General features: G+C 46.3%; 2 protein-coding genes, 5 non-coding genes and 2 pseudogenes across 8 annotated transcripts; 5 read left to right on the forward strand and 4 right to left on the reverse strand.

Moving 5' to 3' along the window:
- Nucleotides 1–997: 997 nt before the first annotated feature.
- On the reverse strand, nt 998–4,256 carry LOC127210823 (sodium channel modifier 1-like; annotated as a pseudogene).
- Nucleotides 4,257–8,415: 4,159 nt separating this feature from the next.
- Rpl5 (ribosomal protein L5) lies at nt 8,416–17,377 on the forward strand. Its single transcript, XM_051170568.1, has 8 exons — nt 8,416–8,485; nt 9,357–9,418; nt 10,032–10,217; nt 11,918–12,052; nt 12,550–12,752; nt 13,534–13,711; nt 16,505–16,593; nt 17,233–17,377. Exons 1-8 carry the CDS (start codon nt 8,416–8,418, stop codon nt 17,330–17,332), a joined length of 1,023 nt encoding a protein of 340 aa, XP_051026525.1. The 3' UTR covers nt 17,333–17,377.
- LOC127211110 (small nucleolar RNA SNORD21) lies at nt 13,373–13,465 on the forward strand. Its single transcript, XR_007833387.1, has one exon. It is a non-coding gene; the product is annotated as a small nucleolar RNA SNORD21 (small nucleolar RNA).
- Nucleotides 14,376–14,506, forward strand: LOC127211111 (small nucleolar RNA SNORA66). The gene has a single exon (XR_007833388.1). It is a non-coding gene; the product is annotated as a small nucleolar RNA SNORA66 (small nucleolar RNA).
- On the forward strand, nt 16,709–16,840 carry LOC127211112 (small nucleolar RNA SNORA66). Its single transcript, XR_007833389.1, has one exon. It is a non-coding gene; the product is annotated as a small nucleolar RNA SNORA66 (small nucleolar RNA).
- A 1,558-nt stretch (nt 17,378–18,935) lies between the features above and the next one.
- Dipk1a (divergent protein kinase domain 1A) lies at nt 18,936–83,583 on the reverse strand. 2 transcript variants are annotated; one of them, XM_051170313.1, is made up of 5 exons: nt 83,467–83,583; nt 35,263–35,397; nt 26,134–26,241; nt 21,455–21,631; nt 18,936–19,858 (listed from the first exon to the last, which is right to left on the reverse strand). In XM_051170313.1, the coding sequence occupies exons 1-5, from the start codon at nt 83,518–83,520 to the stop codon at nt 19,046–19,048; spliced, it is 1,287 nt and encodes a 428-aa protein (XP_051026270.1). In that variant the 5' UTR covers nt 83,521–83,583; the 3' UTR covers nt 18,936–19,045. The 2 variants fall into 2 exon arrangements, with proteins under 2 accessions (XP_051026270.1, XP_051026271.1); XM_051170314.1 differs by lacking the exon at nt 83,467–83,583 and adding an exon at nt 36,864–36,923.
- LOC127211119 (small nucleolar RNA SNORA8) lies at nt 50,755–50,891 on the reverse strand. The gene has a single exon (XR_007833395.1). It is a non-coding gene; the product is annotated as a small nucleolar RNA SNORA8 (small nucleolar RNA).
- Nucleotides 62,043–62,175, reverse strand: LOC127211123 (small nucleolar RNA SNORA51). The gene has a single exon (XR_007833398.1). It is a non-coding gene; the product is annotated as a small nucleolar RNA SNORA51 (small nucleolar RNA).
- On the forward strand, nt 74,593–75,194 carry LOC127210617 (60S ribosomal protein L19-like; annotated as a pseudogene).
- Nucleotides 83,584–109,003: the final 25,420 nt, after the last annotated feature.

A 109,003-nucleotide genomic window follows, 5' to 3' on the forward strand; every position in this document is an offset into this window, starting at 1 on the left:
GAGCCCGGCGTGGTGGCGCACGCCTTTAATCCCAGTACTCGGGAGGCAGAGGCAGGCGGATCACTGTGAGTTTGAGGCCAGCCTGGTCTACAAAGTGAGTCCAGGATGGCCAAGGCTACACAGAGAAACCCTGTCTCGAAAAACCAAAAAAAAAAAAAAAAAGAAAAAAAGAAAAAAGAAACTGTTGCACAGCAGGAGGCTCCTGGTTTGAGGCCCATCATTCACAGGACCCTGCAGAGCTGTTTGTAAACTCCAATCCGGGGGCATCAGTGCTCTCCTCTGAGCAGTTTAGGGCAAACATGTGGTACATAGACATACATGCAGGCAAACACTCAGACATGTAAAACTTATATGCTCCACTTGGTAGGCTAAGGCAAGACTATCTCAAGTTCAAATTCATTCTAAGATAGATAATGAGTCTCTGGCCAGCCTGGTTTAGACGGAAGGGGACTCCTGCACAGCAGGGTGTCCCTTTGGGACAAACCACACCCAAACACCTGCTTTCACTGTGATACCTTTAATTAACTAGGAAAGAAAAGTTAAAGTGGCTGCTTTCTGACTCAGGCAGAGAAACAGCAGCAAATGAGCTTACAGGTGTAGTGTGTGTGTGTGTGTGTGTGTGTGTGTGTGTGTGTGTGTGTGTGTGTGTTTTGTTTTTTAAGACAGGGTTTCTCTGTGTAGCCTTGGCTGTCCTGGACTGGTTTTGTAGAACAGGCTGGCCGCGATTTCACATCAGTCCACCTGCCTCTGCCTCCAGAGTGCTGGGATCAAAAGCGTGCGCCACCACAGCCTGGCAAAGTAGATGCTTTCCAGCTGTCTCTGCTCCTGATAAGTAGCCCCTCACCGATATTCCTGTTAGTAATTCCAGGACAACTCATTGGTTCAGCAAGTTTGACTTTAGTCAAACACTGACCAAAAGCAGCTTGGTGTGAAAAGCTTTTATTTGGTTTACACTCCCCCCCCCCCCAGTGTGCTCCCAGGACCCCCGACTGTAGATTTATTTGTGAAACAAATGGGGAAAGGGGAAGATTGGGGCGGGGTCAGAGTCAGATTCAACATTTTCAGCTTTTATTCATCGACCTTGTTCCATCTGGGACCCACCCAGAGTTGCGGAGGGTAAAATAATGGATGGTCCAGGACCTGCTCGTGGGTGCAGAAGCCAGGCACCCTGTTGACCCTTTGGCATGGGGATCCTGCCCTAGGCCCGGGTTGCTAACTCTGGAGTCAGACCACTGGCGCTGGCAAAGGAGAATTGGAGACCAAGGCAGCTGGGGTTTTGGGTCTGTGCTTCCTGAGGCAGCAACTGTTCCAGTGGGGAGCTCTGTGTAGAGCACTCTGGGTGATTGATTAGTCGGGTCTGGGTTAGCAAAAGAGCCTCAGTTTTGCTTTCTGTCTTCAATTCATTCTGCTGTCTTGGACTTCGCTCTGTTCCCTTGCCTGACTGCTTTTTGCCATAGAAAAGCTTCAGACGAGACAGATGCATCTTGCCAGCATGGTGAGCAGTCAGCATAGCCAGGGGGTCGCACAAGCGAAACATCCATCCCACTGCATCAGCGCCTCATTCTCTGGGACATAACTAGCCAGCAGGTCCACAACTCTTCGTTTTTTGAGCACATTGAGCTGACTTGGTTTACACTTCTATATTGCTGTTCATCGTGAAAGGAAGTCAGGGTAGGAACTCAAGCAGGGCAGGAACCTGGAGGCAGGAGCTGATGCAGAAGCCATGAAGGATGCTGCTTACTGGCTGGCTCAACATTCTTCCTTCCTTCCTTCCTTCCTTTTTTCTTTTCTTTTTTTAAGACAGAGTTTCTGTCTATAGCCTTGACTGTCCTAGACTTGCTTTGTAGACCAGGCTGGCCTCGAACTCACAGAGCTCCGCCTGCCTCTGCCTCCTGAGTGCTGGGACTAAGGGCGTGCGCATCACCGCCCAGACAGTCTGCTTTCTTATAGCACCTAACACCACCACCCCAGGGTGGTACTACCCACAATGAGGAGGCCAGCAATCACTAGTTAAGAAAATGCTTTGCCAGAGGCAGGTGGATCACTGTGAGTTCGAGGCCAGCCTGGCCTACAGAGCGAGTCCAGGACAGCCAAGATAACACAGAGAAATCTGTTTCGAAAAAATTATAAAAAGAAAAGAAAAGAAAAAATGCTTTGCAATCTTGCTTGCAGCCCAGTCTTCTGGAGGCGTTTCCTCAGTCAAGGATCCCTCCTTTCTGGTGACTCTGGGTTAAGTGAGTTGACATAAACTTTCCAGCAGCAAGGCTAACACAGAAAGACCCTGTCTCAAAAAACCAACCAACCAACCAAACAAACAAACAAACAAACCCCTTCCAGCAGTTACTCTGTTCCGTTCGGTTAGGTTTGTTTGTGCTGTATCTCTCCCACAACACCCCGGCATCTCATAAACTAGAAATGCCAATAATCCTAGCATTTAGGTGGCAGAAACAGGAGGAGCAGAAACTCAAGCTCATCCTTCATTACAAATGTCATTCTAAATCTTGTCTTAAAACAACCCATAAGCCAGATGTGGTGGCACACGCCTTTAATCCCAGCACTTGGGAGGCAGAGGCAGGTGGATCGCTGTGAGTTCGAGGCCAGCCTATTCTACAAAGCGAGTACAGGACAGCCAAGGTTACACAGAGAGACTCTGTCTTGAAAAACAAACAAAAGCCGGGCGTGGTGGCGCACGCCTTTAATCCCAGCACTCGGGAGGCAGAGGCAGGTGGATCGCTGTGAGTTCGAGGCCAGCCTGGTCTACAAAGCAAGTCCAGGATGGCCAAGGCTACACAGAGAAACCCTGTCTCAAAACACAAGAACAAAAAACAAAACAAACAAAAAAACAAAGAACCACTCCCCCGAAAAAACCAAAAGACTTTATCTAAAAAGCAACAGCAATGGCTGGAGGTTTGTGTGTGTGTGTGTGTCTGTCTGTCTGTCTGTGAGTGTGTAATGTGCTTGTTCAGCATACACCAGCCTTTGACAAAAACAGCAGAGTACCAAGTTGTTTGTATGTTCATGTTGCATTAAGTACATAGTACATGAACATAGAATGTCAGAAAAAGGCATCTCAACTATGGCTCTTAATGTGTCTGCGTCACTGGCTCTTTATCAAGTACAGTTTATGTGTTTGTCCTGTGTCCTGCATCAGAGCTTCTGAATTCTTCCTTGCATTCCAAGATCAATCAAAAGACTCCTTCAAAGACAGGCGTCCCAGGATGCTGACTTCACGTACAAATGAATGACTCAACATGGGAGTCCCCTGCTGCTTATTTCTGTAACTCAGAATTAGACTTTTGTGTGTGGAATATTTTCTTGACAAAGTTACACTTGTTTTAATATGCTCAAGAAAGAATTAACACTCTGTGCTGTTTCTCCCAAAGATCTTGGTGAATGTGTGCATAGATCTTAGTTCCCATATGCCCTAGTAATGGAAAGAAAAGGCAGATACTATCACTGTAATTTGACAGATGGATTCTCGAAAGGATTTATGAAGGCTGTTATTAGGCATGTATTCTAATGGGGGCTGCTGAGATGGCTCAGAAGGTAGAGGTGCCTACCACTGAGCCTGATGGCTCTGTTCAGTCCTTGGTACCCATATAGTGGAAAGAGGAAACCATAAGTTGTGGTGAGACTTCCATACATATGTGCCATAGAACACATGCGTGCACACTTAAATACACAAACAACAAATAAAATGGAATCCTTGAAGAATCTCAAGATTAGACTATCATCACTTTTGCTGATTCCAGGAAAAATGTACTCTATTTAAATTTCCAGTAGAAAGACAGGTGTAGAATCAGCAATCTCGAGCCAGGCGTGGTGGCGCACACCTTTAATCCCAGCACTCGGGAGGCAGAGGCAGGGGGATCTCTGTGAGTTTCAGGACAGCCTGGTCTACAAAGTGACTCCAGGACAGCCAAGGCCACACAGAGAAACCCTATCTTGAAAATCAAAAAACAAAACAAAACAAAAAAACAAAATAAAAGAATCAGCAATCTCTAATTTTATCTCTATTTTATTTGGGGTTCCTTATGCTTCTACCTCCCTTTAAAAATACCCCCTCAATCTAGGTAGGAGAGAAAAAAGTTTAGAAGGGACAAGGGACGCTGACCTCTTTAGACCTAGTTCCGGCTGGGTAGGGTCATCGGGTTTTTTTGGAAAATACCACTCTCGGTCGTCAGGATGTCCATCAGTCCAGCAACAGCAAACGGCAAACACAGCAGGATGAACAAGCAGCCTTCTTCCTCCTCCATCTGTCTCCTTGAAGCCCCTTCCCTCTCTCTGGGCTCCGGCACTTATACTCTCCCAGAGTCCTCAGAATTTCACTAACTGCACCTGGCAAAGACCACATTCCTCCGCAGCCACACAAGGGGATTTCCAGCTGTGGACAAACTAAAAGCGACTCCATATCCTACTCTTGGGATTAAAACAAAAACCTGTTTACATAGCACAACTGAAGTGGTTATTATTATTATTATTATTATTATTATTATTATTATTATTATTATTATTTTGGTGGTGTTGTTTGGTTTGGTTTTGTTTCAAGACAGGGTTTCTCTGTGTAGCCTTGGCTGTCCTGGACTCACTTTGTAGACCAGGCTGTCCTGAAACTGCCTCAGCCTCCCAAGTGCCACTGTGCCCAGGTACATAACTGAGATTTGTTTTTGTTTTTGAGGGTCTTTTGTTGTTGTTTGAGACAGGGGTTCTCTATGTAACAGCCCTGGCTGTCATGGACTCACTTTGTAGACCAGGCCGGCCTTGAACTCACAGAGATCCACCTGTCTCTGCCTCCCAAACACTAGGATTAAAGGCCTAGGCCACCACACCCAGCCATAGCTGAGTTCTTAAAGAAACCAAAATGTCTACTACCAAGAATAGATCAGTGGAGTCCAGGATGGCCAAGGCTACACAGAGAAACCCCGTCTCAAAAAACCAAAAAGCCAAAAAGCCAAAAAAAAAAAAAAAAAAAAAAAAAAAGAATAGATCAGTAGAAGCCAGTGAAAGCCCAGCTGACTGAGGCCTGCACAGGAAGTTTCCAGGAAGAACCTCCCTTTGATCCAGGCAGAAGAAAGCATCTTGTTCCAGCCTTGCACCTTACAAAGGCATACAAATAAACAAATATAAAGAAAATCCCCACTATTAAATAATGTATGGTTACTACAAAACAAAAGCAACACGTGACTATGGCCACCCTGTCACTGAATACACTGTGAGCCAGAAACTCCAAGCATTTACCAGGAGTTGACACCTTCTAAAACAGAGGAAAATGCTAATGCAAATTTCTTGTGCTGTGCCCTCAAAACAGAAGGCAATTGTGTTTGAAGGTCATGAAGACTTTGGTTTCTGATGTTGTTGACATTTGAAAAACGGCTTTTGAATGCAGCAGCACTTGAGTAATATTTTTTTTTTTGTTGTTTTTGTTTTTCAAGAGAGAGTTTCTCTGTGTACCCTTGGCTGTCCTGGACTCACTTTGTAGACCAGGCTGGCCTTGAACTCACAGAGATCCAAGTGCCTCTGCCTCTGAGTGTTGGGATTAAAGGTGTGGGCCACCACCACGCCCAGCCCCATGAGATTCTTAAATAACAAAGTGTCATGTCTAAGTAGCACAACGCACTTTGGTTGGTTTGCTTGTTTTTACTTTTTTTTTTTTTTTTTTTTCTTGGTTTTTGGAGACAGGGTTTCTCTGTGTAGCCTTGGCTGTCCTGGACTCGCTTTTGTAGACCAGGCTGGCCTCGAACTCACAGAGATCTGCCTGCCTCCTGAGTGCTGGGATTAAAGGCATGCACGACCACGACCGGCCTCAAAATTCACCTTTCTGAGAAGATTAATTTGCTGTTTATTTGAGCCTTACTAATTAGCTTAAGCTTAAATGTGACAGTGTTGTGTAGGTGGGCGCACACAAAGGCTGTAAGAAAGTATTGGGCGCCAACACTCTCACTGATGCTCCACTATGCTTACAGACAGGAGCCTAGCACAATGGGCCTCTGAGAGGCTCCACCCAGCAGCAGAGAGAAACAGATGCTGAGACCCACAGCCAAATGTTAGACAGAGCTTGGGGAGTCTTGTGGAAGAGGGACACCACCCAGAGGGGACAAGAAGACCCACAGAGTCAACTAACCTGGAGCCATGTGGGCTCACAGAGACTCAAGCACCAAAGAACACGCATGGCCTGGACCTAGGCCCCTGACACGTGTGTAACTGACGAGCGGCTTGGTCTTCATGTGGGTCCCCTAGCAAGTGGAGCCGGGTTGTCTCTGCCGTGAACTCTGTTGCCTGATTTTGGATGACTCTCCCCTAGCTGGACTTCTTCGGCCTCGGTGGGAGAGGGTGCGCTTAGTGCAATTTAGTGCAATGGGACTTGGTGCAGGGGGTGGGGGGTGGGGGGCGCTGGAACAGAGGAGGCTTCCTTCTTTAAGGAGAAGGGGAAAGGAGGAGGGGGTGGGAGAAGAAGAGGGAAGAGGATTCCATAGGGCTATAAAGTAAGCAAATAAAAACTTTTTTTTTAGAGACAGGGTTTCTCTGTGTAGCCTTGGCTGTCCTGGAGTCACTTTGTAGACCAGGCTGGCCTCAAACTCACAGCGATCCACCTGCCTCTGCCTCCCAAGTGCTGGGATTAAAGGCGTGCGCCACCACACCCAGCAGGAAAAAAATGCATTTTGAGTTAATGATATCTACCTGTGTGTGATATTGCTTGCTTGGATTATGTTAGTACAAGTGTTCAAATCCCAAACAGATCTGAGTTTTAAAAGGAATTAAGTTTAGTCGGGCGTGGTAGTGGGCACCTGTGGCTCAGGGCTTAGGCAGAGCAAAAGGGTCGTGAGCTGCACACTGAGCACCTGTCTTAGCTGAGGACAGGGCCGAGGCGGCTCAGCAGACAGACACGTTTGCCACCCTCAGCCTGATGAATGACCCGGATTCAATCAGCAGAACTCTGTGGAAGGAGATAATTGCATCTTGCAAGTTGTGTCTTCTGACTTCCACATACTTGCTGTGGCACACATGGCCCGCCCCCTACAAAATAATTTGAAAAAAGAAGGGCTCCTTTTAGCATCTTTGGAAAATTAAAATGAGATCTAGATAGATAGATAGACAGACAGATAGATATATTATTATAAATATTTTCTATTATAAATATATTATATATTGTGTTTACCTACATATATACATGCACATTAATTAATTCATGTGTATCTATATATCTATGTATACCTAGATATATTACATATAGTATATATATATATTATATTGAGTGTGTGTGGCTTTCAGAACTCACACTGACCAACCCATTGGCAGAAAGAATGAGATGGAAGTGCTGTGGCGTGGGTGTGGTCTGGTCAATCCTGTTTTACCGAAGCTCTTCATGAATAAAGCTGATGGTTTACTACTTTATGGAATTGCAAACCACCATGCATGATAAAGTTGGTTTTTGTTTGTTTACTTATTTATTTATTTTTTTTTTGAGACAGGGTTTCTCTGTGTAACAGCCCTGGCTATCCTGGACTAACTTGTAGATCTGGCTGTCCTCAAATTTACAGAGCTCCACCTTCCTCTGCCTCTGGAGTGGTGGAATTAAAGGCGTGCGCCACAATGTCTGGCTAAAATTCTGATTTTGCAGGTGATCCATCACCCCTGCAAAATCAGAATAGGATAAGTCATAAGCTACTATTGCTAAAAATAATTGAGCACATAAAATTAGTTCAGGAAGCAATTTTATTTTCTTTTCTTTTTCTTTCTTTCTTTCTTTTTTTTTTTTTAATATTTATTATGTTACAATGCTCTGTCTGCATGTGTGCCTCCCCACCAGAAGAGGGCACCAGATCTCATTATAGATGGTTGTGGGGAATTGAACTCAGGACCTCTGTAAGAGCAGCCAGTGCTCTTAACCTCTGAGCCATCTCTCCAGCCCCAAGAAGCAATTTTCAAATTGCATTCTCATTGAGTTTATAATGCTATCGGCCTCATAATCGCTCTTTTCCTGTGTTTAAATAATTGATTGCATTCATTTTTTACCTCAGGTACCAAGCAACCCAGGCTAGCTTTCAGTTCACTAGGTAGACCAGGCTAGCTTTCAGTTCACTAGGTAGACCAGGCTAACGTTGCACTTCCTGATCCTCTTCCCTCTCCCTAACCCTAAGTGTTGGGCTGCAGCATTAAACTGCACATCCAGCTCTACCAAGAAAACTCTCGAGGAAAGGGACTTAAATAAGCTAAGCGTGAGCCGGGTGTGGTGGCGCACTCCAGCACTCCGGAGGCAAAAGCAGGTGGCCACTCCAAGTTCGAGGCCAGCCTGGTCTACAGAGCGAGTTCCAAGGCAGCAAGGGCTACACAGAGAAACTGTCTCGAAAAGAAAGGGAAAAAAGAAGAAAGAAAGAAAGAAAGAAAGAAAGAAAGAAAGAAAGAAAGCCAAGAGTGATGGAGGTAGAGAAAAAGGATGACAGCATCAGGAATCTGGGGCACAGTGGAGACGTCAGGCAACAGGAAAGTGCAGTGGGTTTTGTTTGTTTTAACATGTAATAGGCCACTAAGAACTTACTGGAGGTCGGCATTCTGAGAAGTGCTGGAGAATAAAAAGTACACTTGAAGCAGATGCCAAGATGCTATGCAAAGGCAGAGGGGTTTCTCCTGACTCAGGCTGGAGGCTGTCAGGCTGAGCGTCCTGGCGGCCCTGTGTGCAGGGAATTTAGCTGAGTCAAGTCACGGAGAAGACATGATTTTAGCACACCTCCTCCTGCTTAGAAAAATTGTGATTAAAAACCTCCCAGCAGCTGGGCATGGTGGCGCACACCTTTAATCCCAGCACTCGGGAGGCAGAGGCAGGCAGATCGCTGTGAGTTCGAGGCCAGCCTGGTCTACAAAGTGAGTCCAGGACAGCCAAGGCTACACAGAGAAACCCTGTCTCAAAACACTCCCCCCAGCCCCCCGCCCCCCCAAAAAAATCCTAGCAGCCGGGGAGCAGTGGCACACGCCTACAATCCCAACAGTCCAGGAGGCAGAGGCAGGCAAATCTCTGTGAGCCCAGGACAGCCAGGAATACACAAAGAAACCCTGTCTTGAAAAACACCAAAAAAAAAAAAAAAGAAAAGAAAAGAAAAGAAAAAAGAAAGAAAGAAAACAATTAAAACGCCCTAGAAAAAAAAAAAAAAAAAAAGCAAAGGCTGTATTCCCTTTTCTTGCCACCAATCGTGTCCGTGAATTGAGACAAAAACCTGACATTATTCACCCTCCGGCCAGCAGGGGGCGAAACGCCACGCACCGTAGACCCTCTGTCCGCCCTCTTCCCTGCGTCGCTTGCGTGCCGGCGGTGCTACATACTGCGCATGCGCACGGCGCTCCGGTCTTTTTCCCCCCCTTAGCGCGGCCGGGCCTGCAGGTCTGCGTGGAGCCGCGGTTGCGGGGTTGTGTATTCGGCAGGATGGTGAGTGGGCACCTGGGCCTCGGGGCCGCGCGTGGACGTGGGGGGCTCCCCCTCCTCCCGAGGACGCCCGCAGACGCGCCCGGGGCGCCGATGGCGCTCGATTCCCCCGGCTCGCGTCCGCCGCTCCTAACGTGGCCTTAATGGCTGCCGGGATGCGAGCCGGGCGTGGGGGGGAGGGGCTGCGCGGCCGTGGACACGGACACACACACGGGCGCGCGAGGGTCCTGGGGTGCCCACCCCCCCCGGGAGGGAGCCCGTGCCCACCGGGAGGGGTGCGGCTCGCAGGGCGGCAGGGAGGACGCGAGTCTCCCCCACCCGGGGAGGGAGGTCTGCAGCGTGGGCTGAGCACGGGGTGAACGCAGCCGCCGCGCGCGCTCGCGTGGGTCCTGGCTTCCCCTCGGCGTGCACCGAGGCTGTGATGATGCGCCCCGCAGCTGGGGTGTTATATTGTTACAGGGGCGGACGTGGTGCTCCCTGCCCCATTAACTCGGCCGCTGTCGGATTCGAGGTCTTACTAGGGATACATAGTGACGGCTTGTCTCAAAAAGGGGGGGAAGCCACCGAGTGAAACATGCAGTGCGGTAACGCTTTCCTCCTCCTCTTCCCTCTAAAGGGGTTCGTGAAGGTCGTCAAGAATAAGGCCTACTTTAAGAGGTACCAAGTGAGATTCCGAAGGCGGCGAGAGGGTAAAACTGACTACTACGCCCGGAAACGACTGGTGATCCAGGACAAAAATAAGTACAACACACCCAAGTACAGGATGATAGTCCGGGTCACCAACAGAGACATCATCTGCCAGGTGAGTGGAGCTCTGCACCTGGGCGGTGTGTGCTTGGACCCCACGTCCTTCAGTCACCTTGCTGGAGAGGTGTTTGGGGTTTCTATTTTTTATTTATTTTTATTTTATTTATTTATTTATTTATTTATTTATGTATTTATTTATTTATTTTGCAGTAGTAGGCCTAAAGTTGAGGCTTAAATTACTAGTTTTGGCCAGGTTTGGAAATTCTTACCCAGTTTTAATTTCCAGTTTGGGAGGAAAGAAGGGCTGGGAAACCGGTTTGTGTGAGCGAATCACTTCCCAGTTACTGTACCGACTTCTGGATCTTGCTGTATGCGCTCATGTGCCACTTACGGACCAGAGGGCTGCCAGTCTCGCCAGGCTGGCTTCGAACTCAGATCCGCCTGTGTCTTCCTCCCGACTGCTGGGATTAAAGGTGTGGGCCACCGCGCCAGCAAGGCTGCAAATCTTTAAAGGGTGATAGTGGTGGGTGGATTATCACCTGTGCTACATACCGAGCGCCTCATTGAAAAACGAGCTTAGTGTTTCTGTTTACTGTGAAGTAGGTTGTTTTTTTTTTTTTTTCCTCGAGACAGGGTCTCTCTGTGTAGCCTTGGCCATCCTGGACTCACTTTGTAGACCAGGGCTGGCCTCGAACTCACAGCGATCCGCCTGCCTCTGCCTCCCGAGTGCTGGGATTAAAGGCATGCGCCACCACGCCCGGCGTGAAGTAGGTTTTTTAAAGTGGTGGTTGCTGTGTTCAGAACAGGTCCAGTTTAGGAGGGTGGATAGCTGGAGGCTGCTGGGGGAGGGGTGCACTCGCTTCCTGTGTAAGTTTTTTAACTATGAAGGCAGTTATATTGTGTTCTGATAACTTAAGCACGAACTGTCTAAAACATTTGGATTTAGCTCAAAAGATATTTTAAATAGATGGTATTTTCCTGTTGACTTGACTTTGGGGTGTTTGAGACAGGGTCTGTAACCTAGGCTGGTCTTGAATTTACAAGGATTTGCCTGTCTTTGCCAGTGCAGTGCCACTGCCCGATTGTCTTTTTGAGTTTTTGGCATGATTTTGCTTTTCTTGGTTATTGATTTATGGAGATGGGGTCCCACTGTATGCCCTAGGCTGACCTGGAATTCTCTTTGTAGATAGACCATGCTGACCTTGGTCTTCCTGCTTCTGCTCATATATTAAAGATGGTTGCCTCCATGTCTGACTCTTTTAAACAGTCTTGCAGTGTACCTTTGAGCTCAGACACCATTTGACTATGTCCCCCTGCCCAGTTTCTTGGTGGCTGACTTTGAAAAGTACCTATGATTTTGCCAGCTCAACCCACCTTAAATGTCTTAGGCCTAAGCCGGGCGTGGTGGCGCACGCCTTTAATCCCAGCACTTGGGAGGCAGAGGCAGGCGGATCGCTGTGAGTTCGAGGCCAGCCTGGTCTACAAAGTAAGTCCAGGATGGCCAAGGCTACACAGAGAAACCCTGTCTCGAAAAACCAAAAAAAAAAAAAAAGTCTTAGGCCTGTTGTATAATTATAATTAAGTTCTAACATGCTGTATGTATTTCAGCCGTAGTGTGTGTTTTGCTAAGCTGTTGTTAGTTGACACCCATACAGGTGAATGTTCATTGAATTGCCCTGTTAAAAAAGCACTTTATGTGGGACACATAAAGCAGTGGAAGCAACAAATAATGACCTGGTTTTTCTCTCACTATAGATTGCGTACGCCCGTATAGAAGGGGACATGATAGTCTGCGCAGCGTATGCACATGAGCTGCCCAAGTACGGTGTGAAAGTTGGCCTGACAAACTATGCCGCAGCCTACTGCACTGGCCTGCTGCTGGCCCGCAGGGTATGTACATGAGGTCCTCAGGAGGACACATGGGTTTGTCCGTCCGGGAAGCAGTTTGTCTTACTGTTTCAGTGGTGGGGCTTTATGCCTTACTGTCATTAATCTCTAGACTTCTGTGATTTGGGCATTTTGAACTGTCTGATGCTGTTAAGAACTGATGTGAGTGAGTGGTTCTCTTCCACCACATGTGTCCCAGGGATGGGACTTAGACCCACAGGTTTGGTGGCAAAGCACCTTTACTGGCTAAGCCAGCTTGCCAGCCCAGAACTTAGTTTTTAAGTCTTGAATTTGGGAAGTCGCTGGTGAGAATGGTTAGGCAGCAAAGGCCCAAGCACCTGCATAAACCTGAAAAGTGTGAGGGTCAAATTGTGGCGTGAGTGAGTTAGCGTCAGCGTGGTTTGGGTGTGCTGACACACTTCTGTGCTGTGACATGAGTGAGTTAGCTTCAGCGTGGTTTGGGTGTGCTGACACACTTCTGTGTTGACTTCTGTTCCTAGCTTCTCCATAGGTTTGGCATGGACAAGATCTACGAAGGCCAGGTGCAGGTGACGGGAGATGAGTACAATGTGGAAAGCATTGACGGTCAGCCTGGTGCCTTCACTTGCTATCTGGATGCAGGTCTTGCCCGGACTACAACTGGCAACAAAGTTTTTGGGGCCCTGAAGGGAGCTGTGGATGGAGGCTTGTCTATCCCTCATAGGTAAGAAGTAGCAGTCGAGGTTTCTGCCTTGACCCTGGTATTTCCTGTCTGTTACTGGCTAGACTATGGCAGACACTCAGTGCCTACTCCTGGTTCCTGCACAGGAGCCCGAGAACAGGGAGGAATGGCAACCTGCAGGAGTCAAAGACACAGGCTCCCTAGCCAGAGCCGCCCAGAGCTCGGGTACTGATCTTCCGGCCACCACCATAGCAAACGTACGATTCTAGGATAAAACATTTAGAGACAAAAGCTTGGGATTTCTAAGCTTTCAGACAATAAGATTGCTGGATATTCTTGGAAACTAAGTAAATTAACTTGTAATTCCTCGGAGTTAGTGTATTTCTTGTTAAATCTAAGATTAATCCAACCATAAATTTTTCCTTGACTAGCCTCATTGATTGTGATTTTAGAGTAAGCACCAGTACTATTACCCTAGCTACTACCCAGACACATGAGGGTTTGGGGGGTGAGTTTTCTGCTTCCTGTGCTAAAAAGCACCAGTGCCAATCTGCCTGTGTGGAAGCTTTGGGGGAGTCAAGCAGGAGTCTGAGACCACCCTGGGCAGGGGAAAGCAAATGTGTTTGTGGCATTCTTTATCTTGTGGAATTCAGAAAGGAGCTGCTGGTGATGACACTCACTGACTGAGCAATTAGTAGTTGGTCCTTCGATTGCACATGATGCAACAGTTGTTTCAAGACGGGACTGATGGCAGCTCCTGAAGTGAGTTTCTGAGTGTGTAGTGATGTGTCTGTGCACTCAAATGTGAAAATCTTCCTTTTAGTACCAAACGATTCCCCGGTTATGACTCTGAAAGCAAGGAGTTCAATGCAGAAGTGCATCGGAAGCACATCATGGGCCAGAACGTTGCAGACTACATGCGATACCTAATGGAGGAAGATGAAGATGCATACAAGAAACAGTTCTCTCAGTACATAAAGAACAACATCGCTCCAGACATGGTAAAGATTTACCTGAACATCTGTTCACTCTTAGAAACACTTGTTTTAGTGGTCATAGTCTTTTAAGATTTATTTATTTATACAGTTTTTTGGTTTTTTTTGTTTGTTTGTTTGTTTGTTTGTTTGTTTTTCGAGACAGGGTTTCTCTGTGTAGCCTTGGCCATCCTGGACTCACTTTGTAGACCAGGCTGGCCTCGAACTCACAGCGATCCGCCTGCCTCTGCCTCCCGAGTGCTGGGATTAAAGGCGTGCGCCACCACGCCCGGCTCTGTTTATATAGTATTCTGCTCCCATGTGCACCTGCCCGCCACAAGAAGGCACTAGATCTCATTATAGATGGTTGTGAGCCACCGTGTGATTGAACTCAGGACTGCTGGAGGAGCAGTCCGTGCCCTTAACCTCTGAGCCACCTCTCCAGCTCAGTGGTTATAGTCTTACATAGGTCTATTTCAGTTCCAGAATGGAAGACTGAATGCTGCTGTGTAGGCAGATAAAGCTGGCTCCTAAGCCCTGCTGCCTTGAGTAAAATTTGCATGTTGGGCAGGCAGGAAAGGATCCTTAGTTGCTGGTGTGGGTTGGCACCTAGCATTTAAAGCCTTGGATACAAGCAGGTGTGGCAGGGACGGTTGCTGCACTGCCCGCTTCATCATGGTTCTGTGCAGTTGTGCAAACTCGATCACTAGCTCTGCATAATGTGGCAGCAGCTAAGGGAACCAGGTTTGCTAGAGCAAGTGTGGTGATGCAATGTACTCACCTCAGAAGCTACTGAGGTGCCCATTGTGTCCCAAAACAGTCCTGCTTTTTTGGAAAGGCAAGCTTGTTAATTTATTTTTATTTTATGTGCATTATTGTGAAGTTATCAGATCCCTTGGAACTAGAGTTACACACAGTTGTGGGTGCTAGGAATTGAACCTGGGTCCTTTGGAAGAGCATAACAGCACTCTACCACAGGCTAACTTTTTGTTTGGTTTCTCTGTGTAGCCCTGACAGACTCATTTGTAGACCAGGCTGGCCTTGAACCCAGATTCAGGTGCCTGTGCTGGGATTAAAAGTGTATGCCACTGCTGCCCAGTTTCCTGGGGGTGGGTAGACTGGGCTTCACATTCCCCTGGATTTGTCTAGAGAGTAATACAACGCACTTTATTGAAAAAAATCCTAGGAAGCTGTGCAGGTTGTGTGCAAAAGTAGGGATGGGGAAGGAATTGCATCTAAAATGAGTTTGGTAATAGAAATCTACCAGCTCTTAAGGTTCATGATCCCTGTTAAGACGCTGAAGTAATTGAAGACCATCATTCTGAAACTTCAGTGAGCCCGGAGCCCGGCACTTAGCACAGAGCTGTTAGAATTGTGGTCTTTGTGCATGGAGCAATGGTGCTGTAGACTGCTTCCTGCTTCCTTCCGGGCCTTGTGCGCCCTTTGTATTGCCTGCGCTTCAGGTGCTTCCTGTGGCCTCACCTGCTTCTCCTTCGCTAATGCTTATCTTGTAGGGAGTTCCCTGCGGGCTAAGCAGACATGTTCAGCCCTGAGCTTACACTCTCATGGACCTGCTGAATGCTCCTTACATAAATCTGTGCCTTCGTCTATGTATTGTTTAACTTTGAGAGACTTGCCACAGTGGGGCTGACAGGCCGGAGAGGGTAATTTGTTTTGTGAGGTGGGATGTCAGCACGGCTAGGTTTCCCTTGAAATTCTGTCTTCCTGAGTGCTGGGATAACAAGGCCTAGGACATGCCTATCCCAACCCTTGAGAGACTGAGGCAATCTCCACTTGGTCTCTGGGATTGGGAGTGAATTGAAATAGTGGGGTCTACAAAGCATGTTTCCTCTCTTCCACCTTCTCCATGTTGAAATGAGTCGGTTTAGAAAGCTGGGTTACAGTCATCTAATAAAAAACGACGGGATCAAGTTCTTGCATCCCTGTTCCTTTTGGGGGCGGGGTCAAGACAGGGCTTCACTGTGCAGCCCTTTGGCTGTCCTAGACTCACTTTGTAGACCAGGCTAGCCTTGAACTCCCTCCCGAGAGTGCTGGGATTAACGGCATGCTCCACCATGCCTCGCATCCCTGTTCTTGAGCACCCCTACTTTAGGGAGTGCAGTTAATACTAGGCATTCAGGGTTACAACCTTAATTTGGGTGTTTGACAAGGCAGGGTTTTTGTGTGGAGTGCTGGCTGTTCTGGGCTCACTTGTAGTCTGCATCTGTCTCCCGAGTGCTGGGGTTACAGGTGTAATCCCTTCTCCCAGCAGCTTCATCAGGCTTTAGAGTCAAGTTTCCAGCAAAGAACTTTAATCAAATAGGTAACGTTTGGGGTTCTAGAAGACTTCAAGGCCTTTTCAGTTCTCGAGACCATACTAGCTGCCACGTACTAAAATTGGCAATGATAGTGGGATATATGGGGTGAAAAAAGAAATTGGTGGTGCCAGATTTGGTGGGGTATCCCTTCTCTGTGTCCTTGGTCAGTGTGTTTTTCTTATCCCTGTATTGTTTGTATCTTTTGGTTTGGGCATGCACCATCTCTTGAAAGAATTTAATTAGGTCAGGCAGTAGGCTGTAGAGTACAGTGGTCTACAAAAATAAGTTTGCTATGGACTCCAGCATGACTGCCTTCCTTAAGAGTACATACAGAAGGTTCTCATAGATGCTGAGATGTTGTGAGGAAAAGGTGGGTTACACTCTGGGGCTTAAGCAGACGGCATTGGCTTGGTTGAGTTCCTGTGAGAGCAGGTAGTAGAGTACTGTGCCTTCCTGGGCACATGAAGTGAAGGCAAATACTGTTTGCTTTGCTTTGTTCCAGATGGAGGAGATGTACAAGAAAGCTCATGCTGCTATCCGAGAGAATCCAGTCTATGAGAAGAAGCCCAAGAGAGAAGTGAAGAAGAAGAGGTGTGTAGGAAGGAGGCAGGGGTGCGGGGTGAAGAAGAAGAGGTGTGTTGGAAGGAGGCAGGGGTGCGGGGTGGGCATTCCTGCACTGCCTGCTTCTTCAGAGTTCTGTGCAGTTGTGCAAACTCGATCACTAGCTCTGCATAATGTGGCAGAAGCTAAGGGAACCAGGTTTGCTAGAGCAAGTATGGTGATAGCAATGCACCCACCTCGGAAGTTACTGAGGTGCCCATTGTGTCCCAGGACAGTCCTGCTTGCTTTATTGGCTGCTCATAGAGGAGACATGCCTTCTGTACTTGAAAGGCTGATGCACAGGCCCTGGGACTCATCCTGCCTCTACTCTCCAGTCGTGAGCACTGGAGTTGGCAGTGGAGAGCTATGGTACTCAGCTGAGACTGCCTTTTGAGTTTGGGATGGACTAAGCAAAACAGTCTAGTTCCCAGTTTCAGAACTTGAGGGCACTCAGGAGGTTGGCACCTGATGACTGGCCTGATGTTCAAAGCTACCTAAAGGATATATAAGAAAGCGTGTCTCCAGAAAAAGATTTTCAGACTCTATCCAGTTACAGAGGCTTTGTCTTTTTTTCCAGTTGACCTTGAGAACCGTACCCTGTCTTTTCTTATTCTTTACTTTGTTTCCTAGGTGGAACCGTCCTAAAATGTCCCTTGCCCAGAAGAAAGATCGGGTTGCTCAAAAGAAAGCGAGCTTCCTCAGAGCTCAGGAGCGGGCTGCTGAGAGCTAAAGCAGTTTTAGAGTTTTTTTTCATAAAGACAATAAACTTATTGGCCAAGCAGCTATTTCTGTGTTAAAGTGTTACTTATGAAACTGTAGGAAATAGCATGAACTTAAGAAGGCAGAGGAATGGATAATTCTATTTTGCCTTTTTTTGAGAGAGGCGTTTTACTGTGTATTATCCTGGCTGGCCTGAAACACAGACCCACCTGCCTCTGCTGGCCTTCAGGGCAAGTATTGCCACACCTGGCTGAGAATCTTTTCATCTCACAAAATAAGCTTAGTTTTTTCCAGAAAAGCCATTTTATGTGGGTTCTGGAAGGTCATGACTGTTTGGATTCCAGTCTATCCTGGAATGAGTTATTCCTCGGTTGCTGGATGTGTGAGCGGCGGGCCCATGGGACATGGTTCTTCCATCGTCCATTTATTACAGCCAGACGGTCAGTGGGAAGAAAGTTCCTCAAAGTCAACCTTGAAAGCAGACAACTGAGCTGGGCGTGGTGGCGCACACCTTTAATCCCAGCACTCGGGAGGCAGAGGCAGGCGGATCTCCCTGAGTTCCAAGGCCAGCCTGGTTTACAAAGCGAGTCCAGGACAGCCAAAGCTACAGAGAGAAACCTGTCTTGAAAAACCAAAAAAAAAGCCGGGCGTGGTGGCGCACGCCTTTAATCCCAGCACTCGGGAGGCAGAGGCAGGCGGATCGCTGTGAGTTCGAGGCCAGCCTGGTCTACAAAGCGAGTCCATGATGGCCAAGGCTACACAGAGAAACCCTGTCTCGAAAAACCAAAAAAAAAAAAAAAAAGAAAAACCAAAAAAAGGCAGACAACTGGTGCTAACCCATGGCTTTAAGATTTGAGAATGGCAGTGAAGTTCAGATTTAAGTTTGAGCAGAAAGGGCAGTGTCATTTTATTCAGATATTGAAAGGGTCAAATATTAAACCCTGCACATTAGGTTTACACAGGAAGGTATGAGGTGATGGCGTTTACGTCTCTGAAGGAACAGCCCTTCATCCACAAGAAGCAAAAACTTCCATGATTTAGACCAGTCTGTCAACTGTGTGTGGGTTTTGGTCACCCGGCCTTAAAAGTGGTACTGCGGCCTTACAGTAGGTAAACAGTTACTGCTTACCAAATCCCCAGCTTAAGGTGTCTGTAGGCTGGATGATACTAAGATGAACCCATCAGATCGTCAGGATAATGAAAGTTCACCCGAATTTTAGTCACACTGGTAACTACGTGTTAATGGGATATGTGCTGAAGCTAAAAGTGTTTAATACAATAAACCACGCTGCTAACCCAACTTTCTAATAAAGGAGTCATTTAATTTACCTGCTTGGTGTTCTTAATTTGTGTTAATGTGTAAACCATGCTAAAATGTTAGTAAATTCATGTAGAAATGTTCTCACTTAAACAGCAGCTTCAGTGCAAACAATGTCCAGCAATGGGATTGGCTAACATTTACAGGATGCTCACTGTTCATGGAATGAGGCTTTTTCACAGCATTAAAATTTTTTTTTTTCAGTCAAAATAGTTAACAGTGAATGTACTTGGGAACTTAAAAGGGCAGGAGTGGTGAGTCTTGGGCATCTCGGCCCTACCCCTGCCGCTATTAACATGCATTTAAGATGATGGCTTCGTAAGGCCCCAGGCACAGAAGCCACAACTCCAAATGCTCAGAATCATCCTTCATGACCAGATTCTTGGTGGCAATAGTCCAAGTGATCTAAGAGTCATTTGTATAGGAAATTTTCTTCCACAATAATGTTTTTAAGTTATTTAGTATCAAAGAATGTTCCATTTCCATTTGATTTGCTGTAACTTTGAGAGCAATACAAGAGTAAAGCTGCTTTTCTAATTCTTCCCGGATTTCGCTTGGAGCACCGTACAGTAGGTAGTCCTTGAGTAACTGACAGGCTTTTGCCAAGTTTGGCTGTATTACTTCTGAAGTGCACTTCATGGTGCTCAGGTCACAGCTAGTCCTACAATCTGTCCCATAGACGCAGTCCAGGTCAGACTCACAGTGGCGGTCCTTAATAAGTTCCTTTAGGTTTGTCTCTGGCACAATTTTTCTCATATCCACCATTTTCAAGTCGTACTTGTCATTATAGCCTAGGTTTTTGGCACTAGTGTCACACATGAGGAAGTTCCCGTAGGGGCCGTGGAAGACATCCTCCACAAACTCCAGAAGTCCTATGGCGATCTTGGCCTTGCGGGGCCATGATGGTGTGAACAACTGGTCCACGCTCCTCCTGAATCCAGACGGGATGAACAGCTCCATGACCCATGGGAGGCTCACTCCGTACAGAGAGGTGTACTCCACACTCTCCATGACGTACAGGTCTCCACAGAACCCCATCAGCTTGGGGGTGTGCTCTTTATCCTGGAGTATCACCATCAGGAGGAACTCATTCAACTGGAGGAGAGCCCAGGCTGACTTGGCTTCTCCTAAGGACACTTGGCCGTCTCGGTCTCCATCGGCCACCGTCAAGATGAGGTTGACCAGTTCAGAGAGGTTTCCTTGGTCACCTAATTTTGCCTGTCAAGACAAAGAAGGAAACTCAGGGCCAGGCTGTAGTTTAGCCAGTAGATCCAAGTCTTAAAAACATGCTGGCCGCAGCTCTTCAGGGCCAGTCTAGACCGTGTGAGGTGGCTGGCCGCAGCTCTTCAGGGCCGGTCTAGACCGTGTGAGGTGCTGGCTTTAACCCCTAGTCCAGAAGAAAGCAAATGGCACCTACAGAAAAGGATCAGTTCTAGGTCATGCCACCCGTATCTCCCAGATACTGAGTGTCTGTATACGTGTGTGTACACGCCTGAGCACACATGCGGCACGTGCATGAGCTTGGCATGTGGGTGGAAGTTAGAGGACAGCTTGTGGGAACCAGTTCCCTCCCTACCGTGTGGGGTATGGCGGGGGGGGGGGGGGGGGCTTGGTGGCAAGCGGCTGCCTTGAGCCATCTCCCTAGAAGGAGACGCAAATTACTTCTAACTACTATTTTTGTTTCTGTGTGTTTAGATTTGAGATGGTCAAAGGTAGCCCAAACAGACTTGGAACCCCTGATTCTCTTGCCTCTGCTTTTCCAAATCCTGGGATTATAAATTTGCACCACCATGAATTTATTTAGATTTAAATAGTTTCAAGTCCAATGTAATGGTCCATACCTGTAATCCTGGCTACTCAGAAGGCTGAGGCAGGAGGATACCAATTCAAAGCCAGCCTGGTCAATTTAGCCCATTTCCAAAATCAGTTTAAAAACAAAAATTTAAAAGGGGGCCTGGAGAGATGGCTCAGCAGGTAAGAGCACTGTCTGCTGTCCCAGCGGTCCTGAGTTCAATTCCCAGCAACCACATGGTGGCTCACAACCATCTATAATGTATGTGATATGATGCCCTAGCACTCATATACATAAAGTAAAAAATAATAATAAATCTAAAAAAATTTTAAAAGGGTAGAGATGTAGTTTAGTGGTCCCCTATAAGGGCTAGGAATAAAGTTCAGAGGTCACCGTATAAAGGCTAGCAATATAGCTCAGTGGTCCCCCTATAAGGGCTTGGAATATAGTTCAGTGGTCTGCCCTTGGTTTGTTCCCCCATATAAGAGGAAAGGATGCAATTTTATTTTACTTTCTTAGTATAAGATTTATTGATTTATTTATGCACATGGCTTCACACTGTACCCCAGGCTGGCCTGTAACTCACTATGTAGCCCAACTGGCCTCAAACGTGAGGCGGCTCCCCTGCTTCAGTCTCCTAAGCAGCTGTGATTACAGGTATAAACCACTGTGTCTGGCTCTGCATTAGCTGAGTGTAAAATGTACAGCTATCGAGTAGCTCTCAGTCCTTTTAATAGCCATTTAAAATAACATGAAGGTTAATATCCAAGTTTGAGGCCAGCCTGGTCTACAAAGTGAGTCCAGGACAGCCAAGATAACATAGAGAAACCCTGTCTTGAAAACAAACAAACAAACAAACAAAAAAGTTAATATCCTCTGATTTCCCTTTCTCTGAATCATTTTCCCCAGGTAGACTCTATGGTGGAGGAAAAAGAATGTCAGCAATATAATGAGTGAGAGGGTCCGGCGAGGCCCTCTGTAGACACAGCTTCACACTGGAGGTGTAGGGCGCACACACTCACCTTAAAGAGACTGTACACCATTTCTTTGAATTTCTGCACAGTTGTCCCCCTGGTCGGCTTATCAAATAGCACAATTTCTTTCCTCGGCTCCAGCTCAGTTCCAAAATCAAGATGCAGAGCTTGTTCCATCTGACACTTCACGACGCCTGGCAGACTGTCCCACGCCCCTGAGTACATCTGGGAAGAAGGACGCCAAGTTATGCCCGCACCGTGGGAAAGGAGACGGTGCAGAAAGCACACAGCTGCGTTTTCAGGTCCCCTAACAAAACACAAGCACTGGATGGCTCAGCCAGGGCTGGAGACGGTGCAGAAAGCACACAGCTGCGTTTTCAGGTCCCCTAACAAAACACAAGCACTGGACGGCTCAGCCAGGGCTGGAGACGGTGCAGAAAGCACACAGCTGCGTTTTCAGGTCCCCTAACAGAACACAAGCACTGGACGGCTCAGCCAGGGCTGGGGACGGTGCAGAAAGCACACAGCTGCGTTTTCAGGCCCCCCTAACAAAACACAAGCACTGGACGGCTCAGCCAGGGCTGGGGACGGTGCAGAAAGCACACAGCTGCGTTTTCAGGTCCCCTAACAAAACACAAGCACTGAACGGCTCAGCCAGGGCTGGGACTCTATTGAGACAGCCTCACCTCACTGTGTAGCCCAGGCTGGCCTGGAACGCAAATCCTCCTCCCTAGCCTCCTGAGGACCTACATGCATGTGGCCCAGCATAACCAGCTGCTGGCCTCACTTCCAAGTGCAAAGCTGAAGTATTCCCAAAGCCTTAAATGATTCTTTTTTTTTTTTTTTTTTTTTTTGGTTTTTCGAGACAGGGTCTCTCTGTGTAGCCTTGGCCGTCCTGGACTCACTTTGTAGACCAGGCTGGCCTCGAACTCACGGCGATCCGCCTGCCTCTGCCTCCTGAGCCTTAAACGATTCTTAAAAGGCGAACATAATGCATACCTAATGTAGTCCCTGAAACGTGAAATCAGAAGGGTGTTAGGCCGAAGAAAGCTCCTCCGTGCTCGGCTTCTCCTGTCCCTGCTCTGGGAGGACACTGTGCTTTTGTGCAGCTAAGATTTAGGGTCATGGGGCTGGAGAGATGGCTCAGAGGTTAAGAGCACTGACTGCTCTTCCAGAGGTCCTGAGTTCAATTCCCAGCAGCCACATGGTGGCTCACAGCCATCTATGATGAGATCTGATGCCCTCCTCTGGCCTGCAGGTGTACATGCAGTCAGAGGACTGTATACATAATAATGAATACATAAATCTTAAAAAATATATGTAGGGCCCCCCTAGTCTGTCCAGGCTGGTGGCAAATAATGGACATTAAGTAGGCATGTACCAAATAAACACTCTGCAGTATGTGCTACATCTTATGTTCGGTAACCATTGAAAATTAAGGTAAAACCTTAAATGGTGAGTTGAGCTGGGAGTCAAAGTTGCAATAGAAACTCAACGAGGATAGATGTGAGGAACAAGAAATGTGTGCTGCCCGGGCCTGGTGGCGCACGCCTTTAATCCCAGCCCTCGGGAGGCAGAGGCAGGCGGATCACTGTGAGTTCAAGGCCAGCCTGGTCTACAAAGTGAGTCTACGACAGTCAAGGCTACACAGAGAAATCCTGTCTCAAAAAAACAAAACAAAACAAAACAAAAAAGAAAAAAAAAAAAAAAGAAATGTGTGCTGAGGGTGGTACAGGCAGCAGAGCAAGTGGCCTGCTGTGGTTGGGCCCGCTGCAGCCCTCAGGAGCCAGGATGTCATGGTGTGTCCCTTCCTGCCTCCATGTGGGATGGGAATAACTCCGTAACAAAGCTCCTCGTGGCTCAGACAGAGTGTAAGTGGAGAGAAGGAAGCTCTGTTTTGTTTTATTTGTGTCAGGGTCATTCTAGGTAGGCCATGAGTCTCTGCCTCAGTCTCCCGAGTGCTCAGGTTATAAGCACGGACCATACGCCTGGATTAGTAAATACCTACCAACAAAGTGGAAATACGTAAAATTACTAAAGCTTTGCTTGATTCAATAATTTTCAGTTGTGTACGCTGTTGGGAGTTGGTCTGGGGCTATGTACTCTAATGCTAATTACTGTTCCCCATGATCCGGCCGCTGCCCAGCAGAGCATGTCCTTTCATACAGCTGTCCTTGCATAAACCTTGCTCTACCTAACTTACAGCTGACTGGTTAGTAAAAATGCTGACGCTTGGGTTTGGCAGGAGAGACAGTCTGAGTTTGAGGTTCCCAGGCCTGGGCTTGGGGGACTACGAGGGTGGGGGGCGGGGAACAGAGATGGACTAGGAGCCTGGGGGGGGGGGAGAACAGAAGATGGACTAGGAGGACCTGGTGCGGGGGAGAACAGAAGATGGACTAGGAGGACCTGGTGGGGGGGATAGAAGATAGACTAGGAGGACCTGGTGTGTGTGGGGGAAACAGAAGATGGACTAGGAGCCTGACATGGGGGGGGGGAGAACAGAAGATGGACTAGGAGGACCTGGTGGAGGGGTGGGCCCGGAAGATGGACTAGGAGGATCTGGTGGGGGTAAGAACAGAAAATGGACTAGGAGGACCTGGCAGGGGGGAGAACAGAAGATGGACTGGGAGGACCTGGCGGGGGGGAGAACAGAAGATGGACTAGGAGGATCTGGTGGGGGAAGAACAGAAGATGGACTAGGAGGACCTGGTGGGGGGGATAGAAGATAGACTAGGAGGACCTGGTGTGTGTGGGGGAAACAGAAGATGGACTAGGAGCCTGACATGGGGGGGGGAGAACAGAAGATGGACTAGGAGGACCTGGTGGAGGGGTGGGCCCGGAAGATGGACTAGGAGGATCTGGTGGGGGTAAGAACAGAAAATGGACTAGGAGGACCTGGTGGGTGGAGAACAGAAGATGGACTAGGAGGACCTGGGGCGGGGGGGACAAAAAAGATGGAGTAGGAGGACCTGGGGGAGGGAGAACAGAAGACAGACTAAGAAGACCTGGTTGGGGGGATAGAAGATGGACTAGGAGGACCTGGAGTGAGGAGAACAGAAGATGGACTAGGAGGACCTGGCGGGGGGTGGGGGGAGAACGAAAGATGGACTAGGTGGACCTGGTCGGTGCGGGGGGAGAACAGAAGATGGACTAGGAGGACCTGGCGGGGGGGGGGAGAACGAAAGATGGACTAGGTGGACCTGGTCGGGGGGGGGGAGAACAGAAGATGGACTAGGAGGACTTGGGGAGGGGGGAAACAGAAGATGGACTAGGAGGACCTGGTTGGGGGGGATAGAAGATAGACTAGGAGGACCTGGAGTGAAGAGAACAGAAGATGGACTAGGAGGACCTGGCGGGGGGGGGGGGGTAGAACAGAAGATGGACTCGGAGGACCTGGTGGGGGAGAGCAGAAGATGGACTAGGAGGACCTGTGGGGGTAGGCGGAGAACAAAAGATGGACTAGGAAGACTTGGTGGGGGGGGTGGAGAATAGAAGATGGACTAGGAGGACTTGGGGAGGGGGGAAACAGAAGATGGACTAGGAGGACCTGCAGGGGGAGAACAGAAGATGGAGTAGGAGGACCGGGGGGGGGGGGACAACAAAAGATGGAATAGTAGGACCTGGGTGGGGGGAGAACAGAAGATGGACTAGGAGGACCTGGGAAGGGAGAACAAAAGATGGATTAGGAAGACCGGTGGGTGGAGAACAGAAGATGGACTAGGAGGACCTGGGGGGGGGGGAGAACAGAAGATGGAGTAGGAAGACCTGGTGGGGGGGGAGAACAGAAGATGGACTAGGAGGACCGGGGGGGGGCAGGGGGAGGCAGAACAGAAGGTGGACTAGGAGGACTTGGGGGCGGGGTGGCGAGGAGAACAGAAGATGGACTGGGAGGACCTAGCCTGATGGAACAGATCCAACCAAGAAAGGACGACGTATTGGCAAATAGCATGGGTTGTGTAGAGAAGTATGGAATTCTGGGGTCTTTTCAGAGGGTATATAAATGATAAATGTTAGAGGCCTGAGAGGTATGTGTGTGTGGGCAGGGGTGCTGTTGGTCAGTTGTTTGTCATTTGTTGGTCACAGTCTGTTCAGTAGTTGTTCACAAAGAAGAAACAAGGAGAAATTAGATGTCCTGACAGCAAAGCGCAAACTTGCTCCAAGGAACTGGTTGCCCCTAATCCACAGGATGTAGACTAAAGTGACATAGTACGCCTCCGTTCCAATCCCAACTAGCTTATCTAGTGTTAGGGGTTGAAAGGGTAGGTGAAAAAAGAACCCGTCAAACAGCAAACACCAGTTACATACCACCGCGTTCAGCTTCAAGATTTTTTTTTTTCCTGACACAAGTTTCTCTGTGTAGCTTTGGCTGTCCTGGAACTTGCTCTGTAGACCAGGCTGGCCTCTACCTCAGAGATCCGCCAGCCTCTGCCTCCTGAGTGCTGGGACTAAAGGCGTGCACCACCACTACACAGCTGCTTCAAGAATCTCTCAATAATGCTTTTAGTTTAAGGGAAAATTAGGGTTTACTATCCAGGTACAGTGGTACAGTACTGTAAACATAGCTCTCAGAAGACGGAGACGGAATGATTAAGAAAAGCTACAGCCACAGAGAGAGTGGCAGGCCAGTCTGAGCTATGTAAGACTCTGTAGCAAAAAACAGTAATCAACGATGTTGACAGTGGTCAGACCTATTGATACTCTAGAGTATTTATTCAGAATGTCCATACCTGGTTGTTGGGCTTGGTCGACAGACATTTCCCAAAGTACAGTGTTTCTGTGACACAGAGGCTGTTGCACGCAGGCCCATCAATAACTCCGGTCTTGTATTTGTCACACTGAAAACCAGGAAATAGAAAGGTAGTACATGTTCATAAGTAGAAATATCTCAAGGATCCGAGTACGAACAGTTAACATCTTTCAGAGGAAGCTTTCAACCTGGGTAGTGGTGGCTCATGACTTTGATCCCTGCGCTCAGGAGGAGGGGCAGGCAGATTCTCTGAGCTCAAGGCCAGCCTGGTCTACAGAGCAAATTCCTCAAAACAGAGAGAGACACAGACAGAGACAGAGACAGACAGACAGACAGAGACAGAGAGAGAGAGAAAGAAAGAGAGAGAGAAAGAAAGAGAGAGAGACAGACAGAGAGAAGGAGAGGGGGGGGGGAAGGAGAGAGGGAGAGAGAGAAAATAACGAGAATAAGATCTCTGATGAAAAGAACTCAGACTGTGGATTTAGACAGATCTGGATTTGAACCTAAGCGCCGTTATATACTTGCTCTGTGAGAAACTTGCTACTGGGGTATACACAGAATTTTAGAAGTATTTTTCCTACTGAACATGGTCTGAGGCAGCACGGTTTGTACTCTTTCCAAAAAGAGAAGTACTGTATTTTTAAAAAATGGTTCTGATTTTTTATTAAGGCCCTGTCTCAAAACAAACACAGATATACCCATGTATCCTAAGCACGATAAATGACAATGATCCACTAAATTCAAAGATTACATTTGAGCCTGGAGTAGTTGAGACACCAGACCAAGTTGGCAGGGACCAAGTAGGAGGTAATGACGTGGAGGTCTCTGGTTTCTTTAAACATGCAGGTGTGTCATGTGAACATGCTTTTTTGTTGTTGTTGTTTTGTTTTAGTCCAAAGTGTGGGATGTGGGAATGTTTTTTCACCACTGAAAACAGATTCTGAGAGGGCGAGTGTCTTACTGAAAGCTGTCTCCTAAGAGGGGCATGGCTTTTGCCAGCCGGCTGGGGGAAAAAAAAAATTCCTTGCACGGACTCTGAGAAGGGATAAAGAGAAGCCCACAGTTAGAAAGATGAAGCACTCGCGTTGCCAAGGTTCACATCGCTTTGCTGGCCTTTGCTTTGCAGACAGGAATGCTCCAGAGCACTTCCTGCAGCAGGCACTCAGGCTGAGCATGCTGTTTCCACTGAGTCGTGCCACTGCTGCTGTCGTTTGTTGCTTGCTGGGATCCTGACACCAGAGCCTGGAATCACCCCCAAGGAGCTACGTCTGAAGAGGTTTACAACCCCTTTCCACTCACCTTCTTTCTCCTCTACCTCAGTGGGCTGAAAGGGAGGTGGAAGCGTTTAAGAATCCTAAATAGAGTAGGATTTTGAAAAATCTAAGCCTGCAAGGTGCAGCCGAGGAACAAAACCGTCACCCTGGTTCACAAGGTTTAAGGGACACAAGTTGTGGGAATGTCCCAGAATTCCATTTGGCTTCATCAATGCAGGGCTGACTGCCAACATCCCTAAACTGTTACCTTTGTTGGAGGCAGACAGTTGGATCAGAGTTTGGAGGGACTGCTGTAAGCAGTCCTGAGGAGACACACAAGATAGCCATATTGCAGCCTGCCCTCATCTTTTCTCTTTCTCAATGCACAGATGCCCACAAACTTCACTCTAGCTTGGTTTCATCGCCTAATTGTTTATTTAATGAGTAACAGAAGCAAATGTCAAATAAAGAAAATATACAGAAAACTGCTGCAATGAAGCAGAACAGAAACAGTGCAATGAATTCAAAGGATTTACTGACAGCCCTTTAATTAAGACTTCAAAGCATTAAAAAAAAAAAAAAATGAAACAACAGAAGGAAATGTAAAATAAGCCCATAAAACATAGAAAGGAAAGGAACAAAATTACACATAAAAGGCCACATTGTAGGGACTGAAGAGGTGGCTTGGTGGTTAAGAGCACTTGCTGTTCCTACACAAGACCTGGGTTCTGTTCCCAGCACCCACATGGTGGCTCCCAGCCATAACTGACCCCAATCGTGGGGACCTGACGTCCTCTCTAGCTTCCACTGCATGCGCATAGTATACATACATACAAGCCGGCACACACCTACCCATTTAAAAAAGGCACATTCTGCCGGGTGTGGTGGCCTTTTAATCCCAGCACTCGGGATTGCTGGCCAGCCTGGTCTACAAAGTGAGTCCAGGGCAGCCAAGGCTACAGAGAAACCCTGCTGCGCTGGGCGTGCAGTGTAAACACTTCACTATTGCTTCCATTCTCTCTGCCTGTGTTCTGCTTTTAAATGTTCAGTTGTCCATGAAAATAACCAATGGAGTGATTTAATAGCTTTTAACTTACTACTGTTATGCTAGTAAACAGCGCACTTCGGCTTTGCTTGCAGTGCCTTACTGTACCAGCAGAAGGCACTATTTATCTTTCTTTTTACAGAACCCTCTTGTCCTGAGGGAATCCAGCCCTAAACTAGGGACAGGACCACAAGAGGCAGTAACAACAAACATATGTATATTATTTGGCTTTATAAATGTTTTCAAGAATCCATGTTCTAAAAATGTACTTTAGATGTCACTTTCAGGCTGCTGTTTCTCCTTAAAAAGACTAAAAAACGCCAAGCACACACAGAGACACATACACACAATGACAAAGACACATACACACACTCACAAACACACAAGGCACACACACAGAAACTCACACATAGAGATACAGTAAGACACAAGGCACACATGGCCGGGCGTGGAGGCGCACGCCTTTAATCCCAGCACTCGGGAGGCAGAGGCAGGTGGATCGCTGTGAGTTCGAGGCCAGCCTGGTCTACAAAGTGAGTCCAGGACAGCCAAGGCTACACAGAGAGACCCTGTCTCGAAAAAACTAAAAAAAAAAAAAAAAAAAAAAAAGACACAAGGCACACATACAGAGCCACACGTATACACAAAGACACACGCACACGGGCACACACACACACGGGCACACACACACACGGGCACACACAAAAACACAGAGGTGGGCTGCATGTGGTAGTGTGTGCCTGTAATCCCAGTACTCGGGGAGGCAGAGGCAGATGGATCTTTGTCAGTTTGAGGCCAGCCTGGTCTACAAAGTGAGTCTAGGACAGACAAGGCTACACAGAGAAGCCCTGTATAGAAAAAAGAAAAAAGAAAAGGAAAACAAACCATACAGGTAGGTACGTACACATACACACACAGACACACACACACATACAGACATACACTTCCTCCACATACAAAGCCACCCATACAGACATAAACACACACGCACGCACACACACATACAGACACTCACACTCACATTCAAAGAGAGACACAAGACACAAACAGAGATATACACAGAGACAGGCACACACAAAGACACACACTGACAGAGACATATACTGACACACACATACTGGTACACACGTGGGTACATACACACATAGACACACACACACAAAGAGCTAGCCTTTTCACAACGCCTGAACACTTTTAATTTTCTCTATCTTTTCTCTCAGGTATTACCAATCTTTGCCATTCTCTGTGCTGTTTTAAGCGTGTCTCTTCTATTTTAGCAAGGCAAGGCTGAAAGAAATGCTGCAGTGCACTACCGTCTAACCAAGGGCATGCCTCCTAACGGCTTCAGTTCAGCAGATCTTAAGCTGATTGTTTTAAGTAACAAACCACTATTCTTGGAAATCAAATCTCAAAGGAGACTATGATTAAATTTAGAGTCCCTGCCATCTTTTAGTGTGTCAGTTTAAAACGCATACTCCCTTAGTACTCACACAGGCCCACTAAAATGCACTGGGGTCACTCCTCAGAGGACTGCAGGCAGGATCTTGACCACGCCCCACAGAGGAGCCAGTCAGAGGACTCAGAATGAACCCTCCTGAGAAACATGCAGAAGTATTTCTCCACCTAGGGAGACAGGGTGTGGCTGGGAGATCCCACCTATAGAGTCCAATCAGACAAGACTTCTGCATGGCTCGGCACCAAACACGATTGACTGAGATGATTTAGCAATTAAGGACTTATAATTACAGCAAAGGATTTCATGTTAGTGGAAGGGAAAGGTTGCTTCTGACCGGGGCCAGTGGCTGCTCGCAGGCTGACTGTAGCTTTTGTGGTACCCAACTCCAAGGCAATTCCTGTTCCCAGTTACGCGGTGGCTCACACCTAGGCTCCCAGGACTTTGGAGGCTGAGGCGGTAGGGCCAAAGCCAGCCTCAGTTACATAGTGAGCTCTAAGCCAGTCTGGGCTACAGAGAGATCCTGGAGCCCCACCACAAGCCCAAAAAAGAAAGAGGAAAATATCTTTATTCACAGGTAATTGTGAAACCCAAACAGGAGCCACATCTTGTAAGTTCTCCAGACTTCACAAGGATAAGATCCTGTTTCCTCAGCCTAATGTATCCTGCAAACCGTGTTTTCAACCAATGCGGAACCTGTAGGCTCACAGGGCACAGCCACTCCTTTGCCTTGCTAAACCCTGAAGCCCTGTGGTGACTCTCTTCCACAGGAAGTATTCTTGCACTTACCTACCCACAGGCAGCCTTGAGCCCTGGGCCCTGAGTCCCCCACACTCTTCTGTCCAGCCAATGATCTCAACAGATGTTTTCTATGTACCCCAACCCTTCCCCAAAAAGGGACCTCAAAAGCCAGTGAGGGGTTGCTCTCTGAGACCCTGACTTAGGGGGAGGTGGTCACATGGCCAGTGCCTTGTGCACTCCTGAATACAACTTGCTTTAATCAGGCAGTCATGGACATGGCTTCCCCTTACGTCATGGTACCCAGAGCCCCAAGCACCTCCAAGGTTTGCTGGCTTCTACATGGTTCTTGTTATTCCACAGCCAGCGCTCATCAGTGCGCTCTCCAGGGGGGATGCTGGGCCAGCCCCACTCACAGTCTGCAGGAGAAACACCTTCCTTTCTTTGACTCCAGATTTTCCTAGTCTAAAAGGCTCCAGGAGTTTTGTTTTGAGGCAGGGCATTACTATGCATAGCCGGCCTTGAACTCGGTATGCAGAACAGGCCAGCCTTGAACTCACTATGCAGAGCAGGCTGCACTGAGAGATCTATAACCTCTGCCTCCCAAGAGCAGCTGCCTTCTCTAAGCTTTTCTCTCCATTCTACCTACAATGGTCTATCAATAACGCCTTCTTCAGATTTTTTGTTTTTGGTTTTGTTTGTTTGTTTGTTTTTTGAGACAGGGTCTCTCTGTGTTGGCCTTGGTTGTCCTGGACTCGCTTTGTAGACCAGCCTGGCCTCGAACTCACAGCGATCCGCCTGCTTCTGCCTTCCGAGTGCCGGGATTACAGGCGTGCCTGACCATGCCTGGCTAAGTTTTTTTATAGTATAACTATTTGTAGTATAAACTAAGTCATTTTAACTTGTGATGGTCTTTTTGTTCTCAAAGTTTGGCACTTTGAGACAGACAGGATCTCATGTAGCCTAGGCTGGCCTCAAACTCTCTATGGAGTCAAGGCAAGACAGACTCCCTATTCCTCCGCTCTTCACGTCCTTTAAACATATATTTTATTCTGCACTCAGGACACAGATGCAGGTGGATCTCTGAGTTCAAGGCCAGCCTGGTCTACAGAGAGAGAGAGAGTTCTAGGACAGCCAGGAATACACAGAGAAACTCTGTCTTAACATCCCCCATAAAATATTTTGTTTATTATTAGGAGGGTGAGGTGCACGAGGCCATAGCAGTTGTGTGACTGTCAGATGACAACTAGTTCTCTCCTCTCACCTTTACCTGGGTCCCAGAGATTGAGGTCAGCTCCTTTGCTTTGCAGGGATAGTACTGATCTCACTGTGTACACCAGGCTGGCCTCAAACACCGAGATCTGATCTCACTGTGTACACCAGGCTGGCCTCAAACCCCGAGATCTGATCTCACTGTGTACACCAGGCTGGCCTCAAACCCCGAGATCTGATCTCACTGTGTACACCAGGCTGGCCTCAAACCCCGAGATCTGATCTCACTGTGTACACCAGGCTGGCCTCAAACCCCGAGATCTGATCTCACTGTGTACACCAGGCTGGCCTCAAACCCCAAGTTCTGATCTCACTGTGTACATCAGAGCCCCAAGATCCACCTGCCTCAAATGTCTCCCAAGTGTTGAGATTAAAGGTGTGCCCCCCCCAAGATAGGGTTTCATTATAGTACAGGGTAGCTTAAACTTGAAATATCTTGCCCCAGTATACAGAGTTGGGTGCCACAACATCTGGCTCTGATTTTTTAAAATTTTGTTTGTTTGCTTGTTTTTCCTGTATTAGCATGCCTAGGGTATGGCTGCTGTAACCATCACAGTCCAGGTGCTGCTCTGAAGTCCGTCATGATTTGACTTTGAGATGTTACTCTAGCTCACTAGAGTGGTCCTGATTCAGCCAATTGGAGTGTCTTAAAAAGCCGCACTTTCCATGATGAGGAAATTCTGCCTGGGGACACCCTTTCAGTCCGCGCCACAGCCCGTGCCACAGTTCCAGCCTGCCCCTCCTTACAGACTACCCTATGGGTTTTGTTTGTTTCTGAAGCAAAGCCGCATCCAACCCAGGCAGGTCTCAGGCTCCCTATGTAGCTAAAGATGACTCTGAACTCGTGAGGATCCTTCTTTTGCCCCCCACGTTAATGAGGTGCTGGGTCCCTGAGCAAGTGCTCCATCAACTGAGAGCCATCTACGGCTCCTTCCCTGTAGGTTTGAGACATGAGCTGGACATGGTGGCGCATGCTTGTAGTCCCAGCACTGGGGAGGCAGAGGCAGAGGCAGAGGCAGAGGCAGAGGCAGGTGGAATATCTGTGAGTTCGAGGCCAGCCTGGTCTACAAAGCAAGTCCAGGATAGCCAGGACTACATAGAGAAACCAAAAAAAAAAAAAAAAAAGAAAGAAAGAAAGAAAGAAAAAAAGAGTTGAGACATGACTAATTTGACCATCTTTTTTTTTCCTTGCTTGCTTTCTTTTTAGACAGAGTTTCTCTGTGTAGCCTTGGCTGTCCTGGACTCACTTTGTAGACCAGGCCAGTCTCGAACTCACAACGATCCACCTGCCTCTGCCTCCTCCTTGAGTGCTGGGACTACAGGTGTGTGCCACCACGCTTGGCTTGATTTGTTTTTTTGAGAACAGAGTTTCTCTATGTAGCCTTGGCTATCCTAAAACTCACTCTTTTTTGTTTGTTTGTTTGTTTGTTTGTTTTTTGTTTTTCAAGACATGGCCTCTCTGTGTTAGCCTTGGTTGTCCTGGAGTCCCATTGTAGACCAGTGATCTGCCTGCCTCTGCCTCCCGAGTGCTGGGATTAAAGGCGTGGGCCACCTCGCCAAGTTTGGAATTTGGCTTTTTATGTGAGTGTCAGGGATCTAAACTCGAGACTTTTACCCACTCAGCTAACTCCGGCCTGACAATACTTAGTTCACTATGATTATTTATTCTTATCGCTGTTCAACTACAGACTCTGTAAGAGCAAGACATTTATTCCTGTTGTATACACATCTGAGGCAGCTGGCTTGGCTAAAGTGATGTCCACTAATTACAAAACCATTAACGTGGCCGAAACCACTGAAATCCTAAGAATCAACCCCTCCCATCTTTCCTCCCCCTCTTTTTTGGTTTTTTGAGACAGGGTTTCTCTGTTTAGCCTTGCTGTCCTGGAGTCCCATTGTAGACCAGGCTGGCCTTGAATTCACATCGATCCACCTGCCTCTGCCTCCCGAGTGCTGGGATTACAGGCGTGTGGCAGCCTCCTCTTCTTCTGAGGTAGTTTCTCATCATGTATCCAAATCTGCTGAATTCATGATCCTCCTGCCTCAGTGTCTGTAATTCCCAGCAGTCATAAACCATTATTATTAAAAATATAATTATATGATGGTGCCAGCAAGACGGCTCAGTGGGTGAAAAGCACTTGGCAAATCGCTCTGCTGATCTGAGTTCAATCCCAGCACCCATGTAAAATGCCAGATGCAGCGGCTCACACACCTGTTACCTGGCACTCCTAACTAAGGTGAGCTGGGAAGGGACAAAGAGAATTAACCAGAAGCTCACACAGACAGCACAGCAAAGAGCACTGGCAGAAACAGGAACATGGAGGAAAGAAAGAACTGTATGTTGTCCTCTGATATTCAAAGACACATGCTTGCACGAACCACACACACACACACACACACACACACACTTTAAGAATTTTGCTATTGAGTTGCATTCAGAATTTTAGACTCACTGAGATGGAAAAATGTTTTCTTCAAGGTTGCCAAATACAAACAGCCAAAACACTATGATTGTTCTGTGGTTCTTCTTGCTGTATGTAGTTTATTTTATATATGTGTAATAATATAAATGTATATGTAAAAAAGTAAATAACAAAAAAAGAAAGAAAGAAAGAAAGAATTTTGCATAGAGATGGGTATACTTTGGAGGTGACCACATGCTTAGATGCATGAGGTCCTTGGGTTTGAGCCAGAGTCCCATAAAAACAAAACAAAACAAAAATAAATATATGGTTCTGAAGTAAGTACTTTGATACATGCTGAAAGGTATTAGTAGAAAATAGAGAGTTAACTTAGTTAAAATCTCAAATATTTAAAACAAGTGTTCTACAACCAATAAATATGGCTATTAATCTTGAACTGATTAAAAAAGTATAAGATATATAAAATCACTAGGAGAAAAAAAGTGATAAATATATACCCTTTAGAGAAAATTTGGTGCTTGATATAACTCGATTTATTAAAAATATGTATCCTAAACTAGGCTACACAGAGAAATACTGTCTTTAAAAAAACCCAAAAACAAAAGTCTATACATAAAGTCTATACTATAAAGTCTATACATAACACATTTATACTCTAAACATTTTTAAAATCTAATATATAATAAACCAAATTTTAAATATATTTGCAAACAAAATGTCTTTTTGTAGTGAGATTGCTTCCACACTGACTTACGTGTACTGTGTATTTAGATTTCTGAGTACTGAATTCATCAGAAAGTTAGGAAGTTCAGCACAACTGTAACGTCAGATTGCCTTTAGTGTTGAAGACATCTATTAGTCAGTCCTCCTGGAGGACTGCTACCGAAGGTTTTTAAAAAACAACTAGGACATTTAAAATACTTACTATGATCTTCTTACAGTCCTTCCCTCTGCATAGCTCTGTATAGGTTGAATACTGCACATATATGATCCAGCTTCCAACAAAAACCACCAGCCAAGAGAAGAAAAGATACTTCACCCGCATGTATGAGAGACGAGCCTGTAAGTGAAGGACACACGACAGTCACTCAGCAGCCAGCACTCACTGTCTGGACCAGGAGCTCTCCTTGCTTGGAGAGGCACACTATGTACTCTAAGCTTTGCATGGCAATTCTAGAACAAAGCGCATTTTCACGGAGTCCAGATAGCATGAGTCTTAGAAAAGTAAGCTTCTTGGTCTTGCCCAAGAGAAGGGAGCAAATGCCCTTCAGGATGTATGTGTAACCTTTCTAAAACCGCCGCGGCCAAAGCTGTTTCCTCAGCACGGTGCTACTCCAACAAGAAATACAGTTTCCATTTGTTACACTCTGACCAAACACTGTTTCAGATGAGAATTTTAAATGTCTTTATGAATAAACATAGTAACAATAAAATATTTTAGCCAGGCAGTGGTGGCACACTTCTTTAATCCCAGCACTTGGGAAGCAGAGACAGATGGGTCTCTATGAGTTTGAGGCCAGCCTGGTCTACAGAGAAAGTTCCTAACCCTGACCCTGGAGTTTGAGGACAGCTAGGGCAGAGAAACCCTGCTGGGGGTGAGGGGGTGGGGGTGGAGAGGGGGTAGGGGGGCAGTAGAAATGACTTGGCCAAGTGTGGCGGTACAAGCCTGTAACTCCAGCATGTGGGAGGTGGAGGCCAGAGAGTCAGAAGTTTAGGGTCATCTTTACTTACACTGCATTGCCAGTCAAGGCTATGTAAGATCCTGTCTCATCGGGCGGTGGTGGCACTCGCCTGTAATCCCAGAACTCAGGAGGCAGAGGCAGGCGGATCTCTGTGAGCTCTAGGCCAGCCTGGTCTACAAAGAGAGCTCCAGGACAGCCAGGACTACACAGAAAAGCCCTGTCTGGGGGTGGGGGTGGGGCTCCTGTCTCAGCACTCAGGGGATGCAGAGGCAAGTGGATCTCTGTGAGTTCCAGGCCACAGAGAAACCCTGTCTCGGAAAAAAAAAAAAAAAAAAACCAAGAAAGATCCTGTCTCAAAAGAAGAAAAACAAAGCAAAACAACAACACCAAAAGGAAAATGTACAGAAAGGCAGGCATAACTATCTCCTGCAAGCCAACGGGTACAGGCACACAGTAGGATCCTCTCTGTACTGCTTTGCGCCTGCTGCCCTGGTCTCGGATCGAGCTGCCTTTCTACAACAGCCACCAATCAGGCCGTTTAATATCCAAACGTGGCAGCGGGTCAACCCAGCCTGGCCTTTACCCTTTGGATCCGGAGCTCCAGCAGGGAACAGTAGAACTGAGGTCCACGAAGAAAACTGCGCAGAATAAATCGGAGACGCGCACACACGAGGAGGAGCTAGTTTTGCATGTATTCCTGAGCCAGCTTCTCACTCTCGGGAAACAGTAGAATACTGTGGGCTGGATGAGCATTCGAAGAAGAAGGCAGAAAAAGGCTACAGGGCGTGCGTGCTCCAGCACAAGACAATGACTTAAAAGGGAAACGCCAATCCACTGGTCCTACCTGCAGTTCAGACATCTGTCCTTGCGGGTTCTCACAGCTGGTGAGTTTCCAGTACCAACTAGATGGTAGGTCTTTCAGTTTTACTGCTAAATGTAAAAGAGCTTTTAATGTGAAATGTTTTTTGTGTAGCACTACGTGAATTCATTTAAAAAAAAAAAAAAAGCTAAATCACAGGCAAGACAATGGAGCCAAGACATCTGTCTAAAACTCATTTGTGACTCTTGGCCCTGAGGCACCTGACCATCAGCTATAAACTGGCATGTGTTGGCACGCTGCGGTGCGTGGAGCAAATACTCAAAAAAAAAAAAAAAAAAAAAAAAAGTAAAATCTATTTCAAGTCACTGTGCAAGAGGCCAGCAACTCTGCCATTGGCTACATCCAAAAAGGAAGCTCTGGGTCTGGTCAAACCTCTGGCTGCAACCACCAGTCCACAGGAAACAGGAAAGAAGACGGTAACCTTGAGGCGAGTGACAATTTGAGGCAAACTCCAAGCTGTGGGATGCTTGCAATACAAAGACACCGTTTCTTCAACAATTAAATCACAAGGTGCCAAATGAAGAGGAGGAGAGACTTAGAGCTTGGAAAATACTTAAGAAACACAGCAAATGATTCTGACTCAAAATTAAAAAAAAAAAAAACAACTATAAAACAAGCAAACAACAAGAAAACAAAACCAAGAAGTTAGATCTGAGCAACAAAGACACCGGCAGACACGCTGCTGGGAAGGGTAAGCTCACGGAGCCCCAGCCCAGAGAGAGAACTGCAGGCAACTCTGGGAAAATGACGTTCACTGGCTACCCAACCCCACACAGTCAACCCTGCACCCCCATCCACAAATGTAACATTACACAGACTGAGCAGGTTTAGTTGTATGTTTAGGGGTACAGGGGACAGCTGAAGGGAGGAAGGGAAGAGGAGATGGTGTCATTTTTGTTAGTTTGTTTTCCAAGACAAGGCTTCTCTGTGTAGCCTTAGTTGTCCTGGACCCACTCTGTAGACCAGGCTGGCCTTGAACTCACAAAGATCTGCCTGCCTCTGCCTCCCGAGTGCTGGGATTAAAGGTGTGCGCCATCATGCCTGGCCTCAGCCTTCCATTTTAAAATGATGACTGAACAAAGAAATAGCTATAAATTACGTCTTTATTAGCTAATTTTACTTTTCTCATGTGGCATTTGCTGACATGTTTCTAGTGATCTGTTTTTATAACAACTACCTAGACAATCTAGTCTTTGGTTAAAACATATTTTTGTCTACAATTTTTGTTTATGCTGAACAACTTAAAATGACTGCCTAGCAGGTTTTGTGTGTGTGTGTGTGTGTTGATTTTGTGCTTAGCTCCTAATGGAACACTGCTCCTGTAAAGCAAGAACAACAGTCGGGAGACACACAGGACAGCGATCCTCAGCCTTGTTTGTGTGGCCCCTCGTAAGGCGCATGGCAGCATCTGGAGACATTTTCAGTCTCAGCTGTGCTTTACGACTGGACCCTCGTAAGCAGTGTCCAGAGATGCAGCTAAACACATTACAATATACACTACATTCCCTCCCCCAAGATCACCCAGCCCAAAGGTGTCAAACCTGTGTGACATCATTTTCTTTTCAATTAGCCTTTAATGCATAAATCACTAAAATGACAGACCAACTGGTAAGAAACATCACCCACCTTTTAATTTAAATAAAGAAAGGTCACTGGAGATTGAAACTATGCACATAATAAACAGACCCTCTTAATCAGTTCCACACTATAAAACAGCAGCGCAGCTGGGCACAAAGCCCTGAGGCCATCCCCAGCTTAGCATAAACTGGGTATGTGTCATATGTCTATAGTCCCTGGACTGCAGAGGTAAAGGTAGGGAGATCAGACGTGCACAGCAAAACTCAGCCAGCCAGCAAGTTTGGGGCCAGCCTGGGCGACATGCAATCCTGTCTCAAAAACAAAGGCAAGGTGCCAGAGAGATGACTCAAGGTTAAGAGAACTGGCTATTCTTTGGGTGACCCAAGTTCAAGTCCCAGCACAGTGGGTAATGACCACCTGTCAGTCCAGTTGTCTAGGGATCTGACACCCTTTTCTGACCTTTGCAGGGGCTGCAATCAAGTGGTGTATAGACAGGTGTGAGCAAAACACTCAAACACATAAAATAAAAATGAAAGGGGGAGCCAGGTGGTGCTGGCACACACCTTTAATCCCAGGACTCTGGAGGCAGAAGCAGTCAGATCTCTGAGTTCAAGACCAGCCTCGTCTACAAAGTGAGTTCCAGAATAGCCAGGGCTGCACAGAGAAACCCTGTTTCAAAAACACAAAACAAAACAACCCCCCACAAACAAACAAACAAAAGAACTCTTTTTTTTTTTTTTTTTAGATAGGGTTTCTCTGTGTTATCTTGGCTGTCCTAAACTTGCCCTAGACCAGGCTGGCCTTGAACTCACAGTGATCCACCTGCCTCTGCCTCCCAAGTGCTAACTTGGCTTCTTTTAATAGTGCTGACATCACTATGATAATTCATCTTGAAACAAATTTGAATGTTTTTGTTGTTGTTGGTTTTGTTTTTCAGACGTTGCAAACAGGATTTGTTTTCTCTGTGCAGCCCTGGAAGCCCTAGAACTCACTATGTAGACCTGGCTGGCCTCACATTCAAGAGCTCTGACTGCTTCTGCCTCCAAAGTGCTGGGATTAAAAGAATTCTTAAACTGGGCATGGTAGCGCACACCTGTAATCCCAGCACTCAGGAGGCAGAGGCAGGAGAATCTCTGTGAGTTTGAGGCCAGCCTGGTCTACAAAGCGAGTCCAGGGCAGCCAAAACTACACAGAGAAACCCTGTCCCAACACACACACACACACACACACACACACACACACACACACACACACAAGAATCCTTTTTTTTAAAAAAAGATTTATTTATTTTATTTATTGCATATGAGTGCTTTATCTGCAGAGAAGGGTATCAGATTACATTATAGATGGTTGTGAGCCACCATGTGGTTGCTGGGAATTGAACTCAGACCTCTGGAAGAGCAGGCGGCACTCTTAACCACTGAGCCAGCTCTCCAGCCCCACACAAGAATTCTTACATGACAGTTGATTTTCCTGAAACAAGAGTTCTAGAATGCCCAGGTCAAGTTGGGCAGTGGTGATGCATGCCTTTAATCTCAGCACTTGGGAGGCAGAGGAAGGCAGATCAAAGTGAGTTCAAGGCCAGCCTGGTCTACAGAGGGAGTCCAAGACAGCCAGGGCTACACAAAGAAGTTCTGTCTCAAAAACAAAAACAAAAAACAAAACAAAGAACCAAAACCAAAACCAAACCAAAATAAAATGCCCAGGGGAAGCTGCACAATGTCTGCAGCATTCTTTTGGTTATACAAAACCAGCTGAGAAAAAAATGGCAAGAATTACGTATAGGCCGACAAGCCAGGAGGTGTGGGCCAGGTGTCACTCCAGAGCAGGGCGGAGCGGCAGGATCTGGGGACGAGAAGAAAGGCGTGTCTGTAATGCTAGGCCAGGGTAGGCAGACGCCAGAGCACCCTGGGCCTCAACAGGCCAATTAGGCTGCCCTAATTAGTGAAGACTAGGCCCCAGAGAAACACCTCATATCAGAAAACAGGGCGAACTGCTCCCGAGGAACGGCTGCAGAGGTTACTTCTACATGCACATATGTACAATGGGCACTCCCTCCACATACAAATCTTCACTTAACTGTCAATATTTTGTGAGATTGAAGGAAGAGTTGGGGCGAGTCTGAAGGTTCCTTTGCCAGTCTTCACGTGATTCCCAGCCCCAGGGCTGCCACACATTGCAGCCCAGTCTCTTTACTTCCTAAGAGCCAGTGCGTATGCTTAGATAGTCAGGAAGCCAGAGGCTCTCCTGAGAGGCTGTCCTCTTCCGTACACCAGTCACACCAGTTCTGCCTTACTATCATTGAAAGGATAATTGGATGCTCAAGGAAATGGTCCAAATACCCTGTGTGTTAGTGAGGGACGCTATCCCAGGGCTGGTACCCTGACCACTTTCCAAGCCCTGGGACAGAGCTGCTTCCTCCTAATGTGTCTTGGAAAGTGTCTGGTTTACTCTCTCAGCCATCCCCGAGGATGCACCTTTCATCTGTTAAGCAATTTCTGCGGAACTGAGATGTGAAATTACAATGCGAAAGGACTAGAAGAGTCCTCGGTGGTGTCCTGTTGCTTCTGTCTTTTGGTAGCACTGAGAATAGAACCCAGGCCTTTGCGCATGCTCTATCACCGAGCCTGAGTCACATCGCCCAGATGAGAAATTAAAAAAAGGAAAATAAGAATTACAAAAAAGATCCTTATCCAGTTGGTTCCTATGTGTGTACATAAACAAAACACATTATTTTCTAAGAAAAAACTGGACTAATGTCATAATAGAAATTATCTTTTTGCCAGGCATGGTGGCGCAGGCCCTTAATCCCAGCACTCGGGAGGCAGAGGCAGGCAGATCTCTATGAGTTCGAGGCCAGCCTGGTCTACAAAGTGAGTCCAGGACAGCCAAGGCTACACAGAGAAACCCTGTCTCAAAACACCAAAAAAAAAAAAAAAAAAAAAAAAAAAAAAAAAAAGAAAAGAAAAGAAAGAAAGTTTAGAAAATTATCTCCTTTTGTGTGTGTGTGTATGTGTGTGTGTGTAAGTGTAAATGTGTGTGTTTCTTGTTCAGCTTCTTCCCTCGAGGGCGTCCAGGCACCACTGCACAATGGGGCTGGAAGGACGAAGCCGAGCCAGGATCGTCTAGCGTCCGCAGGACCCGGGTCCAGAGGCTAAGGCCCAGGGCCCCTCTCCAAGGTTCCCAGTTGTGTCAGGATATTTGATCCAATTGTGAACTCTGAGACTGTGAACTATAAAACCCTGTTTCTTGTTTGGTGTGGTTAAGCCCAACCATAGACCTTTAATCCAAGAGCTTTCAGTACACAAGATTTAATAAAGTGAACCCTAGGTCAAGAGTCGGAGCAAGGAACCAGCTGACAGGGATTAAAGAGTAGGAGGGACTTTGAGTGGAGGGGTATTTAAGACAGCGTGGATAAGAAGGGCCTTTTGAGCTTTGAGCTGGCAAACTCTTTGGCTTTTCCTCCTGGGCTCTCAGCTGAGCTAGCAAGCTTTTGGCTCTGGGCTTTTTGGTTTTTCCTCTGAGATGTGAGCTGAGTAGGAAGGTCAGCTGGGTGCTTTCTCCGCCTCTCTGAGCTTACAGGTTTTCACCCCCAGCATCTGGCTCCTGGGCCTTCCTTGGTAAAATCGAACAATTTGGGATTTTTATTGTTTAAAAATAACACACAGAGTTACAGTTCTCGGGTCTGGAGGGGAGGAAGACGTCTTTTGCCAGAAGTTTTCAGGCAACAGTAACAAAAAACAATGCTATTAACTGTCAATCGGTAATCGCTAGTGCTGTTCCACACCTGGAACTGATAAGCACTTTAGATACGTTAAAGTTACAAAGATAAACTTAAAATTTAATCCTCTTAAAATTTCTGAGCCATTACAATAAGTTAGTCAACAGTTAGGAAACTTTGTCCCATGAGCCAAAGTGCCACCTGCTTTTACAAACAAGATTTTATTTACTTTACAGTCATCACCCCAATCACCCCAATACTATCTAATGCTGCAGGGACCATATGGCCATCAAAGCCAATGCTTAAAACAGTCTGGATTATTACAGAGAGAGTCTGATGAGCTGTGAACTGTCTGGAAGTTACATTCTCTCCTCTGCATCATGGATGCTGGTTCAGCATGGGATGTGCTTGGCCAGTGACTGCTAGTGAGCGTGGTACAGCGTCCAGTGAGATGTGCCTACAGAAAACCACATCCCTGGTAGCTTACTGACCCCTGGAGAATAAGGACACTACAGTCCACATGAACCATAGCCGTGTCCCAGAGACAAGCTCAACTGAGAGCAGCTGCTGTGTAGTCACGTGAGAGGGAGAAACAAGAGCTTCTTGTATGCCACTGAGTTTGGGGGGTGGTGTTACACTGCTGGGGTAACTGACTGACACGAGGGAACTCCATGAATCTCTCACGAGAACTGAACAAGGTGGGGAGTACCCCTCATTTTACAAATACAGCCACTGAGAAACACGTCAGGGTTAAGCAAAGACATAGCTGTTCTAAGTAACAGAACCTGACTTTGAATTAAGACCTGTAATTGCTCTCCTCCACCGCCTGCTGCATTAAATACATAAACCTTTGCCTGAGTATTTGATTGTTTCTTCAGAGAGGATTTCAGTGAGTGACATTTCTAGGTCAAAAGCTTTGCAGTTTTAAGAGGCTTAAGATAACATAATGTTATAATGTTTTCCCAAAAGCTTGTGAAAATTAACAATGTTTTTTGCAAATGTACTTATTTTACCCTCCCCAGAATCCAGCTCTACAGGTGGCTACAGTTTCATTTCTTTGCCAGTGGCATATTTTAAAATATGCTCTCTGAATTTTTAGCATGAAGCTTGACGAAAGCCCAGGGACACTGAGACTGGGTGGACACTAAACAGACCTTACAAGTGAGCCCCTCAGAATCCTACAACGTGCAGTATGCCAGGGTTGTGTCTACAAAACCAAAGTACTAGCAAGAAGAGAACAGATAGAGGCCATTTTTAAAGATCCTAAAGAAGGATGATCGAGGTCAAAGTCATATCTTTTTTTTTTTTTTTTTTTTTAAATAGACCAGGCTGGCATCAAACTCACAGAAATCTACTTGCCTCTGCATCCCCAAGTGCTGGGATTACAGGTGTGTGACACTGCACCGAACTCACATATGGTTTTTGGTTGGCTGGTTGGTTGGTTTTGGTTTTTCGAGACAGGGTTTCTCTGTATAACAGCCCTGGCTGTCCTGGACTTGCTTTAGTAGACCAAGCTGGCCTCGAACTCACAGAATATCACATATCTTTTTTTGGTTTCTTTTGTTTTTCAAGACAGTTTTTCTCTGTGTAACCTTGGCTGCCCTAGACTCACTCTGTAGACGAGGCTGGCCTTGAACTCACAGCGATCCTCCGGCCTCTGCCCGAATGCTGGGATTAAAGGTGTGTGCCACCATGCCCAGCAATATCACATATCTTAAGAGCTACCAAGGCTGAATTCTTTGTGTCTGACCGAAAGTAATGAAGAAAAAATTTGATACCCTATAAGCATATACAGGGGGAGGAGGTCCCTCTCAGTCATAATCTTAGGGAGGGGAAGAAGGGGAAAATGGGAGGGAGGGAAGAATGGGAGTATACAAGGGACAGGATAATAATTGAGATGTAATATGAATAAATTAATAAAATATATAAAAAATTTAAAAATTAAAAAAAAAGAAGAAAATACAAAGGACTCTAAGCTGGGCCGTCAGGGTTAGGTCCGTGGAATATGAACGTATAACCTCTTCAAGGTTCTTGGAGTGAGAATCTCTCACATTTATCTATTTTGATGTCTGAAGAAAAATGTTCATAGTGGCACTGCTTTTTAGAATAGACTTTAATTACGATGGCTCAGCAATCTAAGAGCATAGAAAACTCTTGCAAAGGATCCGAGTTTGGTTTCCAGCAGCCATGTCAGCCAGCTCACAGATGTCTAAGACTCCAGCTCCAAGGGATCCCATGCTTCTGGCATCCGTGGGCAACTACATGCAGACACATATAATTAAAAGAAAAAAAAAATGCCAGGCGTGGTGGCGCATGCCTTTAATCCCAGCACTCGGGAGGCAGAGGCAGGCAGATCACTGTGAGTTTGAGCCAAGCCTGGTCTACAAAGTGAATCCACGACAGCCAGGGCTACACAGAGAAACCCTGTCTCGAAAAACAAACAAACAAACAAACAAACCAGTTTGTTGGGGCTAGAAGGATGGTACTAGCTGCTCTTTCAGAGGACCCAGGCTCTGTTCCCAGCCCCACACGGCAGCTCATAACTGTCTGTAGCCCCAGTTCCAGGAGATCCATCCAATACCTCTGACCTCTATGGACACTCAGACACATGAACATGGACACACACACGCAAATATTGTTTTAAAAATCAGTTTGTAAGCTGGTTGTGGTGGCTTATGCCTTTAATCTTAGCACTCAGGAGGCAGAGGCTGGTGGATCTCTCAGTTGATGGATAATTTGGCCTACAGAGTTAGTTCCAGGACTGCCGTGGCTACAGAGAAAACAAAACAAACAAAACAAATTAATTTATGATGATAAAATATTTCCAGTAAGGCATAGGAACATACACCTTTAAATCACACCACTTGGGAAGGAGTGGGGTGGGGTGCTCCGTGAGGGGGAGGCCAGCCTAGACAACAGAATTCTAGGGCAGCCAGAGCTATAAAGTGAGACTCTGCAACAAAACAAACAAAATCATATTTTGAAAATATTTCCAACCATGAAAACAGACGGCCCTCTCTAATTTTGGAATTCCCAGGCAGGAGTCAGTCCTGTCTGAATTGGTGTTAATCCAAAACTGCTTTCTCAGTTCTCAAATTCTAAAGAAGGCTAAAAAATAAAACCTAGAGGAAGTTCTTAGGGGAAAATGACAGCTGTTTTGATCACAGCAATGCTTACTTGGGAGTAAACTTATAAAGAAAACGCAGGAGGCATTTTCAGAGTTGTAGTCTCTTCCACTGGTAATTACTTATCATAACACATGAAAGAAAGCTCAGGCAATCACAGGCTTCCCTTTGCCTAAATGGAATGCTGAAAAAAAATAACTACCCAGAATCCCTCATGAAAATACACTCATAGGGGAGCTGCAGAGATGGCTCAGAGGTGAGCACTGCCTGCTCTTCTAAAGGTCCTGAGTTCAATTCCCAGCAACCACATGGTGGCTCACAACCATCTACAATGAAATTTGGTGTCTTCTTCTGGCCTGCAGGTGTTACATGCATGCAGAACATTTCATAAATAAATAAATAAATAAATAAATCTTTAAAAAAAAAGAAAAAAGAGAATACACTGATAGAATTACCTACAGTGCTTAGTTAAGGTAATGGATAGCATATCGATTAAACGTGAAATGCTACAATTTCTTAAGTATGCAACATGCATCTCACAGGCAAAGGACATAAGCAAGGGCTGGTGGAGATGGGTCAGTGGGACCTGTGTTCAAACTGCCAATGTCCTCATAAAAGCTGGGCATGGCTGTGTGTCCGTGCAGCTCCAATGCTGAGGGGTGGAGACAGGGACCCGGAACATTGCTGGCGAGTTGGCGAGCCCAGCTAGACCTTGACTCAGAAGACGACCAGCCTTCAAGGACGCCCTTGAACTTCTAATCTTCTGATTCTGTCCCCAGATGCTGGGATTACATGTGTGCACTGCCAAGTCTTGTTTGTAGCACGCTGGGGGTTGGGTTTAGCGCCCCGAGCCTGTTAAGCAAGCACTCTACCAACGGCTACACACTCAGCCCCATATTTTCATATTAGTTTATTTAATATGAGTTCCAGATACCTCTTGGAAGCACTTAACTGAATGAGCCATTTCCCACCACTCTCCCTATTTTTAAGCTTTAAAATACTACTTTGTGTTTTGGTGTGCTAGTAATTTAAAAATTATAGCAAATTTTTAAAAAATCAGCTGAGTGGCCACATAAGAGATGTATTTTTCTTTTCTTTTCTTCTTTTTTTTTTTTTTAAAGATTTATTTATTATGTATACAGTGTTCTGGTTGCATGTACACCTGCACACCAGAAGAGGGCACCAGATCTCATTATAAATGGTTGCAAGCCACCATGTGGTTGCTGGGAATTGAACTCAGGACCTTTGGAAGTTAAGAGCCGGTACTCTTAACCCCTGAGCCACCTCTCCAGCCCTATTTTTCTTTTCTTCTTTTTTCTTTTGTTTTTGTTTGTTTGGTGGCTTTTTTTTGTTTTTGTTTTTTGTTTTTCAAGACAGGATTTCCCTGTGTAGACCTGGCTGTCCTGGAACTTGCTCTGTAGACCAGGCTGGCTTTGAACTCGCAGAGATCTGCCCTCCCCAGTACTAGGACTAAAGGCGTGTGCTACCAATGCCTGGCTGAGCAGTTTCTAAGAAGACGAGATCATCAACATAATTCAGGTGTTGGTCAGACTATACAACTGAAAACTAAAATGGTTCATTGTATAAAAATTATACCCCAGTAAAAATATTTTAAAAATACCAATTATTGAAGTACTATTAGATTTAAACACATCTAAATTTCAAATACTAAAAAAATGTCTATCTCTTAAATATTAAGAAAAAGCTAATTAGGAAGGCATTACACCAGAGTCTGGCAGTAAGAAAGGAACAAAAAGGTAATGTTGAAAGATAGGAAATGGGCTGGGGAGATGGCTCAGAGGTTAAGCGCACCGTCTGCTCTTTCAGAGGTCCTGAGTTCAATTCCCAGCAACCACATGGTGGCTCACAACCATCTACAATAAGATTGGGTGCCCTCTTCTGGTGGGCAGGCACACATGTGGGCAGAGCACATAATAAATAACTCTTTAAAAGAAAGATAGGAAACGGAACAATTAGGAATAGCTAAGTGATATGAGCCAGGTTGGACAACAAAGAGACCCTCTCTTAAAAAAAAAAAAATGGCAACAAACAAACAAAAAAGCCAGAAGAAAATACTAGGCTTTAGGGAAAAAAGCAGAGGAGGAGGTGGCAGTGATGGAGATGGTGGTAATAATTATTAACAAGAACAAGAAACAATCAGTTTAATCTACTAAACTCCATTTCCAAAAAGTACAGAATTAAATGAGTATGTTGTTTTCAGAGCTTGTAAAATCCAAGCAGAGCCTCCTGTACACAGTCACTAAGCAAGAGGCTTTGCCTCTTCCTAACAGAGCAGTCTGGAGTGGTCATTCAGGAAGAGCAGTGAAGAAGTGGGCAGGGCCTCTTCAACAGGAACAGGCTCCAGTGCCAAGCCCACTGTGCTCCAAGTCCTCAGGGCAAGTGCACAGTGAATTTGGTCAAGTCCTTTTTTTCAACACATGGGTGATCGGAACATTTTATCAGTTAAATTGGCATTAAAGTTCTCGCCTAACTGTAATTCCTCTATGCCACGAAAGGACTTAAAGGCTCCTTATGTGCTCATCACAAACTCAGCCCCTCATCCATGCCTGCGGATGCACTCGATAAGAACTCACTCTTTAAAGCCAGCTGAGGTGGCGCACGCCTTAATCCCGGCAGAGGCAGGCAGATCGCTGTGAGTTCGAGGCCAGCCTGGTCTACAAAGTGAGTCCAGGGCAGCCAGGGTGACACAGAGAGATCCTGTCTCAAAAAACCAAGAACAAAAAGTAAAATAGTTTCAAGAGTTCACCCTAAGACCTACTGAATCTGAATCTTTGGGATGAGGCCTGGGAATCATATTTATTTTATTTGCTTATTTGCGTGTGTGTGTGCGCGCGCGTGCGCGTTCTTGGACGATATGGAGCTCAGAGAACAACTGTGGCAGTCAAGGTGCCAGGGCTCCGATCATTAGACTTGTGTGGCAAGAATCTTATCTGCTGAACCATAAATAAGCCACCTGCTAGCCAGGGGCATTTGCCTTAAAAGTTCCCACACCTGGGAGAGAGACTGTAAACAAAAACTAAACAGACGATGCAGACCTACGGGAGACCGGCTACCTAGTCAGCCACTGTGAGATTATACCAAGCTGAGTCCTGTCCCTTCCAAGATTCCGTTGAGTAACGGACGACTCATGAGCAATAAGTCCCTGCTAAGGACAACACAGGCAACACGCTGCCACACATCTCAAAACGTCTCAACAGTCCGGCGAGGGGACTTGGTGGGTAAAGGGGATCACCATGAAACCTGAGCCCCTGAGTTCAATCCTGACGGCCCACCTGGCAGGAGCCCTAACTCTCACAAGCTGTCCTTTATGACATCTGTCCCCACACGTCCCTACATGAGTAAAGTTTTTTTATAGGTTTCTCTGTATAACCCTGACTGTCCTGGAACTCACTCTGTAGACCAGGCTGGCCTCCAACTCACAGAGATCCACCTGCCTCTGCCTCCTGAGTGCTGGGACTAAAGGGGTGTGCCCCCACCGCCCAGCTATAAATTTAAATTACTTATTAAAACTTGGATTTAAAATATTTTTACATAATTATAGGATCATATGTAGTTGCTGAGAAATAACAACGAAATCCTTTAACACAGTGTTTCCCTAATCATAGCATTTTGCAAAATTATAATAAAACAACTCCAATAAGGGTTATAACTCAGTGATTTTCACTCAGGCCTCCTGCTTTAATTCCTTTCACTTATTTTTGTTTTTTGTTTGTTTTGTTTTTTTCTTTGTAGACAGGCTCCCACTATGTAGCCCTGGCCTTTCTGGAACTCCCTCCGTAGAGTAGGCTGCCCTTAAACTCGCAGAGATAGAGATTCCCACCGGCCTCTGTCCGCTCAGTACCAGAATTTAGGGGTGTGTGATGCCAGAACCCAGCTTTTATTCATTTAATTTATTTCCATGTGTGGGACACATCTCCAGCAGGTAGGTTCTAGAGAGTGAACTCAGATCACCGGGCGTACAGGGAGCACCTTTACCCACCGAGCCATCTTGCCAGCTCCAGACTTCCTGTTTTAAGTGTACACACGTCACACATGTGTAGACGGTGTTGAGGTGGTTCTATTTACTTGTATACACTTATGGTCTGTCAAGATGTGAATCCACACTATAGTCAAAACACAGAGGCAGAGGCAGGCGGATTGCTGTGAGTTCGAGGCCAGCCTGGTCTACAGAGGGAGTTCCAGGGCAGCCAGAGCTGTTATAGAGAAACCCTGTCTTGAAAAAAACCAAACCAAACCAAGAACGACACCCCCACCCCCCCCCCCACACAGAAGCTCTGTCACTAGGAGTTGCCAGCCTTTTTACAATCAGTTACCTCAGTGCCCCTCCCACTCCCTGGCAACATCAATCAGCTCTCACCTCTACAAATTCAAGGCTGTCATAAGACTCACACAGTTGACAAGTGCTTGAGACTGGTCACTTTTTATGTGTAGACGTGTGTCACGCGCATGCCTGATGCCTAGGGAGTGCCTAAGTGTTTGGCTTCCTGGAACTGGAGTTACAGGCACTTAGCTGTGAGCTGTCATGTGAGTGAGAGGGCCTGAACCCAGACCCTCTGAAAGACTGCTCTTAACCACTTCAGCCCCTAAGCTGTTTTTTTGTTTTTTTTTGTCTTTGTTTTAGTTCTTTCACTCAGCATAGTTTTCTGTAGATTTATCCAGGTTGCACTGGTTTGAGTCTCTGCCTTACTCTCCAAGCTGATGGTATCCAGACAAAGCAGCTACACCTGGGGCTGCAGCCCTCACTTATGGGATTAATACTTTGCTTTGTTTTTCCAGACAAGGTTTCTCTATGTAATAGCCTTAGCTGTCCTGGACCCTTTTTGTAGGCCAGGCTGGCCATGAATTTACAAAGATCTGCCTGCCTCTGCCTTACCCCATGCCGCCAAGTGCTGGGATTAAAGGCATACGTCACCACGTCCGGCTCGGGATTAATATTCTTTTTTTTTTTTTTTTTTAAGATTTATTTGTTATTTATTTATACAGTATTCTCCTTGCATGTGCCTACACACTATCAGAGGGCATCAGATCTCATTATAGATGGTTGTGAGCCATCTATTGCTGGTTGCTGGGAATTGAACTCAGGACCTTTGGAAGAACAGCCAGTGCTCTTAACCTCTGAGCTATCTCTCCAGCCCCGGGGTTAATAGTCTTTTTTTTTTTTTGTAAAGTCAATAAATTTTTATTTAAGGAATGAGTCCTTTCTTTTACTGTCCAAGTCACATGTGTTCAGCATTCAGGATTTCTAAAAACAGCCCTCAGAAATGGCCAGTGCGCTTTTTTCCCCAGCCCTTTATTTATTCCTTGGTTTAGAGATAGCCATGACAACTTCAAGGTTCTCAGCCAGAAGATTTCACCAGTCACTCTGACCTCTAAGGGCACCCACACCCACAAATATATACATTATAAAATAAACTGTATCACTAGAAATACCAGGTTTAACATGTACAAAGCCAAGAAACCAACGATGCCAGATAGTGAATTTCTATCCCACTGTGTTTTGAACACACAGAAGGAAAGAACTGCTGTGTGCAGATACCATGCAGTGCGAGGGATTAATATTCCTAAAAGAAGCCCTAGCGTGTTTCTTTGGTTTTTCCCATGTGAGGGCATAGGCAGAAGGCGCCATTCCACAGTCCGGAAAGCAGGCCTTCACTAAGTGTTGCATCTGCTTGCCTTTATCTTGGCCTTCCTAGACCCCCCAAACCCTGAAAAATAGCTGTCATTTATAAAGCCTGAATGGATTAGGAGACTGTGGTGGCTTGAATAGGTTTGGCCCCCATAGACTTATGTGTTAGAATGCTTGGCCACAGGGAGTGTCACTATTAGGAGGTGTGGCCTTGTTGGAGTAGGTGTGGCCTTGCTGGAGGAAGTGTGTCACTGTGGGGGTAGGCTTCAAGGTCATATATGCTCAAACTGTGCCCAGTGTGGTACACAGTCTCTCCCTGCTGCCTCCAGAACAAGATGTGGAACTCAGGTTGGAGAGATGGCTCAGAGGTTAGGAGCACTCCCGAGGTCCTGAGCTCGGTTCCCAGCAACCACATGGTGGCTCATAGCCATCTGATGTGATTTGATGCCCTCTTCTGGCCTGCAGGTGTGCATGCAGGCAAAGCACTGTGTACATAATAAATAAATAAATAAATCTTTTTAAAAAAAAAAAGATGTAGAACTCTCTTTTTAAATTTAATTTATTAAATTAACAAATTGAGTAGTATCCCTCATCTATTTGCACTGGAGCTTGCTTAAGCTTTCCTACTGAGAGAGAGTGAGGTAACACAAGGTCTGCTATCAACCTTTATATGGACCTCTGTGTCAAAACAAGTTTTTTTTTTTTTTTTTTTTTTTTTTCGAGACAAGGTTTCTCTGTGTAGCCTTGGCTGTCATGGACTAACGCTGTAGACCAGGCTAAACTCAAACTCACAGTGATCCACCTGCCTTTGCCTCCCGAGTACTGGGATTAAAGGTGTGCGCCACCACCGCCCGGCTCATCAAAACAAGTTTTAGTTTTCCTGGAATAAAGGAGCAGAAGCATGACTGCTATGTCATGTGACAATTACATGTTTAGTTTTTAAAGTAAGTGCCCAACTAGGCACTTTCCACGCCCAGGAGCAATGTGTGAGTCAGCCGGTCTTTCCTTGTCCTCAGAGGTTTTGGTGCTGTTCCTGATCCAGCTGGGAATCACAGTATTACAGTTAACTGAGAAAGCACTCTGTACTTGGGGTGCGGGCAGCTGAGGATCCTGTTCTGACCCCAGCACTTAGTAAATACAGATAAACTTGAACCCAAATATTTTCAAGTCAGCTGGGTGTGGTGGCGCACACCTTGAATCCCAGCTCTTGGGAAGCAGAGGCAGGCGGATCTCTGAGTTCGAGGCCAGTCTGGTCTACAGAGTGAGCTCCAGGACAGCCAAGGGCTACACAGAGAAACTTTGTCAACTTTTTTTTTAAAGACTCATTTATTTATTAAGTATACAGTGTTTTTGCCTGCATGCATATCAAAAGAGGGCACCAGATCTCATTATAGATGGTGGTGAGTCACCATGTGGTTGCTGGGAATTGAACTCAGGACCTTTGGAAGAACAGGCAGTGTTCTTAACCTCTGAGCCATCTCTCCAGCCTCCCCTTTTTTTTATGTATATCGGTGTTTTGCCTGCATGTATGTATGCACATCATGTGTGTACACCTATGGAGAGCAGAAGAGGGCATCAAATGCCCTGGGACTGGGATTACAGATGGTTGTGAGTCAACATGTGGGTGCTAAAAATGGAACCTGCATCCTCTGAAAGAGCAGCCAGCGATCTCAATGGCTGAATCATCTTTCTGTCCCTTACAACGTTTGTGAGACAAGGTCTCACCTGTGCTGCCCAGCCTGACCTTGAGTTTTCAGTCCTCTTGCCTTGGCCTCCCTGAGTAGCAGGGATTGCAAGATGCAGTGGCATCCTGGCAACTTTGGGACACCTGGGTTGTAATAGGGCCATAAGTGGTAGGGTGGGTTTTGGGGGGTAGTGGGTTTTTTTTTTTTTTTTTTTTTTTTTTTTTTGTAGACCAGGCTGGCCTCGAACTCACATCGATTTGCCTGCCTCTGCCTCCTAAGTGCTGGGATTACAGGTGTGCACCACCACCGCCCAGCTAGTTTGTTTTTTAAATTATGATTATAGCTCACAGTACTATAATAAAATTACATTAGTGAGCTGGGCGTGTTGGCACATGCCTTAAATCCCAGTACTCTGTAAATTCCAGGCCAGCCTGGTCTACAAAGTGAGTCCAGGACAGCCAGGGCAGTTACAGAGAGAAACCCTGTCTTTAACCCCCGCCTCAAAAAAATTACATTAGTAAAAAAATTTGTATTTATTTATTTATTGTTTTTTTTTTTTTTTGAAGCAGGATTTCTTTGTGTAATAGACTCAGCTGTCCTGAACTCTCTTTGTAGACCAGGCTGGCCTTGAACTCACAGAGATCCACCTGCCTTTACCTCCCAAGTGCTGGGATTAAAGACGTGTGCTACCACGCCCAGCTACATTAGTGAAAAAATTAAAAACCTATGCTTCAGCGTAGAACTAAAGGTTTCTCTTAGACTAACGGGAGACAGGTGGAGCACAAAAGTATTACATAAAAATATACAAATAATTTTTAAAAATTTTATGTGCATGAGGGTTTTGCCTGCACGCATGTCTGGGCACCATGTGTGCACTTGGTGCCTATCGGGGCCAGAAGGCGTCAAGTCCCATGGAACCGGAATCACAGATCACTGTGGACCACTAGGTGGATGCTTTGCAAATTCTGGTCCTTTGTAAAAGCTGCAAGTGCTCTTAGCCATTGGGCCATCTCCCTAGCTCCTAAAGTAATTTTTTAAAGCATTACAACATGTTAGGTACCTAAAGAGGGTTTCACCTGCTTGGACCTTCAAGCCCACCCCACACTCCTCTCAAAGGCTCAATGAATGCACACAGCTCGAGCTTGTACTCTTTTTTTTTTTTTTTTTGTGGCTGGAGAGACAGCCGTGGGCGCTGGGAATCGAACTCTTATATTTATGGTTGTGAGCCTAGCCTTTAACGGCTGAGCCATCTCTCCAGCCGGAGCTTGCATTCTTTAGAGTCCAACCCTTTTCAAATTTTGTTCATAATCTAAGTGTTCAGGAAAAAAAAAAGTCACAGGACAGGCTTAATCATTTAAAATATACACTGTCTTTTTGCTGTTGTTTTGGTATAGCTGACTAAACAGACTGTTAGACCCACAGTGTCATGTGCACATACAAGCAAGAGACCATAGAGTTAGCTTAACTGTAATTTCTGTCCTCCACAGTCATGACAAAACATGCTGCAAGATTAATACTGACTCACTGTAACCATAACTGAACTCATGAAATGATACGTGGGAGCATTAAGGCTGAGCCAAGATCCTGGTTGTCCTATCGGGCGTCTGATCAGTTATCTCTGCCTGTCAGTGGCCCTGTGTGCTCCAACTCTTAAAGGACACACTCTTGAAGCCATGATATGAAAAAAAAAAAAAAAGGAGAAAAACTGGTCTACCCACTTTTATCCACATTTTGGGGGACGTTTCTGCTTTTAGAATACCACAAAGATGGATTCTGAGCCATTAAGTAGAACGCAGCAGAAATATCCAATTAACCCTTCCTGTATCAGCCTCTTTTGTGTAAACTATAAAACCTGGGTACCTCGCTCCACAGCCTGTTCTGTGAGTGAATCCATAACCTCTAATGTTCCTTTAGGCTTCAAAACCAACACAAGGGCAGCAGTATAAGAAGCTTTAGTGGCAGAACACAGTACATGCCAGCGGCCTGGCCGTGCCTCGCGGCCCCTACTCTCGCAGAGCCTTGTATTTTGTTCCTTTCTACTTTATTTTCTCTGATCATCATCATTCACCCAGCCTGGTGGAGAAAATAAAGAACACATCGATATTGCCATTCTCCTGCCTCCGTGCTGGTACAGGGGGAAACTCAGGGGCAAGCTGTACCCAGGCCGTAGCCACGGCCACGGAGCTGTGATACTATCTGAGGTCCCAGTAATCTCCTGGAGGTTTAGACCGCATCACCCTTCATCTCACTTATTTCGGTTTTTCCCTGACGTGAGGACATCAGCAAGAAAATGTGGCAGCTACTCAGCGTTTACCACAAAGCAAGTCCTGCATTGAGAGCTGGAAATGGTGCCAAAAGGCAGGCGACTCTTACACATGGCTGGCAGGGAGGGACCCTGGAGCAGCTGCTTTGGAAAGCAATTTGGCAGTTCCTCAAAAGGTTAAAGAAAAACTTACCATATGACCCAGCAGTTCCATTTCTAGGTACACAGTCAAAAGGATTGAAAACAAATGTCCACACAAGAATTTGGATATGTTCCAAGCGCTCATAACAGCATTACTTACAGCAGTTAAAAAAAAAAAAAGGAAAATATCCAAATACCTATTAACCGGTGAGTGCTGTCCTATACAATGGGTTATTGCTTGATCATTAAAAAAAAAAATGAAGGTGTGGACCTAGAGCTTCTGTAGAGTGTTTGCCCAGCACACACACATGCCCTGGATTCAATTCCCAGAGCCACAGAAGCCGAGCACGGAGGTACATGCCGCTAATACCAGCACTCAGAAAGCAAAAGAGGAAGGAAGGTCTCCGCTACATAGCAAGTTCAAGGTCAGCCTGGGCCACAAGAGACCCTGGAGTCCCGGTGCACACCACAAGAGTGAACCTTGAAAGCTTTATACATGTGAAAGAAACCCAATTCAAAAGGCCAAAAAATGTATGATTTCTACTCAAATGAACTGTCTGAAATAGGCAAATCCACGGAGACACAAAATGGATTGGTGGCTGTCAGGGGCTAAAGTGGAGAGAGACATGTAGTTTGTCTTAATGGCTTCTTGGAACGGGCTTTGCAATCTCCCGCAGGAGGGCCATGCCCCCAGCATGCCTGTTCTAATGAGTCTGTGAGAAGCTAACGGTGTCCTTCATTCTTAGGGCATAACTACCCAGGCCTGTGAAGGACAGAGAAAGGGCTCGGATTCCAGAGTCTTCTTTTTACTCAGATCTCTCAGGACACCAATAATCGGAATTAACTGACCGCCTGAAACAGTTCAGGTTTTTTTGCAGCTGTATTTTAAAACGTGTGTATAATTCAGTATACTAGAAGAGCTGTTTGCACTATGCATTTGCTTTTCAAGTCCTCCAGAGGCAGTTTTCTTTAGAGACATGTATAATAAGTATGCATTCTTTCTGCATTGTAAACACTGTTAGTCTAGTTTTAACAGTGTTTCCTGTGTTGCTATGACGCTGCATCTAGCCAAATGATAGGTATTTACCTAGCCCATTCTCTTTCTTACCTCTTGTTTTATTTCATCCACTCTGCTGTGTGTAGGCAAGGATGCACACAGACTTTTTTTTATTCCATTCTTTTCAGTGTTCTTGGGCTGTTTTAACAGTGGTTTACAAGTCATGGTTCCTTTAGCAAATTCTCACCACTGTTTTGTACGTTTTGTTAACAGTAGGGTGGTGTTAGTGGGGGGCACTGATACAGATAGGCTCAATTAACAGACTTTAGTAGTGTTAAAGTCTTATTACTGAATTTTATTTTCCAAATAGATCTATACCTACCTTTTAATTATAAAAACTGCAAAGGCTCACTGTAAAAAATGAACCAGCAATGGTCACTGGTGGTGCACACCTTCAATCCCAGCACTTGGGAGGCAGAGGCAGGCAGATCTCTGTGAGTTCGAGGCCAGCCTGGTCTACAGAGAGAGTCCAGGAAAGCCAAGTCTACAGAGAGAAACCCTGTCTCAGAAAAACAACAAAGAAAAATCCACTCACAGTTAATCCTAGGTTATATCAAGCAGACAGTTAAAATTACGCAGTTCAGAAGGAGACCCAAGAAAGTGCCTAGACGCCCAAGGAAGAACCATCTGTTTATATATATCCAAGGGATAATGTGATTAACATCAACCTTAGAATAAAAAAGTATAAAACAACTCGGCACAGAAGTTTCATCTGAGGGAAGACTGACATCAATCAAAATAATGTGTTATTTGAACCAAATCTAGTTAGGGCACAAACAGCAGGAGGGGCTCAGCCTGAGGCTCTGCCTCTCTTCCCAAGAGCTTACAGTCCAGACAGGATGTGAAAATATAATTACCCCAGCTCACACTAGAAACCACGTCCAGGAGAGGATCTCTAAAGAGCACGTGTGGCTGGCGACGACAAAGGCAGTAGGACTTTGAGAACAGCGCCCCCGGGGAAGATGTCACTGAACTCGGTACTGGACAGTGGGTTGCAGCGTGTCAACACGCTGGGTTGGAGGGTCAGCCAGTGAGGGGCCTATCTGTGGTTTGCGCCTCCATGTCTTATCAGGGCAGAGCAAACCATAGCACGAAGGCAGGGGTAGCGCTGGTGGGTTGACGCGGGAGGGATAAGAAAGACAGCACTGCTGCTTAAGCTGACTAGTGAGGAAGCAAGCTGAGAACCCAGGCAGGCCTCACAACACAGTGCATGGGAGGGGCAACTCCTCTCACAGCAGCCAGCCTGTGAGAGGAAGGAAGGGGTGTAGGGCATGGTGACGGAGAGGAGAATAGGCTGGGAAGCCATTACACACAGAAGCCCGGGGAGCTGGGAGGCGGATCCGAGCCATGCCTGGCAGGGGCTAGAGGCAGCCAGGGTTCCACCACCGGACAGTGATAGAAGGAGGCTCTGTCCCAGCCCTCAGGGACTGGACGGCTGCGTTGAGAAAGCAGTTCTGTGCTCTACTTTTTCACGCTACAGAAAAATAATCTGGGCAGACAAACTGTGAAAGACTTCCCTGAGAAAGAGCGTAAAAGAAAAAAAAAAAAAAACCCCGATATTCTCAAAGCTAAGCATATTAGATTAAACCTAGAAGACACACAGAGAAAATATAAGGTGCAAATCTTAGACCAAAACCCATGAGGTGAGGTGCACACAGGCTACGGCAGGCAGAGGGGTTCGGGATGGGGACTAGGAAGGTATGCCACTATATTTTAAGTGGCTAGTGAAGAGTTTTGGTTTCTTTCAAAACCCAGGTGTGGGATATGGCGCGGCTTTAGTTCCTCCACAGCTGTTAACTATGACGGTCAGCTGTACTCCCAAGGATGTGATCTTAGCCACTGCAGAGTTTAATTCGGGGGACTCTGGAGAGGGTATAAATGTCAGAGCCCGGAGAGAGGCAGGAACAATCTGAAGAAAGTGGATGCTCCCTCTGCAGCTCCCAGCTGCTGCTGTTGTGGTCTGAGGAGATTTGGAGATATCCTGACAAGAAAGACTGGACTTACCCCAGGGAACCCGCCGGCTCTAAGTAGCAGGAAGCAGGCTATAGAGTTCTGTGCCCCCTTTCCTCTCTAACCCTCTCTCACCTGCTTAGTGTTGGTGCTTGGAAGGGATCAGGGTACACTAAGGGTCGGATGAAGGTAGAGGTAGAAGACCCCAAATAAAATAGCTTTAAAAATTGCACCTGCAGAACCGGGCGCGGTGGCACATGCCTTTAATCCCAGCCCTCGGGAGGCAAAGGCAGGTGGATCTCTGTGAGTTCGAGGCCAGCCTGGTCTACAGAATGAGTCCAGGACAGCCAAGGCTACACAGAGAAACCCTGTCTCGAAAAACCAAAAAAAGAAAAGAAAAGAAAGAAAGGACAGTTCTGTGGGGTTGGGCAGAAAGTAAAACAAAACCCAGAGCACAGAGCTGATGTCTGAGTCAGGAGTCGCACACACAGGGAGCCCCTGAAGCCATCTGTAACTGAAAGGCACTGTTAAAGGTCCCAGCTCGTACAGCACATAGGCTTCTCGAAAAGGTACATTTAAAAATAGTTTTATCATTTGTTTCGTTTCCCCACACAAAACCATGCAAGAACTAAGGCCAGTCTCCTGCCAATGATAGAGTTCCCTGTAGTTTGGAATGTGCCTTTAAACCTGAACGTCTGTAGCCAAAAGCTGTTTCAAAATTAAAGTCAGCCAGCTCTGGAACATTCTGGAAAAATAAAAATAAAAATAGCTTATCTTTATTCATATGTATATATGTCAATATGGGCATGTGTGTGGAGGGTGTCTATGGAGACCAGGATCCCCTGGGGCTAGAGCTAGAGGCAGTTGTGAGCAGGTCCATCTGGGTTCTGGAAACCAAACTTGAGTCAGCCCCTCCCCCTTTCTCTCTCTCTGTTTTGGTTTGGTTTAGTTTTTTGAGACAGTGTTTCTCTGTGTAGCCTTGGTTGACCTGGACTCTCTTTGTAGACCAGGCTGGCCTCGAACTCACAGAGATCCACTTGCCTCTTCCTCCCTAGCGCTGGGATTAAAAGTGTGTACCACCACGCCCAGCCCAGATTTGAGTCTTAAATGCTGAGCAATCACTCCTGGAAGGTACTTTAGTGGAATCACTTTTATGTAGCCCCGTGCTGACATCAGGGAATGTACACCTGTCCAGAGCAAGATTTGTAGATTTCTCTCCAGATATTTACAGAGAAAAGGTGTTGGGTGGGTTAGAGGTGGGTGTTTGGGTAGATACTTCAAGCAGACAGTGTGTGCAAGCCATCTATAAAAAGCACAAGGCAGGAAAGCACCCTAACCTTGGTTTCCAGACACTAAGCAAGCAATTTATTCTATATAAAATGTTCAAGGCAAGGAACAGTATCCTGTTCTCAGCTCCCAAGAACATCACAGGGCTGTGACAGCCACTGGACTGTCCTTCCATCATGTGCCAGCCAGATCACTGACGAAGAACATCATAGTCTCATGTTAATCTTGCCAATTTGTTACACTTGATTCCCACCATCCTCAGAGACACCACCATAAAAAACAAACAAAGCAAAGCAAAACAAAACAGAAAAAGCATTTCAAACTTAAAAAGATGACTGTATTAATCGTGGGGGCTGAACGTGGTTGCACGTGACTGCAACCCCAACACTTGTGCATGGAAGGCAGAGGCAGAGGCAGAGGCAGGGGTGCAGAGTCTGCTCAGCAGTTCATAGCACTTGCTGCTCCTGCAGAAGACTCAGGTCTAGTTCGTTCCCAGCTCCCACACGGTGACTTACAATCGTCCACGTCTCTGGTTCCAGAAGATTCAACACCTGTTTCTGACCTCAACGGGCACTGCATTGCACTGCACACATACACACTCATATACATAAAAATTTAAACTTAAAATTAAAAGGAAGAACCCAGTGTGAATTATAAGAGACCAGGTCACAAAATGTTAATATATTAGTGTTTTAAATAGCATTTAAAAATTTTTATTATGTATACAGTGACCTGTATTTTTTCCTTCTGTTTTGTGTTGTTTTGTTTAACATGGCTCTACCACTCTCTCCTTTAACTAATTTCTGAATCTTGTGGTAAAGCAGGTTTCCAGATGAACTGCTCTGCCTGACTAACCAATCTGTGCCGGGAACCAGCATTTGGGCTGAACACAGATGCCAGCCTGGCACACATTTCTTCAGAGTCATCAGTGGATTCAGTTTACCTGTGTAGTTGGCCAAGACGAAAGTGTACTAACAACTTGGGTGGCTTTCTCGTTCCTGATAATCTTTCTGAAATCTGCAGGTCTTCTCCAACACGGACCCTGTTTTTAAGTTCATCTTCATTTGTCTTTCAGTCAGTTAAAACTTTCTTGTTTGTTCAAGGTTATGTTTACCACAGCATACATACATGAATAGATTTTACTCTGCACCGAAACCCACCTACATGCTGCCTTCTCTCCCCACAACCCTCACTCTAGCCACCATGTAACTGTTTCTCAGATGTGTTGTCCGCGTCACTATTGCTGGGCACACTGGCGTAAAGCCCACTGTTCACCTCCTGTAGCCGGTGTCTCGTGACCCAGCCGCATGGCTAGTTTACCTCCAGCTGCCTGTACTCACAGCTCCCTTTTCATTTCTGCTCTTTCAGTCAGTTCCAGAAAGGCAATGTCTTCCTGGGTCAACTAAGAAAAGGTTTAGTTGTCTACAGTAACTACAGAGAACAGACTTCAGAGAGTCGTTTTTCCTGCAAATCTCATCATGGCATTCCCTTTCTCTGCTGCCATGCTACTCACGTGGAGGTCAGAGGGCAGCCTAAGGCGGTCAGTGCTCTCCTTCTACTGTGCGGGTCCCAGGCATTGAACTCAGGTCACCAGTACTAGAGGCAAGTGCTTTTACCCACTGAGCCATCCAGTCTGTACACTTTGTTGGATTTTTGTTTTTGTTTTTTTGCCGGGGGGTGGGGGGGTGTTGTTTTGTTTTGTTTGGAGACAGAGTTTCTCTGTGCAGTCCTAGAACTCACTCTGTAGACCAGGCTGGCCTTAAACTTGCAGAGGTACGCCTGCCTCTGCCTCCCTGAGTGCTGAAATTAAAGGCGTGCGCCACCTCGCCTGGCTTAGTCTGTAAGCTTTTTAGGTATCACATTAGGTGATCTCTCATTTGAGGCCGGGAGAAAACACCTAGTCATGGTAGTTGCCGGTGGTGTATGTGAGCCACTGCGGTCCCCTGCAGTGTGTGTGAGGATGGAACCCCTGCCCTGATGCACAGCCAGATGACGGGTGACCACAACTATCCGGCACACTAAAATCTCACCATTGGTCTTAATGGAAGACTGAAGATTACGAACAAATATTTTGCCAAGTATGATGACACACACCTTCAATTCCAGCAGTCAGGAAGCTATGGCAAGAGGGACTCAAGTCTGAGCTGGCTGGCATCTCGTAAGAACTTGTCCTTGGGCCTAAGAGACGGCTCAGCACTTAGGAGTACGGGCTATTCTTCCAGAGGTCCTGGGTCCCATTCCCAGCACCCACACAGCCTCTCACAGCTGTCTGTAACTCCAGTTCCAGGCACCCTGATACCCTCACATGGACGCATGCAGGCAAAACATCAATGCACATAAAACAAAAATAACAAATCATTTAAAAAAAAAAAAAAAGGTGGCTAGGTGTAGTGAGTGGTCCATGCCTATAATCCCAGCACTCAGGAGGCAGAGGCAGTCCGATCTCTGTGAGTTCAAAGCCATCTTGGTTTACAGAATGAGTTCCAGGTCAGCCAGAGCTACTCAAGAAACCATGTCTCAAACAAACAAACAAACAAACAAACAAACAAACAGAGCCCTTACAAGGAGCAGTGCAATGTCTGAAATGCTTCTGACTGAGGAACAGAAAAACCTGCATCTAACAGGCCTCAACAGAAAGACACTTTATGGCATCAGATTATGTTCTTAACTTTTCTTTTTTTTTTTTTTTTCATGTCTCCCCATTCACAATACAGACCAGGCAGGAGGGCCTAGGCTGGGGTGTACATGGGGCGGGGTTCCTTTGCCTCCTCTTTCTATACAGTCAGTGTAAGAACACAGCCTGTGGTAAGCAGGAGGAGGCCTCTTAACTTTTCATAGAAAACTTCAGACCCATATAAAGTACCAAGAACAGTACAATGAGCCCCTTGGTACCAACCACTCAGCTTCAACAAGTTATCAAGATTTAGGAATTTGATATCACTTTTGCCTTCTTGTCTCCTCACTCCTCCCACTTGGTGTTTTGTTGTGTTTGTTTGTGTGAGACACCCTAGCACCCAGAATGGCCCAAAACTCATGACCATCTTCATCTGGCCTCAGCTTCTAAATGCTGGGATTACAGGTATGCCTAGCTTGACTGCCATTTTTAAAAAGAGAAGTCTTTAATATTTATGTGAAATGGAAAGCAAAATCTTAATTACAAAATAAAAAAATTTTGAGGTGCTAAAATCAAACCCTGGCCCTCAACCACACCAGGTAAGCATCCCAGCACTGAGCTGTATCCATAATCTTTCAACTGAAAGTTTTTTGCTTTGTTTTTTGTTTCTGTTTGAGACAGGGTCTCCATAAGCTCTCAGCACAATGTAGATGAGGATGACCTTGAACCTATGACTCTTCTGTCTCTACCTCCCAAGCTTTAGGATCTCAGGGCTGTGCCAGCACACTCAGTTCCTGGGGACTGGTCTCAGGGTCTGATACCGGCTGGGAAAGCTCTCTTCCAGCGGACCTAGAGCCCACACCTGTGTTTGACTTTCGGTTTTTTGAAACAGTGTTTCATCATGTAGCCCAGGCTAGCTTCCCATCACTATGTAGCCAAAGATGACCTTAAACTCCTGATCTTCCTGCTTCCACCCCCAAATCCCAGGTTTACAGGCCTCTACCAGGCCCGGATCTACAGTTTTAACAAATGGCTACACCTGTTACCTCACATTGTAGCAGTGTAATCACACTGTATCCTCTTGTTGGTGGTTAAGTGGAAATGAGGGAAAGTGAGGGGGAAAGATAAGTCAGTCTCCCCCTCATTATTTATACAGTATTCTGCCTGCATGTGTGCCTCATGACAGAAGAGGGCATCAGATCTCATTTACAGATGGAGGTGAGCCACCATGTGGTTGCTGGGAATTGAACTCATGACCTTAGAACAGGCAGTGCTTTTGACCTCTGAGCCATCTCTCCAGCCCTGGGGTAAGTCTCTTTGTGGAACATATTTTCTTCTTTCCTGTATAGCTTTTCTTTCTGTGTTTACTTTTATTTGCATTTTGGGCCAGGAGAGGGGGTAGGACAACAGACTGACAGGATTTCTCTCTGTAGTTCTGGCTGCACTTGGGGCTTACAAATTGAGCCCAGGACAGCCGAGGTTACCCAGAGAAATCCTGTCTACAAAAGCCAGAAAAAAGGCCCCGATGTAACAGTTATTCCTCCCAGTGTTTGCTTACTTTTCCTACTCAACTGTGGATTCTGGGAATGGAGTAGACATTAAATACAATAACCCCACTTACCCATGTTTTCTTTTAACTATTTTTTACAAATTTACTTAGTTTTATTCTTTATGTGTGTGTTTTGCCTGCATGTATGCAAGTCTAATCTGTGGTACATTTAGCCAGAGAAATATTACTCAACAACAGCGAAACCATCTAGACACAGGAGAATCTTGAGGTGATGAGAAGGCTCAGTGCATAAAGTCACTTGTCACCAAGCTGGATAACTCAAGTTCAATTCCTAAAACCCACATGGCAGAAGGAAAGAACTGACTCCTGGGAGTCATCTGACCACCATGTGTGTTCTGTGGCATGAGTCTAAGTGTGTTACACACGTACACAGAGTGAATAAATAAATAAATATTAATATAAATTAATATAAATATTAATAAATATTAAAGATGTGCAGGGAAAAAAAGAAGAAAAAAAAGATGTGCAGGAACCTTAAGTCATTTACTATGACTGGGAGTGGTGGGGGGGAAGAGATTGCCTGCCATTCATAAGGACTACAGCACTCAGAAAAAAACAGTCTAATGCACATTATTACGTAAAAAGACAATCTGAACAGGTTCCATACTGGGCTAGTCTAACAGTGTGAGAGATCAGTAAGGAGACAACCAGGTAACATGGGGTGAGAGAGCGGAAGGAAGGAAACCAGTGGCCAGGTGTCCCCACTGTCCCCATTCCCACAGCTCTGTATCCCTTCTGCCCTGGACGCTCCTTTTCCTGTACCTCCCCAGGAAGTCTTGGGGAAGTGCTTGGCTCAGGATTTGACAGAGAGAAGGCAAATAAATATTGTATTAATAAGAAAAAAATTCCAAGAACAAAAAGAAAAGTGTGAAGAATTTCTTTACCTAAAACCTCTGGAGACAGGCATGGCCAGTGGATTAGTTACCTCCTGCTCCTGTGATAAAACACCAAGACAAAGGAGGGGTTTTTTGGGCTTATGGTTCCACAGAGAGAAATGAAGACAATGAAGTTTATAAGGCCAGCCAGTGGTAGAACGGAATGGGTTGGGGGGGGGGGTGTTTCGAGACAGGGTTTCTCTGTGTAGCCTTGACTGCCCTGGACTCACTCTGTCGACCTGGCTGGCCTCGAACTCAGAGAGATCCACCTGCCTCTGCCTCCTGAGTGTTTGGGATTACAGGCGTGCACCACCACGCCTGGCCAGAATGAAATTTTAATCAGATGCATAAACTGGATCCACACCTGCAGTGTAAGAACCTCAGGTGTGCGAGGCGTGGTAGTGCACACCTTTCATCAATCCTAGCACCTGGGAGGCCAGGGCTGTCACACAGAGAAACCCTGTTGCGAAAAAACCTTAAAACAAACAATCAAAAAACTTCAGGTATGTTAGGCCAGGCCTGGTGGCTCGTGCCTGCAACATCAGCACTCCAGAGGACTGAGATAGGGGATTGTAACCAGTGTGAGGCCAAGTGGTTACACAGTGAGTTCAAGGTCAGCCTGGGACACAAAGGGAGCTGCTGCCTCCCTGCCCTACCCCACCCACAAAAAGAAAAACAGAAAAGAAACTCAATTTCAACTTCTGGTTCTAAGATAATTTTTTAAAAATTAAACAAACATGTTAACTGAGATGTTATGAATATATGAATTAATTCTAATTAATTTAAATTCCTATGTATTTTCTTATTTCCAAAATGTCAGAAAATGGAATATATTTTTGAAATATCTTGTATAATGTGCCAGTTTGTTGTAAGTTTTTAACTTTATATGTGTCTGGTGCCCACAGAGACAGAAGAGGGCATCGGATTCCGTAAAACTAGAATGACAGTGGTTGTAAGCCATCGTGTGGGGGCTGAGAATGGTCCCAGGAGCTGTGGAAGAGCAGCCAGTGTTCTCAACCATCTCTCCAGCCCCTTAACCTTATGGTCTTCAGGTTCACTCTCACTTACGTGTGTGTGCCCCACACACATGCAGTGCTTGTACAGACCAGAAGACAATGTCAGATTCCCTGGAACTGGAGTAGGTGGTGGGAACTGAACCCTGGTCCTCTGTACCAGCAGCCAGTGTTCTTAACTGTTGGGGCACATCTCCAGTCCTAACAACTGCTCTTTTAATAACAGCTTAAAAGTTGTGAGACCAGTTTAAGATAAAAGGCAGTTTAAGTTTGTAATCTCAGCATGGGGGGAAAGTCAGGTTAAAGCAGGGGATTTTCCCAGATTTGAAGCCAGCCTGAGCTACATTTGAAGCTAGCCTGAGCTACATACAAGTTCCAGACCAGCCAGAACTACAGTGTGAGAATTTATCTCAGGAAATTAAAAAAAAAAAAAAAAAGTCAAACCTAAGAAGCTCCAAAATGACAAATCTTGCAAGATGTTTATCTTAAATACATAGCAGAAGTTTTTTCTATTAATTTGTTCATATTACATTTCAATGGTTATCCCATCCCTTGTAGCTTCCCATTCCCCCCTCCCTCCCATTTTCCCCTTACTCTTCTCCCCTATGACTGTGACTGAGGGGGACTTCCTCCCCCTGTATATGCTCATAGGGTATCAAGTCTTTTCTTGGAGCAGAAGTTTTTATTTCCGTATAAATATATGCATATTTCAAACTCGTTTCCAGAATCAGCCTAACTGTAAGTAAGGCTTTCCACCCTCTTTCACCTCCATCTCCTCTTGAGACACAGGTAGTATATGGAACCCTCCCTAACCAACCCCCCCTTCTTTTCCACCAAACCATACACTACACCACAAAATTAAACAGCCATCTCTAGGGAAACCCGTTTGCCAAGAGAGTTTCTGGCAAAGCAAAAAGATGGCTCTTGTCCAGCCGGCTATACACGGACAGTGGCGGATGGAGACTGATGCTGGCTGGCTGGGGCTATTGCAACGTCAGGATGAAGGATGTGAGGCACAGATCGTTTCATGGCCAAAGACTCCTGACAATGAACTTGCTCTGCCTAACTTCTTACAATTGCCAATAATGAGGGTTATTTACTGAGGAGGTGGTGTAACTCTGCCCTGTTCTTGTATGTGAACAACAATAAACTCAGGACTAATGAGCACAAGTCATTTGTCCCAAATCACACAGACGTCTGGCACCAGGACAGGCTTCCCTTCACGATGGACTTTAACCTGTCTGTACACTAAAGTAAACCCTTTCCTCCTCAAGTTATCTTTGACACCTTATGAAAAAGGATACAAAGATGGACATAACAAAGTACATGAGAACCGGGTGTGGTGGCGCACGCCTTTAATCCCAGCACTCGGGAGGCAGAGGCAGGCGGATTGCTGTGAGTTCAAGGCCAGCCTGGTCTACAAAGGGAGTCCATGACAGCCAAGGCTACACAGAGAAACCCTGTCTCAAAAAACAAACAAACAAACAAAAACAAAGTATATGAGAGACAAGGAACCAATCCAAGAGACACACAATCTGACAAAGCCCAGGAAAGAGGACACAGAAGATCACAACAAACTATTAAGTCAGTATATCCTGGATGCTGAGTTAAAAAAGAGTTCTAAGTATTTTGTTTGGTTTGGTTTGGTTTGGTTTTTTGAAACAGGGTTTCTCTGTGTAGCCTTGACTGTCCTAGACTCACTTTGTAGACCAGGCTGGCCTCAAACTCACAGCGATCCGCCTGCCTCTGCCTCCCGAGTGCTGGGATTAAAGGCGTGTGCCACCACAGCCAGGTGAAAGAATAACTTTTTAAAGTATTAAAAAAAAAAACCCAAAGAACTATCCAAAGGTCTCAGCTAGGGCCCAATACAACTGATATAGTGCCTGTACCAGTCCCCAGGGAATTTCAAAACAACCATTAAAAAAAGGAAAACGCGATCACAGACGAAGGACTGAGACTCAAACTTGGCAGCAAAGTGACACTACTAAACACGGATCTACGTTTTCAATTTTTTCAGGAAAAAAAATTTACTTTTGGCTCCAAGTTCTACACCCAGCTCAATAATAAATAGGGACTAGAATATAGGAAATTTAGTTTTATGCATGAAAGCACTCAGAAGGTTCACTTCCCTCACATCCTTCCTAAAGAACTTATTTCAAGATGTGCCCCTGTTGGATTACGTCCTAAACCAGGACAGAGGAGAATGCAGGAACCTGAAGCCAGTGAGTCCCATCCAGTGAGGGACTCCCAGGAAGACGCGGAGCCATACGCCCAGGACACCCATGGGATCTGGAGAATGGAGGGGTACTGGTTCTAATTTTTTTAAAAGATTTATTTATTTATTATCATTTATATATTATTTATTATTTATAATAAGATGTATTATTATTTATTATTAATAATTATTTATTATTAATACTATATTAAATACAGTATTTTGCCCACATGTGTGCCTGCAGGCCAGAAGAGGGCACCAGATCTCATTATAGATGGTTGTGAGTCACCATGTGGTTGCTAGGAATTGAACTCAGGACCTTTGGAAGAACAGGCAGTGCTCTTAACCTCTGCTGAGCCATCTCTCCAGCCCTGGTTCTAATTTTTTTTAAAAAAAGGAATTCAAAACAAAATACTTCCAAGAGTAAGGGAAAGAAAATGGCACTATGACAACTGCATATTGTGCCAGGAAAAAAAAAAAAAAACGGAACCAAGGCACCTAGAAAAAAAATAGTACTCACTGAGTTCATGGGAAGAGGACAGAATAGTTGGGCAGTAACCAGAGTGCCAGCACAGCGGGGGAGGGGTTTGTTTTTTGTGAAAGAAAAGCCAGGTGTGGTGGGGTACAGTAGCCCACTCAGGAGGCTGAGGCAGGGCTGTCATGAGTTTGGTTGGTTGGTTAGTTAGTTAGACTCCAATATAAACTAGGACATAGGAAAACCCAGGACCCTGAAACTATGTAGCCTGGGCTGTATTCATGAGTTCCAGGTCAGCTTGAACTAACAAAGTAATACTTTATATTTTTGTTTGTTTGTTTGTTTTTGAAAACCAAATCCCACCCCACCCCGAAAGGAAACAGACATTATGGCAAGCTAGCCAGCCCTCTGATAAGAAGAACTGACGGCAGCTAAGAACATCCAGTTGCTGTTAATGCTGGAGGCCCGCGAGTCCAAGGGTCATTACCCTGGCCCCAGAGAGAAGAAATGTAATCTTAGCATACAAACTAGGTCTGCACCAAACAGTATTTTTAGAATCACATTTTAGGGAGTTCTAAAATTAAAGACATCTTTCAACTTAGGCCAGAACAAACGCTGATTATGTTGGGCCTCAAGATACAAACTGCAGAATGCTGGGACCGTTTACTTTGCCTTTTAAAAAATCCACACAATATCAACTGAGGCTCATTCCAGCTCTCTGTGCTCTGTGTCTGGACAGACACTCAAATGGTTTGGTGCCCTTCAACTAGCCCAGTTCACTTGGATTTGAGGAGCAGATAACAGAAAAAAAAAAAAAGCTTGCATCTGCAGCCGAGCGTAACTAGGTAATCATTCAAGGGACACGGTTCCTGCCCTAGACGTAACAAGTATTTTATCAGGGCTGGTTTTGAACCATTATTCTTTAACAGGAATGTCAGAAAGCAAGCAAACCTAAGGAATTTGCAAATGCCACGTTTTCTTCCCAAGTGGCAAATATGTGGTTTTCTCGGGGAAGAGAAAGATCCTCCTAGTGACGTGCAGAACCACAGGCGACCACTAACATCTGTTACCGCGGGTGAGAGCTACATGCTTCAGTCTACGGGCCTCAGGTTTATGAGGGAGGTTGTTTTTTTTGTTGGCTCTTTTTGGTTTTTCGAGACAGGGTTTCTCTCTGTAGCCTTGGCTGTCCTGGACTCTCATTGTAGAGCAGGCTGGCCTGGAACTCACAGCGATCCACCTGCCTCTGCCTCCGGAGTGCTGGGATGAAAGGCGTGCGCCACCACCACCCAGCATGGGAAAGTTAACAACCAACCATAATGCAATTCTGTTTATAGCTTTCATATTTGTCTTTTCTCTCACAATTTCACACAGGTCTGTCACGTACTGTGATGATCTCCCCCACTCTGTTGCCCTCTCTCCCTCCAAGCCCCTTCTTCTTCTGATATCCTGCTGTTACTTTCGCATCTTTTCTGTATTTCTTTACTTTTGTACCTCAGTACATTGAATCAAGGTGTCTTGGGTTGGTGAGATGGTTCAATGGGTAAATATGGCTGCTTCCAAGCTGCTACGTTTGATTCTCTGAATCCACAAAGAGGAAGGGGAAAAACAACTTCTGTGGCAAGGTGACCTATATATGCAAACACACACATAGACACACATACACACACACAGAGACACACACACACATAGACACACACACACATGCACACACACATAGACACACACAGGCACACACAACACAGGCACACAGAGACACACACAGACACACACAGAGAGACACACACAGAGACATACACACACATAGACACACAGACACACACACACATAGACACACACAGGCACACACTACACAGGCACACAGAGACACACAGAGACACACACACATACACACACACAGAGACACACACACACATAGACACACAGACACACACACACATGCACACACACATAGACACACACAGGCACACACAACACAGGCACACAGAGACACACACAGACACACACACAGAGACACACACAGAGATATACACACACATAGACACACAGACACACACACACATGCACACACACATAGACACACACAACACACACATACACACACATGCACACAGACACACAAAAACACTGAATGAAAATATAATGAAAAATTAAAGTTAAATAGCATTGTTCACATGACCACGGAGTACTCAGGTCACACTCTGTGAGTTTAAAGGCTAGTGTGGTGGTTTGAGTCAAAGTGGCCTCATGGGCCATCCCAACTGGTAAACACCAGAGAACGGTCCTGACTGCAGCCCATCTCCTGACCAGTAGTTAATATTTTAAAAAGCGTGCTTTAAATTTCCTCCGTCCTCCAAAAATGGCCCCTCAGAGGCTCATGGGAGTGGCACCATTAGGAGCCATGGCCTTCTTGAAGTGTGTGTGGCCTCCTTGGAGGAAGTGTGTCACCGGGGCAGGCTTTGAGGGTTCAAATGCTCAAGCCAGGCCTAGTGTTCTCTCTTCCTAAGGCTTGCCTCTTCCTTGTCAATCCGGACGTGGAACTCTCAGCTCCTTCTCCAGCACCATGTCTGTCTGCACGCTGCCATGCTTCCTGCCATGACCATAACGGACTAAACCTCTGAACTATAAGTCAGCCCCAATTAAACGTTTTCCTCTATAAGAGCTGCTGTGGTCATGGTGTCTCTTCACAGCAACAGAGGCCTAACTAAGACATCCAGTATGGTTGGTATACATAGCATGTCTGGGACTATCAGGACTAGGTCACGCCCAGCCTCAAAGGAAAAAAGGGGGAAAAAAATCACAAAATTTGAACAAACTCTTTAAGGAAGAGAGTTATTGTTCATTAATACACTAGCACAGAAAATCAGCTACTATAACACAAATATTTGAAAAATTTTATTATATATTTTACTAACGTCTTTCAACATCCAAACTCATCATCAGTGGTAGCTCTTAAGTTGTATACAATATTTAGGGACACAGAGTCGGGCATGGTGGTGCACGCCTGTAATCTAAGCACTCGGGGAGGCAGAGGCAGGCCAGCTGTGAGGCCAGCCTGGTCTACAAAGTGAGTCCAGGACAGTCAAGGCTACACAGAGAACAAAGAAAGTTTTAGAGACACAGCAGTTGGAGGTGCGGCAAAAGAACAAACAAAAGAGGAAAGAGGATGGGAGACATGACAGAGCAAGTACTGTGCTGGTATGCCTGGAAAAGCCAAGTTGCTCAGGAGTTATGGGACCACTGGTGTCTGTGGAATAAAGGGGCGTGCTCCCCACAGATCCAGACCTCCTGAAGGTAGAAGAAGGCCGTTAGAAGGAAGGAAAACAGTGAGGCCGCTGAAGGGCAGTTACAAAGGGAGGGAGGCCCAGCCAGCGCGACACCGCATGGTAGCGCAGGCACGCTATGCAAACCAAAGAGCTATGATGCATCCCAGGGTGATTCAGAAGGCGTACTCTCAAGGATCTGGCACACCACTCTCTCATGTAATTGGAGATGACCACTAGAAGAAACGGGGAAGGATACAAGATAGGCGGTGGCAACCCAGAGGTAGGTGTCAAGTAAACTTTTGAAAATGCAAAACTCAAAGTGGTGAGTTCAGGGGTGGGCTGGGAACACTGAGTTGGGGGCCCACTGCTGCGGATGCCATACAAAGATACACAACCACCCAGGACTTACTCAAAACGAGAATTAGAAGGTTCGAGCCCTGGGGATACCGAGGAGCGGATGGTGAAGGTGAGGGGAGTTAGAGAAATAAGGAGGCGCTAAAAGGAGGGTAGTGGAAGCAAAGGACCAAAGAATCCAGACTGGGGGGGGGGTGACAGCTGAAGGGCTCTCCCCTGAGGATGATGTGACTCAGTTGGTAAACACCTGCCTTGAGCTGCAAAACCCAGGTGTGACAGCACATATCTGCACTCCCAGCACCCTGTAGGTACCAGCAGAAAGACCAGATGTTCAAGGGCAACCCTGACTACGAGAGCTCAAGCCAGACCGGGACCGTACAAGAGCCTATCTCTGAGAATTAAATATAAAACAAAACAAAGAGCAATAGTAGTAATAAAGTGAATGACAGCTAAAAAAAAAAAAAGTGAGAGGTAGGACCATGTGCTCAGTAAGATGAAGTCCAAGAGTGGTCACAAAACATTTCTGACATGTATAAAAATATGTGTACATTTTGTACATCCTGAATATATTCGTAGAGTGAAAGAAAACACCATAATACCAAACAGCCTGCAGGGGGGCTGGACAGGTGGCTCAGAGGTTAAGAGCACTGGCTGCTCTTCCAGAGGTCCTGAGTTCAATTCCCAGCAACCACATGGTGGCTCACAGCCATCTACATGCAGATGGAGCATGCATACATACAAATTAATTAACTGATTAATCAAGTAATTAAAAACTAGCTGGGTGTGGTGGTGCATGCCTTTAGTCCCAGCATTCGGGAGGCAGAAGCAGGCAGGTTAATGTGAGTTTGAGGCCAGCCTGGTCTACAGATGTAGTTCCAAGACAGCCAGGGCTACGCAAGAAACCCTGTCCGGAAAAAAACCAAAACCAAACCAAAACAAAAAAACTATTCACACATGATTTTACACAGCTATATAATGTAGTTGTAGACGTAGCTCTAGGAAACTACAAAATAGAGAAAAATTCAATGTTTGGCTTTCTGAAGTGGCCTGAGTTCACTTAACATAATGATTTCCAGTTGCCTACATTTTCCTGCAAGCAATATGACTTGGTGGGTTTCTCTGTGTATCCCTTGTTGTCCTGGAACTCACACTATAAACCAGGCTGGCCTCAAACTCAAGAGATCTGTCTGCCTCTACCTCCCAAATTCTGGGATTAAAAGTGTGTGCTACCACCACACAGCTGACTTGGTTCCTCTTTCTGGCTGAAAAAAAATCATTGCACAAATATCACATTTGTTCTTACTTGGATCTGTTATTGACATCTAGGTTGCTTCATGACTTAGTTACTGTGAACAGCACTGCAAAATACACAGCTCTGTCTTCTACAATCTCTTCTCTGGTGTTACCTTCCCCCCTCCCCGCCCAGTCCCACAAGTTCTGACAACTCGCCAGCTAAAGGACTCTGAAAACCAATTTGTTCTTAGAACCCTAGAGACCTTGACTTCATCCTTGTGAAACCTGAAGCGGAGAGCCAGAAAAGTCACCCTGCACCCAGACATGCGACCTACAGAACTGAGATCAGGGTACAAGTAACTGGACATTTCAGTTTCAGCAGCTCAATCTATGGTGGTTGGAACACAAACAAACGTGACTTTTCAAGGGGCTGGCCACATAGCTCAGTCGAATGCTTGCCTATCACGCGTGAGACCTACGTTCAGCCCCAAGTACCATGAACCACCAGAAGCCCAAGGTCACACAACTCCAGGCCAGCCTGGGCTCCCAGGGCGCAGTGGTTTGAAGAAACACCACCTTCCATAGTCTCTGGCCTGTGAACATCCCGCACCCAGCTGCCTGGGTTGGAGAGGCTTAGGAGGTGCGGCCTTGCTTAAGGTAGTGTGTCGCTGGGAATGGGTTTTGAAAGCTTCAGGACCTTTGCTATTGAGTTTACTGTCTTTGTTGACATATGAGCTCTTGGTTGATCCGGCCACCGTGCCCCCCAGCATGACGGTGATGGACATTTTCCTGAAATCTTAAGGTCTCAAACCTTTTAGCTATAAGTTGCCTTGCTTTGGTGTTTTTATCACAGTAATAGAAAGGTAACCAATATAGGGAGGCCATCTCAAAAATGTCTCTGTCTGCTTGTCTGTCTGTCTGTCTCTCTCTCTCTGCTTGTTTTTTAAAGATGGTTTCACTGTGTAACCCTGGCTATCCTGAATCTTACTCTGTAGGCAAGAAGCTTTTTCAAATCTCATTCTGTCCCTTAACATAACACTAGGCAGTTCATACTTTTTAAAGTCATTCTATGTTATTATGAAACCCAGTTTAATTTATTTTTAAAATGTAAAAACCCCCAGCACTCAGGAGGCAGAGGCAGGTGGGTCACTGTGAGTTTGAGGCCAGCCTGGTCTACAGAGCGAGTCCAGGACAGAGAAGGCTAACAAAGAGAGACCCTGTCTCAAATAAATAAATAAATAAAATAAAATCCAGGCGCCAGGTGTGGTGGTGCATGCCTGAAATCCCAGCACTCAGGAGGCAGAGGCAGTTGGATTGCTGTGAGTTCGAGGCCAGCCTAGTCAACAAAAGCAAGTCCAGGACAGCCAGGACTGTTACACAGAGAAACCCTGTCTCAAAAACGAAATCAAAAACAAAAACAAAAACAAAAAAACTTAAAAGAAACCAGAAAGACAAATACTATACTTTTTCCCCTCCTATGTAGATCTAGATTTAAGTATGCTGAGAATGTAGTTAGGAGGGAGGAAAGGGTTAACTAAAGGGAAAGGAAGGAAAGTGCTGCACATTTTCTCTCATTTCAGATTACAGAAACACACATACAAAAGAGAAAGGGGCCCTTTCGCAGCTGCGTCCGCAGCCATGAGTATGCTCAGGCTACAGAAGAGGCTTGCCTCCAGAGTCCTCCGCTACGGGAAAAAGAAGGTCTGGTTGGATCCCAATGAGGCCGACGAAATCGCCAATGCCAACTCCCCTCAGTAAATCTGGAAGCTGATAAAAGATGGGCTGATCATTCAGAAAACTGTGACAGTCCATTCCAGGGCTCGGTGTCGGAAAAAAACCTTGGCTCGCTGGAAGGGCAGGCATATGGGCATGGGGAAGCGGAAGGGTACCGCCAACGCCCGAGAGCCCGAGAATGTGACGTGGATGAGAAGGATGAGGATCCTGGCCGGCTCCTGAGGCGATACCGAGAAGCTAAGAAGATTGACCGCCATATGTACCACAGCCTGTACCTGAAGGTCAAGGGGAACGTGTTCAAAAACAAGCGGATCCTCATGGAGCACATCCAAAGCTGAAGGCAGACAAGGCCCGCAAGAAGCTCCTGGCTGACCAGGCTGAGGCTCGCAGGTTTAAGACCAAGGAAGCACGCAAGTGCCGGGAGGAGCGCCTCCAGGCCAAGAAGGAGGAGCTCATCAAGACCCTGTCCAAGAAGGAGGAGACCAAGAAATGAAGCTTCCCTCGTGTGTCTGTACATAGTGGCCTGGCTGTGGCCTCACGTGGATCAGTCATTAAAATAAAACAAAACAAGCCTTAAAAAAAAAAAAAAAAAAGAGAAAGGGACAATATTTAAGAGGTAGAAAAGGAAAACAAAGAGGAAAGATGAACAAAAAAAGAGTTGTAGAAGCAAGGATATGAACAAAATACAAATATTCATATGACAAAAAATTAAAATATCATAATGAAACCTATTATTCTATAGGCTAAAATATTAATTTTTAATAATGTAAAAGGGCATTAAACCAAGTGGTGGTGACACACACCTTTAGTCCCAGCACTCAGGAGGCAGAGGCAGGCAGATCTCTGAGTTTGAGGCCAGCCTGGTCTACAGAGAGAGTTCTAAGACAGCCAGGGCTACACAGAGAAACCTTGTCTTCCGGGTGGGGAGAAGGCATTAAAAATAGGGGGATGAGCCGGGCGTGGTGGCACATGCCTATAATCCCAGCACTCGGGAGGCAGAGGCAGGTGGATCGCTGTGAGTTCGAGGCCAGCCTGGTCTACAGAGCAGGTCCAGGACAGCCAAGACAGCCAAGGCTACACAGAGAAACCCTGTCTCGAAAAACCAAAAAAACAAAACAAAACAAAACAAAAACAAAAACAAAAACAAAAGTAGGGGGATGAAACTGGGCCTTGTGGTGCACGCCTTTAATCCCATCACTGGGGAGGCAGAGACAGGCGGATCTCTGTGAGTTCGAGGCTAGCCTGGTCTATGGAGTCCACAACAGCTAAGGGAACATAGAGGGGAAAAAATAGAGGGATGGTTATTATGTTTGTTTGTTTGTTTGTTTGTTTTTAAGAAAGGAGAGCAGGAGAGGTGGAGAGAAGAAGAGAAAAGGAGGAAAAAAGTGGAGGGTAAGAACTGGAGAAGAAGAGGTGAAAAGGAGAGGAGATAATGGGTGGAAAAATACTGTGGGGTTCTATTTACATGAGATATTTTAAGAGAGTCAAAGTAATAGAAACAGAAAATAGGATGTGGTTACCATGGCTAGGGTGGGGCCAGGGACTAGAAGGAAATGGGGAGCATTTAACGGGTGGATTGTCAGCTCCGCAAAATGAAGAAGTTTTACAGGTCTGATACACTCAAGGTACATAAAATACACTTAAAAAAATACTTAGGTTGCTGAATGTGGTGGCGCACACCTTCAATCCCAACACCAGAGGAAGAGACAGGGACATCTCTGTAAGTTCAAGGCCAGACTGGTCTACATACTGAGTTTCAAGACAGCCAGAGCTAAGTAGGTAAGAACACAGACAAAGAAAAGTACTCTGAGGGCTGGAAAGACAGCTCAGCAGCTAAGAACACTGCCTGCCTTCTCACAGGACCCAGGGTCAGTTCCCAGCGCCCAGCTGGCGGTTAACAACCACTGGTAACTCCCACTCCAGGGACCCAGTGCTCTTTTCTGGCCTCCTCAGGCACCAGGAACAAAACACCCATACACATAAAAATAAAGTACCTTTCAGGTTGGCTAAGTATGGAAAAATTGCTAGAAATTCATCATTTTTTATGGTTCTCAAAACAATGCACGGTGGTGCCGGGCAGTGGTGGCGCATGCCTTTAATCCCAGCACCTCAGGAGGCAGAAGCAGGGGGATTCCTGTGAGTTCGAGGCCAGCCTGGTCTACAAAGGGAGTCCATGACAGCCAAGGATACACAGAGAGACCCTGTCTCGAAAAAACAAAAACAACCCCCCCAAAACAAACAAACAAACAAAAAACCCCACCAAAAAAGCATGGTAATTTCAAATAGCTACATGCCACCTCTATGCTCAAATGTCATTCGATATTTATTCATTTGTTTTTTTCCCCCCAAGATGGTGTTTCACTATGTAGGCCAGGATAGATTACAACTCGCAGTCTCCTTCCTCAGCCTCCTAAACCCTGGGCTGCGGGCACACACCTGAATTCAAAGCAGGACTGGTCAGGTACACTCTCCATACACTTCAGAGAGAGCTAACTGCAGCTCTAGAGACATAATCTCAGGCACAGGTCAGTGCAGGGGCCTCTCCCCCTGCCAACTCTTGGGAACACTGAACCATCCTCCTGTAAGCCTCAGGGCCCACATTACTTCTATCCTAGCATTTGCCGACACCGTTACAGCCCCCCGCTGATATGTCAGTGGCGCTCTCTGGAACTAAACCCTACACAACACACATATTCAGGCACAGAGAACCAAACCATTTGACAAATGGTACTAATGCAAGCCAAACTTCCAGGTTGAGAGATTTCAAAGGATAGGTGACATGCTTATAACGCCAGAACCCGGTGTATGAAGGAAGGAAGGCTAAGGCCAGACAACATACAATTCAACCAAAGAACCGTTGAGTAAGTACCAACCCTCTAATTAGAGCAGCCGTTATCTGACGTGGTGGTTGGTGTACACTGGGAACCCCAGCAGCAGGATGGCTGTCACAAGTTCAAGGTCACCTAGGTATACATAGGGAATTTCAGGCCAGTGAGGGGTACACAGGGGGATGCAAAAAGTCAACAACAACAAAAAAGTCTACCCATTTGTTCATGACAGCCCTGACTGAACATGTACTAAAAATGACACGGCAGTTATTTTGGAGAGAATGTCTCAAAATTTAAAGTTCTGCTGACAGGGCGCGGTGGTGCACGCCTTTAATCCCAGAACTCAGAGGCAGAGGCAGGCAGATCTCTGTGAGTTTGAAGCCAGCCTGGTCTACAAGGTAAGCTGCAGGACAGCCAAGGCTACACAGAGAAACTTTGTCTCCCCATCCCCCCCAAATTTTTTTTCTCACCAGGAGCGATGGTGCATGCCTTTAATCCCAGCACTCAGGAGGCAGAGGCAGGTGGATCTCTGGTCTACCAAGTGAATCCGGGACAGCCAAAGCTACAAAGAGAAACCCTGTCTCAAACCCCCCCTCCAAAAAAAGGTTTTTTTTTTTCTCCCTAAAGGGCTTGAAAACCTTCAAAGGAAGAAATCTTAGACCTCAAATTGCATTAGAACTGCAGACTGACTGGAGTGGAAAGCGTGTATAATCTAAGCATACTAAATTACCCCAGACTACCTTAACTTCCATTCTTCCAGGGCTTAATGACAGAAGAAAGCAGGTATTTTTTAAACTAAAGCCAACAAATTATAGGGCTACTGTGCCGCCATCATCCTTACTCTACCGAAAGTAAACCCTCCAAACAAAAATAGATCCCAATTTGTAGAAGACACACTGCTAAAGCCACACGCAGGTGCAATGCAGCTACCACAGCCTGCAGGTCCTGAAACACTCAGGGTGGCGACAAGCCGTAAACGGAAGAGAAACACCAACTAAGAGCAGTTTGTTTAAGCTGAGCCAAGAGTCAAGGGTCTAACCCTGTTCAATACGCTGAACACTTGGCGCATCCAGAAAGTGTTATTTCTAGGTTTTTTTTTTTTTCCAACAAAACAGTGGCAAAGGGTGTTAGCACGCACTAGCTTCCTCTGAGAATGAAGCCTTGACAGAGAGCCTAGTGCTCAGGTGGACGCACACGCGCCAGCTTCCTCGGAGAGGTAGGTTGTACAGTGGGCTTCCACCACCACCCTGGAAACAAGAACTCCCCGCGCCAGAGAGCTGGCGTTGGTGGCAGCTTCAGTAAGAGGGAAGAGAGCAAGGCCCATGTCCTCAGCATCAACTCCTCAGAGCGCGTCCCTTTCCAGTCCACTGTCCCTTCTTTTCTGCTTCACCGACCTGTGTTCATATACCACAGAACTAACCCTTTAAGGCATATTGCCAGGCAGTGTGCAGTGGCGCAAGCATTTCTTCTCACCTGCTCCTCAAAAACCTACCCATTAGTAACCCACTCCCTTTCCCCACCCAACGCTAAACAATCTATTTTCCAGTCTTTACAGCTAAATAATATTTTTACCATATGGACGCAGCACCCGAGTTCTCTTCACAGGCAGCGGGATCTCTTGACTCTTAACAACAAAGGCGATCACAGTGGGCAGGTTTTCACAAGAGTGACAGGAATTACAGCTTATAGCAGAAAGTATGACATTAACTACACAATGCTAAGGGCTTTTTTGTGCGGGGGGGGGGAGAAGAGAGGAGACTTATTTTGGGGTTTTATGTTTTTGTTTTGTTTTTCGAGGCAGCGTTTCTCTGTGTTAGCCCCTGGCTGTCCTGGAACTCACTTTGTAGACCAGGTTGGCCTCGAACTCAGAGATCTGCCTGCCTCTGCCTCCCGAGTGCTGAGATTAAAGGTATGTGCCACTATGCCCAGCTATTGTTTTGTTGTTTGTTTGTTTTTTTAGAATTTATTTTATTTTCATGTTATGTGTGCTGCTGTTCTGGTTGCATATATGTCTGTGTGAGGGAGTCAGATCCCCTGGAAAAGGAGTTACAGACAGTTGAAAGTTACCATGTGGGTGCTGGGAATTGAACCTAGGTCCTCTGGAAGAACAGTCAGTGCTCTTAACTACTGAGCCACCTCTCTAGCCCTCTACACTTTTGTTCTATTTATTTATTTATTTATTTTAATTTTATGTGCATTGTATGTCTATGGGTGTCAGATTTTGGAGTTACAGACAGTGTGAGCTGCCATGTGGTAGCTGGGAATTGAACCCCAGGTCGTCTGGAAGAGCAATCAGTGCTCCCAACCGCTGAGCCATCTCTCCAGCCCCATAGTTTTGTTCTTAACTAGCTCAAAATGCTCAATTTTCAAGAAGTAGCAGCCACTACCAGTGACATCTGGATTAATGGGCATTGTGAGTTGACCAAAAAAAAGTCAAATGATTAAGTTTCCCCTTCTAAATTATGGGGAGGGGCTACAGACATAGCTCGTGGGTTACAAGGGCTTACTGGTCTTTCAGAAATACCCCAGGTCAGCCCCCAGCACCCTCATAGTGGTTCACAGCTACCTGTTAACTCCAGTCTCAGTGACAAGACCCTCTTCTGTGCTCACAGGCTTCAGGCACACACACGTTGCACATACACATGCAGGCAAAACATCCATACACATAAAATGTCTTCATTTTGTTTTATTTGTTTAGTTTGTTTTCGCATTTTTGTCTTATTAATTTTTGTTTTGTGGGGGTTTTTTGAAAAAGAGAGAGCATAAAGTTGGGAGGACAGAAAGGTGTGGGGGTTTGGGGGAGAGGAAAATATGATAAAAATATATTGCACGAAAAAATTTAAAGAAAAAAAAATAGAGAAAAAGAAACTTGCAAGCTCTGTGGCCTAAATTGGGACATAAGTGATCTTTGGCCCCACCCAGTTGAGACAAACAGCAAAACTGCCAAGTATATAAAACTGGTCTCAGGAGCTGTTGTGGTACACACACGCCTGTAATCGCAGAGGCAGGTGGATCGCTGTGAGTTCCAGGCCAGCCTGGTCTACAGACTGAGTCCAGGACAGCCAGGGCTACACAGAGAAACTCTGTCTCAAAAAACAAAACAACAACAACAACAAAAACCTGATCTCAGAAACTTTCCAGACTCTGGCTCTGGCTGTCCTGGACTCACTCTGTAGACCACACTGGCCTCGAACTCACAGCGATCCACTTGCCTCTGCCTCTGTCTCCCAAGTGCTGGAATTAAAGACGTGTACCATCTCTTGGAGATAAATCCACCTTGCTGTTTCCCTACTCACAAAGGTTAAGAGTGTTTCCTGTACCTGCTGAATGATGGCAGGCTCACTGTAATTTAACTTAAGATGTATCTGCATAGAAACGTCACTGAAATCAGGTATCTGGCCGGTGTGGCAGGGCATGCTTGCTGTCCCAGGACCTGAGAGTCTAAGGCAAGAGGCCAACCATGACTCTGTACAAGCCAAGTGGCAAGGATACACAGCAAGATCTTATCTCAAAAGAATGCAAAAGTGAAAACAAAAACACAAATGAAAACCCCTCAAAGCAGGTATCTGTATTATTAAGATAGTCTCTCAAAACAAAAATAAGAATGAAGTTTCCCTGAAGCAAGGTACAGTGGGACACACTTGTAAGCCCTGTACTTTGGAGGCAGAAACGAGAATATCAGGAATTCAAGGCCAGCCTGGGCTACTGAGACTTGGTCTCCAAAAATTGTGTGTGTGTGTGTCCTGACATAAACAGGCTGTTATAGGCAAAGCTTTTTTTCTTACCAAAAGACAGTGCACAATAAACTCTGCCTGGGACAAATCAAATTCAGGATGACATATAATTTAGAGAAACAAGGTAAGAAAATTGAGGCTACAGAGCTGGCACAGCCTGCTAAGGACTGTCCAAGGATGAGGAGCTGAATTCTGTGCCCTGCACCTGTCTAGCCTCAAGCCCAGAGCTGGACAAGTGGACACAGGAGGGTTCTGGGGTTCACCGGTCTGTTTAGAGAGTTCTACTGGAGACCCTGCCTCAAAAATCCAGGGAAGTGGCTCCTCCTGAACAACCCTGGGAGCTGATTTGTGCCTCCCCAACCCCCCCCCCACCCTTGCAGTCAGTCAGTCACACAACTGTAACAAAGCAGGAGGGTCCAAATTGAAGGCCACCCTCAGCTGCCGAGCTAGTTCTAAGGCAATCTGTGTTACATGAAAACTTGTCTTTAAGAAGAAATCTTAGCCAGGAGGTGGTGGCACACACCTTTAATCCCAGTGCTTGAGAGGCAGAAGCAGGTAGGTCGATGTGAGTTCGAGGCCAGCGTGGTATACAAAGTGAGTTCAGGACAGCCAAGGCTACACAGAAAAGCCCTGTCTCAAATAAATAAATAAATAAATAAATAAATAAATAAATAAATAAATAAATAAATCTTGAGTTTACCTTTAAAAGAAATTTTTTTTTGAGACAGGATCTATGTAGTCCTGGCTAGTCTGGAACTTGCTATTTAGACTAGACTAGGCTAGCCTCAAGCTCAGAGATCTGCATCTCAAGTGCTGGTATTAAAGGCCCACAGGCAAGCCTACTCTAACTTGATCATTGATGATGATGCAAATTCAGAAAGCAAGAAACACTAAGTGTTTGTCATTAATGGAAGCATAACCATCTGTAAAACTGTGTGTGTGTGTGTGTGTGTGTGTGTGGTGTTGGGGAATTGAACCCAGGACCCTAAGCTCAACTAAATCAGAAAACCCTTGTGCAGTTACAGTGCCAGAGATCGTTTGTGTTCACACGCATGGAAAACATTTAGAGTCAAAAGCTGGTCTAAAATTCCACCAACGCTAAAAAATTAATAATAGGAAGCTAGGTAGTTTTAAGTTGAAGATTTAAAATATGCGAAAACACTTTACCAATAGAGAGTCGCCTGGCCAGGTGGCATGCTAGGCTGGGTTCTAATGCCGGTGTTCAGGGCACAACTATTTCTGGTGGCGCTGTCACCAACAGAACATCCAGTCTCATAGCCTTAGTGCCAAGAGCTGTCAAGTTAATCCTTTCAATCTGCACATCACACTCATTTCAGAGTAATGACTTACACATGCAAATGTCAAAAATGTAAGTTTTACTCTGACTGTGATGGGTTCTTCACAGTTTGGATTTTTTTTTTTCCTTCCCAGACTCAAAACACCGGTCCCATATCGTCAGGCCTTTTAATGCAAGCCGTGTGTGTCCTCTAGAGACACGTACCACTGCTGACAATGTGTGAGGCATTGATTTGTAGTTGTTTTTTCCATCAGGGAGCGAGGACGCCACTCAGGACGTCTACTAGGTCCCCCTGGTGACCAAACAGTGCACGGAGGCGGCAGCAGGGGTTTCTGAAGCCGACTGGCAGCGGGACAGAAAAAAAATCATGAAAAATTAACACGCCAACAGTACACACACGCGCGAGCGACGTGACTGGGAATCGCGTTCGCATTGCTGGCGGGCTTGAGTGGAGAGCCGCACAAGGTCGCTGTTGCCTTTTTTATTTTATATTTTCTTTTATTTTATTTTTGCAAAGCGAAATGTCCATCGCCTCCACCGGGCTCTGCCAATCTCTCCCTCCCTTCCTCCGGTTTAAACCAGAGATGTGCACCGGGGAGCACCCAGACAGCACCAGGGGCCGTATGCGCCAGGCGCGCAGCCACCGCTATGACAGCTGGCCACGACCCTCTTGAGATCATGGAGGGATGACACACCACCTTCTCCCACCCGAGAAAGAAACACACACACACAGACTGGGGGAACGGCAGGTCGGGGGGCCCTCGCGAGAAGCGTGGACCACGGCACCGAGTCCCGGAGCTGGGGCGGCGCCCGGGGGGGGGGGAGAACCGAGCGGAGCTGGACGGACCCGGGGTGTGTGCGAGGAGGAGCCGCGCGCGGAGGGAGCCCCGCGTGACCGCGTGGCCTACCTGGAGGTAGTGGGGTTTCCTCAGCCAGGCCCCCGCGCAGAGACTCCTCGCCATGGCACTCACATCGCCCCGCCGCGCCGCGCAGCGCCGCAGTCGGAGGCGGACCCGAGCGCGGCCGCCCGCCCGCCCTTCCACGGCCCCGCCCCACGGCGCGCGCTCCCGGTGCCCCCGCGCTGCGGCGAGGGCGGCGTGGGAGGGAGGGAGGGCGTGGGGGAGGAGCCTCCCGTCCGCCGACAAAAAAAAAAAAAAAAAAATCATCCGCCCGCTAGCGCCTCGGTGCTTAAAGGGGAGGCGAAGCGCGCGGGGAAAGGAGGAGGGGGTGCTCGCGGCTCGCCCGCCCCACGTCGAGCCCCGCTGTCCGCGCTCGCTCCGTGTGCAGTCCGGGACCCCTGTGCGAGCCAGTGGCACCGACATCCCGCGGACGCCGGGAGAAAGCTCCTCTCCCGGGGAAAGGAGGCGCCCACGCGCGATCCCCCCGGAGGATGCGGCCACCAGTACCTGGTGCGGGGGGGCTTTTGGGGGAGAGGACCGTACCCCCTTTCCCCTGCTCAATGCTGCGTGCGTGGCCTTTCCAGCCACTGCGCCGCTTGGCGTGCCTTCAATTTTCTTTCTTTTTTACAATTTCCACTTTTTTTTCTTTTTTAAGTTTGAATTGTTTAACAATTCTACAGCAGAATCCTGATTCAAAGGTTTAAAAAAAATTAATTAATTAATTAAAAGGCATAATAAATGCAGTTCTGAAATCAGGGGACCTCCTGGGACGTGGCAGAGCAACTCGATTAAGGTTCTATAGCGCAAGGCTCCCTTCTTTTGACACCGAGGGCCAAATAAGGGGAAAAGAGCCACCCTAGAGTGAGCAGGGCTCTTGGTCTGAGTGACTGTGATGCCGCAGTTTCTACTTTACTTTTCCCCTTGCTTTCACACAATGCCCACTACGTTTATGCTTCTAGTTTATCTTCCAGTTTCTGGAGACAAGATTTTTAACCTGGATGGTATTCTGTTGCTCGCAAATAAATACATTATCCACTGAGTTTCATTTTGAATTAAGCGAGTTAAGGAATTTCTAAGATAACGAATGGGCAGGGCATGGTGATTCATGCCTGTAATTCCAGCGCTTGAAGGCGTAAGCAGGATCAGATACTCAAGGCCAGGCAGGCTACTTAAGTCAGAGACAGAAAGTGCGCGCAGGGGTGGGGTGGGGGTGGGGGAGAAGGTGGGTGGGTGGGTGGTAGGGGGGCAGGGGCACGGTGGCGCAAGACTTTATAATCCCAGCACTCAGGCGGCAAAGGCAGGCAGGTCGCTGTGAGTTCATAGGCCAGCCTGGTCTACACAGAGAAACCTGTTTTTAAGTTTTTATGTGTCTGCCACATGTGTGTGCTTGTCCATAAAGGCCAAAGGAGGGCGACTGGAAATACAGTTGATTGTAAGCTACCCAACTCGGGTGCTGAGAACCAAACTCGGGTCCTCTGGAGCAGCAGGAAGCCCTCTTAAGCACGGAGCAATCTCTCCAGCCCCTCCATAAATATTTTCGTGGCTCCCAGATACTGTTCAGATTGTTTTGCCGTATAAACAAAAAGACAAAGAAGGCAAAATCCCTACCTTTATGGGGGTCTTGGAGATGGGAAGACAGGCAATAAATGATAAATACGGTAAATAGGGAAAAAGTGGTGAAGCCAGGCTGTGGTGGCATACGCCTGTAATCATAGTACTTGGGAGGTGTTCAAGGCCCACCTCAGACCAGACAGCCTGGGCTATTCGAAACCTTGTCTCAAACAACAACAAAAACATTGGTCAAGAAAGCCAGTAAGGCCACATGTAGTGGTGAGGTAGATGCAGGCAGATCTGTGTGACTTCAAGACCTGCCTGGGTTACGAAGCTAGTTCCATGCCAGCCAGTGCCACAAACGGAAACCTTGTCTAAAGAATGGACCGGGATGGCGAGGGTAGTGGGGTAGTGAAGTGTGAGTTGGCCAGAAGGAAAAAGAAAATCTAGAGTTGTTTTTCTCATATTATGTTTGAGCTATATAATTGGAAGTCTTGCGGGGGTTGGGGGGTGGGGTGGGGGTTGGGGGGTGTCTGGTTTTTTTAATTAATTAATTAGAGACGAGGTTTCACACGGGCCAGGCTGGCCTTGAACTCCTGATCCTGCAGCCTGTACCACCATCTCCCCCCAATGGAGATTGCACAAGAGTTCGTAGCACTTTTGGATGGCATTAAAGCCAGTTTTTACAAACTGGATGTGTTTGGAAAAGGGGGACGTGGAAGAGAACCAAGGATGAATCCTGGGGTGTAATGCAAGGTTAAGGGAGACAGGAAAAGGCTCAGAAGGTGCAGCCAATTAAGGAGTGAGATGCCCTGAGAGCTGCATTAAGCCAGTGAGTGCATCAAGGAGGAGGAAACGCTGCACTAAGAACTGGGAACTGAGCACTGGACGTTGTCATTGGTAACAGTTTAATGGAGTAATGGGATGTAAGATAGGGGTAAGAAAAGTGGGGTGAGGGGCTGGAGAGACGCCCCATCTATTAAGAGCCCTGATAGCACCTATGTGGCAGCTCACAGAGCACCTGTAGCTCTGGTTCCAGGAGATCCAAAGCCATCTCTGCTCTTTAAGGCACCAGGCATGTGAGAAGTGCAGGCAAAACACTCATGCAGGTTAGTTAAGAATAAACATTGTGGGGCTGGAGAGATGGCTCAGAGGTTAAGAGCACTGACCGCTCTTCCAAAGGTCATGAGTTCAATTCCCAGCAACCACATATTGGCTCACAACCATCTATAACAAGATCTGTATCCATAATAAATAAATAAATCTTAAAAAAAAAAAGAATAAACATTGTTTGGTTTAAGAAATAGATGAGGGGAAGAGAAAAATTTGGAGGAGTGGTGGGTGTAGCTCAGTTAGGGGAAGGCTTGCCTAGCGGGCACAAAGCCCTGAGTCTGACTTGTATCACCATGTAAACCAGACACATTTGGCACATGCCTGTAATTCCAGCACTCCAAAAGTGGAGGTATGGCCTTCAGGAATTCAAGGTCATTCTCAGCTTCACAGTGAATCTGAGATCTGCTTAGTAGTGTGCATCAGATCCGACCTTTAAAAGAAAGAAAAAGAAGGATGAGGAGAAGAAAGAGAAAACAGCGGGGTGCGGGGGGTGGGGGGCAGTGATTGAAGATGGCTAATGTAGACATGATTGTTGAGATACTTTCCTGAAAATTGGATCCCCATATTGGAGCAGTAATCAAAAAGAAGATTAAGGTCACTATGGACCCTTTAATGACAGTGAATGCAGAGATTATGGCTTCACAAGATGCTGAAAATAATAAACCATACAAGCTCATCGCTAAATAAGACACTTTATAGATCTTCCCTAGATGCCTGGAGGTCTTGGCATAAAGTGTACAAGAGCTGGAAGCTGGGCATAGTGGCGCATGCCTTTAATCCCAGCACTTGGGAGGCAGAGGCAGGCGGATCAGCCATAGAGAGAGGGAGAGTCCTTGTCTTGAGTAAACCGCTAGGCTCCAAATCTCTGGTCACAGAGCCCTGGTTAGACTTAGTGAGTCACTGACCTGGAGCAGCAGGTTCTTTTTTTGGTGGCAGGTTCCTGAAGAGAAAGGGTCAGAGAACATATTATAAAGACAGATGGGTGGCTTCCGGAGCTCTTGCATAAACTGTGCCTGATGGGCCTGTTGGTGCATACTTTTAATGCCAGCGCTTAGAAGGCAAAGATAGACAGGTCTCTGAGGTTGGGGACAGCCTAGTCTACAAAATGAGTTCCAGAACAGCCAGGGCTACATAGAGAAACCCTGGGGGAGAGAGAGAGAGAGAGAGAGAGAGAGAGAGAGAGAGAGAGAGAGAGAGAGAGAGAGAGAGAGAGAGAGAGAAGAGAGAGAGAGAGAGAGAGAGAGAAGAAGCTTTACCTGAAATTCCCAAGATAACACAAGTACAAATAAGTTCTTTCTGTAAGCTTTGTGGCTTGCATTTACCTCTTTTCCCAATATAGTGTGGAGTATTCATAATTCAATATAAGTGAACTTACACCCCAATAAAAATTAAATAAGCCGGGCAGCATGGTGACAGACGCCTTTAATCCCGCACAGGCAGGCAGATCGCTGTGAGTTGGAGGCCAGCTTGGTCTACAAAGCGAGTCCAGGACAACCAGGGCTACACAGAGAAACCCTGTCTCAAAAACTAAACAACAACAACAAAAAGCACTGGCTGCTCTTCCAAAGGATCCAGGTTCAATTCCCAGCACTCACATGACAGCTCACAGCTGTCCAGTTCCAGCGGATCTGACACCGTCACACAAACATACATGCAGGCAAAACACCAATGCACATAAAATAAATAGAATCTTCGGTTTTAAAGATGATTTAAACTTGAAGGCAGTAATCAAAAATCTGAACAGAATCACAATTGTCGAACTTTCTTTTATTCATTATTCTCAGTGATGCATTCCTTGGAGAAATGATGTTTTTTGAATGGTTCTTTAAGAAAATAAGCAGCCCATATAATTTAGTGCTAAGATTTTGTCTGACTTGAAGCATGATAACACTTGGAAAGTAGAATATCCGCTAATGAAAACGTCACACTAAAAGCCTATATTGGAATTGACGATGACAGTTACAAACGTCAGAGCGTAGTGTCATCATATGAAAGCTGCCACATGGCAGGTACTAAAAAGATCACGTTACCATGGTAACCCAGCATCTTCGGAAGATTGAGTTTGTCCTGAGGCTGAGGATGTATGTCAGCCTCTGCTGAGCGTCTCAGTGGTTGTTTGGGACTGTCATCACCATACTATGGCAAGGGCATTTCACGACGCAGCCTCACTGCCCTGGTAGTTTTGTATAACAGGATCGGCCTCATTTCTCTAGAGGAAACTGACAGAGACTGATTATCTATAAGGCAGCCAGGGTTAGGCTGGGCAGTAGTGGCGCAGCCTATAATCCCAGCACTGGGGAGGCAGAGGCAGGCGGATCGCTGTGAGTTCAAGGCCAGCCTGGTCTACAAAGGGAGTCCATGACAGCCAAGACTACACAGCAATCCTCCTGCCTCTGCCTCCTCGAGTATTATGATCACAGGCATGTGCCACCATGCCTGGCTTGTCCTTTCCTTGTAAAGGGCTTTCTGGTGAGAGTTTTAGAGAGTTGCAGGTTTGTAGATAGGATGGGAAGAAGGCCTCGTGTGCTTGTTAATTGTGCTCCTATTATCCTCTCAGATGGAGCAGGCTTCAACCAGACTTTGTGGTCAGAATCCCCTTCCAAGCCAGGTGTTCCCCTTCCAAGCCGGGTGTGGTGGCGCACGCCTTTAATCCCAGCACTCCAGAGGCAGAGGCAGGAGGATCACTGTGAGTTTTGAGGCCAGCCTGGTCTACAAAGAGAGTCTAGGACAGCCAAGGCTACACAGAGAAACCCTGTCTCGAAAAACAAAACAAAAACAAACAAACAAACAAAACCCCAGAACCCCCTTCCTTTGCTGTGCACCCACCATTTCCCCGGTCTTTCTATCCTGTCTGAGTGTAGTCTCAGCAAGAGGTCAGGGCAGCTGAGGTCAAGTACCAGGCAGAGAAGTCCCCAAGGAAATCCTGATTCTCAGGCTAAACAGTGTCTGGAAATAACGTTCTTCTTGCATAAACGACACATACTTGAGCTGCCCAGGACCGGCCTTTCCTTTTCCTCCTGCTCTTGGTGGTTTTGGCTCCATAACACGAGAGCTGCCAGTTTCCTTCACGTTCAGCCACCGTCCGCTGCTCTCTTCCTGGGTTCTGTAAAGTCCTCGGTTGGCAGCAGAAGACGCGCCTGCACTATTTGGCAAAAGACTCTGAGCATCTGGGGACAAGTTGAGAAGTGGAAATAGATCCTGCCCGTTGACTCAGCGGGACCTGGAGGGCTTGCGTCTTAGTCCCACGCCAAGTTAGGGCTTGTCGGCGGAGGGCACGCTATCCCAGCCCTCTCCGCCTCTGGTTTTGTTCCTGAGGTAACTTTCATGCGGAAACAGAACAGCTGTTACAGTGTTACATTATCTCTCTTGAAAACTGACAGTCATATCCTCCTGCAAGTCTGGTGACATTCCTTTCTGTGACTCTCACAGGACACTGCCTGCTCCCCAGGTAGTTTCCAGGTGACCCACCCTAGGGTAGGGCATCTGTACCCACATTTCTTCGGGCTTAGGCTGTATCCCAGGCTGGCCTGGAATTTACTATGTAGTCCAACGTCCTCAAACTCTCAGTATCCTCCTGCCTCTGCAGTGTTGGGATTACAGGCGGGAGTTATCACACCTATCTCAACAACTGACCTATCGTTATTTGATGGGTATATTGCTTTCTAGTTCGACTTTCCCTGCAGAAATTGATAGGAAAAGTGGGGACATTTCCTTAGCAGGTGACAAACCTTCGCCATTAGATCCGTGAAAGAGGTCAACAGATTCCATCTTTCTTTCTCACCCCCCAAACTCAGAGAGTGCTGGGCTGTCTCCCTGAGGACCCCCTGTGGTGAGGGCTCTTTAAAGAGACTTGGCGCATGCCTTTAATCCAGGTGGATCACTGTGAGTTCGAGGCCAGCCTGGTCTACAAAGTTAGTCCAGGACAGTCAAGGCTACACAGAGAAACCTTGTCTTGAAAAACCAAAAATAAAATAAAATAAAATAAAATAAAATAAAATAAAATAAAATAAAAGGACTTGGAACAGGTTACCTGAGCTTGGAGCAGAGCCCTAGAGTCCTGACTATGTAACCTTAGGTAAGTTACATGGTTTCTAGTTTCCTCTTCTCTAAACTAGTTTGAAGTTGTGCTTAAATACCAGGCAGCAACTGGGCACGGTGGCGCACGCCTTTAATCCCAGCACTTGGGAGGCAGAGGCAGGCAGATCGCTGTGAGTTCCAGGCCAGGCTGATCTACAAAGCAAGTCCAGGACAGCCAAGGCTACACAGAGAAACCCTGTCTCGAAAAACCAAACCAATCAAACAAACAAAACCAGGCAGCATCTGAAATGTGTTTTGGTAGAGGAATACTTCCTGATACTGTTGGACCCTAGAGTCCACTCGGGTAATAGGGGGTCGTCGCGAGAGACCACTCGAGGACCACAGTGTTGATGCAAAAGCACAAGGTTTATTGCTGATGCGCATCAGGGGCCTCAGCACTTACTCGGGAGCGAGGGAGGAGGCGCACCCTGAGTCCCTGTCACAGACTTTTTAAAGGTTAAAACCGCAAAAGTCAGGAGGGGCTACATGCCCTATGTTAGGATTGGCCCTGGTGGTCGCTAGGGGTGTTGGTCTAAATGTTATTGGCTATTGCCAGGGTCGTTGGTCTTGGGGGCTATTCTTGGCAGGGAGGGGTGTTGGGGAGTTTCCAGAATTTGCAGATGGTACCTTTTTGAAAATTGTTTATCTTAGTTGAAATTGTTTATCTCAGTTGGCCACTTTGATCTCAGAAACTGAAGCTGAGCTGGCCTTCAATTCTTTTTGGGTCATTTTTCCAAGCTTGCCTGGGTCACCTTCCCAGGCTGGCTGAGAGAGAGAGCCTTACAATACACACACAAAGTTCTGGATCCCACTCGTGTCTTACACACTGCAAATGTCCTGTCAGCTCTTCTGATGAGACGACATTGGTGCCTTGAGTTTTTGATCACTGGACTCTTTGCCCCTGAGATTCTCTTATCACAATGCACTGTTTGGCTGGGAGGTGGTGGCACATGCCTTTAATCCCAGCACTTGGGAGGCAGAGGCAGGCGGATCTCTGTGAGTTCGAGGCCAGTCGGGTCTACAAAGTGAGTCCAGGACATCCAAGACTACACAGAGAAACCCTGTCTCAAAAAACAAACAAACAATGCACTGTTTGACTTGTGGGTTTGGGTGCTGGGGACATAATCACAGTCTTACAAGTGGTACTGCACAGCTAAACTCAGTCCTTGATTTACACATGTCACCTGGGTCTGATGAGTCACACCTGTACTCCCAGCACTTGGGAGGCTGAGGTGGGGAGATTGCTGAAAGCTAAAGAGGGCCTGGTCTATAATGTGACACCCTGTCTCAAAAAAAAAAAAAAAGAAAGAAAGAAAGAAAGAAAAAGAAGTGGGGGCGTGGTGGTGCATGCCCTTAATTCCAGACAGAGGCAGGCAGATCGCTGTGAGTTCGAGGCCAGCCCCTGACCCTAGAGTGATGTTGAGGCTTCCTTTTACCAGCTGACAAGCAAGGATTCCCAGCACGCTAACAACACCTCAAGGCCTTCCTCCCTTCCCAGCTGTAACCCTGCCATTTTTATGGAGTCTCACTGAAAACTCCATTTACAGCTCCTGCCGTCCTAGTGGCTCCTGGGTTTACCCTATGAAAACTCCATTTACAGCTCCTGCCATCCTAGTGGCTCCTGAGTTTACCCTATCAGATTGTAATCCCTTCCCACCCAAGACACAGGTCCAGAGCCATCCTATAATCTCATTCACCAAGAAAGAGAGAGAGAGAGAAAAAAAAGAAGTGTCATCTTCCCAGCCCAAGATAGGATGCTCTTACCCCTACGTATTAATGTCACCTACGAGGCGCAGCCCTCACACTGTCATCTGAGGGGCTCCCCTGATTGGTCCCCCTCATCCGCAGCCAAACAGAGCTTTATGGTGCTGATGTAGAAAAGAATTTCAGGACTAGTGGGTGTGAAACAGAGTTGGGGTTTTACTAAAGGTAGAAAGAAAGGCAACTCTAAAGAAGATAAAAGCAGACACACAAGAGCGAGGATAGAACCTTCTCAAAGGAAAGTGGTCGGCTATAGGCTCATCAAGGGACAGTCCCAGTCAAGCATCCTGTGTTATCCATATTGTACTACTGGAATGGTTTTTATGCACCCCCCCAACCTCCCCTCCAGGGCCACTCTCTCCTCCACATGTGTGGCATTGGAATTACGGCTCAGTTTCTGGTAGGTGAGACTATGCCCCCTCATTGTGTGGTCAATAAACATAGTCCATGCTGCCTAAGGTGAGATGTGCCTCTCCCTTCTGCTGTTCCATCTCTTTCGGATGTAGCCAGGCAGTGGTGGTGCACACCTCTCATACCAGCACCTAGGAGGCAGGCGATCTCTATAAGTTCGAGGCCAGCCTGGTCTACAGAGTGAGTTCCAGGACAGCCAAGTCTATACAGTGAAACCTGCTTAAAAAACAATTAAAACAAGCCGGTCATGGTGGTGCATGCCTGTAAATCCCAGCACTTGGGAGGCAGAGGCAGGTGGATTTCTGAGAGTTCGAGGCCAGCCTGATCTACAAAGCGAGTCCAGGACAGCCAAGGCTAACACAGAGAGACCCTGTCTCGAAAAACAAAACAACAACAACAAAACCAAAACAAAAAAAAAAAAGGAGAGAACTAAGGGTTAGGGCTGGTGCCCTCTGAGCTCCACATGCACACAGTGGCACCTGGGACCACACATAAATACAATATAAAGTGTCTTTAGTAAAGCTAGTACATATCTAGGCATCTGAAATCCACCTGTGCACTGCTGAATTGACATTAGGAAGCACAGCTGTGACTCATTTCCCTAGTGGCCAGGGAAAAACAAATCTACACAAGACTCAAAATGTCCAGAAAAAAAGAAGCAAGAGCTGGGACCCAGGAAAGAACACCAGGCGCTGAGTGTGGCTGAGAAGGCACCGAAGCGGCCCACTAAGCGGGCAAAAGAGGAGAGTGAAGAAGATGGGCTTTCAAACAGAAAGGGGGTGGGGGCGGCAGAAAAAAAACCTAAAGAGCTCCTGGCCAGGGGTGACATTTAGAAATCTAGCCACGGGCTGGGCTTACGCTCACCAGAATGCATGAGGCCCTCGAACTGATTCCCAGCATCACATAAAATGGGTGTGTGGGGAGGGGGCACACAATCCCAGCACTCAGGAGGACAACATGTTTATAGCACTCAGGAGAACACCACGTTTAATGTTATGCTTAGCTGAATCACAGATTCATGGGCAGCCAGGACCACATCAAGCCCTGTCCTAACCAGCCACTTAACCGGTCTGTTCCTTGTGTCTCGGCTGATGCTGACCCTGGGTCCTGTAGCTGTCCTGGCAGAGGTAAGCATACTTCTACCCCTCTCTTTGGCTATCAGACTATTGAAACAATGGACCCCAAGAAGCTGGAATTTCCCCAGGAATCTCATCCTGGGAAAAGGAAAAAGGCTGGAGCCTGGTGCCAGGCAGAGAGGAGGAACTTGTTTCTTGGGCAGAGGTTTCACACTGTGCTGGCAGCTTGTCAGACCACCTTGCAGGAGAGGCTGCAGCTGAGACGCTGGCCAGGCTGCTGACTTGGGCATACCCCTTCCTCCTGTCAGGACCCTGAAGGCAGATTCGGTTCCTCTTTCTGATGTGGCCATACCGAATAACCCTCCCTTTTCTGTTTTTGCTCTTACTTGTTTCTGTAATTCTGTTGAGACGGTATGGCCAAGCCTGGCTTGTTAGGATGGCTAGGGCCTAGGTTTTGACTCCAACAATTCCTCTGATAACAGTTGCCTTCCAGATTGTCACACTTTTGTGGCAAGTATATTGCCTGCTGAGCCATCTCATCAACCCCTACTCCAGACCTTTGCCTATGTATGTCTTTTTTTTTTTTTTTAGATTTATTTATTTTATGTGTATGAGTGCTCTATTTGCATGTACACCCGCACACCAGAAGAGGGCTCCAGATCTCATTATAGATGGTTGTGAGCCACCATATGGTTTCTGGGAAATCCCGGCACTTGGGAGGCAGAGGCAGGCAGATCGCTGTCAGTTAGAGGCTAGCCTGGTCTACAAAGTGAGTCCAGGATAGCCAGGGCTACACAGAGGAACCCTGTCTTGAAAAAAAGAAAGAAAGAAAGAAAGAAAGAAAGAAAGAAAATGGCAAGAATGAGGTGAGAAAACAGGCTCTGGGCTCGGGCTGCGGTCCTCTCGTGCCATGAAATCAAGCAAGCTGAGCAAGCAGAAGAGGACCTGCCTTCTCACAGGGCATTCAGGAGGCTTCTGTTCAGCCTGGACCTGAGAACTGAAGACCCAGCTGGTTTTGGCATATCCTAGTTCCAGCAACACAGTTTCTTTAGTCTGGGGATATGGCTCAGTTGGCAAAGTGTCTGCCTAGCATTCATGAAGCCCTGGGTTTAATTCCCAGCAGCACGTAAAAGCAGGCATGGTGGCACACACCGGAAATCTCAGCTCTTGGGAGGTGGAGACAAGAGAATCAGAGCTGTCCTTGGCAAAGTGGTGAGTTTGAGGCCTGCCTGGGCCATGTGAGATGATTCCCAAGCAAAACAAGACTTTTTTTTTTTTGGCTGGATTTTTGTTTGTTTGTTTCTGGGACAGATCTTGCTGCCATCTTGGCTGTCCTGGAACTCACTGCATAGACCAAGCCAGCCTCAAATTTTTGGCAGTTTTCCTGCCTCGTCTTTCCGAGTTCTGGAACTTCAGATGTGAGTCACCTTGTCCTGCATTTACACCCATGTTTTTCTTGTCTCTCTTATTTGTTGTTTTGAGGAGGGTCTTACTATGTGACTCCAGACGGCCTGGAACCCTCTACATAGACCCTGGTAGGTAAAAAAGCCACCTGCCTCTGCCTCAAAAGTCCTGGGAATAAAGGTGTGTGCCACCACACCTGACTTAAAATGCCTTCTTAACGCGGGCCTTTTGCCTGTGTGCTTTTGACAGGCTCTTCTCTATTTATCTGACTATGACTAATATACAGCTGCCAAGAGCCACGCTGGTAAAGGAGCTCACTAGGCATGTGGGCTGTCTAGGAGGGGATTGGGCATTCTCAAGGTCTGTATCGCCATGCACCCCCAGAACTGCTTCCAGCCTCTGACCCTCTGTCAGGAGCCATTGATTTGGGGAAGTTCAGTAGGCACGAGAGATCTCTGGAGGTGATTTGGTATTTGCAAGGTCTGTATCGTGATGTAGCCCAGAATTGCTTCCAACCTCTGACTACCCTGTCAATTGTGCTTTGCTGCATCTCTCTAAAATCTGGCATTAGAGCCAGGCATGGTGGTGCATGCCTTTAATCCCAGCACCCAGGAAGGCAGAGGCAGGCGGATCTCTGTGAGTTTGAGGCCAGCCTGGTCTATGAAGCGAGTCCAGGACAGCCAAGATTACACAGAGAAACCCTGTCTCGAAAAATTAAAAGTAAATACATCTGGCATTGGTGTGAACTGTTACTTTCTGTGTATTGACCAGCTCTGATTGAGCAAACTTCCTGTAGGATTTTGTTGAAGATGCAGTTTGTTATTCAGATGAATTAATCCCCGATTATGAAATTCCTGATTTGATTCAAATAGTTTTAAATGTTAACGTTAGTTTATGGCTGCTACAAATACCTTTGTGGACCTCCAGATGCCTCACTAAGGCTAGCCAGGTATTTCACCATAAATATAGGCAAGTTTGTTTAAACTTTCCATCAACCTAAGTTGGAAAGAAGCTACCTAGAGATGTCTGAATTTACCCTATTTTTTATAATGAAAGACAGATAAAACTATTGTCCTGAACTCATTATAAACTAAGCGATAACTGGATAAAGTATAGTTAGGTCAGTCCTCGTTGATAAGTCGTATATTCTTGTGACTTTCAGGCCTTGTCACTCTGAACTCACCGTGAACTTATGTAATGGATACCTAGATAAGAAATGTTTAGATTTAAACATGGAACCTGTTGTATTTTAAAATCCATCTGTTTTTGTGATTAATTGTTTATTTTTTTGTTTGTTTGTTTGTTTGTTTTTTTGACTGAGGCAATTCTCTTCTCTCAGAAGTGTAAGTACGGTCACAACAATAAATGGTGTTAAGCTGGGTGTGGTGGCTCACGCCTTTAATCCCAGCACTCAGGAGGCAGAGGCAGGTGGATCGCTGTGAGTTTGAGGCCAGCCTGGTCTACAAAGCGAGTCCAGGACAGCCAAGGCTACACAGAGAAACCCTGTCTAAAAAAAAATGGTGTTAAAATTGGAAAGCTTAACTTCAGTTGAAGTGGAGATGCCTAACTTCATCCACCTTTTCTCCTGAATGTGTGTGTGAGAGTGGTTTATTTTCCATCTGAATGTGTGTGTGTGTGAGAGTGGTTTATTTTCCATCTGAATGTGTGTGTGAGAGTGGTTTATTTTCCATCTGAATGTGTGTGTGAGAGTGGTTTATTTTCCATCTGTCTCTTACTTATTTCCCTGTAGATTCGCAAATAAGTTAGCAGACTCAGGGCCATCAGCCTTCTACAGTTAATGAGCCTAAGCTTATGCTAACTGACTGGAGATCTCCACCAAGAGGCCTGTCTACAGATCAAAGAGTCTGCCTTTATGCCCACACTCCAAACCCCATCCTCCCCTGCAGTTTCTGGCAGAAGCCGCTTTTACAGCCTCAGCCATAGGAAAATTGTGGTCAGTTTAAGCTCTCCTCCTCGGAGTGCAGCCAGACCCTAGAAAAGGAACCCTGGGCTCTCTTTCCTCTTTCTTCTTTCAATCCTGATCAGTTGCCTGAGCCATCAGTTCTGGCCACCCGAGAGATAAAGGGAACTGGAAGAGCATCCACATCAGCCCCAGAGACCCCCACCCTGGACCACTTCAGAGTAGCAGCCGGGCATTAACATACAACATATCTAAAAAGCCTTCCTTACTGTACACATTTGCCCACAGTGCTTGCATTTGCCGCCCCTCCTTTTTCTTTTTCTTTCTTTCTTTCTTTCTTTTTTTTTTTTTTTTTTGTTTGTCTTTGTTTTTGTTTTTTGAGACAGGGTCTCTCTGTGTAGCCTTGGCTGTCCTGGACTCACTTTTGTAGACCAGGCTGGCCTCGAACTCACAGCGATTCACCTGCCTCTGCCTCCCGAGTGCTGGGATTAAAGGCGTGTGCCACCACGCCCGGTACATTTGCCTTTCTAACCTGCTGTACCTGCTGTACTTGCCATCTGCCGCATTTGTTTGGCCGTCATCATTCTCTTCCTTTGCTGCTGTCCTTCTCGGTCCTCTTGTTTAGGTTTTGTTGTTGTTGTTTGTTTGGCTCAGACTGACTTTGAATTTGTGGTCCTCAGCCACCATTGCTCACCATTCAATGACAGGTAGCCTGTCTTGCCCTCATAATTGGTTTCACAGAAGCAACCTCCTAGACTCACATTAAGGCACATAACAGACGCAAAAGTCTACAAACACATGTGGGGTGGGGAACTCTCGGGCACTGTGCAAAGCAGGCACTGAACACCGTGAGTGGTTAAACTGGGGACAGGGTCAACACAATGTGGGGGATCCGCAGCTAGGCATTCCATGAATATGCATCTCTTTTCTGCCTTCTTACATGGCTTTGTCCCATTAACACTGTTTAACAAAGACATAAGAGTTAAGCGGGGGGGGGGGGGGGGGGGGGGGGGGGGGGCTAAGGGTGGAGGGGGAGGTGGCACACGCCTCTAATCCCAGCACTTGGGAGGCAGAGGCAGGCAGATCTCTGTGAGTTCGAGGCCAGCCGGTCTACAAAGCAAGTCCAGAAGAGCCAGGGCTACACAGAGAAACCCTGTCTTGAAAAACAAAAACAAAAACAAAACAAGATTTTTATTTATTATGTGTACAGTGCTCTGCCTGCATGTACACCTGCAGGCCAGAAGAGGGCATCAGATCACAGTATAGATGGTGTGAGCCACCATGTGGCTGCTGGGAACTGACCTCAGGAACCTTTGATAGAGCAGCCCGTGCTCTTAAACGCTGAGCCATCTCCCCAGCCTGATCACTGTGAATTTGAGGTCTACAAAGCAAGTCCTGGACAACCAGGGCTGTTACATAGAGAAGCCCTGTCTCCTAAAACCAAACAACAAGCAAACAAACAAAAACAAACAGAGAAGTGGATCTTCCTACTTTGAATTAAGCAAGAAACAAGATTTCACCAGTCATGGTGATCCACACCTTTAATCCCAGCGTGAGGGAGGCAGCGGCAGGAGGATCTCTGTGAGTTCACGGCCAGCCTGGACTACAAAGAGTCCAGGACAGCCAAGGCCACACAGAGAAACCCTGTCTCAAAAATCCAAAAACAAAACAAAACAAAAACTTGTTTCTTTGTAGACCAGGCTGGCTTTGAACTCACAGATGACGATGACTTTTGTGTGTGGTGATGATGATGATGTGTGTGTGTGATGATGTGTGTGTGTGATGATGTGTGTGTGTGATGATGTGTGTGTGTGATGATGTGTGTGTGTGATGATGTGTGTGTGTGATGATGTGTGTGTGTGATGATGTGTGTGTGTGATGATGATGTGTGTGTGATGATGTGTGTGTGTGATGATGTGTGTGTGATGATGTGTGTGTGTGATGATGTGTGTGTGTGATGATGTGTGTGTGTGATGATGTGTGTGTGTGATGATGTGTGTGTGTGATGTTGTGTGTGTGATGATGATGTGTGTGTGATGATGATGTGTGTGTGATGTTGTGTGTGTGATGATGATGTGTGTATGTGATGATGTGTGTGTGATGATGTGTGTGTGTGATGATGTGTGTGTGATGATGTGTGTGTGTGATGATGTGTGTGTGTGATGTTGTGTGTGTGATGATGATGTGTGTGTGTGATGATGTGTGTGTGATGATGTGTGTGTGTGATGATGATGTGTGTGTGATGATGATGTGTGTGTGATGTTGTGTGTGTGATGATGATGTGTGTGTGTGATGATGTGTGTGTGATGATGTGTGTGTGTGATGATGTGTGTGTGTGATGATGTGTGTGTGTGATGATGTGTGTGTGTGATGATGTGTGTGTGTGATGATGTGTGTGTGTGATGATGTGTGTGTGTGATGATGTGTGTATGTGATGTTGTGTGTGTGATGATGATGTGTGTGTGTGATGATGTGTGTGTGATGATGTGTGTGTGTGATGATGTGTGTGTGTGATGATGTGTGTGTGTGATGATGTGTGTGTGTGATGTTGTGTGTGTGATGATGTGTGTGTGTGATGATGTGTGTGTGATGATGTGTGTGTGTGATGATGTGTGTGTGTGATGATGTGTGTGTGTGATGATGTGTGTGTGTGTGATGTTGTGTGTGTGATGATGATGATGATGTGTGATGATGATGTGTGTGATGATGATGATGATGTGTGATGATGATGTGTGTGATGATGATGATGTGTGTGTGTGATGTTGTGTGTGTGTGATGATGTGTGTGTGTGATGTTGTGTGTGTGATGATGATGATGTGTGTGTGTGATGTTGTGTGTGTGTGATGATGTGTGTGTGTGATGTTGTGTGTGTGATGATGATGATGTGTGATGATGATGTGTGTGATATTGTGTGTGTGTGATGTTGTGTGTGTGTGATGTTGTGTGTGTGTGATGATGATGTGTGTGTGTGATGTTGTGTGTGTGTGATGATGATGTGTGTGTGTGATGTTGTGTGTGTGTGATGATGATGTGTGTGTGTGATGTTGTGTGTGTGATGATGATGATGTGTGTGTGATGTTGTGTGTGTGTGATGATGATGTGTGTGTGTGATGTTGTGTGTGTGATGATGATGATGTGTGTGTGTGATGTTGTGTGTGTGATGATGTGTGTGTGATGTGTGTGAGTGTGATGATGTGTGATGATGTGTGTGTGAGTGTGATGATGTGTGTGTGTGATGATGTGTGTGATGATGTGTGTGAGTGTGATGATGTGTGAGTGTGATGATGTGTGTGTGTGATGTGTGTGTGTGTGTGATGATGTGTGTGTGATGTTGTGTGTGAGTGTGATGATGTGTGTGTGTGATGTGTGTGTGTGTGTGATGTGTGTGTGTGATGTTGTGTGTGAGTGTGATGATGTGTGTGATGATGATGTGTGTGTGTGATGTGTGTGTGAGTGTGATGATGTGTGTGTGTGATGTGTGTGTGATGTGTGATGATGTGTGATGATGATGTGTGATGATGTGTGTGTGTGTGATGATGTGTGAGTGTGATGATGTGTGTGTGTGTGTGATGATGTGTGAGTGTGATGATGTGTGTGATGATGTGTGTGTGATGTGTGTGATGATGATGTGTGTGTGAGTGTGATGATGTGTGAGTGTGATGATGATGTGTGTGTGTGTGATGTGTGTGTGATGATGTGTGTGATGATGTGTGTGATGATGATGTGTGTGTGAGTGTGATGATGTGTGTGTGTGTGTGTGAGTGTGATGATGTGTGAGTGTGATGATGATGTGTGTGATGTGTGTGTGATGTGTGTGTGAGTGTGATGATGTGTGTGATGATGTGTGTGATGATGATGTGTGTGTGAGTGTGATGATGTGTGAGTGTGATGATGTGTGTGATGTGTGTGTGATGATGATGTGTGTGTGATGATGTGTGAGTGTGATGTGTGTGTGATGATGTGTGTGATGATGATGTGTGTGTGATGATGTGTGAGTGTGATGTGTGTGTGATGATGATGTGTGTGATGATGATGTGTGTGTGTGATGATGTGTGAGTGTGATGTGTGTGTGAGTGTGGTGTGTGTGTGATGTGTGTGTGATGTGTGTGTGGTGGTGAGGGTAGTGTTATAATGGAACCCAGGAGCTTATGCATGCAGGTCAATGGTTCTATTACTGGGCTACATCCTCAGCCCTTTTCACCTGAACACCGAGTAAGACTAAATTGCCCAGCATGGCCTTCACTTCTTCATCCTCTTGCATGAAACCAGCTGTGGCTGCAGACTCGTGCCACGAAGCTCAGCCTGAAAGAGTTGTTTCTCAATGAGTTAATTTCATCAGGCAATTTTAATTCTGAGTACCTTTTATAAGCTTGGAAACTGATTAATATTCACAGTTTTTCCTCTTTTATCCAAGTCCCTTTCTAAAAATTTAGGCCATGACAGCTTGCCAAGGGAAAAGAGAAAAGGGCTCTGCACAGACCATCGTTACTAAGATCTGACTGAAGGTCCCAGTGGTGTTGGGTAACCTCGGTGACAGTGCTTTTCCTATGATTCTGTCCAGAGTTGGAGACACTGGAGACCGTCGGTTGCCAGGAACTTCAGTTACTTGATGGCTTATCATCCAAGGGCATCCCATTTCTCTTCCTGCCAAGATGCTAAGCAGCGCTGTAGGCACCCACAAAACCACATCACCCCTCACCTCTCTTTGTAGAACAGATGGAAAGAAAGGAGAGAGAAAATGTATCAACTGACAAAAGCACTATGCTGTTTGTTATAGGAGCAGTGTCTTTGTGGGGGAGGCTTGGGGGTTTCGCTATTGTTGTTGTTTTTGGTTTGTTTGTTTGTTTTGTTTTTCGAGATAGGGTTTCTCTGTGTAGCCTTGACTGTCCTGGACTCGCTTTGTAGACCAGGCTGGCCTCTAACTCACAGCGATCCACCTGCCTCTGCCTCCCAAGTGCTGGGATTAAAGGCGTGTGCCACCACCACCTGGCTGTTGTTTATTTTTTGAGACAGGGTTTCTCTGTGTAGCCCTGGCTGTCCTGGACTCACTTTGTAGACCAGGCTGGCCTCGAACTCACAGAGATCTACCTGCCTCTGCCTCCCCCGAGTGCTGGGATCACAGGCGTGCACCACTGTGCCTGGCTATGAAACCTAAGTAGTCCTTACAATGACTTCATTTGCCACATTTGACAAAAGGGAAAATAGAGGGTCAATGAAGTTAGGAAATAACCAAAAAACACTGGGAAACTGATTCTTTTTAAAAAAATTTTTCGAGGCAGGGTTTCTCTGTGTAGCCTTGGCTGTCCCAGATTCACTTTGTAGACCAAGTTGGCCTCAAACTCACAGAGATCTGCCTGCTCAGCCTCCCCAAGTGCTGGGATTACAGGCGTGTACCACAGCGCCCCAGATTGAAACAGATTTAAATTGGCAGGGTAAGAGACAGAAGACAGTGTCTGTTTCCCCACAATGCTCGTTTACATAGTAGTGCCTGCTTGTCCAAAAGCTTGCAAAGCATGTGAACACCCCCTAAGCAATCCCTCTGAAATTCATCTTGTCTTGTCCACAGTCCTAGTCAATCCTGCTACTCTCCATCTCCCTCCTTTATTCCATCCAGCTTGGCCAATATTGAGCCCTTTGTCCTAGCGGCCATGTGGCCGCACCTCTGGTGGCTCTGGGCTCGAGACTTGGTTCTGGAATTTGCTTTCCCATTCATTTCGCATTCACCTCTACCACCCCAACTGGTCTGTGGAGTCGGACGGTGCTCTCTGCATGTGACCTCTGACCCAGGTGTCACGGTGAAGTCAGGTAGACAAGTGAGAGCTAAAGAAACCTGTTGCCAAAGCAGGAGATGAGCTGGGCACGACGGCTCACACCTATAAACCCAGCATTCAGAAAGCTGAGGCAGGAGGATGGCTGAGAGTTCAAAGAGAGTCTGGGCTACATAGTGAGTTCCAGACTAGTTTAGGAAGCAGGGTGTCCTGTCTCAAAAACAATGAACAAAAATCAAGAAACAAGGTGGATTAAGCAGTGTAGGACCATCTAAAACCTACATACTGCGAGCAATGAACTGGTTTGATTTTACTGTTAAAGACTAATTTAAAAAAAACAAACAGACTAGAGGCTGTGGAAGCAACTCAGCTGGCAGAGACCTTGGTCAGCACTCAGGAAGCTCTGGCTTTCAATCCCAGCACCACATAAAACCAGGAGGGGCCTAGAACCTTAGCACTGAGAGCAGAAGGTAAGAATGTTGAGGTGGGGGCTGGAGAGATGGCTCAGAGGTTAAGAGCACTGGCTGCTCTTCCGAAGGCCCTGAGTTCAAGTTCCAGCAGCCACATGGTGGCTCACAACCATCTATAATGTAACCTGATGCCCTCTTCTGGCCTGCAATTGTACACACAGACAACACTGTATACATATTAATAAATAAATCTTAACAAAACAAAACAAAACAAAAGAATGTTGAGGTGGAAGCCACATGACAAATTCTGGGCCAACATGGGACACAAGAATTGAAGAAGTGAAGGGGCCTTGTTTTTAGTAAGCACTTGACTTTAAGGGGCTGGGAAGTTGGTTCAGTTAGTGGCTGGCCTCCCACACTAGATGAGAGCCTGGACTCAGGGCTTTGGCACCCACTCAAAAGGCACAGTGCCTGTCTGTGACTCTAGCCCTGGAGTCCAGGGTGGAAGAAGAGGCTCGGGTAAATATCTAGAGCTCATTGGCTAGCCTAGTCACATGCTGAGCTCTAGGGTCAGTGACAGACCCTGTACTTAAAACAAAAACAGAAAGCTGGGTGTGGGGGGGCACCCACCTTTGATCCCAGCACTCGGGAGGCAGAGGCAGGTGGATCACTGTGAGTTCGAGGCCAGCCTGGTCTACAAAATGAGTCCAGGACAGTCAAGGCTACACAGAGAAACCCTGTCTCAAAAAACAAAACAAACAAAACCAAAAGCAGAGAGAGAGATCTAATCCAACCTGTGGCCTACACACACATCACACATATATTCAAACATGTATGTATACACCCATATGAACATGTGCATATGTATCATAGATGCACAGAATTGATCTTAGGGCTGGGTATGTGGCCCAGCTGGAAGAATGCTTCTTTGGCACTCACAAAGCTCTGGGCTGCATCCCCAGCATCAAGCAAAGTCCGGCACAGTAGCACATGTCTGTTCTATCTGCACTGAGGTAGCAGAGAAAGAAGGATTAGAAATGTCTGCCCCACCGCAATGTTCAGGCAACGATGTCTCAGATGATTTTTGTTAGTTTGTTTTAATAAAAGCCCTTTCATATTCTTGGCTTACCTGCCCCATAGTGATAGGAATTAGTATCAATGTGTTCAACTGTCCAGAGAGACTTTCTGAGGTTACTGCTGCAAATTGAAAGCAAAATAATGGAAAAGATACTTAAACTCTTTCTCTCAGGGGAATCTCTGGCACAAGTCATACAAAGTCAGCTGTGCTGAGTATAATCTGTGAGGCCCACTGTCTGGCTTCACGGCCTCGATAGGACCTTGAAATGTCTACACCTAGGAGATGAAGCCAGGTCGAGTAGCCCTGGCTTTGACCCAGAACTTAATACCACATCTACTTTCTCTTTTACTCTCATGAGCTGCGCTAGAAGCCAAGGAAAATACAAACGTTTCCTTTATTCTTCTGTCATAACAGGAGAGCCAGGCCCAAGCCCTTCCTGCAGGCCTCCTCTCGAGCGGGTCTTAACCTCCAAGACCCACATCTAACTCCTGGTCCTTCTGAGGCCAGATAATGACAGTGCTTACGCGACACAGCCACCTGGATTCTTTTTCTGTCCTTGTTGTTAATTTAAAATTTATTTTGGGGGTTGGAGAGATGGCTCAGTGGTTAAGAGTACAGTCTGCTCTTCCGGAGGACCTGGGTTCAACTCCCAGCACCCACATGGCAGCTCACAACTCCAGTTCCAAGCCTATGCACATAAAATAAAACTAAATAAGGATTTTTAAAAAAAAATAAAACTAAATAAGGACTTTTTTAAAAAATTATTTTGGAGCCAGGAGTGATGGTGCATGCCTTTAATCCCAGCACTCAGGAGGCAGAGGCAGGCGGATCGCTGTGAGTTCAAGGCCAGTCTGGTCTACAAATAGAGTCCAGGACAGCCAAGGCTACACAGAGAAACCCTGTCTCGAAAAGCCAGAAAATAAAAATTATTTTGAAACTTTGCTTGTGTAAGTTATATGTACAGACATTTCTGTCTGCATGTATCTCTGTGTATCATGTGTGTGCCTGGTGCCCAAAGAGGCCAGAAGAGGGTTAGGCTACCCTAGAACTGGAATAACTGACAGGCATGAGGCACCATGAGAACGCTGGGAATTGGACTCTGGTCCTCTGGAAGAGAAACCAGTGCTCATAACCAGCAAGCTGTCTCTCCAGCTGTCCACCTAGATTCTTGCAGAGGAAAGAGTGATTTGAGGCCCTCTGTGCCTCCAAATGACAAGCAGACCCCAGAGAAGCCTAAGGGGCCATGCCAGAACTGGGAACACTTTCTGGACATCTAGAAACTCTCGTGTGAGGTTCGGAGGGATAAAGAGATGCATAGGTGAGGACCGTGACATAGTTCATAGGAGTGTCTGTGCCCTTGTCTGTACGTACAAGCAAAGCTAGAGGCCCGAGGACACTCAGATTTTGTGAAAAGAAACTAAAGATGTTTGCAAGCTTTACAAGAGAGGGGTACAGACCCTGTTTGAGTATAATCTCACCCAGAAAGTAATTCCACATGTGTGGGCATCTTGTTTGTTCGTGTGTGGGTGTCTCGCTTCCTTGTTTGTGTGTTCACCTCACACATGCAGCGTCTGAGAAGACCGGAAGAGATGTTGGAACCCCCAGGACTGGAGTACAGGTGTGAGCTGCCATGTGGGTGCTGGGAATCAAACCACAGTCCTTCTGAGCAGCCAGTGCTCTTGCCAGCTGAGCACCTCTCCAGCCTTAAGTACCACATAGAAGTGTGTCGCCATGCCCTAGTTTGTTGCTTTCTTCCCCACCCCTCATCTTCCCCTGGGCACTGGATCCAGGGCTTTGTATGTGCTAGGCAAGTGTCCTACAGTAGAGCCCCCAGCCTCAATTTCCTGGAGTATTTTAAACTTGAAGACAAATATTCTTACTTGAGAGAACAGATTGATATTTGCACTGATTTAAAAGGGTAGCAGTGGGGTTTTTTGGGAATTACCAGGCTCAAATGGCTTTTCCGAGTTAGGGAACCAATGACCTTGACAAATTACATTTTTCTTTTTTCTTTTTCCTTGATAGAGGGACAGGGATAGGAGAGACGATAATTTGGATTCTCAATCTCTGCTGACAATATGCGTTCTTGCTTCAGTGTTTGGCATCCTGCCAAGGGGACTGTCCACCCACAGGTAATCATTGTTAATGTGCTGTGGATGGGCCATCAACCAAAATATTAAAAGCCTGTTATAGGGTCATAAAACCTTAAAGGACAAAGAAATACAATATCTGTGTAACCTGTTTCACTCAGGCAGAGAAAGAAAACTTTAGAACTAGCTGAATTTTAAGTAAAAATTACCATTTTTTAATATGATTTGTCATGAATGTATTTTGTTTTGTTTTTTGGTTTTTTTTCCTATTTCTTCTGGTGTTTGTTTGTTTGTTTTTGTTTTGTTTTCAAGACATGGTTTCTTTGAGCTCTGGCTGTCCTGGAACTCACTCTGTAGTCCATGCTGGCCTCAAACTCACAGAGATCCACCTGCCTCTGCCTACCAAGTGCTGGGATTAAAGGAGAGCACCACCACCGCCCGGCCTTTGTTTTGTTTTTTAAAGATTTATTTATTTTTATGTATACAGTGTTCTGTCTGCATGTATACCTACAGGCCAGAAGAGGGCTCCAGATCACATTGTAGATAGTTGTGAGCCACCATGTGTTTGCTGGGAATTGAATTCAGGGCCTCTGGAAGAGCAGTTAGTGCTCTTAATCTGAGCCCTTTCTTCAGCCTGAATGTTTTTTTTTCTTCTTCTTTTTAAAGACAATGTGTGGATAGCAGGCTACCAAGAAGAGACTTGATACCCTATGAGCATATACAAGGGGAGGAAGTCCCCCTCAGGAACAGTCATAGGGGAGAGGAATAAGGGGAAAATGGGAAGGAGGGAGAATTGGGAGGATACAAGGGAGGGAATAACCATTGAGATGTAATATGAATAAATTAATAAAATAAAATAAAAAAAAATAAAGATGATGTGCATAGAAAAACACATTACCATAACTAGGATAATGGGGCAAGCAGCAGCAGAGAGTCTAGGCAATTGTTACACAGCAGAATCTTGTGATTTCACTAGGAGGTCCCCTGTCCTGGAGCCGTAGCTGCAGGTGTTACCTCAGTTGTCTGTGGAGGAAGAACTCACACTTTGTAAGATGTGAACTGTATGTCTGGGGAGAGCTACAGATCCAAAAATGTTGTTGGGGTAGGCACAGTGGCACACACCTTCAATCCCAGCACTCAGGAGGCAGAGGCAGGCGGATCTGTGATTTCGAGGCCAGCCTAGTCTACAAAGTGAGAACAGGAGTACAGGACTGCCAAGGCTACACAGAGAAACCCTGTCTTGAAAAACCAAAAAAAAAAAAAAAAAAAAAAAAAAAAAAAGTTGTTGGATCAGAATTTACGACAAAATTTCCCGAGTAACATGTAGGATAGGTGAAGACCTCACAATGATGCCTTGAGCTGGATGTGAGGGCAGATGCCTGTAACCCCAGCCTGCAGCAGGCAAAAACATCATGCTGTGCACTACAAATACTAATGTATGTAATTTGTATTTGTCAGTTGCACCTTACTGAAAATTTAAAATATGTATTCTATTATTGATTTGTGTGTGTGCTTGTGTGTGCATGCACATGTGTGCAGGCCCCCTCAGGAGACAGAGGCACGGGTGTCTGCTTTCCAGAGGTAGTCACTGTTCAATTTGCATTTGGTGCGCATCTGTTTATTTTATTATGTATACTTTTATATATGTGTAGAAATAAAATATTACTTTATATCCCTTATCCAAAGCAGATTTTAGGCCATGATGTGACCATTGCATGATCACGCACACACCTTGATGCCGATGCCTGAATTACAATTCAGACCAGGCTCAGAGCCCCAGTAAGTATATATGTATACAGCCATTTTTTTCCTGTAGGAAAATTGTCTCTGTCACCTAAAATGAAATCGTATATCTCACTGCTCCATAAAGAACATCATGACCTCCCATCATCTCACCCTGTTTGTCTGTTTTTGGTTTTTTGAGACAGGGTTTCTCTGTGTAGCCTTCACCGTCCTGGACTCACTTTGTAGACCAGGCTGGCCTCGCACTCACAGCGATCCGCCTGCCTCTGTCTCCTGAGTGCTGTGCCATCAGGCCCGGCAGGACCTTGATATGCTAATAGGCTCCACAGGCAGAGGTTAGTGGAAGAGCCATGTGACTCCTATCTCCTTAAGTCCCCAAGGAGTGCTGGCTTCTGTCTACATGCTAGATGTTGGGAAAATGAACTTCTTGGCACCTACACATGCCATTTAGCTAGCCCAGGCTGGTATTAAAATTGTAATCTTCCTGGCCTGAGATTCCCAAGAATAGTAGCTGTGGTTATAAACCTACCCCACAAGGCCTAGTCATGATGCCATATCTGATGTGATAGCCCTCGTTAGGGCCTCGGAGGGAGGAAACGCTGGTAGAAAAGGCACATTGCCTGCCCAGATGTTTGATCATTAAAAGGATAAAAGGCTTTTGAGAAATGCAGTTCAGTAAGTACATGCTTTATGATGATGCTGTCGGGAACATTAACCATGATGACGTTGGGGATGAGAAGGAGCGGTGGATTGCCCTAAAATGTCTAGGGTCTGGGGCTAGAGATGGAGGTTGGTTCCCAGCACCCACATCAGGCAGTTCTCCAGCTCCAGGGTATCCGATGCCTTCTTCTAGTTTGAACGGGCACCCATGGAGGTGCCACACAAACACACACACATCGACAATGGTTTTTGTTTTGTTTTGTTTTGTTTTTCCCCCAGACAGGGTTTCTCTTGTAGTCTTTGTAGACCAGGCTGGCCTCTAACTCCCAGAGATCCACCTGCCACTGCCTCCTGAGTGCTGGGATTAAAGGTGTGTGCCACCACGCCCGGCTGAAAATAGGTCTTTTTAAAATTTTTATTTCAGAGCTAGAAAACAACTACAGGTATTGGGACTTGCTTTTGATACACTCAACCCTCTCTCAG

Source organism: Acomys russatus, chromosome 28 (genome assembly GCF_903995435.1).
Source record: "Acomys russatus chromosome 28, mAcoRus1.1, whole genome shotgun sequence".
Lineage (NCBI taxonomy): Eukaryota > Metazoa > Chordata > Mammalia > Rodentia > Muridae > Acomys > Acomys russatus.

Bases quoted from the DNA above. Each gene is read 5' to 3' on its own strand.
- Dipk1a (XM_051170313.1), bottom strand. From the start codon at position 83,520: ATGGCGAGGAGTCTCTGCGCGGGGGCCTGGCTGAGGAAACCCCACTAC. The intron at 35,398-83,466 runs GTAGGCCACGCG...CTTCACTTACAG, and splicing joins GGAAACCCCACTACCTCCAG to GCTCGTCTCTCATACATGCG. The intron at 26,242-35,262 runs GTAAGTATTTTA...CCTGGTTTTCAG, and splicing joins AGGACTGTAAGAAGATCATA to TGTGACAAATACAAGACCGG.
- Rpl5 (XM_051170568.1), top strand. From the start codon at position 8,416: ATGGAGGTAGAGAAAAAGGATGACAGCATCAGGAATCTGGGGCACAGT. The intron at 8,486-9,356 runs GTGCAGTGGGTT...TCCCCCCCTTAG, and splicing joins AGACGTCAGGCAACAGGAAA to CGCGGCCGGGCCTGCAGGTC. The intron at 12,053-12,549 runs GTATGTACATGA...TTCTGTTCCTAG, and splicing joins GCCTGCTGCTGGCCCGCAGG to CTTCTCCATAGGTTTGGCAT.